The sequence below is a fragment of the Eublepharis macularius genome, chromosome 16 (genome assembly GCF_028583425.1).
Source record: "Eublepharis macularius isolate TG4126 chromosome 16, MPM_Emac_v1.0, whole genome shotgun sequence".
Taxonomy (NCBI): domain Eukaryota; kingdom Metazoa; phylum Chordata; class Lepidosauria; order Squamata; family Eublepharidae; genus Eublepharis; species Eublepharis macularius.
In genome coordinates this window covers 46,244,242-46,360,816 of record NC_072805.1, presented here as the reverse complement: position 1 = coordinate 46,360,816, position 116,575 = coordinate 46,244,242, and the positions used below count along the sequence as shown (strand labels likewise).

The window sequence follows — 116,575 nt, the reverse complement described above, 5'->3', positions numbered from 1 at the left end:
TCCTTGTCGAGCCCCCTCCGGTCGCCTTGAGCGTTCAACATCCTGAACTTTCTGACATGGTATAAGGCGGCTTCAGCAGCAGTCTCTGTGCCCGTCACCAAGACTGTAAGCCTGTAACAGAAACATGCATTTTCTTCATAGCTCTTCCTCTCCATCGAAGTGTGAAAGGCCCTGGGTTGTGATTGGACAGGAGCATGGGTGAATAGGAACAGAAATCCCAAGTGGTTTTCTGGATTTTGCTTTATGCACTGCTTATAAAAAGCTGAAAGAATAGTGTCAATTGGGATACTTCCTAATTCTTAGTTGAGGAGGAAGACGGCCACTAATAGAGGTAGAGTGGGGGAAGTTTAAGGTTGTTGGAAGTATAGAACATTCAAGATGGGTTCTTTTAGAGGCAGTAAGGGGATCTGCCCCAGTTGTGATGAGTGCGGTTGGGATATCTTTCCGATTCAGTTTCTCAGACTCCCCCTTTTCTTGCAGAAGGCAATGATTATTTCAAGCAGTGTCTCTTTCCCTCTCTCTTTTCGGAAACTTCTACATCTGTTTCTGGGCTACAGTGGACTGTTGTTGTTATCCTTTGCTTTTAATATAACTCATCAGTTATAAGTCTTGTGCAAATTCCCCCCCCCCCGCCCCGCCTCGCCAGTAACTTCAAATGTGAAGGCTAGTTAGTTGTGAAACCTTAATTGAACAGAATGGGGGGGGGAGTAACTTCTCTTTGGAGTTCTTGTTTAAGTTTTATTAGAGAAGGCGCCCAAAGGGAATGGCTTGTAATTCCTTTGGCTGGAGTGGATAGCTAAAGTCTTTCTGTCTCCTGGTTTTGTAACACTTAATAAAAACCCCTCCAGGCTGAGATGACGATCTTGTGTTGTGTTTAGGAGCTCGTATAAGATTATCTACTGTACAACTGCTGTAAGATGTGCTGGGTTGCTTTTGGGTCCAGAGGAGGACTGGGGAATGTTAAAGATGGTGGAGTGGAAAGTGTAGGGATCCAACCCATAGGACACAATCCTCCCAGAAGCTCGCCTGTGTGAGTCTTCTTGAAATTATATTTATGGTAGACTGCATCTCATGTTAAGGATTTCCTTTTCTGGGAACCAAAGCTCCTTGGGACCACACTGTTTTGGAATATGAGGCATCTGTTACGTGGGTTTGATCCTGCATAAATTCCATTTATTTAAATAAATCTGTGCACAGGCATATATTGCATATAAGGCAGTCATAGAAGAACTTAAATGGTGAACGGGAGGGAGGAAGTTGACTTTAATAAACAGTTTTGTGGAAAAGAGAATTTAATTTTTCCTGCAAAACTCCTTCTTCCTGTTCAGTTTTGTAGCCCCTCTGTCCTTCGCCAGCCGCCCAAGGAAATCATCTTCAGCAGCATTAGTGTTAATTTAAGCACTTTCAAAGAAAAAAATACTAAAAAGATTAAAGCCTCACAGCTTTAATCTATATTAATTTAATTCCCTTTGGGGTGAAATTCATCTCTTTGCTGTTCTGAGATGCTTTGGCGCTAAAAGTCTGTGTGCTTTCAATTTCAAACCAGAGGGCTCCCACAAAATTACTCCTGTGTCCAGGAGCAAAAATGAGATATTTGGAATGCTTAACATATATTAGCTTAAGTCATTTTCTGTAAGCCTCCGAAAATGACGCTTTAATGCATACTCATTCCAAATCTTGGGGGTGGGAACGACTTTTAAATCTTGAAATTGTCATTTTGGCCCCGGCCTGAAGAAGCCGAGGGGTGCTTAGGAGAAATTCCACGCCTCCTTATGTTGATATTACCCAGCCATTGACTTTTCTGGGCTGTATCCAAATTCCCCATGCATAGTGGCTACCCAGTTTCATGAGCTATACATGCCTCGCTTGTACAGTTCGGGAATCCTGTATGTGTTCGCTGAAAACTTCCACCAAAAGTGAACACGAAGATCCAAGCGTGCATCTCCTCGACAGGGATGGGTCTGCACAAATAAAGGTGGTCCTTGGAACATCTCTAGGGGCTCCTAATGGAGACTTCATCTCAACAGGTTCCTCACGCGATGGTAGGGCAAGCCCTCCCTTTTCTATCCAAAAGTCAGCAATGGGTGACTGGGGGGGTGGTACCATCTTGAACTCTCAGAATGGGAATGAAAAGCCACTGCATGGGCCTTGTTACCAGCTCTTTGAACCAAGAGGGTGACTTCTTATGCCTGGGGAGAATAATTTGGCTCCTTAGGAATACTATTGTTTTGTTTAACATAGTTTTTTAAATTTTTAACATGAGAAAAAGTTAACATTTTGTTACACCTTAAAAAAAATAGATATTTTATTAATTTAACAGTTGTTGTAGATGTTAAATGGGTAAACTCCTTAAGTGTTTCAGTACTGAAAGTTCAGCTTTGTTATATTGTTTGCAATTGAGCCACAGTGCTGACGTTCAAGACATGTGCGTTTGCATTTTTGTTTCCTTCTTGAGTTTTTTTTGTAGCGAGCTTTGTCAATTCTGCTGTGTAAAATGATGTATAATACAATTGTACTCTTCTGTTGTTGTTCCTTAATTAATATTTCCTTGGACTCTTTTTTTCCCCCCTTTTCCATTGCTTGTGGTTAACCGAACCTGCTGCGTTTTGAAGGTTCCTGTTTTTATTTGGAGCAAAGCATTCTGAATTACAGCTCTGCCGTTGCTGGTTCTTTTGGCTTGAAGACTTCTTTATTTTAAACCCTGTTTTGTGCCCCCCCTCCCCCCCGCGCCCAAGACAATCTTTCACTTCTTCTAAATGTTCGGTTCTTGTCTCTCAAGTTGCTGATCCGGTCTGTCTCACTAGTAAAAAGAGAAGACTGCAAACCAAATGCCATACTCCATGGTGATCTCATTCTTAGGAATATACCTAAACATTTGAAGTCAGTAAAAAGAACTTTTAAAACATTAGCCACTGATGGAGAGTTGAGACCTGCCGCAGTTCCCTGTTGACTGCACTCGGCCAAACTATACATGATGTACAACAGACCTGCCCAGATCTTCTGTTCCCCCCTGAGGAGGGGGCTGATTGGACTGGGGAATGGCATCAAGGGAAATCGATTAACAGTCCACTGCAACTGCCTGGAGTGAAAGAGAGAGGTCAGGAGATACGATCGCAGATCTTTCCAGGCCTCGGTGTCTAGCTACTACTGGCGGCCCCATAATGTCACCTTGCACACAGATTCTTGGGGGGGGGGGGCTGCTTCCCACAAGCATTTCTGTCTCAATGGAAAAGCACGTCTGTGCTGGAAAAGCAGCCCAGACCCCTGTGTTGGTTTCCCTCTGTGGTCTCTCTCATGCATCCTGTACTCTGTGCATATCGCAGCCTTTTGCCGGCTGTCTTACTCGAGGTGGGTTGAGAATGGAAGTGCTCAGCGTTTTAATGTGGCCCCTCAGAAGTATGTTTCTGCCACTAGAGTGGGGCGGGGTGTGTTGAATACCGAGCCCAGCCGTGAAAATTCTCTTTGATCTGCTAAGAGTTCGCTTCGGTGTCTCTGTGGTCTCGTGCCCCATCACTGGGTGTTCTTGGCTGAAGACTGGAATGTCACATATATTAAAGGGGGTTGAGAAAAGGGTGAGAGAACGGATCAGTACACTCACATGTTCGCCTCCCCCTACCCCAACAAAGACTTCTTAGGTCTTTTAGTCTGAAGACAAGCAAACCAGAGTGAACCTGGTCTTCGTTTTTGTTTGCTTTTCTTCTCAGGTCAATGCCGGTTCATTCTTCCATAATATTCTCATTTAGTTAACAGTTCTGGCTGTTCCCTATTTGTTTATGCCCAAGTGGCTCTTCTCCCATCAAGGTGGAAGAAAAGGACTGGCAAGGCTGGGGCTGGGGCTGCTTTTCGGGCACGTTCAAGCCCAGTTAATTCTGCCACAAGCTTACCTGGCATGGTGCAGAATCCAGGATTTGCTATTTGTTTGTCTTGAACTCCACCTATGCTGCAAAAAATGCGCAAGTCTTGTTCCCACGCCTCCAAGCTCTTGTGGTAAGTAACCACCTGATGCCACAAGAAAGAAACAACTGCCTAGTGGCAATCTCTGTTCTTACCAGCAGATGCTGCAAATGCGGTCAGAAGCATAATTAGGTTCTTTCGATGGGAGGGTCTGGAAACAGGCGCTGCGCCTTCTGCACAAGGACCTTCCCTGTGTCCTGTTCCCCAGTGCCAAATAGATTCCAGGGTTCGAGTCCAGTAGCACCTTAGAAATAACTAGATTTCCAGGGTATGAGCTTTTGAGAGTCAGCTCCGTTCCTCAGATACCTGATGAAGGGAGCTCTGACTCTCAGAAGCTCATATCCTGGAAATCTAGTTGGTTTTAAGGTGCCACTGTACTCGAATCTTGCTCTTGTACTGCAGACCAACACGGCTTCCCACCTGAAACTAAATACATTACAGCCATTCATTTGGAATTCTCATCTTCCTGCATAGGTGTAGCATTCAGTTTGTAGCTGAATTTGGTCACTAGATTTTGACTCTGAAACTAATAATAATAATAATATTCAATTTACATACCACCCTTCAGGACAACGCCCACTCAGAGCGGTTTACAAAATGTGGTGTTGTTATCCTCACAACAATCACCTTGTGAGATGGGTGGGGCTGAGAGAGCTCCAAGAAGCTGTGACTGCCCCGAGGTCACTCCGCTGGCTTCAAGCGGAGGAGTGGGGAATCAAACCTGGCTCTCCAGATTAGAGTCCTGCCGCTCCAAAGCTATCCTCATCACCTTTCCAAGCCAGCTGCAAGAACATATCCACACCAGAAAAAATGAGAGAGGGTCAAAATACGTGAGCCACAAATACGATTTAACAGGGTTTGAAATTCTTTGGCATGTCTTAGCAAAACTGTCTGTAAAATTCCTAACAGATGTGTTATAGATCAGGCTCGGTCCCTTCTTGCCTTCTTCTCAGAACTCTCTCCTATCCTTGAGCACTATGGAAATCAAACAGTTGCAAACTGTCAAAGGATAGCTGCTTCTACCAGCTCCCTCTGGGCTGGCACCAGTAGAAGGAAAAGATACAGTGATGACCAGAGAGCAGAAGAATTATGTTTGGCCTGCGGCTGCCAAATAATTACTGGGAATATCGCTAGCTCCTGGGGCAGGTTTCTTGCTGGTTATTCACTGTAAGGAATGACAATAGGGATATAAGAACATGTCTTTGCAAAGATACAAACGCAAGATGTAGTAAGCATCTTGGTTGGCCTGTGGCTGCCAAATGAACAGTGGTGGAGTACTGGAGAATCGTGTGGTAAGCAAAGGAAGCTAAATGATAAGTGGAAATCTGAAAGCAAGAGAGGACTAGTAGCTTGATTTGGACAGGTGTAATTGCTGAATAAGCCAAGCTGAGCTGAAGAACTGGCTTTCTCATGCTTGAAAGGGAGAGCAAGCACACTGCGTCTGTCAACCAGCAACCGAAGTTCTTTGTGGCCAGCTGCATAGCTGCTGTTTTCAACCATGGCCACTTCCAGGGCTGAGCTTTCCATCATGTCCAGCGACATCTCTTTCCACCCCACCCCTTTTCGGTTTTATTTAACATGCAACCTGAAGAAGCGTCCTTAGGAACTCAAAAGTTTGCTCACGATACAGTGGTGTTCTACGTATGCCTAAAAAAAATTCTTTTGGAGCTTTCTAAGGGACCAGCATATAGCTACTGGCAATTTCTGGTTACTGGGCATAGGTCCTTGAAACAGATTTAAAGGAATGGAGAGATAGTTGCCTGCTCTGCCCCGATGCAGCAGAATGAGGTGGCAAGAGGCGTACAGTAGTAGACTGCTACTTCAGAGTGTAGGTGGGAGATTCCGTTGCTGCTCTATAATGAAGCAAACTCCCTGCAAGAAGAAAGCTGGTGCATCAGAGAGATGTGGGGCAAAGCATCTTGCAGACAGGTGTGTGATCACACTGATGGAAGAGAGAGGTGCAAACAGGTGCTGACGTTAAAGGACGCAAATTTGGATAGGTGCTCTTTATGTACCACCCTGAGCTACCACAATGTGTGGGTTTGGGAGGCTGTTTGTGGCAAGGGAGTAATGCCAGGCAGTGGCGTACACAATCCAGTTGTTTTAGTGTTGAAATGTAAAAGCCAGGCTAATATTTCCAAGGCGTCGCCAAAAACATTCTATCCTTGGAATAAGCCTTACGTCATTCTGAGGCAGGTGCAGATCTTCATTTGTGTGCTATCCTAATTCTTCCTCCAAGTGGTATATATTTTCCTTCATTTTATTCTCACAACAGTCCTGTGAGGTAGGCTAGGTAGCTTCATGGCTGATTGGAGACTTGAAATCTCTCTGCCCCCCCCGCCCCATACAACACTCTAACCACTCACCAAGTTTGCACCCCGTATTGCGCCCCTAAGGATTCCTTTCAGAAATGACCGTCTTTGTTTTATACTCTGGCTCTGCAACCCAGTTACTGTCTCAGGCTCTGTAAGAAATTTGTAACAATGAGAAGTAAATTATACTTACACATCCGAACTGACACTGAGCTAAAAAAAGTAACAAAATGGCAATAAAATTTACATAACAAGTGTTCCATGTTGCTGCCTTTCAAGTTGTCTCATCGTGTCATTTTCAGCCACCATCTCATAGGACAAAAATGTGACTCAACACAAATATCAAATATTGGAAAACTGTTTCTAGGTTTGGAGTCATGTTTCTGTGGACAGAGACACAGAGAGTGCTTGCAATCTCTTAATTTTCTCAATAGAATCCCCTGCATGTTTGCTTCTGTAGACAAGAGAATGGCGGCGTTCAGACTGTGGGTTTTTTTGGAGTGTTCAAACACTGCCAAACTTCTGCCTTTGCACTGAAACGCATGTTTTCTTCTAAGAATCTCAAGATCCTGTGAAGAAATAAAGGCACAAGTCTTGATTTTAAACGCTTGAGACTACTACTTTGAATTTAAGTAATGTAACAGAACTCATGCTAGTCTAAGTACCCCCAGAGGTCCGAGCACATCCCCTGTTACTGTCGTGTAGCCTGGGTTGTCCAGACCCAACTTTTAAAAACCTGCATGTCTAGCTAGACCCTAAGTGGCAGAGAAGCAAGTGGGGAAAAACGGAAACAAGATTCCGTCCTGGCCAGGCTGCCAAACCTTAGCGGGTGTGTGCACGAGCCGCTGAACAACGTGAAAGGAGACCTGGACCCCGTTCAGTTTTGACAGTGCCTTAAGTGAGAGGCCAGATAAAAAGCAAAGGAAGTTAGCACCAGCCTGATTGTGGCCCTGACAGAGAAAGCAGAACAGCAGATTCCTTGTGCTTGGTGGAAATGTTTGCCCAGATAAATGAAGGACGCCGGGAAGACTGGTAAAAACAAAAGATCACAACGTCTTGCAAGGATATGCGGGCTTGGCGGGGGGATGAACGGCTGTCTGGGTCTGTAACGCTGGCATCCAGTTGTGGTTGAGGGAGCCGCCTTTTATGATGTGCGCTTCGACACAATCAGAGACATTGGGAATCTTCCTGTTGTCCATGTCCACCTGTACGGTCTGCAGACTAGGCATGGCTTATGGGTGAGCTGTCCACTCGTAGCCCTGTGACTAAGGGCCAAGCTACACATGACGAATGACACTTGAACGGCAAGTGGATTGAGTGGAGGGCAAGTGAACAGGGAGAAATACACTTGCCATTCAAGTGTCATTCGTCATGTGTAGCTTGGCCCTAAGAGACTCTCTACACCAGACACCTGGGCGCGTGTTCATCAAGCGTTGGGAGATGCAATGTGAGCCAGGAAGCGTAGTTTTTGAAAGACAGAGCAGACAGAGATTGCTCTGGAGGGGACGGATTCTCTCCCAGCCCTCCACCGCCTCTGGTGTGCTGGACTCTCTCCCCTTCTGGAGCTTTTATCCTGCTGCCCTTGCTGCTTAAAACTTTGAATTAACCGAACCTCAGCAGGGCAAAGACTCCAAAAGGGGAGACGCCAACGGCGGTGGGGTGCTGTGAAAGAATCCATCCTCTCCGAAGCGATCTCTGCCATCTCTAGCTTTCAAAACTATGCTTCCCAGCTAACACTGTGTTTCCCGACACATGAAGAACACGTGTCAGATGTCTTGTGTAGAGAGACTCTAAGATTACTAACTTCCTTTTTCCTGGGAACATCTCCTGTGTCTTTAAAAACTCTGGACAGGTTTTGATTCCAGCATATAGAGTGGGGTGTTGCCCGTCTATCCAGAGTCCTGCACATGTTTTTCCCCAGCCCTTTGCTTCTCTGAGTACATAAAAAATAACCCCTGGCATTTAATTGAATGTATTTATGAGTTCAAAACAACACACACAGATTATCTTGTCGCAATCCTTTCAATGACCCTGTCAGGTAGGTCAGGATAGTCATCTCCCATGTTGCAGATGTGGGGCGGAGACAGACTGCCTTGCCTATAGTCGTCTAGTGAGGTCAGGCCAGAGGCAAGATTTCAAGCAGGCTATCTGGAATCATGCCTTATTCCACCAGTGGTGCAGGGTGGACCCTGCTGCTTCCATTCTGTGGCTCTGCTGTGATTTGTGGGGCAGAAAGGTCCAGATTGCCAATTGGTTGCACCGCTATCTTGCAAGCAAGCATGCCATTCTCCCCGCCCTGATCATTAACCTTGTGAATTTCTTGGTCTTCACTTTCAGCAGCCTCTCAAGCTATTTGTTGTTAATTTCCTCTTGCCAAATGCCAACTCTCTACATGTGTGTGATGCAGGGGCTGATGAGCTGGTGGCAGTGGTGGGATGAATCCTCTAGGAGACCTCTCTGCTCCCTTTAGCTCTTTCATTCCTCTCACACTCAAACAAGGAAAGAATTCAAACCATACTCCTTATTCCCACCTACAAAGAACTTTGTGGGTTTAGAGACAGGATTTTAGAAAAGGAATACCTTCTTGTTGGGTGGGCATTGAAGATGTCATTGCTGTTTGTCATAGAAGTCCCATGGGCTTGTTTGGGTTGGCCTGTGTGTTGGCTGTGCACCCTACCGATCATTGATTGCTCGGGCTGTCATCACGAATGGGCCCTTTCTCACAGAGCCAAAGAAAACACAAATATCCGAGATAAAAGAGCTGGTGCCGGTTATACAAATCCCATCCGCCGAAAAACCTCTCAAGATAACAAGCAAAGCAGAGCTGCCACCGAGGGGCATTTCCTTCTCCTCGGTCATTGTGAGTTGTTTGTTTTGCTTCCCCACCCCACACGCTCTTTGGAACAGGCATCCCAAATGTTTAGCGCGGCTTCAGTTTTTTCATTTGCTTCAGAGGTACAAACCTGATGGCTCTTTGGCTGCTGCCTGCCCGTCTCCTTCCTTCTGCCTCCCCCACTTTTCCTGCACAATATTTCTGTTCCCAGGAAAAGCCCCTTTAGATGTGCTTAAAATTTGTTCTCAGATAGTCCTGAGGGAATGTGAGGAGTGGTTGCTTTTAGATTTTTTAAAAGTTTTATTTACATGTTGTTTTTTGAGATCTTTTAGATTTGTGGAATGAACTCCCCCGTCCCCTTGGGTACCAGTCAAAAAAAGCTGCCTGCACAAACGTCCTCAGTTTTCTCTCTCTCACCTGATGGAGGAAACTTTGAGGCTGTACCTGCAAGGAAGGGAATGCAGAGCCCACAGCATGGAGGGAAAGTGCCATATATTGAGTCGGGCTTAGCACTGTCTAATCCAGTGCTCTGTCCAGTGGTGGCTTTCCAAAGTGTTGGACAGAGAAAGGACTTTCCTGCCGTGTGGTGGTTGAGATTCTGTAACCGGAGATGCCAGAGTCTGGACCTGAGCCTTTCCGAATGCAAAGCAGGTGCTTTCCCACTGAGCTATGGCTCCCTCCTTCCCCACGTTGTGCCCAGGGCCAACCCAAGCTAATGTTGCTGTTCGGAGCGGCTGCAACGTTAAAACCAAGAACGGTGCTGTTTGGAGGGGATTGTTGGGATGTGTCTTAAAGTGTGTGCAAGCAGAGACAGGGAAACATGTACCTCCTGGCATGACATATCTTCTGTTGCAAGGGATTCTGGGACACATGAGTCCTTGTCACATAGGAATTCATTGTTGTTCTAAAATATTGCTTATGCATTTAGGCCAGATGTGAGTGTAGTTCCTGCTGTGGACTGCTGCCCTTCCCCATAATTCTGGCTGTATACGAGGGGCTGCGCAAAGTTTCACCTATTCCAGAGGTGGCCATTGTCTTGGGGCCCACTCTAGCCTGTCCCCTGGGAGACCGGGAGTGTATTTTGCTGCACACTTTGTGGGATGGTCCATGCTCCATAGCAGAAAGGCCCCAGTTGCTACAGGAACCTCTGAAGCTGCCTCATCTTGAATCAGACAATCCATCCCAGGATCGCAGGCCTTTCCCAGCTGTGCTCCCTGAGATGCTGGAAGTTATCTGCCTAAGGGCCAACCTAAATTAGACCATTTTGCCACATGCGGCAGGGAAAGAACTCTGCAACCATTTTGGATTGGGAAAATGATGCCGCGGGAAAGGCTGAAGTCCTCCCCCCACCCCATGCTGCTGTCCTACTCTGAACTGGGTCCTAGTGTGCTTGGGAACTTGGAAACCAGCAGCTGCAGTGCCTACTATGAGAGGAACCCTGACACAAATGTATAGCAAAATGTATAATCTGGTTTGGCCCTTTGCACATTTTTGTCCCACCCATCTTCTAAAGAACTACGGGGAGGTATAGATGATTCTCCACTCTTCCCTTTTTTCTTCACCACATTGCAGCAAGGTAGGCTAGACTGAGAGGCCAGTCCAAAGCTGCCTCGCAAGCTTCATGCCAAATGGAGCTCGAATCCTGGTTTGATACTCTAACTGCTACACTTGGCAGGGTAATGTTTATCCCACCCTCCCTCCAAGGAGCTCAGGGCAATGGAGAGGGATTGTACGCTTTTGTCTGGACAAGAATCTTGTGAGGGAAGGTTACTGAGGCTGTGAGAAAGAAAGCCTACCTCAAAATAAGCAGACACATCCAGGCCAAACTGCCAGTCGGGCTCTGCTGACTCCTTGGCACAGCTGCACAGTTGGGCCCAACAGTTAACACACATCTCTGTTGCCATCTTCTGGGCATGGAGGGTCACTGGGTGTGTGTGGGGGGGGGAGCTATTTCTGAATTTCCTGCATTGTGCAGGGGGTTGGACTAGATGACCCTAGAGGTCCCTTCCAACCCTCTGATTCTGATTTTATGATTTCTGCCTATTTCTTCCACCTGTTCCACTCTTAGCAAGTAGATCCAAATGTCACAGTGGGGCAGCTCGGAGAGAAAGTACAGGCAGCTTTTTTGGTTGTCGGAGGGAAATTCAGCACACAGATGCTGAAAGATATTAAGCTTTCCTGATGCATTTGACAGAGGCTCTTGAAAGAGGTATCCAAGTCCCCGTGAGAACCGAGACGTTGCCAAGAATTTCACCGGGCTGCCTTCTGCTTGCAAAGAACAAGGGACACATATTTGTGTGCCTTTTTAAAACAAAAATTTCCCTGACTTCAGAAATAGAAGGTGGGGTGTTGGGGGAGGAGGGTTTGGGAGAGGTGCTGGATAAATCTGCTTAAATTGACGATTAGGGAAATCTGCTTATGTCTTAGTGAATGGACAGCAGCTAGCAAAGGGGAGCATAAATCACTCTGAATGATCTATAAACACATAGCCATAGATGTGGCAATCCCAGATGACAGTGGAATGAGGAAAAAGAGACTGAGGGCCAAGCTACACATGACGAATGACACTTGAATGGCAAGTGTATTTCTCCCTGTTCACTTGCCCTCCACTCAATCCACTTGCCGTTCAAGTGTCATTCGTCATGTGTAGCTTGGCCCTGAAAAGATAAACGATCAAGATTTAAGGTTTGATGTTCAGCTTCTCTGGGAGAAATGGTTATTCCAGTAGCGATAGGAGCACTTGGTGCCGTTCCAAAAGGACTATCTAAACACCTGTCCGATATCAGCATAGAGAGGATAACAACTGGCCAGCTGCAAACTGACTCTGAGAATCTTGGATAAAATCAGAGTCGGTGAAGGACTAAAAAAAATCCAGCCCAAACATCTGGTGGACTGTGGAAAGTAGAGATGATGATGATAATAAAAAGATAACAGTAGCAACAACAACAACAACAAATTGTATTATGCCCCCATCCTGTTTTCCCTCTGTCCCCCCTGCCCACATGAGGAAACAGACAGGGTTGGCAGTTCTAATCCTGCTGGTCATATAACAGGGTGAGATTCTCTGTTTCTCCCTCCCTGACAGCAAGCAAGAGGCGGGCAGGAGTGATGAGCCCCCAGCAGGATGGGGGCATTTCCCCTCCTGCTTTTTTCTTCTTCCATAGTGAGGGGGGGGAGGTCAAGGGATGCAAGGAGCAGCTTGTCTTCTGGCACTGTGCTTGCAGCAGAAGCATCTGTTGTGTCACACTAGGGGCTTTCCCAGTCCCAGGCCAGCGTCTCTGGAGGAAGCAAGGGCTGGGTGGGCCCAGGGTCCCCTGCCTTGGGAGAGGCTGCTTTCGTTGCTGCCTGCCTGCTCTCTGGAGCCTACCTATAAGCCTCAGACCTTCAGGCATCCAACTCAAGGCTTGGATCCCACGGCCCCCCCTTTGCAAGTTGTGACCAGGAGGATGATGCAAGCTTTTGCATTCTTGCCAGTGAAGGAAGGAGCTGCCGGCACCTGGCTGGGGCAGGTTGCCTCGCACCAGAAGCTGCCTTAGTGAGGATGAAGGGAGGCAGAGGGGAGCTGGAAAGGGGGTCTCTGGCCCTCTGGAAGCCGGCTGGATTTGCAAGCCAGACATGGGGGTGCAAGACGGGTGCCCAGGGAGCTCCCTCCAGCCCACCCACTTTGGCCCGGCTTTCGTTCCTCCATCCTCCGGTGGAAGAAAAGGCCTTAGATATTCAGCAGACACAAGCATCAGAACAGGGGAGGACCTCTCCCAGATACGGGTTGATGCATTCAGCGGCCTGCATGGGCCAGCCCCAGTCCCTACATATTGGTTGGGGTTGAGCCACAGCCCAAGCCTCAGCCCCGTGCTCAATGCAAGAAATCCAAAACAAGCATCCCCAACTTTGGAGGCTATCCCTATCTTGGGGGGCCCCTTCCCCCTGTAACTACTTCCATTGTGTGATGGCTCTTCGGGATGCCAACTGGCTGTTTTTCTACTGGTATGGTTCCCTCCCACTTTGGAGGGGAGATGAGATCCCCCCACCCCCATATTATGGAAGGAACAGGAAATAAGTTCTTTTTAATTGGCTAAAATTAAATCTCCCCTTTCGCCACGTTTGCACTTTCCAAACACGGGCAATCCTGTAATCTCTATTAGGTTCTCGCTATGTTCAATCAAATTCTGCCTTCCTATAATTTAAAGCCAGTAGATCTACATCTCTCCATTGAGAGTGGGATTGTTTCTAGATCAACCTCTCCTTCTTCGTCTCCCTTCCTCAGTTCTGCACAAATCTTTGCCGCTAGACTGCTCTCCTCCCATCATTAATGCCTCCTGCTCGGTTGTTCTCTGTGCCAGGGATGGCACCCTCCTGGAGGGGAGGTGAATGGGTGCCAACACAGAAATTTGGTCCCGCAACCCATTGTCACAGAACAAACAGAAGATAACAAGAGCAAACATTCGATCGCGAAAGAACCTGGGCTGCAACAATAGAAAAGCAGGCGATTCCCAAAATGCCCTTTTTGCGTGGGTGCCTGCATCATGAGGCAATGCTTATTTCCTTTCTGTTAGAACATGTTATAATTAGCTTGAGGAGGAAAGATTTAAAAAGACCTCAATATTATCACAGCGATCTGGTCATGCCATTCATTTTCCATTCATTCATCCATTCATTCGACTGGTGATTGATAGCATGTTGCTGGGGGGGGGGGGCGGTGCAGGGGAGACGACACAACCTCCCTTGCCCCATGGCTGCTCTGGGAAGATCTGATCCTCTGGTTCAGGGGAGGGGGTCTGGAGGACTGATCTCATCAGCACCTGGGTGGGGGAGTCCACCAGACGCCCACGGCATGGAAGCCGTTCTCCGTTGTCTTGATCTTTCTCCCTGGAGGTTCTGGAATTCAAAAGCTTGCAACACATAAGAAGCAGTCATTTGGGCAATGGAAAATTATCATGCCTTCTGCTTCTTTAGCAGAGACGTGCAGACGCAAGAACCCTCGTATGATCAACACCAGCCTCCAGGCAATCCAGGCTGATGATCCGTTGAAAGAGAATAATAGCCACCCCATTCCCATTGACTCATCTTACATTGTGTCTCTGATCTGACAAATCTAGCCCAAACCTGTACTGGTCCACTGGCTTATGCAGTGATACTTCCGCAAACTTTGCTGGCTTCAAGAAGCCAGGTGTAAAGACACAGTGTCTGCTGTTCTCTCCCTCCTTCATTAAAGCCCAGAAATAAGTGGGGAATTCTGGCCTAGGGCAAATAAAGCTGTCTCTCTCCACTGGGGTCAGCAGGGCTTTTTTTCTGGGAAAAGAGGTGGTAGAACTCAGTGGGTTGCCCTTGGAGAAAATGGTCACATGGGGCTGGTGGCCCCGCCCCCTGATCTCCAGACAGAGGGGAGTTTAGATTGCCCCCCATGCAGTGTCTGGAGATCAGGGGGCGGGGCCACCAGCCCCATGTGACCATTTTCAAGAGGTTCTGGAACTCCTTTCCACCGTGTTCCAGCTGAAAAAAAGCCCTGGGGGTCAGTAATTCGGTTATGGGTAAGTAAAAGATTGCTCATTGGTAGAAGGAGAAAATCAGACAAGGTTTTTTTTAATTCGGTGGTATGAAGCAATGTCCAATATCTACCTGCTCTGTACAGGAAAACAGACTGGATATATATATGTATGAACTGGCCTTATGCTGCACCTTAGCATTGGCTTCTCCAGCACACCACGGCTCTCTGGTCCTCAGGCAGAGAAAGCTCTTGCTTCAGACTTGCAAACTGGAGAAATCAGGTTAGGATCAATAGGTGGGTGTTTTTTTTTTGTGTGTGGCCATAAACTATGCATATGGAGGAGTTCAGTGGGCTACCAGGGGAAAAGGGCAAGTCTTTTTTGGCACCTTAATGACTGTGTGTGTGTTATGTGCCATCAAGTTGCCTCCAACCTACGGCGACCCTACGAAGGAAAGACATCCAGAATGTCCTGTCATTAACAGACTTGCTCAAATCCTACAAACTGGAGGATGTGGCTTCTTTGTTTGAGTCAAGCCATCTCGTTTTAGGTCTTCCTCTTTTCCTAGCATTATTGACTTTGCCAGAGAATCTTGTCTTCTCATGATGTGACCAAAGTATGATAGCCTTAGTCTGGTCATTTTAGCTTCTAGGGAGAATTCAGGCTTGATTTGATCTAGAACCCAATTATTGGTCTTTTTGGCCGTCCATGGTATCCACAAAACTCTCCTCCAGCACCACATTTCAAATGAATCCATTTTCTTGCTGTCAGTTTTCTTCACCGTCCAACTTTCTCATCCGTACATAGTAATGGGAAACACAATCGTTTGGATTATCTTGATCTTGGTTCCCAGAGAGACATCTTTATCTTTAAGGATCTTCTCTTGCTCCCTCACAGCTGCTCTTCCCAGTCTCAATCTCCTTCTGATTTCTTCATTGCCGTCTTCCTTCAAACATGCACTTTCATGATGGACCCACCTCACTGGTTCTATGTAACGGGGCCTCACTAAGCACATGATATCTCTGTGTGAGCACATCTATATATGAGATTGTAAAGGAAGCAATGTAAATGGCAGGGTGCAAGGACCCCGAGATGCATGAAGGACAGGCTGAGAAGCAATGAGGTAAAATGGAAAATGGAATCATTAAAAGTATGAAGCAGTATCAGGCAGTTTCCTGTGTCTTGCGTAGCTAGTTACCACACTTAATGGCTGAAGAACCTCAAGTCCATGTCAAAGTCCTTCAATAAGGCTCCTGAGGGCAGGCAGGCAGGATGTATCCCCCTCCACACCTAAACCCTGTCTCTCCTTTGATGCAATGCAAGCCCTTTTGCAAAACCAGCCATCCTGGTATGATGCAATTCATCAGCATTCTTTGCACCATCCGAGCTGCAGCCGGAAGAGTGTGAGTGTGTGTGAGAGAGGCAGAGAGGGAGGGGTGGAGGGAGCTTTGCTGCAGACGCACTCAGAGGGGTTTGGTCCTCCGCTGAAGTGCTGACACCTGGTGCAAATTGATGGTCACTGCAAGAAACAGCATCTTACTACATTCGGGCCAAGGTTGCATCAGCCAGCCAGGAAGGTAGAGATGGCGTATCCCTTCCAGGAAAACAGGATGCTTTGATGAGTGCAGTCTCCACCTTGTGTAAGGCTAAGCTTGGGTCAAGCCGGTACAGTGGTTTAAACTCCCGGGAAACATTCACCAAAAGCTCTGCCAAATATTGGCCAAACGGTTCCAGTTTCATTGCTGCTTGGCCAGATCTGACCGTGCTATCTTAGCGGTCTTGTGAGCCGCCACACCTGCATGGATCTGGGTGGCCTTGCCAAGACTGGGACTGGACCGGAACTTCGGGATGGGAGGTAGCTTCCTTCTCGGCGTCTGCAGGTGCAATTGCTAAACCTTGTGCTGAGCAGTCAGAATAAAAGGCATTGGCTTTTTGCTCCCCCTCCCCAACCTTCTCCAAGAATGTCTCATAAATGGAATAATTAGATGGATTTAAAAGGGGGTTGGACAGACTGATAGAGGATAGGTCTGCCATCAGCTATGAGCCATGAGGGCTGAATGAGGACCCCGGGTTCAGAGTCAGACCCCCCCCCCGACTGTCAGATGCTGGGGAGCAGTCAGCAGCATAGCGTGTCCTCTGCAAGACTCGCTTGTAGTCACGTTGTTGTAATGTCCCCGTTTGGCTGTGGGCTCCCAGGTTAGAAACCTCACTCAAGTGCCCATCCTCAGGTCCATACAAGCTGGCTCAAAACATCAACCGTTTATTTACAAGGAAAGACAACTCTAGCAACCAACAACTTCAGCTAACATACAAAACTGAAACAAGATCTCCACCCAATAGGACCAAATTAATCGCACAGATATCAAGGGAGGAGAAGACTGTCCCATTACATATGTATGTATATACAATAAATATGCTACACATGTGGCATCTGCCAAGCCACTGATGGAAACTGGAACTTGGACTTGTGAAGGATCTTTTGTCTGATGCAGCACAGCTGTTCCTGGGTCCCTCTCTCTTGGAGGGCCTGGCAGAAGCCTGTTTTCATTCTCTGGCAAAGCCAAAGGTCAGACTTTAAAGAGGAACCACACCAGTCTTGGCAAGATGTACGTCTTATCCCATAATGATCCTCTCTAAGTGCATTGATGAAGGAGGGGGGAGGCAGAGGAAGGCACTCCTGGTTCCACAAGTCTACCCTTCTCGGCTTACCAGCTTCGCCACTGACTGTCAGAAGGAAAAGAGATGGGGTGGGTGGAAGAGTCGCGTTGATCTTTTGTCCTCTGATCCCTTGGCAAGCATCCGATGCCACCCTGCTTCCTGTAAGTTCTACAAATCTGCACGCCCCCTCCCATCTCAGCTAGCAGAAAAGGCAGGCACATTGGACAGGTAAGAGCTCACAAGACAGGTGAGAAGAGCTGTTAGCAAACCAGTAGACACTTTCATAACAAAGATGGCGGTCCTAAATCGACTAATCTGTCAGATTAATTGATTCAAAACCTGGGCAGATTTTATAGGAACTGTTGTTATGTGTGTGTTATGTGCGGTCAAGTTACTTTCGACCTATGGTGGCCCTATGGAAGAAAGACCTCCAAAATGTCCTATCATTAACAGACTTGCTCAGATCCTGCAAACGGGAGGATGTGGCTTCTTTAATTGAGTCCAGCCATCTCATTTTAGGTCTTCCTCTTTTCCTACTGCCTTCCACTTTTCCTAACATTATTGACTTTTCCAGAGAATCTAGTCTTCTCATGATGTGACCAAAGTACGATAGCCTCAGTCTTGTCATTTCAGCTTCTAGGGAGAATTCAGGCTTAATTTAATCTAGAACCCACTTATTTGTCTTTTTGGCCGTCCATGGTATCCGCAAAACTCTCCTCCAGCACCACATTTCAAAGGAATCCATTTTCTTCCGGTCAGCTTTCTGATACACGGGCTTACCAAAATGGCAGGGGGCTGGTCTCTCCTTGTGTAGCTCATTCATGGGAAAATATCTACGTCTCAGTCGGGCCCTTCTTCCTATTCACCAGGGGCAAATTGGGAGCGTGCTTCTGGCCGCAAGTTGCCCTCCAGGGCAGGGCCACAGCCCACCAGCTCCTTTCCCATTAAGTTCAAGGCCCATCCGCCCTGCTAGCCACCAGCCTGCCTCTAAACCTTTGCCCTCTGAAACGATAAAGCCCAATGGCTAATCTGATCAAGCTTGCTGTTTGTCTCCCCGGCTGCTTGACCCATGTTAGCTTAATGTACAGCGGAGATTTTAAACCCCTTAAGAAGCTTTAAGAGGCTTCGTTCCCAGCCCCCTACTCAGGGTAATTAAGAACTCAGGGTGGGTTCCCAGGGAATTTTTGGGAGATATGGGGGGGGGTGCATTTGACCTCCTTGGGGATGGTGGGAGGGGGCACTGAAGTTACAGTCTAGGGCTGGGAAGCTTTGTGTATCCCAGTAAACCGGGAGGGGATCTGTTTGCAACCCAAGGCAGCCTTTCCAGAAGTAAGGGGAGATAACAGATTTCGATGCTGTTAAGGATGGCAGAAAAGGAGATATTCATCGCTGTCTCTCAGGGCAGCATCTACCAGGAAGTTCTCCTGTCCTCTTGTAACGTTCTTGTTCAAGGATTGTAGACTGCGTCCCATGCTGATGATCAGGGAGGGTTTTGCTATTTCCTTTTTCCAGCGCTGCACTCTCTTGCAATGGTTTCACTAAAGATCAGAGGAAAGCCGCATGAAGTCCAGCGTCCCAACAGGGGTCAGCTAGATACCTCTGGGATGCTCACAAACAGGGAAAGATTCTTTGCTCCATTCCTTCTTACCATCTGGGCCTTAGGAGTATATGCCCTAAACTGGGAGTTCCCTTTCGCTAACAGCCACGGATAATTTTTGCTGCAACGGGCTTGATATGGTTACTTCCCTTGAATTGGATAGCCCTAGGCTGCAATTCTAAGAACACTTCCCTGGAAGGAAGCCCCACAGAAGAAAATGGGATTTGCTTCTGAGTAGACCTGCTTTGGAGTGGTCTCCTACTATAGTACACACCACTTTTGTCTCACAGCTTCATAAAACACGAAGGGAGCTTTGACTATTGAAAGCTCGTAGCCTGGAAATCTAGTTGGTCTTTAAGGTGCTACTGGAACCCACGTCTTGCTCTTCCACTGCAGACCAACACAGTTGTACACGCAGAAATGGCCACGCTCCATGAGAAGCGAGGAAAAGCCTTGGGGTGCACCTTTAGATGGGTGTATCCCTGGTTCTTAATGTGTGAGGAGCATGCCTGACAGATTTTGCTAATAGACTTAAGCGGAGCCCTCGGTTTGCCTGTGGATGGATCAAAGCAGCAGATATCTTAAGCAATTCACACTTTCTCTTTGAAGAGCTTTGAAATCATAAGATGCCGATTTCACAGATCAGAAAGCACGGGGCAGCATGCACAACACAGTTATGATGGCAACAGTGAGATATTGTCAAACCCTTTCACGGAATGAGGCCCGAACTGGCAACCAGGAATAATTCCAGTCTTGCTCCTTGACACATTTGTTGGAGAAAGGGCTCCTCCTGCAGGGCCCGGGAAGATGTAAGCATTTTTTCTGCGAACCCCTTTCTCCATGCTGCTGGCTGTAGAAAATAAGATAAGGTCGTCTGTTTTATTGTATCAACTTTTGTTGATTAAATTCATCTCTAAAAAGCAGAGAAAAAACAAAAGGAAGCATTCTATTTAGCAATTCTCTTGTAGATTCCTGCCAAAGTATATTACTTTGTAGCGTAAAATAAAGGACACCTATTTGGGCATCAAGAACATTGTTAGGCATGCGTCTCAAGGCCTAGATGAAGTATGGTGAAAAAACGGTAAGGTGAAAAACACAATCAAGGTATGTGTCAATTTGTATGAATGAAAAGAGATTGCAGACTTCTTTCTCATGCAAATAACACAAGCATACACAAAACCCTGAATAATGCAGTCAGGACCACAGACTAACCATGCATGATTATCTCAATTTTCCTTCCTGAAAAGTGAAGAATTTTACTCTGAGTGCAAAAACGGTGCAGACAGATAGAAAGATAGCTCGACCAAACAACGCAGCAGCCGAGGTCAAGCTTTGCCTCTGCAATTCTTAGGGTGAGTGAGCAGAGACAAAAGCGCAAATAATCTTCCTCCCTTCTTAGTGTCGGGGGAGGGGGGGACAGACACAGGCTAGACACAAAAGGTCTTGGGCATTAAGCTTCTTTTTGATGCCGCTGTGCAGTTCCCACCCTATTGAATGTGGCCTGTTGCAGGCAGCAGCCTGAAATAACAAAGAGTCCAGCGAGGACACCACAGGGTGCTCACAGCCGACGTTGCCGTCTGCAAATGCCGGCCAAATGGGCGTCCGGCTGATCTTCTTGGTCAGCAAATTCTCTCTCTAGATATGCATTCATGTCCACGAAAGCAAAGGAAGGCTGATCTGTGTAGTTATGCATGGAGTGCATCTCCCTCTAAGCATCCATGCCGGGGCATGATTAAGGTTGCGCAATAATCACTTTGGGGACTTCTGAGGATACACTGATCTTGTCTGTGCTGCAAATGCATATTGGAGCCGTGGCCTGTGCACTCCAGTTAAAGGAAGCTTCCTTCTGAACTGTGGAAGGTTGCGTATGTGAGCAAAACCTGCAGATCTTAAATATCTGTGTGGTTGCTTGAAATTTGACTGTGGAAGTCCATGACGGGAAAGCTGGAGAGAGCAGGTCTGCCTCAGCAAAACCGGACTTAGCATTCATGGAGATAAAGGAGAGGTCTCTGACAAGGATGCTGGGAAACCCATTGATAGGAGAGTCAATATCTCCATGGGATGCTTTGTGCTCATCTCTTATCAGGGGCGGCTCTGCATGAACCATTGTTCAAGGTAAATATGAGAATCCTAGAATTCTAGGATCAAAGAACCCACATTCTGGTGCCGGGAAACCCAGAGTCTGTGATCCAAGTGATTTGTGTTGACAAATTTTATTCCAGTGTCAACTTATACCTGGGAAATGTTGTCGACTAAGATACTTTGAGAAGGGAATAGGTTGTCAGAGGCTCGAACAGAGGCAGAATAGAGGCAGAAGGCAGGGGACGCATCTGGCCGGTTTAGCAGGACTTAGCTAGCAATCCCAGTTGAGCACTGTGGTTCTTATTTCTGTGGCGCAGAAGCAAGTTATACATCGTGTGTTTCTCACTGAAGAGGGTGGGATGGAATGGGACAAGGCGGCTGAAGGCTCATTTAAGTAAGACTTCTATGTCTTTATTATTGTTGTTGTTGTTGTTGTTGTTATTGTTGTTGTTGTTGTTGTTGTTGTTATTATTATACAACAGATAACAAGCAGAGATTCACATGAAGGAACAAGAACATAAACACACACAAAAGAAAAGAAAATGAATGAAAGAGAATATAGAGATATACCATTTTGTAAATTTTACAGAATTTCTTTAAACTCATTACTTAATCATTCTTCCGTAATGCCCATATCTTTACTAAATATATAACTTCAACTTTACTGCGAAGACATCCACATTTTTTCCATATTTCGGCCTATTATTTATTGCCTGCCTTACAAGTCTAATTTTCAAATCCGCAAATCATTAGCTCTGACATCTCTTTTACATACAAAAAGTCCATGAAAGTTTTCCAGATCTTGGCTGTCATTTTATCCCTCAGCAACTCCGTTAATTTTGCCATTTCTGCCATCTCCAACATTTTCACTAGCCGCTCATCTACTGTTGGAAATTTATTCGATTTCCAATATTGTGCATAAACTATTCTTGCAGTTGTTGTCATATATCTAATCAAAATTCCAAATTCACTTTCTATTGAAGTATCCACTAAGCTCAATAGGCACATCTCTGGCTTTAATTGTAAGTAAGCCTTCTGTGTCATAAAACTATCCAGTCCAGACTCCAGGGCCTAAAATTCCATAACTGCAGTGCTGAATCAAAAAGAGTTCAGTAGCACCTTTAAGACTAACCAATTTTATTGTAGCATAAGCTTTTGAGCTTATGCTACAATAAAATTGGTTAGTCTTAAAGGTGCTACTGGACTCTTTTTGATTTTGCTACTACAGACTAACACGGCTAACTGCTCTGGATCTATGCAGTGCTGAAGGTTGACATGTTTACAGAATCACAGGCCTGCGGGAAGCCTGGCGATGATTCTGCTTACATCAGAAGCCTTGTTTCCATTTGACAGCGAACACATGTACAGCTTGCGTGTATGTGCGTACATCTGTTTGTAAGGAAAAGCCAGCATGTATTCCCTTGTCATATGAAAACAGGGAGCAGTATCTGGATAAATGTGTGGTTTAAATCGTACCATTCAGTTGTGCATGTGTGGAGTGTAATTGGAGAATTGCTCAACACATGCAGAAAGAAAGAAAAAACAAGTATACACTCTACACAGATTGTATGTGCGTTTGCTGTCACTTGTGAACAGAGCTAGAATCTCGCTAGGTCCACATGCACACACACGATGGGAATGAGATGGTAGAATCGTGAGCAGGTAGAATGCACTGTACCTTTACAGACCACAGTTGTGCGTAACCACTTTGGGATGCACAGTACATTTTTTAAAAATCCCTGCAAACAGAAATCTAGAACTTCAAGGGGAAAGGTTGAAACTCAAGCCTGTTGTCTGCTGTGCTGGCTTCTTTTAAAAGGGGGATTTTAGCATAACAAACCATTAAAAAATTAGTCCCCCTACTTGCAGTCTAAAGTGGGGCAACCTCTTCTATTGCCATTTTTTGCTGCATGTGTAGACCAAGCCTGACACAGCCCACAAGGAGCCAAATGAAACACAAGACACCAAAAGTATCAAGAAAGAGCTTAGCTTTAAGTGGATAGCTGTATTGGTCTGTAGTAACATAGAAACAGAGCTGGAAGGGATCCCAAGGGTCATCTAGCCCAACCCCCTTCACAGTGCAGGAAATCCAAGAAGAGCAAGATTGGGGTCCACTCTAATAGCACCTTAAAGAAGACCAACTAGATTTCTAGAAAGAGCCTGGTTAAAATAAATCCAGATGGCTCACATGCGGATCACACCACATGCTGAAGTGGAGGGCACTTGGGGGGAAAACAGCAGTCAGTATTTACACTGCAATCCTAGGCAGAGTCCAGTAGCACCTTTAAGACTAATAAATTTTATCGTAGCATAAGCTTTCGAGAAACACAGCTCTCTTCGTCAGATGCATCTGACGAAGAGAGCTGTGTTTCTCGAAAGCTTATGCTACAATAAAGTTGGTTAGTCTTAAAGATGCTGCTGGACTCTTTGCTATTTTGCTACAAAAGACTAACACGGCGAACTCCTCTGGATCTGTGATCCTAGGCCGAGTGACTCCCGTCTAAGTTCATTGCACTTTGCCGGCGCGCAAGAGGCGGGCCTTCCGTTTTCCCAGCTTTGCAAGAGGCATCCGAGCCAGCAGAGGGGGATAGGGGGGAGGGCGGGCCGGAGCTCCGCGGCTTTGCCTGGCAGGAAATGACCTTTCGGGGGGGGCCGGGCGGGGCGGAGAAATCGCCACGTGGGTTTGGCAGGCTGGGGCGTCCGGCTGCCCCCTGGTTTAGGCTGAGCGATGGGGAAGAAGAGCAAGAAGGAGAAGAAGGCGAAGGGGGCCGAGAAGACGGCGGCCAAGATGGAGAAGAAGGTCTCCAAGAGGGCCCAGAAGGAGGCGGTGAGTCCGGCTGCACAGTGCAGGCAGGAGTCCAGCAGGTGCAGCAGCAGGGTGGGGGTGCGCAGCGAGGGGCGCGAGGCTGGTCTGGCTTCGTCCCTAAAACAGAGGTTAGACTGCTGAGCTAGGACGGGGCTCAGACATCCTTGCTCAGCCTTTGGCCAGCCTGGCCTGCCTCGCAGGGGTGTTGTGAGGCCAAAAGGGAGGTGGGGTTGAGGTGCTAGGGTCGCCAGCCTCCAGGTGGTGCCTGGAGATCTCCTGCAATTACAGCTATCTCCAGGTGACAGAAATCAGCCCCCCGGAGAGAACGTGTGCTCGGAGGGCAGACTCGATTGCCTGATATCCGGCTGGGGATACTTCCCTCCCACCCCCCTCTGTAGGCTCCACCCCCCAAATAGGATTGCTGTTCTCCAAGTGGGACCTGGAGATCTCCCGGAATTGCAACTGATCTCCAGACTATAGGGATCAACTCCCCTGGAGAAAATGGCAGATAGGAGGGTGGGCTCCCTGGCATTATACTGTACTGAGGTCCGTCCTCTCCCCAAACTCCGCCTTCCCCAGGCTCCACCCCTAGATCTCCAGGAATGTCCTAACCTGGAGCTGGCAACCCTAAAAGGAGAGATAAAAATGTGTGAAATTAAAAGGTGAGCAGGAGCCTGGCCTGGGGGAAAAAAGAGAAGAGGGACATTTTTGTTCCTCTAATGAGCTCAGAGCTGCCTTCACTGTATTCTTACAGCAGCCTTGCGAGGTGGATCAGGCTGCAGGGAATGACTGGCCCAGGTCACCCAGTGAAAAAGAGGGGGGCGGGATTTGAATCCAGAGTATCTTGGCTTCTCGTCTGGCACGATAACCACTATGCAACACTGGCTGTTGTGGTGCCTCCGAGAGGGAGGGAATGGAATAGAATGGAATGAATCCCCCAAGTCATATGTGGACGGGGGTGGGGGTGGGGAATGCTTTCATGAAGCTACAACCTGACCTTGTTGCGGGGGAAAGACTCTTCTTTAGCTTGGTCTTGAATTGTGTGTTTTGCTGCATTTATCCCGCCTTCCTTCTGTTGTGGAATTCAGGGTGGCTTATGCAGAGTTTCCATCCGGTCCCCCCTTCAGACATTGACCGAATTGGCACCTACCCGCTTTCTGCCAGGAGGCTGTGCCAGGTGCTCTTCGGCATTTTCTGGGACAGATTTTTAGTTTGGAGTTTCCCGTTTTCCTCTGGATCTTTTGTGGTGCGCAGAGAAATAGGCAACTGGCTGGGTTTTTATTCGCAGGAGGATCTCGAGGCCCTCATTGCTGAGTTCCAGACCCTGGATGCTAAAAAGACACAGGTGGTGGAGACGAGCTGCTCCCCACCTTCGCCAAGGTAAGAAGCATCCCACAGGTTTTATGGATTATCCCCCAAATTTGGGATTTCAGGCTTCTGAGATCTTGTAAACTGGAGGTGCTGGGGTTTGAACCCAGGACCTTCTAGCAGCCTCTCCGCCTTACCGTTTCAGTGATGTTCACAGCACATGTGCCCCCCCACACACACTTCTGCCCCCTTTCTGTCACAGGCTCAACGCATCTCTGTGTGCGCATCCCGAGAAAGATGAGCTAATTCTGTTTGGAGGTGAATATTTCAATGGCCAAAAAGTAAAGTATACATTTTTGTTTATTCTCCCGTCTCCTAATCCCTCTTCACCGCCCCCCCTCCCCAAGGCTTTACTTTGACTTCTGCTTTCTGGGAATTTTACATGGAATTTTTAATGGAAAAAATTGTCCTCAACAAAGGATATATCTCAGTCTGCCCTGAGCCTGCTGGTTGTGGGGAGGGCAGAATAAAAATAAAAAATAAATAAAATCCTCAGAGGAGTGATTAACCTCTGGCTGTTATTCATACCTCCATTTGGTGTGTCAGGTTCTACTCAAAAGGGTCGGTGTGACTCCCTGACCCTTTTCAGTGTTTCTGGAGTTTGTAACTTCTGGAGACAGGATCAAACCGTCTTCACTAACGCTTGCGTTTAGCTTCTTGTTTTAAGGCTTGCATTTAGCGCATGTATGCATCCCTCTTTCTGTCTTTCCAAAAGACATCCTTTGCCTTTTGTCTGAAATGAGCCAGCCTTGTCTGAATCTTGTTCCAAATATTTGGGAGAAACTAGTTGTAATCCCAAGCCAGCAGGCCATGGAGCCGATCCATTCCCCCCCTTCTTTATTTTCGTTGATCTCATTTTACACAAAATATTCCAGGCTTGGGCTGGGAGAATGACGGGGAGGTTACTAGTTCTTCTCATACACTTTCCTTTACTCTAGATCTTATTTTTTACTTAGTATGTGCATAGTTATCTTGCCATTCCCTGAGGAGCCCAGGGAGGTATACGTGGCTGTCCCTTCTTTCATTTTATCCTCATGCCAGCCCTGTGAAGTAAGCTAGTCTGGCCCAAGGTCACCCAATAAGTTTCACAGCCAGTCGGAATTTGAACACAGCTCTCTCTGGTCCAGGTTGGACACTCTAACCACTGCACTACACTGCCTTTCAGAGTTCCTCAGAAAGGAGCTCTCATATTCTTGAAAGCCTTCTCAGTGAGTGACCCATATTGGGCTGTCCTTGCCTTGAAAGTCTCTGTCTAAGAGCCGCAGTCCTGCAGCTGTTCTGTTTTGAAAAAAGCTGCCATGAGGCTGGGCCTTATATTTTTTCCTTTTAAAAGTTTGCAATTAACTAATCTTGCTACGGTAATAAACTTCTCTTTAGTATTGGCAGTGCACTCCAGGGAGCTTTACAGGCTACAAGCTGGTGCACAGCTGGAACGGTAGAAATATCCTCTCTCTCTGTCTCTCTTTGTGTGTGCGTATTTGAGACTGGGGCGGGTTATAAAATAAGGGAATAAATCCAATATGACCCACTTGGGGAAGGTTCTTGCAATTGCTGGCTATGTGATGTCTCCTGACAGACGTTCCTGTACAACGAGCTGTTTATTTACAACATTCGGAAGAATAGCTGGGCTAAAGTTGACATCCCGAGCCCGCCTCCCCGCCGCTGTGCTCATCAGGTAAAACCTTCGAAGACTGGCAGGTTACCCAGAGATCCTGCCCTGATATTCCACCCTCCCCCCCCATTTTATAAGATCCTGCCTTTGCTTGTTTCAGTGCATAGACTTTTCTTCCCCCATGGGATGTGCAGAAATGGAAAATATCTGCTTGAACAGGTTAAGAAAAATCCTGGGAACTTGAATACTAGTACCGAGAGATTTTAAGCTACGATGGGGAGGACAGTAGTAGAAAGCAAAGGTACCGGTAACGTACTCCATGTCATAACTGGCAATGCCCAGAAGATGGCACTCTTGACAGTTTTTCCAAATGCAAAGCCTCGTCTGGCATTACAGTTACCTTATTCCTTTAATGCTTTTAGTGTCTTATCCGTTAGACACACCAACTCCTGGAGCAAATCAACACCCCCCCCCCACACACACACACTTTTCCTTTTGCTCTCAAATACCCTTCAGTGTTTGGGGATGTTTTGGGGAGGGGCTGTGGCTCAGTGGCAGCGCCTCTGCTTTAATAATAATAATAATATTCAATTTATATACTGCCCTTCAGGACAACTTAACACCCACTCAGAGCGGTTTGTTATTATCCCCACAACAATCACCCTGTGAAGTGGGTGGGGCTGAGAGAGCTCTGAGAAGCTGTGACTTACCCAAGGTCCCCCAGCTGGCTTCAAGTGGATGAGTAGGGAATCAAACCTGGCTCTCCAGATTAGAGTCCTGCTGCTTTTAATATAATAATATATATAACATTTGATTTATATATCACCCTTCAGGATGACTTAACGCCCACTCAGAGTGGTTTACAAAGTATGTCATTATTATCCCCACAACAAAACACCCTGTGAGGTGGGTGGGGCTGAGAGAGCTCTGAGATGCCCAAGGTCCCCCAGCTGGCTTCAAGTGGACGAGCGGGGAATCAAACCCGGCTCTCCAGATTAGAGTCCTGCTGCTCTTAACCACGACACCAAACTGGCTTTGCATGCAGAAGGTCCCATGCTCCATCCTTGGCATCTCTAGCTAAAGGAATTGGGTGGAAGGTGATGGGAAAGACTCCCACCTGAGTCCCTGGAGCACGGCGAGAGCCGCTGCCAGTCTGAGTAGAGAGTACTGATCTCGATGGACTAAGGGTCTGTCTTGGGACAAGGCAACGTCATGCATTCATGTGGGTCTCTGGGTCCTTTCTGCTGCCACTGGGGCATAACGTCCCCCCTCTTCCCTCTGCCTGTTATTAAAGGCACCTTCCAAGAGTGTTTATTTTGTTCACTTATAGCCCACTTTTCTCCCCAGTGGAGACCCCAAATGGCTTACAACCGTCTCCCCTTCTTCATTTCCTCCTCACAGCATCCATGCGAGGTAGCTTCAGATGGGTTGCCTTGTTGGTTTGCAGTTGAAGCGCAAGATCCGGGTCCAATAGTAGCTTAAAGACCCACAAGATTTCCACGGTATGGGCTTTCGAGAGTCAAAGCTCCTTCATCAGGTACTGCACTCCTTGTATCTGACAAAGGGAGCTTTGGCTCTCGAAAGACCATACCTTGGAAATCTTGTGGGTCTTTAAGGTGCTATTGGACCCGGATCTTGCCCTATGATGTAGGTTAGGCTGAACATGTGTGACTGGCTCAAGGTCAACCAGCAGGCTTCCATGGCCGTGTGTGGAGATTCGAACCTGGGGCTCCCAGATCCTAGCCTAACATTAACCACTGCACTATGCTGATTCAGTTCTAGTTGACAATTCTAGCAGCACGGCTCGAATCTCCTTATCGACTCAGGCAGACATTCTTCCTCCTTTTGTCCTTGGTCGTCTTGTTTGTAAAACTGGGAATAAAAATAGTCCAGGGTTGTTGAAATGAGCGAAATGAGGGGCAGACTGTGATGGGCTTTGCATGTTGAAAGTGATGCTTAAAATAATTTGATCTCTCCCTCTCCCTCTCTTCCTCTCTCCCTCTCCCCCCCCCCCCCGGCAGGCCGTGGTGGTTGCGCAGGGTGGTGGGCAACTTTGGGTGTTCGGTGGTGAGTTTGCCTCGCCAGACGGAGAGCAGTTTTACCACTACAAAGACCTTTGGGTCTTGCATTTGGCCACCAAGACATGGGAACAGATCAAGTAAGTGACATGTTATGCAGTGAGTCCTGGGTTGGGCTATTTGTGTGGTTGCGCCTTTGGGGACATTTAATTTGAAGACAGAGAAGTGAGGAGTATGTAAAAGTTGTGTGTGTGTGTGTGTGTGTGTGTGTGTGTGTGTGAGAGAGAGAGAGAGAGAGAGAGAGAGAGAGAGAGAGAGGCAGCATATCCCTGCTCCCTGGTAAGACCGGAGAGAGATGGATAGGGCTGCTTCATCTGGTGCATGGAGTTTAGAACATCATAGCACGATGTCTGTGTGTATGCAACATGTATTGACTGCCTGATTTATTTATTTTAATCCAAAGACTGACTGAATGGCACCATTCCTGCATTCTGCGTTTCAGGCGGCTTATTTGCATCAGTTGTCAGTCACCACAAAACCCTTAAAAGGATGACTGTTGCAGCACAATCCATAAAAAGCTGCGAACGTAATTGGTGTCCAGGCCAGGGAATGGCAGCAACTTATTTCTCAGCTGCTTTGGGATATGATACCTTCCTTCAGCTTGCTGGTGCATGGAACTTGGCAAGGAGATTAGAGATTTTTTGGACTTGTGAAATTTGGTAGCTTATTGTCGAATTCTTGCTACTGTATCACAGTGGTTAGAGTGTTCGAATGGGGAGATCTGGGTTTGGATCCTCGCCTAGCCATGAAGCTGGCTGTGAGATCTCATGAGCCTGCCCGGCAGGGTGGTTGTGAGGATAAAATAGAAGAGTGGAGCAGCAGGTACAGAATGCTGCCCCTGAGTTTCTTGGGGAAAGGGTAGCATAACAAAAAATGTGATTGACCGAAGCTTGTTCTTACTGCCTGCCTTGCAGATCTTCAGTTTCATCGCTGCCACTTACAGAAAGATGCTAATTTGTATTTCCCATCTTAGTGTACCAAAGGTGTGGTGTGCCGTTGTAATTTGGCAAAAAGATCTCCTTCAGGCGGGCAGCAGTCCCAACAGATTGACAATATCGTGCTGACAAATTGACATTTTGGGTTTTCACTACATCTAAATTAGTATGGCGGTTTGAGCAGCTGGTGTTAGATTGTAATTTTTCTGGATTTGATGAGTATTGCAGTTGCTGAGCGGGTTGAGAAATCAGCCATACAGTCTTTTGGCATGATGCTAGTGGGTGATAATCCCACCCCCCGAAAAATACTTTTTGGCTTAACGATACCTGCTTTCCCTGGCTGGGGAGACTAGCTAACCTTTTTCCGCGTTGGCTGATGTCCCTCTACCTCGCCATTGTCTCTCCTGATGGGCAGCAGCCCTCCAGCACCCCGGACAGGGCACGTCCATCCCCGCATCTGAGATCATTTACCTGGAGATGTTGGGAACGGATCCTACCAAGTGTCTGCTCTGCCTCTGAGCTGTGGCATCTCCCCTGGTTGTTGTTTTGTGTGTTGATTCTGCCTGGCCTTTCTTCTCTTCGCTTTCCACCCTGCAATCAAAATGCCACCGGGAGGGAGTAGCAGAAAGTTGATTTTTCACACGTTGTCAGGATAACATTAAAACAAAGGCAGGCGTCCTCCCCCGCAGCGCAGATGTTGGAGTTCTTCCCAAGGAGGAGGGGGCGGAGATGCGCCTTGTTTCTGATAAATAAAACAGACCCAGGAGGGAGGGGGCAGTTTGCCTGCTGAGAAGGCAGGCTTACCTGTGGAAAAGAAGGGCCCGGCAGGCAGAGATGCCATGACAGCCGTGTATAGCAGGGGCAGCCACCCCCAAAGGGGCCAAGAAGAGGCATTGGTCAGGTGTGGGCAGTGGGACTGTGGCAGCTCAGTGTGCCGGCCTCTCTTTCAGGGCCACCGGGGGGCCTTCCGGCCGCAGCGGACATCGCATGGTGTTGTGCAAGAGGCAGCTGATTGTCTTTGGAGGGTTTCACGAAAGCACCAGGTTGGTCGACTCGCGTTTCATGCTCTTGGGAAGGCTTGACTTTGGTGCTGCAATCTTGGGGCTGCTTCCCTACCTGATGGGCTGAGGAGGCACTCTCCGTTGCTGTGACAGCTGCCAAGTTTACAAGCCAAAGTGCCCAGAAAAGCCGCCTTGCCGTCTGCATAGGAGCACTTTAACCAGAGTCATAGCCAGGGTGGGGCTAGCGGCTGCGAGGTTGCACTGCCTCCGCTAAAAAATTATTTTTGGGAAAAAATGTATCTCTGTAGTTAACCTGAAAACCTGGTAAGTTTTTTTTTTTTTTTGGCAGACCACAATGATTAAAAAATAGACAAATTTATAACATGGCAGCTTCCCTTTAGAGATCGGGAGCTCGCATTCAGAACAGGAGATTTTCTGGTTCAAATAAGATCAGCGGTGGCTGGTGCACCCCAAGTGCTCATGCTCCAAACTCCACCTGTCTGACTCTCCTAATTCTGCCTAATTTTCAAAACTGTAAACTGTTTTATGATGTTTAATGAGGGACACCCCCCCCCCCGCCCTTTTGGCACCATAGCTGAGCATGGCTCAGAGGGCATTAAAGGGGTTGCTTTAGAAAGTTCCTGTTTCCGGAAGTGGTTTGTTATAAGCTTCTGAACATTAAAATAGTCATTTTTCATCCAATGTGTACACTGTTTTTAATAGTAACAGTTCATACATACTACACCATGCACACCGAGATTCTTAGGCCTCACATCAGCATTATGCACACACATGCACCATTGAGTCACAAATGACTTATGGCAACCTCAACAAGGGGCTTTCAGAGCAATTGAGGAACAGAAGTGGTTTGTCATTGCCTTCCCCTGCAGAATCTAAACCAACTGGGCAGTTTTGATAACCCCAAAATGGATGTGATTGCGTAAAGTGTGCAACCTTTTTAAAATCCTTGCATTTTTCTCCTGTTGACGGCAGCCAGGAAAGCCAGGGCTGGGGTAGCTTTTCAGACTGAGCCTCTCTGCTTTTGTGTTTTGGCCATTTCTGCCTCCCTTCCTTGTGGCTCAGTGGGCAGCCCTGGGCTCCTGGCTTAGGCAGGTGGGATGTTTGTGGATTCTCTGTGTTGTACAGCTCCTAGCGCACCATGCAGACTGCTGTGTCCTGCCCGACTTGAGTTTCCCATGCAGGGTTTCCTTTAAAAAAATGTACCTTGTTATCCTTCTTGCCATTTGTCTTGCTAGCAGAATGGTTATTTGGGTGAGCATTTTGCAATGGAATTCCTTGCCTAGCAGAGATTCCTTGCCTTTTCCAGGGTCTCTCAGACACTTGGGGTGATGGGGAAGGGGGAGAAAAGGCACAAAGAATCTCATTTTCTGCTAGAGAGACTCAAGACCTGTCTGTTAATACCCAAACAAACAAGAAACCTTCTAGGAATGGTAAAGTAAGGAAACACATTATGCGTTGTCATTAAGCTTCAGTGTGCCTTTTTTCCACCCAGCAAGATCTGCAGTTAAGAAGGCTTCTAACGATTCAGAAGTTTGCCTGACCCTTTTTGGTGCATTCAGAGTTCCCCGGCTCTGCTGGGAATAGCTTTTCAGTCTCTGCTCAATGTACTCCCTGCTATCTTCTCCTGTAATTGTCTGATTCTTCTGCTTGTATTCCCCCCCCCCCAGAGATTACATCTACTACAACGACGCTTATGCCTTTAACCTGGACACCTTTGCCTGGATCAAGCTGGCGCCTTCTGGGATGGCACCGTCTCCGAGGTCCGGCTGCCAGCTGGCTGCCACTCCCGAAGGCAACGTGCTCATCTACGGAGGATACTCTAAGCAGGTAAGTAAGCCTTGATGGCTTCCTTGCATGGAACGGTTGCTTGCCAGATGCTGAAGCAGCTGTTATCTATCCCTGGTGGACTGGCCAAAAGTGACTTGGAGGAGTTTTTCTCATTCATATAAATCTTTTGGGTCCATACCTACATAATGTGTGGATGATGCCTGGTTCACATGGGCAGGAGGCTGAGGTGGTAGAATTGACCCTGCCCCATTTCAGACTGCAAGTACAGGGTCACCTTTTCAAATACTCCCAGGTTAAAGACCTCAGTGGAAACAGAAACATAGCACAGAAAGTAGAATTTATGCTCCCCCCGCCCAATGTCTGCAATGCGTATCCTGTTGTTTTGTTTATTGAATGTACTAGCTGTTGATCATACAGACTTAACACTCTGTAATCCACCTTGAGTCTCCGTGAGAAAGGCGGGCTATAAATAACAGAAATAAATAGAGTAGAACCTTTCCTCCCTGCTTTGCTAGTTTTCTCCTTTCAGGGAGTTTTTCTATGCAGCAGAACATTCAAAGCTACATCTCGTCATGTGTAGTCTCCCACTTGTGTGAAACGGGCGCGGCGGAGATTTGCTTATTTTACATTGTTCTCACTAGGTTGATTTTATTAGGTGTTGACTTTTTTTTTTACTGCTGTGTTAATCTGGTTTTATTGTCCATTGCTTTTATGGCTGTCTTATCATCAACTTGCTGTTCTTATTGATGGCTTTTTTAGATGTTCATATTTTATACCGGCTGGAAGCCACCTCATGAGCCATTTAGAAAGCTATGACTGCTGGGGAGTAGTTTTCTTAAATAAAGGCCTGGATCCATTCTTCCCTCCATGAGGCCAAACCTCTAGGGCGGTTAAAACCTCACAAAAGAAGGATTTTCCTGCTCGGCTCCAGGGCCTTGAATACCCTGTATTCCAGCCCTCCCGGGAATGAGAAAGACACAGTTGAGGAGGCATAAACCCCCTCTGTGTAGTGCGAGGAAACAGGTCCCATTAGGAGCTAATTCAGTGAATCAGCCAAGGGGAGAACCTTTTCGAACCACACACTGTTCATCCTGCTGCCTTCCCTTCTGCTTCGTTAGCCATGGTTTTGAAATTATCCATGGTCCCTTTCGTAGTGGGTAACAAGATGGTGATGGAAAAGATGAAGGCCCTTTCCTGCCCCTTCCCAAGGGCTCTGAGCACGACTGAAATAGATCCAGAGGAGTTAGCCATGTTAGTCTGTAGTTGCAAAATAGTAAAGAGTCCAGTAGCACCTTTAAGACTAACCAACTTTATTGTAGCACTGACGAAGACAGCTGTGGTTCTTGAAAGCTTATGCTACAATAAAGCTATATTGTAGCTTATGCTATAATAAAGTCCAGTAGCACCTTTAAGACTAACCAACTTTATTGTAGTGTAAGCTTTCGAGAACTACAGCTCTGTTTGTCAGGTGCATCTGACAAAGAGAGCTGTGGTTCTCGAAAGCTTACACTACAATAAAGTTGGTTAGTCTTAAAGGTGCTACTGGACTCTTTACTATTTGGCTTGGCTGAAAGATACTGACTTGTTAGAGGCTGCTTGGGCTGAGTTCGGGTTGCCCCACTCCATCGGCTCTCAGGTTTTCGGTTACAACGTGGTCTTCTGCTAAGCCTTGAATGTGGCTGTCCCTTGCATCTCTTCTGAGTGTGGAATGGAAAAGGCATCAGGTGTGCTTAATACCCAAATCTGCTTATAACAGTTAGTGAGCTTATACACTCCAGCTTTTCCTCTCCAAGGCCTCTGCATTAATGAATGCCCCAAAATACCTGCAGGATGGGCCCTGAGAATGAACGCTCCTGTATTGTATGTAAGATTGATAGTTTGCCAAATACTTCCGTGCAGGGACTTTTGCGTGGAGTTGGGCAGCCTGAGATGTGTTGCTGATGTTCTTTTTCTGGGTTTTTTTTTTTTTGGCAAAGAAAGTTTCTAGCCAATCAGGGAGATATATGAAAGGTGGAAGTTTTAAAGAAACCTTTCTGTGGCAGCACCTCAGGTTCTGCGAGTGGAGCACTGAGGCTGTTGGTTTTTACTTAGATTCTTGCTGGGTAGCTGTGTTGCAGTAGAACAGCAGGATTTTAGTCCAGTGGCACCTTGGAGACGAACAAAATTTTCAGGATATTTTAGGTGGGTCGCCATGTTGGTCTGCAGTAGAACAGCAGGTTTCGAGTCCAGCTTACACTCTGAAAATCTTGTTGGTCTCTAAGGTGCCTCTGGACTCAGATCCTGGGTTTCAAGGCTGTTTCGTTTGCAATACAAATTTCACTTCTTTCTTTTCTTTCTCTTAGCGAATTAAAAAAGATGTTGACAAGGGCACTCTCCACACAGACATGTTCTTGTTGAAGGCCGAAGGGTCAGGTGAGCGGAAGATCCTTGGGCCACGTGGTACCTTTAAATGGGAACTTAGAACTGTGTTGTTGTATTTTAGTAGTGATGGCTTGGCTTACTTGCAAGAGGCATCTTGACCTGTTTTCTCTGCAGATCTCTTTGGTAGATGGGGTGCCTGAGCTTAGGAGGCAGGGAGGCTGGTGGGTGAATGGCCAGAGGGGTGATTTCTGATTTGGTGGTGGGATCGGGTGTACTTCTTGTATTCTTAAATGGCAACAGAACAGTGCATTTTACGATCAAAGGGTTGGGAGGATCTGTGGCTCAGTGGCAGAGCACTGGCTTTGCATGAAGGTCCCTGGCTTGATCCTTGGCATGGCTGGTTTCAAAAAAGGATCCTCACTAACTCGTGCTGGGAAAGATCTGTCCCCACCTGAGATCCTGGAGTGCCATTGGCCACACTGAGCCCAGTAGACCAGCAGTCTGACTCCACACAAGGCAACTTCATATGCTCAAGAGCATTTCAGGAATTTCTTTTTTAATACTGTGTATTCACAAAAAATTATAAATGCTTTTGAGGAACAGCAAAGTGTAGTTTTTAACACCTCTCTGGAATGAGTGGGGATGTTTCTGGGTGTGTTTCTGGCAGAGATGTGAGGCCAAATTAAATCAGTTGAACGTAGGGACTTCAAAGACTGGCAGGGCTTAGACTCGTCTCCTTCGAGATAAACATAAGTATTTTTTCCTGCTGGCTGGCAGCGCTTCCTACCACCCCACCCACTCGTTCCTCTTACGTTTCTCAGACAAATGGACATGGACTCGGCTTACTCCGTCAGGTGTGAAGCCTACACCTCGGTCTGGCTTCTCAGTGGCTATGAGCCTCAACAACCGGTCCCTTCTCTTTGGTGGCGTCCACGACGAGGAAGAGGAGGAGCACCTCGAGGGAGATTTCTTCAATGATATTTATTTCTACGACTTGGCGAAGAACCGGTGGTTCCCTGGACAGCTGAAGGTCTGGGAAATGTGCACAGTTAAAATGTTCCTCTCTTGAGTTTGCCCCAGGCTTAGGCAAGCTACTCTCAGTATCCCCCAACTGAAAGACTGAGATGGTTATGCCAGCCCACCTTTATGGGTCATGGCAAGATAATGTTTGTGAATCCCCTTGAGCTTTTTAAAGGACTATAGAAGTGGTATGTGTCCGTACTGCTGGTGTCAATCGTTGGTGTTGCACGTCATGTAACCTTGCAGGGGCTTACTCAAACAACTAAGGTAGCAAAAACTTTCCACAGGGCAGAGAAGCCAAAAAAAATCCATCTGGGTAATATAAAGCTATTCCAAAGCAAGACGGCTTCCTTTCTGCAGTACTGTTCAGTTCTCCAAAGATCAGGTAGTGGAGAGAATAAAGATACGTATGCATGTTGCTGTGGGTTGATCTTGGTGTTCAGAAGAGGAACCGGTATGAGAATAATTGTGTTGAAGATTGCACATTTGAATGTTCCCCGTCCAAGCATTTTGCTTGTGGAAATCTAGTGTGACAGGAAGAAGGGTTCTAATGTCACCTTCTCCCGGCAAGATTCTGATTTCTTCGTGCAGGGAGATTTTGTGTCCGCGAGAGAACATTCAAATGTGGAATTCCCTTCTTGCAATGTAAAGTGGGCTCTAACCTGGATAGCTCAGGCCAGCCCAATCTCATCAGATCTTAGAATCTAAGCAGGGTCTGCCTTGGTTAGTAAGTCAAGGGGAGACCTACAAAGAAGCCCAGGTTTGCAGAGGCAGGCAATGGCAAACCATCTCTGTTAGTCTCTTGCCTTGAAAACCCCACCAGGGGTCGCCATAAGTCAGCTGTGACTTGATGGTACTTTCTACCACCGCCAGTGTAAAGGGGTAGAATGTACTATTTCTGAGCCTGTAGAGCAGCACCCTATGAAGAGAGTCAGTTCAGGCCAAAAAATGATAATGTTGTATTTCTGCCAGCAATAGCTGATGTTTCCGAACACTGAGCAAAGTTTTCGTGGCTCTCTTGTCTCAGCCTCCCTGAGCCTGAGTTTTTACAGAGTTTTCCCCCTTGTCACCAGGGACCGAAGTCCGAGAAGAAGAAAAGGAGGCGTGGCCAGGGGGTGGAGGATACTAGCACGCTTTGGACGGAGGGCTCTGGCGAGACCCTTCCTGGCCCTGTGGAGATCATCAAGGAAGTGGTGGCTGAAGATGGGACGATCATGACTATTAAGGAGATGATCTCGTCCCCTGCGGCGGAGCTGCAAAGCTCGGAATCGGAGGGTGAAGATGACGCGACGGGAGAGGAGGCTTCTGGCCCACAGGTGGAGCCGTGCCCACGTTCCAGCGCCATGCTGGCGGTGAAGCACGGGGTGCTCTATGTCTACGGGGGGATGTTCGAGGTGGGGGACCGCCAGTTCACACTGAACGACCTCTACGCTGTTGACCTCCACAAGATGGAAGGATGGAAGGTCCTTGTGGAGATGGACCCCAGTAAGTTGTCTGTATTTTTTGTGGGTGGGAGGAGCGTGTCTCGAGTAGGGGCCGTGTCTCGGAGGCAGAGCCACCTGCTTTGCCCGCAGATGGTTCCAGATGCGATTGTCAGTCCGTAAAAGGATATCTAGCGGGAGGAATTGGAAGGTCTCTGAACCTATAGCAGCTGTCGGCAATCAAGAGTACACATTTGTGGGCTAGACAGGCCAGTAGTCTTACCTGGTGGAAGGCAGCTTCCAGGAAAAGGGGCGGCGCTCAGGGGCGGAGCACAAGCTTTGCAGGTCAACCCCTCCTCTCCATTCAGAAGGATTGCAAGTAGTAGATGCTGCAAAAAGGCCTTTCTGTGGCCTGCAGTCCACCCCCCTGCTCAGCAAAGCCGGGAGCCTCCCTCTGCCCTAAGGAGACTTCTAACTAAAGTGGCTCTTCTGTTGGCGGAAGATCCAGTCAGAAGGTGGAGGGAGGATCCCATTTGGATGAGCAGGGGATGGCGTGCAGGAAAAAACAACAGCAAAATGGTGCGGTGGAGTGAATGGACTTGTCAAGAGCCTCTCCTCTCTATGCTTTGGCCAGGCACGTTCTCCCTTTGAGCACCTGCTGAGACCAGAATTGCCCCGTGATTTGCCTTTCTAGGCTGTTTCACGGACAGGGATGCCACCAGCTCATGTTGGAAGCTCTCACGGCCAAGGGCGATCCGACTTCTGCCCAGCAGCGTTGGATTTCTAAATTGAAAGAGAATGTGATGCACTTTTTGCCCTAGAAAACCTGGCAAGTGGGGCGTTTCTTACTCTGGTTAAGCTTGTGTCCCCTTTTTAATGAATGAATGTTTCTTTCCCTCCCTCCCTCTTTCTTTCCCTCCTTCTCTCTGTCCCTCCCTCCCTCTCTTTCTTGCTTTTTCTCTCTCTTGCTGTCTTTCTTTCCCTCTCTCCCTCTCTCTTTCCCTTCCTCCCTCTTTCTTTCCCTCCTTCTCTCTTTTTCCCTCCCCCCTCTTTCTTGCTCTTTTTCTCTCTCTCTTGCTGTCTTTCCCTCTCTCCCTCTGTCTCTCTGTCTCTGTCTCTCTTTCCTCCCCCCTCCCTCCCTTGGTTTATGTGGCAGAAACTCAAGAGTGGCTTGAAGAATCGGAGTCTGACGAGGGCGAAGCAGTGGAAGGTGCTGAGGGAGGGGAGGAGGAGGAGGAGGAGGAGGATGGCTCTGAGGAAGAGGAGAGTGGTGAGGAAGGCGAAGGTAGGTGCACCCTGGAGAGGCCTGAAACGGCATCTTGACTTTGGGCATGCGGAAAAGGTACTGGGGTGTTTTGGGCCTGGACTAACCTTCTCTCCATTCATGAAGCAAATGTGGGGCGAAGCCTGCAGATTAAATGCTGCTGCTTCTTAATGGCTCTGTCATCTTAGTTGTAAGCTGCCTCAGGCAGGCCTCCGGAGAGATAGCATATACGTTTTCTAAATAACTAAAAATAAATCGCGCCTGCATCAGCTGTCCACCAGTTTTCTGCTCCCCCAAACTGCTGTCCCGTTCCTGCCTCTTATGCCGGGCGTCCCTTCCCGGAAAGTTGCCAGCTTGCTCCCTTGCTTTAGCTCCTTACCCAAACCCCCCAGTTTTAATGGATCCTTCAGGCATGACGCCTCAGGACCTAACCCTTTGGAAACAAAGTCTAGCATGCTAAACTGGAATCAACGGGTGCTGTTTCCCTGCCTCTCTTTCTTCATCTTATCTTCCTTGTCCCAGATGGTAGACTGTAAGTTCCCAAGGGTAGGCTGCTGTCTTTCTATGCCCTGAAGAGCACCATATGTATTGATGGCATTTTATCAGTAATAATACTGGCATAAGAACACTTGGGGATGAAGAGGTTAATTGACTCTGCCAAGGTCACTGGTGGGAATGCGTTCTTGGAGTTTAAATGTAGGGACCACTCTTTCAAGTGTGGTTTCCCCCGAGTAACGGTGCAAGAGGGAATGTTTGGGGGTCAGACGTGAGGTTCATGGGGAAGCGATCTGTCCCTACCAGGCCAGTGTCAGAATGTCACAGAAAAGAACTCCGATGTAGCAAACTTACATCTTTCTTTTAGCTCTCAGGCCATATCCTACTGTATAAAAGAGGCAAGCCGTATTGGCGACGACTCACTTTTTATCCCCGTGCAGGCGCATTCACAGGCCCCTCTGCGGGAATAAAAAGTAAGTTGTCGGCAACACAGAGGCCACTGAGGCAGCAGGAAGACCCGGTGCAGCGGCACAGCCACTGCGAGGCCTTGGGAGGGCCATGCTGCTTGTGCTGGGCCTCTGAGGGGCCGTGGAGGTGGCAGGGAGGCCCAGCCCTCCCCAGGGCCCCACAGCAGGGGCCCGCTGAATCAGTTTTCTAGAGCCTATATTGTCGAAGGCTTTCACGGCCGGAGAACATTAGTTGTTGTAGATTTTCCGGGTTGTATGGCCGTTGTCACATTGACACTGAGAGATCTCTGTCTTTCAGTGCTACACTTCTGAAGATGCCAGTCACAGCTGCTGGCGAAACGTCAGGAACTACAATGCCAAGACCACGGCCATACAGCCCGGAAAATCTACAACAACTAAATTTCTAGAGCCTGTTGTATTTGTCCATACAGTGGGCTCTGTTGCTAGTCGTTGTGTATTAGACAACAGAGATAATAGCCTCCTATGCAAAAGAGCTTATAGCACTGCTACTGCAGTAGGGGCTGGGTAGAACTCAGGCAAGAGGAAGTCCAGCCAAGGTTGAACACTCGCAACGGAAGGGGTGAGCATCTCTGCCTGGCCTCTGCTTCAACACCTGCTTTTTCTCCTGTTCTGTTCCCCTCCTGCCGCAGAAGAAGAAGAGGAGCATCCAGCCATCCAGCACGGTGAAAAGTATGCCGACTATCTCTCCAGGACAGAGCAATACTGGGTGAAGCTGGCCCGGCAGAATCTGGGCCCTGATGCCAAGGACAAGAAGACGGTGAAAGTGGGCCATGCCATGGCAAAGGCCTTCTACGAAGAGTCTGCCTAGAGGAGGCTTTCCTGCCACTAATCAGGAAGAGCGGGAACGAGGAATGATGCTTCCGGGACGCGCAGCCACTGCCGTGTATTCCTTCCCATTCCATACGTTGTGGAGGTCAGGAAGACAGATACACCTCAGTCTTTTTTGCAGGTCTTTGCACACCTGATCATGCCAGCAGGTCGTTCGTTGGAAGGCCCATGAAGCAAGCGGTTGCAGTTCCAAAGTTCTTAGCTGGAGCCAGTATGCATGGGTGGCAAAACTGTACGCCCAAGTTTTTTCCCTAGTTTACTGTCGAGGAGCACTATGTGTTTGAATGCTTCTTTGTGAGTGTGTGTGTGTCCGGGCTCTCTGCACTCAGAAAACTAATTTGCTAACTTTCTGCATGCCAGGAGGGGTTGTCTCCCCTCGCCCCCATAGAGGATCTTTCCAGTGCTCAGTTCGACACCCACAATCTGAATGGTATGGTTGAAGAAAAGCCGTGGCACTAAAACAAATTGTGGAGTAGCCATCAAGTGTGGCTGCTTATGGTGGGCCGCTGAAGCTTCAGTCCCCCTAGCTGGGTTTCCTGAGGACAATGTGCAAGTGTGTTGGGAGAGGGGGAAGAGCTCTGGACCCTTCCTTAGTAGCACTGGAGGAAATACAGGGAGAGGACCGCTTAGAGGGAAGCGGAGATTCTAGTAGGAAGCTCTTTTGAGCAAACAGGTCCAGTGTGTGAGAAACTCCAGGTGCCCCCTATTCCCTCAGCCCAGATCTCAAAAGGATTTTATAAATAAAAGTTCTTCACGTTCTTTAGGTTGTTCTCTCTTTCTTTCTCTCAGTGAACTTTCTCTTCAGCGGCCCGAGGGGAGGGGAGGCGTTTGAGGCGGGAGACCGCGAGCTCCCTTCTGCCCAGACATCTGGGTCAAGACTAAGAGAGCCTTGCAGAAAAGCTTGGCTGTAGCTTGCTGCTCACTGCGCCAAACCCATTGGGTGGCGTTTGCTCCAAGCTCGCTGCCTGACCTCTTTGTTTCAGATGGTAGGAAGGAAGCTTTGCAGCCGTGGTTTCAGAGCCAGAGAAGGGGAAGCCCAGAAAGGGCTTGGAATCCATTATTTTTAGCACAGGCATGTTCAGAGACACCCCCCCCATTTCCCCCCCAAAGCTCTCTTGCCTATTTTCTCTTTTGTTGGCCGTGCCAACAAAGTCTCCAATGCTCTATGCATGTTTGCAGCAGGGAGCCCTTCTCTGCATGGGTGAGGTTGCAACTCTGACTGGTCTTCTCCTGTCACACAACTTCTGGTAATGGTAGAAAAGAGCAAAAGTCCAATTGCACCTGTAAGACTAACAAAATTTGTGGTAGGGTATGAGCTTTCGTGTGTCATGGGGGCTCACTTCTTCAGACACAGCTAGAAACTGTATCTGTTGCTGTATCTGAAGAAGTGAGCTGTGACTCCCAAAAGCTCATACTCTGCCACAAATTTTGTTAGGCTTAAGAGGTGCTACTGGACTCTTGTTCTTTTCTACTGCTACAGACAGAATAACACGGCGACCCCTCTTGATCTAATGTCCAGTAACATGCTTTAAAAGCGAGTTGCAAAGGCTAAAAAGCAGGACTTCGATCATCTGTTCTCTACAGCGGATGTCTGCTTGGGTATGAAAACTAGAAAAAAATGACGGAATAGCCTGCACAGAGCAATTGGGGAGTGGAAAACTTGACCACAAATGGTGTAAAGCTATAGAGAGGAGGCTTGCCGAGAGGCAAAGAAACTTTATTCAGCTCACTTTAGAGGCTCAAAACAGTCATTAGTTTGTGATCACCTTCTTGGGAAACTGTATCCAGAGGGGACACCAAGGGGGTCAGGCAATGCTGGCTGTTAGTTATGCCCCCGTCCTCGTGTAGAATTAAACAGTCGTGTCCAAGTTCTTTCTCCTCCCCCTCCCAAGGTACATTATGAGCATGCATAACATTACCCCCCACCCACCCCCGCAGAGGAAAAGGTGGTTTTCCACATGCACGGACATCAGTGGATTGCTCTGCCTCAGCGGCACGTGAGAAGAGACCTTCCTCCCTCTTGAAATCTTTGCATTCAAGGGTCTGAGGGGAAACCTGGAAAACCTGCCACCCTTTTTTCCGTGCAAGTGGATAACTTGGTCATTAACTGATGGACATGTTTGTGTGAACTACCGCTCCAGGTCAGGGATTTGGAGGTTGCAGGCTCCCAGCCAGACTGGAGGGCTCGCACCCCTTTTCTTAACCCCTCCCTAATGCTGAGGCAGAAATCTAATTCAGATGTATGAGATGAGGCTTGGAGAAGAGGCAGGGCCAAACTGCGTTTTTATCTAGGGGTATGTGATCAGAGCTCCCAGTTTTTAAACATTTATTTTAACATCAGGAAGGCCTGATTCCGACCAGGATGGCGGTGAGAGAGAAACACCCCGCTACCAGGGGGCTTGGAAGGTATTGCAGTTCTCTTCCTTTTCTGGGTTAAGACCAACTTGAGAGGCCAATTTATGACTCAAAAGAAACTGCAGAGAGGAAGGCAGGCATTGAAACCATCCATGTACCCTGCTCTGGTTTTGCAGTGTGCGCTATTTTCTCCAAATGTCTAACTGAACTACAGAAGAAATCTAAGCCTGTCTCCCACCTTGGTGAGAATCCAAACAACCAATGCAATTGTGTAGTCATAAACAGGGTGGAGGAGAACTCGGGCTGGAAAAATGTTGGTAATTCACTTGCTTGGAAAGTTACCTGTGAGACTGAGAGCTATTTTATTGGCGAGTGCTAATCGCTTTTTGTGCTTAGCTGTGTCTGGATATTGTCTGGTTTTGTATGTAACTAGCCCACGGTTATCTCAAGCAACCGATGAGGCAGTAAATGCGCAGTTGGAGAAGTTCACAGATACGGAACACACACTCACAAGACTACTCTGTCTGTAGAAAAGTAGCTTGTCAGGCAGCTATAAGGCAGACTGGAACTCCTCTCCCTGACATACTAGTATTCTGCATGCAGAGATATTTATTTATCGTGCACAAGTAGTCTTTCTCATGCAGCTTTCTCCTACCGTCTGACGTAGTACTATCCAAACTCCCATTTACTACCAGATGTCTATGCAGCTACTTTGATATGCACTTTTTTAGAGTGTACAAACATTTCTCTGGAATTGATTTTTTTTTTAAAAAATGAAGGTAACGGCCACCAGAATTGCAAAACTGGACTGCTGTATAGGGGGAGGGGGGGGTGACCCAGCACTTTAGTTATGCTTACAGTAGGATTTGAGTCCAGTGGCATCTTATAGACCCAACAAGATTTTCAGAGGGTAAGCTTTTGAGACTTGGAACTCCCCTCTTAAGACACCATCACAGTTGCAGTTGTTAGTGTTTATGTTATCCCTGCGAGAGAAATTTGGTAATTTAAAAAAAAATCCCTCTCGTCTGGAAAGTGAGAAATGTCCTCAAAGGTAATTGGAGTTTGGCTGTGCTCCTTTTCCAACGATTTTCCACATTTCTTCTGTATTAGACCAGCAATCACAGGAGGGCAGAGGAAAGAATAACTGGGAAGGGGGGGAAGAATTAAATTTAACGGGCACATGCTCTAATCTTTAGTTTATTTCTGGTTAAAAATATAGCAATCCAGTGCAGCATAGTAAAGAAAACTGCTGAAAAGAGAGCAGAAAGACATCTGAAATGTAAGCAACGTAAAGCCGAGGTGTCCACGGGATTGGGCTGCTGTACCCAACTACGAGCAAACCGAGATGGCTGAATGGAGACCGAGCCCCACCCTGTGACTCGCCAAAGCCAAACTGCTTTGTGAACACCGGAGCTGTGATCCCAGGTTGGCCTTGCCCCTGAAACCGGAAGCGCAGAGGGGCATCCCATGCAAAGACCTTTCACACGAACCCTGCAGCGTTCTTTGTGGCACTATCGCCTCCGGGCCTTCCTAGGGTTTCCCTGCATCCGTTTTGGGGGAGGAAGATGAGGCATGGGCAGAGCCGTGCTCTGGAGACCAGGGTAGGGTGGGGCGATTCTTTTACAGCTGCAACAAACGCAGAATAAGGAGGTGCCCCCCAACTGCATGGGAGGTCAGTACCCAGGGCATAAATTGGTCCCAACAAAGGATGTGGAAGAGGGGGGCAGTTAGTTGGGTGGTGCTGTCACCTGCTCATCAGTGCAGAGATGCACGACCAGCTGGCAGAAAGTGGTTTGTGTCTCTGAATGATGCCAGTTGGGGTTGGGAACAGTATTCCAGATCGTCAGTATGCAACAGAACTGAGCTTCTTCCAACTCCCACCCCTCCCCACGCTTGGTGGTTTGACAACGGCCCCAAAGAAGGGCTTGCATCTTCTTAGCAAATGTACCAGGAGCTGTTGGAAGGAACCCAATGAAAAAGGAGGCACTCGTCTTACAAAGGTGTTTTGAACCCAACCAAATGCAGTGATTACACAGGGGAGGAAAACCAACCCAACCAAAATATAAAAAGAGCATTACGTACTCAGAGGCAGCAGTTGTCAATGGTTTTTTTTTTTTTTTTTTGTACAGGGATATGTCGGAAGCTGGAATATATATCCTGCAGACAAAGTGCAAAAATCTCACATGCTCAGAGGCCAAGCAGGACACCTGGAAATGGCCCACGGCACAATGGAACAAGAACGCCCTCCACTCCTCGCCTGATGCAGAGGGGTGCTGCTCCCCAGAGGTGTGGGGGGTGGTCCTCATTCAAGCCTGGACTCGAGGATAGACATGGCTGTGGGTTCGCAATGGAAGACGGGGAGCGTGAGTGTTTCCCCCCTTGGGGCGCTGCTGCCACAGCTCTAGCGGGAGAGTCGGTTGACTCAGGCCGACCCAAAAGAATCTCCCAAAAGGAGATTTCGTGGTCCAGTTTACAGTGAAATGAAATAAATTTCCAGGAAAGCTTTGGTCATCTTAAAAACATTTCTGGCCGGTATTAACACATCCAGAAATGATGATTCTTGCGCGAGATCTGTAACTATCTGGAATAAAAAGGATGGTGGTGTGTGTGTATGTTTTAAACTTATGCCAAGACTTACCTTTTCACTCCCTCAGATTTTATGTGCAACTTTTAGATCCACAGGAGTTAGCCGTGTTAGTCTGCAGTATCAAAATAGCAGAGTCCAGTAGCACCTTTAAGACGAACCAACTTTATTGTAGCGTAAGCTTTCGAGAGCCACAGCTCTCTTTGTCAGATGCATCTGACGAAGAGAGCTGTGGCTCTCGGAAGCTTATGCTACAATAAAGTTGTTTTGTCTTAAAGTTGCTACTTGGACTCTTTGCTATTGTGCGACTTTTGACATTTTTGCACTGCAAGTGATTACTGAAAACTAATCTTTAAATGACCATATTGGGTGAGAACATCGGAAGGGCTCTTCAGAACTCGTCGGCCCATCTTGCAGGTGGGCCGGAACAGGGTAGGAGGCTTCTATAGCTTTTCAAATACTTCTGGTAGGGTGAATTTCTGTCATGTAGCGTTCAATTTTTGTATTAGCTAGTTCTTTTTTATTTGGGGTTTCTCGGCTCGCGTTTAGCAGAAAGGGCACTGACCACCACAACAGAACAAACGTTTAGGGTGTTCCGCCAGCTCACCTTCCCCAGGGGAGAGCCAATTCACACAGCCACTGAGGTGGGTGTTTCCCCAAGGAAGAAACATGTCACTGGTCCATAAAAGCCATTTCACACACACAAGCCGTGCTAAGACAGCCACTTGTGTGGCTCTTTCCTATGAAAGAGGACCATCCCTCCCGGACTCGCCGTGCTCCCACAAAAATTCTTCCTCCCCTCCGTGAAAATTGGCTGATGAATTTATGCTGAGGAGCCTTTCTCGTCCCGTCTGGGATGGAGAGGATTGGAGAGGTTTCTCCATTCTGCCATGCCACACAGCATAAGTGTTATACAAGCAAAGAATTTTGGCTAAAATCCAAAAAACATTACCCAGGAAAAAAAGGCATACTGTGAGTGAGACTCGATCTTTTGTTGTTCTTCTATGAAAAGACTTGGAAGTTGTTGCAGGACAGTTCAGAAAGACCGCACCGTTCCCTTGTGTGTGGTCTGCCGCTTGCTTCGCCATCCGCCCATTCGTACACGCCTGTGTGTGTGTGTTGAACTGTTAATTTTTGCAAACAAGACAGTCTCGAGTTAGATGAAAAAGTTAATAAACAAAATGGCGACTCCAATGTTTAACAAGATCACCATGACTACCAGGATGGGAGCTGAACCCTGCGGGAGGAAAAGAGGAAAGGCGTTATCGAATGGCGGGGGAACGCTGCCTCGGCTTGCTGTCCTGGGGGGAAGAAAGCCTACCATGGGAGCGCCAGGAACTGACTGTACTTGCTAACCCAATAGGAACCGTTGGCCCTGGAGGAGCTCTGGGCGGCCTGTTCACACGATCCACGGAACACCAGGCAGCCACCTTCTTCTGTTGGTCTGTGCTGATTTTCACCTGTCCTGCCAGGAGATGGAAGGGGAGCGGAGCAGGTCTTATGAATGGTGCCCAAACAGAGTGCCCAGCACTGCACCCGCATCACCCACTCTCTGCTACGGTCAACCAGGGCTGCCTGCTTTCATAGGGCTTTTGCTGCCCACCTCTCTCCCATGTTGGTGGCTGGGCCAATGCTTTGGAGGTGCAGCCCAGCTGAAAGGAGGGTCCAGTGCAGAACAATTGGAACAAGCAAGTGTTGTGACCGAAAGGTTCTCCGGCATTAATAAGTGTGCGTCCAAGAAAGGTCTCTTTAAATTATTCCTGGCCAAAAACACACACACGCATCTACAAAAGGAAAGGAAAGGCTTCAGGCTCAAATCTCTCTTCCCCCAAGTTGCCATTCCTTCATTTAAACAGTCTTTGCTTCAGGACCTTATCTCAAACGCCTGATGTATACGATAACAGACTCATCTTTGCTCCTCATCAGAGTAAAACTTGAAGAGCAAGATCTGGGTCCCATAGCACCTTAAAACCAACTAGATTTCCAAGGTGCTATTAGACCTGTATAGCCCAGGTGAGCCTGATCTCATCAGATCTCAGAAGCTAAGTAGGGTTGGCTTTGGTTAGTAATTGGTAGAGAGACCTCCAACAAAGACCAGGGTTGCAGAGGCAGGCAATGGCAAACCACCTCTGTTAGTCTCTTGCCTTGAAAACCCCACCAGGGGTCACCATAAATCAACTATGACTTGAGGGCACCACCACCATCGGACTCAGATCTTGCTCTTTCACTGTAGACCAACATGGCCACCCACCTGAGAGCAAAACTTGCAATGCTCCTAACAGAAGAGCGGTACTTATTCTGAATAATACATTCTCAATCCACTTTCAATCATCGGGTTGGAAGGTACCTCCAGGGTCATCTAGTCCACCCCCCTGCACAATGCAGGAAATTCACAACTACCTCCCCCCCACACACACACACTCAGTGAACCCTGCTCCAGGCCCGGAAGATGGCAAAACACTGTAAAGATCCCTAGCCAAACTGGCCTGGGGGAAATTGCTACCTGACCCCATGGTGGCGATTGGCATTACCCTGGCAAGTTAGAAGGGGCCACGAGAACTCAGCACTGATGTAACCCACCTGCCCACTTTGCAAATGGATTTTACAGTGTGAAAAGGGAGATTCTGGGAGATCTCCAGCTCCCGTCGGGAGGTTGGCAACCCTACCATTTAAACTCCTAGAAATTTCTTCTGGGGAGTCAGTAGACCTTCAAGAACGATGTAGCAGGGAATCTGCAATGGGAGCAGGGGGGAATAAAAAAAAAATTCTGCTCCTTCTTAAGAGACCTTAAGGGCAGTCAAGTTCTTTCCATGAGGCTGGAGCCAGGCAGGTGTACATGGTAGCTATAACTTATGCTAGCAGCTGTGTGTGTACGTGAGTGTGCGTGGGTGCTTGCACACACAGGGACAGAAGGCATGAAACATGCTTGGTCCTAGGTATGAAGGGACTCCGGCCTTGGCCAGCTTCCTTCTCCTCCAGAAGCAGGAGAGAAATTCAGTTCACGTTTTGTGCAGGTCTTTGCTGTTGCCGTAGCAACAAGGCGAAGGGGAGCGAGCCAACCAAACAGAAAGAACTTTGCAGCCGAGCCCTCCTCTTCCCCGCCTCATTAAAAAATATACCTGGCAGCCAGGTGTGTGGCTCTTGGCAGGTTTATACAAATCCTTTTCAAGGCCAATCTACAAACCAGCTAAACAGGATTTAATCTAGTTTCAGCGGCTTGATATCCAGGGCACTGAATAAAGTGAACACACTCTGATTTACATGGCCTTGTGATGTGGCCTGCAGATGCTATTTGGGCCACAGATTTTACATTGGGTGCTTCCCCCCATATCACTATTTCAGCAGCCCAGTCATTCTGCAGGCGCACTAATATTCAAACACGCAAAAGAAACCTGACCCTTTGTCTTTGGGAGGAATTTTTTCAGACGTCTTTTTAGGCAGAACTGCTTCGAATGACGGCGTTCTGAGACTGGTTAACACCACAGTCACTATCCAAAATTGTCTCTGGCATGTGCTCTTGCCAGGTAGCAACAGGTAAGCAGCAGCACAGGTCATAGTGAAGAAACGAGAGTAAACCATTTCTCCCTGCCCACAATATCACATAAATAAGGTTGTGGGCTGGAAAACGGGGGTCTGCCGGTACTTTCAATGTGGCTGAGCCACCTGGCAGCTCGGCATGGCACATGCTAGTTTTACCTGTAAAGTGGACACAGATGACTTGGGGAAAGAGTCACGGCAATTCGGGCATCTCTGCACCTCATTGCACTTCCCATTCTGAGTCCTGTCTCCCAAATATGATTTGGTGCATATTGTTGGCAATAAAAGTAACCAGATCAAAGGAAGGCATATTGCTAAAGCTCAGGTCCTTGGCAAGATGACTCAAAAGGCCCTGTACAAACACAGCTCTTAGATCAAAGCAGAGCTCATTGCAAGACTTTTGTCTGCCAGTGTGGTGTAGTGGTTAGTGTCAGACCAGGATTTGGGAGATCCAGGTTCAAATCCCCACTCTGCCCTACAAGCTTGCTTGGTGACCTTGGGCCAGTCACACACTCTCAGCCTAACCTACTTCAAATAGAAGAGGGGGGAACAGCATAAGCTGCTTTGAGTCTCCACTGGGGAGACAGGCAGAGTACAAATGAAGGTAATAAATAAATACTTTGCTAAACCTGAGATGCTAGATTTCTCAGTTCTAAGGTCTTGCAAACACACTTTGGAGGAGATGCTCAGATGGGAATTTACAAAAGAGGATAAAATGGTTTGAACCCACTATTCAGTTTTGAAGCAAACCCATATGAAGTGTATAAATATGTCTGGATATGAGCACACAGTTAAGAGCGTTATCTGAATGAATGAAGATATCCACAGGCACACACTACTGTGTGCATCTGAGAACTGGCTCACAGCAGTGCCTGCAACACTGAAGGATGTATCACTGGCCCCTCCTTTTCAGAGTCTCTCTACAAAAGACGCCTTGGCGCATGTTCATCCAGTGCAGGGAGACAAAATGTTCGCTGGGAAGGGTAGTTCAAAAAGACAGAGCTGGAGGAGATTGCTCCTCAGAGGGTTTGTCAATTTCATCTTCTCTTCCTGGAAGGTTCTGTCAATTTCACCTCTGCAGTCCAAAACTGTGGGATTGCAACCAAAGGGCAGCAATGAATGGAAATTGGCTGGAGCTGCCTTCCAGAACCGAGCTTGAGCCTGGAGAGGTTCTAATGGGCTGAAGTTTCCGTTCTGGCATTTCACAGCCTCTCCACACAACTGTGTGCAGCAAAGCCTCTGCCCTGTCGCTGGCTCTGTCTTTTGAAACGACTCTTCCTGACTAACATTACATCTCCCGACGTGTTCTTCACGTGTCAGATGTCTCGTGTAGAGAGACTCTCATTCTTACCTGTCTTTTTTTCCAAACTGAAAAGCACTAAACTCCTTAGGGCACGTGTATGCCAGTCCCTGGATCACCCACATGCCCTTTTTTGGCATGTTTTCCAGTGTTACAATACCCTTAATGAGATAGAGACCTGAATGGTACATGGGTGCTCCAAATGGGATCATATATTGAACGTTGATCTTCCCCTTTATTTTGTTTGCATTTGTCCAACGGCAGTGCAAGGAACGGTCATCTTCCTTCCCGGGCACCCAAAAGCCAGCCTTGATCTTATGTTCAGCTGACTTCAGGGACGATGTTTAGTGTTGTTTCTCCATCGTTTACTGGGAGAAATATAAAACTAAATGCCAAGGGTGACAGCCAGTGGGTAAAGGAGAACAAACCCTTCTGCAACATCAAAAGCTTTCTCAGATCAAAAAGGGGTGTTTTACTAGGACACCTGTGAAGGAGAACATCACAACATCCACAGGGGGCAGGTTACATTTGCACTTTGGTAAAAGAAGAAGAAATAATTACACTAAAAGCCATGTTTTCATCTCTTGTGCGGCTTGTTCATCTGACAGTATTTGGGAATGCCTGTCTCTTTTTTTCTCACCTCCCCAATTCAATAAAAAACCGGGAACACCAGTTTGAGGAAGAATTTCAGGTGGGTAGCCATGCTGGTCCACAGTAGAAGAGCAAGATTCAAGTCCAGTGGCACCTTAAAGACCAAATAGATTTCCAGGGTATGAGCTTCTGGGAGTCAGAGCTCCCTTCATCAGATACAAGGAGAACTTGATCACACAAGCAAAGACTGTCTCTGACCTACTATACAGCAAACTAAGGCATTGTAGTCGAAGGGCACAACACAGACTAGTAACATTCAGAACAAAGGATCAGGAACCTGGAATATAGCCCCAGAAACCTGTTTTCCATGGTCACTGATCGGATGCCCCTGGGAAATGCAACATCCCATCCTGGTGGTACTCAGGCTATACTACTCCTGGGCTTGAAGTTTCAGTGTCACAATCTCTCCTCCAAGAATTGGTCTAAACTTTTTTTTTTTAAAAAAAAGCCTCTGACTCTCGAAAGCTCATGCCCTGGAAATCTAGTCAGTCTCTAAGGTGCTACTAGGCCTGACTCTTGCTCTTCTACTACAGACCAACACAGCTACCCACCGGAAACCACCTAATCTATTTGTTATTGTTATTGTTATTACTTACATTAGATTTTTAGTCTGCCCTCCCCGCCAAGCAGGCTCAGGGCGGAGCACAACATTTTAATTTACATAAAAACACATAAAAGCAGATAAAACATTACAATAAAATTTAAAATACTACATACAATAAAACTTCTCCTCAGACGGCGATGGAAGAGATACTTCATTTCAGACATGGCCCATATATCCATATCTATAGATATATATAGGATGGTGGACAGATCTTTCCAAGTCAAGTCAAGTATGGCCGGTGGGGGCCCAGTCTAGCCTCTGCCATATGCCTGGCAGAACATCTCTGTCTTACAGGCCTGGCGGAAGCATGATAAATCCTGCCAGGCCCTGGTTTCATCAGACAGAGAGTTCCACCAGGCTGGTGCCAGGACCAAAAAGGCCCTGGCTCTGGTTGAGGCCAGGTGAGCCTCCCTAGGACCGGGGACCACCAAAAGCTTTTTGTGTGTAGAACGAAGTGTCCTCTGGGGTATATATAGGGGCCGTTTTCACACTACTAACCTGCTTCCGTAACATTGCAAAAAGTTGCGCAAAAAATGCAGAAGATCGTGTCTTCTCGCAAGAGTTTTGCACGTCGTGCAAAACTCTTGTGAGAAGACGCTATCTTCGACATCGTGCAAAACTCTCGTGAGAAGACACTATCTTCTGCATTTTTTGCGCAATGTTTCGCAACGTTACAGAAGCAGGTTAGTAGTGTGAAAACGGCCAGGGGGAGTATCCATTTCCACATTCTGTGGCAGTGAGTTCCCTAAGTTCACACAGGAAAACACAGGACTGTGAAAAAGTACCTGAAGGTGACCCGCTCAATAAAGGTATGGGCTGAGGACATGCTGTGTTGAATGGAGTTTGTTTTTTTTTAAGCCATTCCACCCATGCTGTTCCAAGAACGTATAAATAAGGGAATCAGATGGTGAGGCCGGATTTCGTGGGTCTCTCCCATGCCAGGGACGGCTTCCCAGGTGGGACTGAAGGGGAGTGCCATGGAATTTCCCACAATGCTCTGCAACATACACACATCATTTCTTCATCTCAAACATCGCTGCAGCAGCAGCATGAGATATGCTAAAAGGCAACCAACCTACAAGGCTCAGGTCCCAAAAGAAAGAGGTGTGAGAGCAGTTCATGGCCTTTGCTAGGATGAGTCACCAGGACTGACCCAGCACAGAAGGGGAAAACGCGATGACGAACCGGACTTACTGTCGGCTTGTGATGGGTCTGGCCGGCAGGGATTATTTTGAGAATCAGCTGCCCCACATACCTGACCTCAGAGCTCGTCGGGTAGCTCTGGGCAAGTCCAAAATAGGCCTGCGTGTTCCTTTGTGGCAACTGCAGGCGTGCTTGGAAGCAAACGGGTTCTTTTGATCAAGAGTTGCATTTGATCTGGAAGCCACTGGGCTTAGGAACAAGGTTGGGCTTGCTGGAGGATAGCGCCACCGGCTGCACTAGAAACCGTCCCAGCAAGTACAGATCTCGCTGCGGGGGCTTAGTCTGCAACTTTCTCAGCAAAGGGCAAAATGTACCCCTTCTACTAGGCTCAGATTAGTCTTCTAGCTGTAACTGGTTTTTGAGTTGCATCAGAAGAGCTTTGCCGGATCAGACCGGTGGCATCCTGTTTCACGCAGCAGACAACCGGTGGCCCAGAAAGCCAACAAAAAGGGCACAGAGGCCTTTCCTTGAGATTGGCCCCCTACAATTGGGTTTCAGAGATCTGCTGATTACAGAGGTTCCCTTTTTCTCACCACGGCTAGACGACTTTGATAGGCCTCTTCTCCATGAATCTGCCTAACCCCCTTATAAATCTATCTGTGTTTGTGCCCATGAGAACCTCCATCGGCAAGGAATTCCCTAATTTAATTACTCATATAAGAACATGGATACATCCCTCTAGCAGAGATGTTTTCCTCCTTCCCCTAATGCAAGATGCTTTTCTAAGAGTCTTCCGCCCCGGCTGGCAGAACGGATCCAACCTCTTTTTAACGGCATGCAGTATCTCTGAAGAACTCTGGCAAGAGGACATGGTATGCATGTAGGAAAACAAATTTTCCTTGCGTTCCTTTGGGCTGGCCTCTGCTTGATACACCCCAAAGCTAATGATCGAATCCACGGCAAGCTTTGGGCACGGTAGCTCCTTAAAGACCAACCTATTGGACTCAAATCTTGCTCTTCTACTACAGACCAATATGGCTACCTCATGAAATAATCCATGACAACACCCATTTTCACACTAAAGTTGGATACTGCAAATTGTCTCCTGTGGGACATCTGTTGGTACAGGAAGTGGCAAACAGCAGGGGATATATTTTGCAAGCATTAAAGAATGGCATTAGTTCCTTAGTCACTTTCAGACATACTTCAAAAGGCTGGCCTGGCTGTCGCCTTTCAAGCCATACACAGCTACATTATTTAAATTGCCCCTTCTTTCCTCACTTAATAAGGCAACTGAATGACAGATTGCTCTATGCGACCCACTTTCTGTAGTCAGATGGCAGTCCACTTGAGATGGGGCCATCTCTGCTCTGGCACCACAGTTGTGGAATGCCCTCCCCACACATATTTTACTGGTGCCAGGGCTTTTTAAGTTTCCAGTGCCAGTTAATAATATATCTTTTTACCCAGATTGGTAGTGGGGCAGTTGTGTAGCATGGAGGGGCCAGAGGGGTGGCTGCCCCAGGCGCATAATTTTTACAGGCTGCCACAGCGAGGAGAGTCTGCACTGCATCTGCCACCTGTGGCGTCTTGGCTGTTTGCAGTGCCAATGGGGTGGCAGGCTTGCTGAGCTGGCCTAGCTGTCCTGCAGCCAAGGAGCGCGTTGAGCTGGTGGTGGCAGTGCGGGCGGCTGCCACGGAGGGCTGCCTGGTAAGGGGCGGGGAGGTGAATGGCTCGAATCGCAAGAGTGCTTCCAGGGTGGGCAGCCGTGCCTTGCGCGATGAAGTGACATCATTGCGCAGTCTTGGGAGCACGCGCGTGCGCACGCGCAAAGTGTGCACATGTGTGGTGCCGGGGGCGCTACCTCCTGCCAGGAGTTGCCCCAAGTGCTGCCAACCCACGCTACCACGCTGGGTGGGGGGTGTTTCCGTATGACAGATTACCATTTTTATGTTGTTGCAGCTGTTTCAGGGTATTTATTATTCTATTGTTTATTATTGCTGTTTAATGTTGCTGTTTTAATTGCACTTTTAATGCTGCTGTTACTTGGGAATGAATTTTAGCACTGCATTCCTAAGAGTTCTATTGGTTTATTGGTCATTAAGTATTTTATTGTGTGAGCATGGATGCTGGAAGCTGACGGGGAGGGGGGGGCATTTGTTTTCAATGAATGCCTATGTTTTTAATGAATTAAATGATTGCCCCCATTTCCAAGCGGTCACCCAGGAAAAGGGTTGTCCACTTACCGCACCGGATTTGAGTCCGTCCCCATTTTCCTCTTCTGGTTCTAGTGCAACAGGTAAGGATTTCTGTGGCGGGGAGCAGGTCAGGTCCCACCTCAGTAGCCGGGGTTCCCCTTTGTCCCCCAGCCTCAGGTTCTCCAGCTTCTGCACTGTGGGCTCGGCAGAAGAGCCTGGCCTGAAGTTCTCCTTGTTTGGGGCCTTCGACCTCAGTCTTTGAGCGCCAAAGCTCCGCTCTTCCCCATGGTGGTCCTCCGCCAGGCTCCTGCCCGGACCCATTTTGCTATAATGTCTTTCTTGGGAGTGTATTTCTTGCATATAAGAATCCATCCTCATTAGAGGCTTCATCTCCATCTTGTAGTTGCTCAGTTTCTCCTCGTCGAGCTCCAGGAGTTTGTTGCCCCCCGAACCATGGTGGTGAGGACGGTGGTGAGTCCATGAGACCGTGGCGGGAGGGTCTGCCCACCTCTCCCGTTGCTTGTGGTTAGAGGCCACATGCTTGTGCCCGCCGCTTCGGCCCCGGTAGTCTTCAGAGGAACCCGACTGGCTGCTGCGTAAGGCCCCGCCTCTCACGCCGCGTGCCCCACCCTCCTTGTCTTCGCCCCAGCTGTTGGGGCGCATGTAGTCCCCGCCACGCCCTTCCAGCAGCATCTGGATCTCCCCACCCCGCTCGTCGTCCATGCAGACCTGTCTGGAGAAGTGGGTGCTCTTGTTTCTGCAGGAGGGACCCAGAGGCGGGGTGGAGGTGGGGCTGGCGGGGAAGCTCTGCAGGGGGCTGTCGTCTGGGGTGAGGTCCGAAGGGGTCGTTCCTTTCCTATAGAGCTCAGGGCTCTCTTGCTGTAACGGCGTCCCAGTCGACAGGACTTCGATGTCGTCACCTGAATTCCGGCGCTTTGGCCTCTGGCACTCGAGCCCTGTTTTTTAAAAAAGAAATAAGTAAGAGAGAGAGAGGCAGAAGTGCAAAAGAGGGAGTCATTCTGCAAAAGATCTTGGGCCTGCTCTCTAACCTCTGACACTCTGGCTTTATTTTAAATGGACCCCTTGGTGTCCGCCCCAGAGGGTGAGCTGTGCTGACTGTAGTAGTTCAAACCACCATGGACACCAAGAGCCAAATGGTTGTGTTAGAGGCCTTGTACAGCAGACAGCAAGCAGGGAGAAAGTGCAGATGTATTGTCGAAGGCTTTCATGGCCGGAGAACAATGGTTGTTGTGGATTCTCCAGGCTGTATAGCCATGGTCTTGGCGTTGTAGTTCCTGACGTCAGGAACTACAACGCCAAGACCACAGCTATACAGCCCGGAAAATCCACAACAACCAGAGTGCAGATGGCTGCCAAGCCCATTTGGAGGGGAGCTGAGCTGTTCAGAACTGGTCCATTTTTACTAGCACCCAGCATCTCAATTCCAAACTACTTCATTTTTTCAGAATACACTACACTACCAGTGGATCTAGTTCCTGACATCAAATAAGTTGGACGTTCTTATACCATCTGGAATCAAATGAGGTGAGTAATAAGTTGTAATGTTCAGAGTAAATTCAGTGCACGGGAGCATGAGTGTGTTATGTGCCATCAAGTCGCCTCTGACCTATGGCGATCCTATAGAACAAATTTAATGCTGCCCCTGTTTGGGCAATGCTCTTCATTCTTTCCTAGACCCAGGACCCAGCATTAACCCCTAGGCAGCAGCGTGGGCGCCTCAGAGCAGCAACCATGGGATGTCACAGTCATGTAACAGGAAGGAGGAGGATCCAGCAGGGTTGCCAGCAGCAGGTTGGGAAATTCCTGGAGATTTGGGGGGTGGAGCCTGGAGAGGGTGGAGTTTGGGGAGGGGAAGGACCTCAGCAGGTATAACGCCACAGAGTCCACCCTCCAAGGCAGACATTTTCTCCAGGGGAACTGATCTCTGTGGCCTGGAGATCAGTTGTAATTCTGGGAGATCTCCAGTCTCCACCTGGAGGTTAGCAACCTTAGGAAACAGAGTTATATGACCTCTCTGGTCCAGAACAATGGACGGCTGAGCCGGGATCAGGAAACACAAGGCAGGTTCCAGCAAGGACTGGAAAAGAATTCTGACCTGAAACTTGGCCACCCATGGAGTTGGGGCATCTAATACGTGGCCTCCGTTTTTTGTCCACTCAAGTTCTTCATGGAGTTGGCAGACTCAAATTCTTTTCCGACACATGCAAAATATTGAGTACAACCTCTCTTAAACGTGAAGCATCAGAAACGAAAGCTCAAGTGTAAACGGAATGCTTCTGCCAAGTCTAGAAACTAATAAAAATGCATCAGATTTAAAAAATGGGGGGAGTCTTTTTGCAATTATGTTTAAGGGGCACTCTTGGTAATTGGGGTGTAGGAGTTCCAAGGAGTTCAGGAGATCCAATAAACGTTCAGATCACAAATATCTGAATTGCAGCTCTGGGAGGGAGTGAAAACCTGCATTATATAAATGCAGGGAAACCATCCAACGTATCTGAAGATCTGAAGATCTCTCAAAAGCTCATACCCTGAAAATCTTGTTGGTCTCTTAGGTGCCAGTAGATTCAAATCCTGCCATCCAACATAAATATATTTCAGGGCTAAAGGGGAAGAAGATGGGGGCTCATCGATGCCAGCCATTATCTCATCTTGTGGCAGTAAGTTCCAGAGATCATAGTTGTATTGGTTGTAATGAAGGTTTTAAAAAAAATGTGTAGTGTTTTCATTGTGGGTGTGTTTAATCAGGCACCATACAGACGTCTGATTCAGCAAGTTGTACATCGACAAACAATGTTGTCAGCTTTCTTGGAACGAATGTGGAAGAATTGTCAAGCTTCTGTTTTTTGGTGCAGAAATGCAGACATTTGTATGAGCTCACTCTTTTTGGACTGATGGCTAGTCCTGGTGGGGTGGAGGGATCGCTGCCTTACTATCGGCTGGAGATACTGAAGTAATAAGCTGAGATGTCAGCAGGGCACAGATTGCTTCCAAAACTGCTTGCCGCACTGAAAAGCCAAATGCCCCGTAGTTCTCCCACGTCACCTTTGTGGGGGTGGGGGTGGGCTACTCTGGGGGGGGGGGAGAATGGGTCCTCAAAGGACAAGAAACGATCAGCACGAATCGTCAATGCTCGCCAGACCCTCAATAACCAAAACAAAGAGAAATGAGTAAACTCCAATTTAAAAAGCTTGAATCTTAAATATAAGTAAGTTGGCCAAAGTTTTCAAAGGAGGGTACAGAGGACGAGAACGTTGTGCCCCAACAGGCACAGCCGTTAATAAGCATGTTGCTTAACAGTTGTGACTTAGACTTCCCTCTTTCCCGCCATCCTGCTTCATACCTTTTGCTCCGCATAGAAATACAGGTGTGCACACACATTCCCAGGGCAAACACTAGCACATCAATGCTTTAGGCTGATCCTGCACTGGGCAGGGGGTTGGACTAGACGGTCTGTATGGCCCCTTCCAACTCTATGATTCTATGATTCTTGGGGCTCTCCATACCCGTGGACTATCTTAGATACATTTATACCAGTCCCTGAACCCTGTTCATGAAAAATTGGGTGATTCCCCCCGCCCATCTGTTGCCCCTGAATGAACAGCCATTTTTTACAAATCTGGCAAGTTCCTTACCACAGCAGGCAAAACTTTGTACAGAAGATCTCATAGCAATATCGGGCCCCAGGATGCGTTCAGACCAGCCGTAAAGTAATCCAACTCTCCCTCCTGCTTCTGCCCAAATGCTGTTGGCTGATGTGCAGAATATTGCAAAGGACAATCTCCCACCACCACCAGGTGCCCAGGAGCCCAAACAGACGTGTACAATAGAAGTATGTGAATATTCCCAAGCGGATCAGCGGCACAAATGGCAACATGCTGGCAATGTGTTACGGATCACGTTGTCACACTTCTGTATGAACGTATTATTTTATTTCTATGGCATGCTCACCAATGCGTCCATCAGCATCTGACTTCAAAATGGAGTTGCCCTGGGGTTTGTGCCCGCTTGGAATTCATGCCCGCTCTACAGGGCTTCCTTTGTGCCTGGGTTTGTAAACTTAATCCAGGACTTGGATTTGGAATACGTGAAGTTGGAATAGATAAACAGCTCCTGAGCAGGCACAGAGTACATATCCTTCACTAGTAACAACTAAACATCCCAACACATCATGCATTTCCAGAGCAAAGGATACTGGGTTGGATCCAAATTAAATTTTCCATTGGCAGAACAGAACTTTCCTGTCTCCTCCCTCCCATTGATACTGGCAAAATGCTACTTCTGGGAGATAGGGAATGCTACTTCTGGGAGATAAGGAATGTGAGGGGGGGTTGGGGGGGAAGGGGAACTATGTGGGAATTGTCAATAATTCTGCACAGGTTGGATAATGCACTTCCAATCCTCTTTATAGATCATTTGGAACGGATTTTTTCGTGTGCGGAACAAAAAATCCACCTCAAACGATTGATAAAGTGCATTGAAAGTGCATGATCCAAGGTGTGCGGAATCAGCCTTAGTCTGGATCTAAACCATGGTTTCCAAACAGACTTGACAACCACTTTGTGACAAAAATCAAGCGCCTTCTCTCTCCCTAGAAGCCATTCTCCTTCATTGATGAAGTGCGCGAGTCTGCACCAAAAGTGAATTCTAGAGCACAGCCCTGGGGGACCCTGGCTAAGTCCCAGTGAGCCAGTGGGAGTCAAACGCAGTTGCCCTGGTACCATGTAAGCAGAGACATGCCCAGGAGAGCTGTGGGCTGCTAGGTGGGCAAATAGGGGCTAAGGAGAAAGCGAACAGCAGGCCAGCAAGGCACAACAACAGCAACTAATGTTGGAGAAGAAACATCATATCACCTTGCTTTTCTTTGTATCTGAAGAAGGGAGCTTTTACTCTTGAAAGCTTACACCCTGAAAATCTTGTTGGTCTCAAAGGTGCCACTGGACTCAAATCCTGCTGTTTTACTGCAGACCAACATGGCTGCCTACCTGAAATTGCTCTTATTTGAATTTCACTGATCGCTGTTTTTCTGTTGGCATACGAACAGGTCTCTATACAAGGTGCGTGCATTAAGAAAATCCAAATTGTGTATCATGGTAGCCTGAATGTGGTGCCTGCAAAAGCTTAATTCTGTGCCAGCGGACAAATGGAGCAAGCAAGATCAAGGGGGCAAGTGGCTGAAACAGGAACCAGACTGGGCAAGGATTGCCATTCCAGGAGAGCAAACGCTGATCTCAAGGCCCCAAGTTAGCGGGGGACGGTGATCTTTAAAGGGGACGGCAGGTCCAAAGATGTGAAAGGAGACAGAGCGCCGGTCTTAAGAGGGGCTGTTCCTTCAGGAGGATTTGCTCAAGGAAGGAACTCTTTGCTCCATCCCAAGGCACGCCGGCTGCATTTGCACAGACAAACGCTCAGAGAGAGAGAGAGACAGAGAGAGAGAGAGAGAGACAGAGGGGATGAAGTCATCCTGGGCCCAGACAGGCGGCGTGGCTCGCACTGACCGTTTTCCCTGTGCTGAAAGGATGGCGAGAACTCTTTGGCAGTGATCCTGGCAATCCGAGCTTCCTCTTGAGCTTTCTGCGCTGCTGTCACAGCGGCTTCTGCCTTTGCCCGGGAATGGGCTGTCCTGCGGGAGAACAAGAGACAAAATTGGTCACTGCATTTAGCCAGCATCGTTCCAGGATCAACACATCACATCACCGCTCCACTCAGCTGGAGCCTCTGGCTCAGCATTAGGGGATGGTGACGGCGGATTCTGAGCCGAGCACAGCCCACTGCCGTGGTCCTTTCCGTAACAGGATTCTGTGGTCAAGCTCCGTCTTTGGGATGCAGTTTAGGAGGGAAGTGCCAGGTGCAGCGACAATGCAGAGCAAGAATGGGCAATAATCCCCCCCGCCGAGTGCTGACACGTTCCATTTTCTTAAGACAGGCAGTTTTTAAACGGGTGTGTCCCACTGCCCACTGATAATGCCATTGTGACTTAAAGATTTACAAAGCGTGGCAGCGTGGCAGCCTGGCGTCAGAGATGCCAAATGGTCTCAAAGAATCCTGGGAAATGTAGTTCTGGGAGAACCTAAATACATGTGACATCTTCCTCTGCTCCTCCCTAGGTTCCAGCAACCAGGTTTGCACTATGCGTTCCGTGCTCAGAACTCAGTTTTACAGTTAAGCAAGGAAATGTCCCTTCCCTCCTAGCGCTGTCCTCACAACACAACAGGATCAATTCCTTATGCTCCAAGGCAGAGGTGGAGCCGGTTCCACGTGCCACAGCCTGCTGGCATTGTGATGCCCTGGGCTGGATTGGTGGGGGCGAGGGAGCAGGGATTCCTGCCTGCTGGGATCTGGTTTTCTAAATATCCGGCCCCTCCAGACAGAGTTTCAATCAGACACAGATTCATTTTTGGAAGCTAAACATAAGCCATTGCATCTTCGATTTCAAACCTTTTTGAAATCTGTCCAGATGAGCACCCAAAGGACCACCCTCCACACAACTGCCATAAAGGGCTAACAGCACCGGCCTGCCTTGCAAGGTGGCTGTGAGATAATGCATTTGAAAACCTGAAATGCACTGTTTAAATTTTGGCATTATATTGCAAACAAAATAGTTGTACGGGAGACGTATCTGTGGCTGTTTAGAGGCGGCACACAAAAAGTCAAGGGGCGAGCGGGCTCTGGGCCCAGGAAGGTCACATCAACGGAGAGGAGGGGATGCCAACAGATGCTAAAGGAAGGATGTGTACGGACAACACCCAGAGTCCAACATTTCCGGCTAAGGAAGGCCACAGGAAGAGAGGTTGAATGCAGCTCAGAAACCTCACGGCTCCAGTCTCCTGCAAGCAGAGGAGAAGCATCACAGCCTAACACCGTAACAGCTGACCTCCACATCTGCAGTAGCAATGGGATGGAGCCTTGCCTGAAAAGAGAGCCACCCCTGCCCTTGCTCTGGCCTTGAACCTCTCTCCCTTCCTAGAGGGAAATGCATTTGGCCCAGGGCTCCACAAATGTAGTGCCAATCCTGGGTTGGGGGGGGGGCACTGTTACTTGGAAGCCCTGTCTGTATGATTGTCTCAGCAAAAAACTTGCACTTGGTGTGCCTGTTTGTGACGTGCCAGGGCTCAGGCGGAGCTACCCAAGAGAAATACAGAAGATCCGAGAGAAAAGCAGAAGAATCCGTGCGTGTTGTGTCATAAACCGCAAGCGTAAGCACCCCCCTGAAAGGCAAGCAATCTATTTAGCACTCGCAAAGTGTGTTTGCTGCACGGTGAGCTTAACAGCTGTCTGCTTTCATATAGGTACCCTGCCGCGGAGGGTGCATTAGTTCATCTTCTTAATTCCCCTGTTAATTGCTCAGTTTTATTTCCCTTGTAAAGCAGGTTCTCCGACATGACGCGAGCGTGCTGCCTAATCACTTTTTGCCAGCTTCGCAGGCCCTCCAAGCTGTCTGCTTCGGTGTGGCAGAAACCAAAGGCAGCAGATGCTGGCATGGCATTGCGGGACAGTCTCTGTTTGGTCCATGGTTTCCAGTGGCTGCCCCCCAGTTCCTCTCCCGTGCTCCCTACAGTGTCCCAAAACAGAGCGAAGGTTCGCCACAGTGAAGTGCCCGGCTTGCACACAACAGCCAAGCCTGTGAGAAGTTCAGCAGGGACACCCTTCCCAGGCCCCCACAGCACCAACTAGGGTTGCCAGCCTACAGGGGGTGGCTGGAGATCTCCCGGAATTACAACTGATCTCCAGGTCACACAGATCAATTCCCCTCAAGAAAATGGTCGCTTTGGAGGGTGAACTCTGTGGCGTTATACCATTCTGAGGCCCCTCCCTTCCCCCAAACCCCACCCTCTCCAGGCTCCACCCCCAACTTCTCCAGGAATTTCTCAACCTTTACCTGGCAATCCAAGAACCAACCACTCTCCTCCACTCTGGATCCTCCTTCCTGGCACGGTGTGTTCTGCCTTCCTTTGTTCCCAGGGCTTTCTGGTTGTTGCCCCTCTTATGAAATGAACGTCCAGGGGCTGCAAGATACCATCTCTGGTGGCCTTTTTTCAAGCAGGCCTTCCCATGAAGGGTGAATGTCTGCATATAGGAAGCTGGCTTATTCTGAATCAGACCGTTGCTCCGTCACAGTTAGTGATGTCTACTTGGACTGGCAGTGACTCTCTAGGTATCAGGAAGAGGTCTATCATGTCACCTACTACCTGATCCTTTTTGTTGGAGATACTCGCGATTGGACCTGGGGCCTGCCAAGCAGATGCTCAGCCACAGAGCCACAGCCCCTAGCCGGTCCTAAGGAACCAGCATATTTTAAGGACTATCTTCTCCCATTCGCTCCAGTCATCTTCAGTGGCCCTGCTTTGGGTGCTCCACCGACCAGCGGAAACCCAAGAAGGGCCTTCTCAGCTGTGGCACCAAAACTTTGGAACTCCCTCCCCAGGGAGATTTGTGTCTCTCCCTCTGTTACTGTCTTCTGCCTGTGGCTGAAGACTTTTTTGTGCATACCCCCAAATAACTGTCCCTAGTAATAATGACTACTGAGGAATTACAGGATTTTAAAGTTGACAGTGAGGAAACTGAAATGGTTCAAGATTTTCTATTCCTTGGCTCAATTATCAACCAAAAGGGAGACGGCAATGAAGAAATCAGAAGAAGATTGAGACTTGGAAGAGTAGCTGTGAGGGAGCTAGAGAAGATCCTTAAAGATAAAGATGTCTCTCTGGGAACCAAGATCAAGATAATCCAAACTATGGTATTCCCCATTACTATTATGGATGTGAAAGCTGGATGGTGAAAAAAGCTGACAGGAAGAAAATGGATTCATTTGAAATGGGGTGCTGGAGGAGAGTTTTGCGGATATCATGGATGGCCAAAAAGCCAAATAAGTGGGTACTAGATCAAGTCAAGCCTGAATTCTCCCTAGAAGCTAAGATGACAAAACTGAGACTATCGTACTTTGGTCACATCATGAGAAGACCAGATTCTTTGGAAAAGTCGATAATGCTAGGAAAAGTAGAAGGCAGTAGGAAAAGAGGAAGACCTAAAACAAAATGGCTTGACTCAATCAAAGGCAACACATCCTCCAGATTGCAGGATCTGAGCAAGTTTGTTGAGAGCCAGTTTGGTGTAGCGGTTAAGAATGTGGAACTCTAATCTGGAGAGCCGGGTTTGATTCCCCACTCCTCCACTTGAAGCCAGCTGGGTGACCTTGGGTCAGTCCCAGCTTCTAGGAGCTCTCTCATCCCCACCCACCTCACGGGGTGATTGTTGTTGTGGGGATAATAATACCATACTTCGTAAAGTGCTCTGAGTGGGCGTTAAGTTGTCCTGAAAGGCGGTATATAAATTAAATGTTTTATAATGGTACAGTCCTAGATGATTGGCAGCATGTGCTTTCTCCGCATTTGTCAATCAGATAAGGGAACTTAAGAGAGGTCTTCCACTTGGAGAGTTTCAGCATTTCACAGGTCAAGGGTGACAATTTGTGCATGCTCTATTGCTTGATTTGCACAGATGATTATCCTTTACGACAAGGAAGGCCAAATGTAATATATGCCTGCCAGCTAGTATTATTGAATTATGATTGCTATGGATTTGTAACAACATAATATCCCTTCCTTATCTCAAGTGAGAAGTGGCATTAAAGGTACCTCAGTGTTACTGTATATATGGCTAGATTTCATTGTGAACTCCCTTCGCTGTGGTCTTAAGTAGCGGCTTTTCAAGGCCTCCCAGGGCTGCAGTTAAATAAACAAGGAGCTCTCAGCAAAAGTTAATTAATCTTCCCCTCCCGCCAAAATACCCGCCCTCCAGTCTTGCTGGAGCACTATCAGAATAAGATGTTAATCTCTTCCTTTGATACAAACATCACGCTAATAGCAAAAGTTGCCTTCAGCAGGCTATTATTTCTGTCAAGCGACAGAAGTCCATGCCGTAATCCCGCGAGTCCAAAGTACTGGTTTGTGATGGGGAGAAAAGCCTGCTCGCTCTTGGTATTCTATAGTCTCAGTTGTAGCTACTCCTCTGAGCAAGACAAGAGGCTGTGTTGGATGAATTTTAGCAACTTCAGCATAAGCCTTTTTCATGCCTAGATTGCTCGAGGACACCGTAAAAACCTGTTACTTTTGGCCTTCTAACATTTGAGGATAGTGATTTACTGTGTTCGAAATCTACCTAAATGCATATAGATATATCATTCTGATTTATTATTTGTTTATCTGTATATATAAAGACAAGTATCCTGACTAACTCATCAACGCCCAGCCCATATTCCTGGACCTAGAAACATGAAATATGAGGAGAATATTCCTTTCATGATGTAAACACCCACTAAGAAGGGATTTAAAGAAATTCGCCCCCTAAGGGGGTAAAAAGGGGTCAAATGTGTTTTCCAAAAGGGATACAGGCTGTTTCCCCATGGTCTAGCGCGATACTCACGGAAGGCTGCTGGCTTCCTTGCGCGATTTTTGACACCATCCGTTTACAAAACGCCATAAATCACGTTTGTGGCATTTTGTAAACGGATGCCGTCAAAAATTGCGCAAGGAAGCCGGCAGCCTTCCATGAATATTGCGCTATTTTTAGACCATGGGGAAACGGCCACAGCTTCCCTGTGTGGCTGGCAGGCTGCTGCCTGCTTGCACCCCCACCCACTGCCAGCTTGGCCGCTCTTCCCTGATTGGGCCAGCCTTTCAAGGTCATTTGCATATTGCTGATTGGGGCTCACAACATTCCACACTTCATTCCCCCCCACCCCCAAGACAGTTGGAACACAGAGGTCATTTGCATATGCAGCCTGATTGGTCCTCACCCCCACATTTTAAACAGTCTGCAGTTGCTGTTGGGAGTCATTGAATGTGTCCTGAAAATGCACCTTCCAGTCTTCCCTGAAAAGTTCACTAGGGTTGCCAAAAAAAAATTACATACCCATAAGTATTATAACTGGATTTAAAGTAGTTAAATACTGTAGCGAAGCACGGGCATCAAGTTCGTCTGATATATTTCTAAGGTTCTTGGTAGAAAGTCTCAAGGTGGTTTCCAACAGATTTGAAAAAATGTAATAAAATCAACAAAATTTGGTCAAAACCAAACAACAGCAAAGAGGAAATAAAATCAGACAAAATAGTAGTCTCTCTCTCTCTCTCTCTCTCTCACACACACACACACACACACACACACACACACACACACACACTAAGAAGCAGGTAGTAGTGCTGAGAGAGCTGAGACTGACCGAAGGTCACCCAGCTGGCTACAAGTGGCGGAGTGGGGAATCAAACCTGGCTCTCCAGATTAGAGTCCTGCCGCTCTTAACCACTACACCAAACCGGGCTAGGAGCGTGCGGCAAGCTGACTGCTACAAAAGAGAAGAGGGCTTATCTCAGCTTTCCGGGCAACTGGTGAAATTAGGATAGGCCAGAGCTGACACAGAGGTAAAAAGAAACAGATAAACAGTCCCAAAGACCTCTGCAAATCTACACAGATCTATTACAGGCTCCAGAAGATTTCAAAGTGATACTTAAGTTTTGTCTTGGAACCAACATTGCAGTTATTATCATGACGTGGGACTGTGGAATAGTTTTTCAGGGGGGTTGTTGGGGAAATTGTCTGTGTTAAAATGGGGATGAAAGCTTCCACAGATTAATTGGTGCGGCTAACTAATTAGTAACAGATTTAAAATGTGAAATTTTAATACCGGCACATGCTCTTTTAGGAGAGATTTGGCTCTGGCAGCACGGCAGTGAAAGATATGCGGGCGCCTCTTGATTAAGCCGTGCGTTTAAGACAGCACAGTGTCTCTAGGTAAGATCCGGCCTTTTGGGTATGTAGGGGGGGAAGACACATTCTATTTAGGAATTATCCCTGGTGCTATAACACCAGGGAGAAAGGCTTAGCATTTCTCCAAGATATTTGTATAATAATTTGTGATCGCTTTGAATAACTGGCCTTCACTAAACAGCTACTTTCAATTTCAGGTCCCCCAGAGATGCCAAGAGGGCATGCAATGGGGTAGGGCCTATTTTTGTGCCTGAGTTTTGTACAGGAGATGTCAGAGGCCTGACTCTGCCAGGAAAGGGGGAGGTCCAGGTTTGCCAGCCCCCCACTGGGGGTGGAGGATCCCCCGTTCCCACCCTCCACCCCCACTTCCGCTTACCTGGCCAGCAGGGGGAAAGGCAGGGGAAGACACCTCCCAGGGTGCGTTCCCAGGCAGCAGGGTGTGCGGGAATCCGGCTGCTGCAGAGCACAGGAGCACTCCAGGGCCCATCACACCTCCCAGGGTGCGCTCCCGTGCTCCGCAACGGCCTGATTTGCCCCCTGCAGAGTGTGGGAGCGCTCCCAGGGGCAGCACATAGGGTTGCCAGCCTCCAGATAGTGGCTGGAGATCTCCCGGAATTACAGCTGGTCTCCAGGCCACAGAGATCAGTTCACCTGGAGAAAATGGCTACTTTGGGGGGTGGACTCTATGGAATTATGCCACGCCAAGGTCCTTTCCCTCCCCAAACCCCACTTTCTCCAGGTTTCATCCCCCAGATCACCAGGAATTTCCCAGCTTGGGGCTGGCAATCCTAGCAGCATATGGCTTGCGCAATGACATCACTTCCTGGAAGTGATGTTGTCATGCAGGCCAGGAGCATGCGAGGGCACCAGCAAGGTAAGTGCCAGGTCTCCCACCTAAGGAGACCTGGCCACTCTAGGGAGGTCCCACCCACCTTGAGTTCGTTGGTACTACAGTGGGAATCTTTCAGCACAGTCCTAAGAGTAACTCCACTTAGGACTGAACTGTTATGTACTTGTGTGGCTGGTAGGGTTGCCAACTCTGTCTTGGGAAATTTCTGGAGATATAGGGGTAGTGCCTTGGGGAGGAACTTCAGTTTCTTCTAGACTCTAGAGTCCACCTTCAAATCTCCCATTTCTTTTGGGGAACTGATTTCTGTAGTTGGAAGGTCAGTTGTCATTCTGAGAGAACTCCAGGCCATGCCTGAAGGTTGGTAATCCTAGTGGGCAGAGCAATCTGGCCTGAGATCCAAAGCATTATGTAATTCCTGCACAAGGGAGTTCCATTTATTTAGCATATTTATATTCTGCTTATCTTTCCCAGTGGACTCAAAGCCACTGACAATACAATAAGAATTTACACAGGGAAAAAACAAACTAAACAAGAAAGGGAGAGAGGAGGCCTCCGATGGCCAAGCAGCTTGTGCCTGACGGAATGACGCTTTAGAAAACAAGTGCCATTTCACGAACCTTTTGCCATGTGGCGTTGGCACAGTAAGGAAGCCCTCTTTTGGGTGCATGCAAAGCTTTAGCCGGCTAAAAAGAGCTCTGAGGACGTTTCCTGTTCTTTGGGTCCATTAAAGAGAGAGGCGGAATTAATCTATGCATTTCTTTGTTTAGAAACAATGTCTACTGCTTCTTCACCCTCCCACTCTCTCATTCCTGGACAAAACTAACAGAAGAGAAAAATCGTAAGGGAGGGATTGCTAAATTTCAATGCGGCCACAGTGTAAAACTGTCAGCGATGCCTGCTTGAGGAGGGTTTGGAATATTTTCTCACTCTTCCGTCCGAAAACTCAAAGCAACGAAGCTGGAGGTCCAACCGTCTGTCTGTCCTACATCATTGGTGGAGGGATTTGGGGTGGAGGCTCAAGAAATTATTCCGGTTTGAGTCAAAGAATGTTCCTGCTTCAGCTTCCTTTGCAAAAAAAAAGAAAAGAAATGCTTATGCTTTGAAACCCCAGAAATGGGAGATGGGGAGCAGAGCTTGGGGTTAGAGCCAAGGATGTATATGAGCTATATGAATATCCAAATAAAGTAACAAAATGAATAAACAAATGATAAAACAGTGGTTAAAATCCCTCCCACAAATCCATCCATCCTTCCTTCCTTCCTGTCTGTCTGTAGTGCTGTCCTTTGTTTGGGGAATAGTAAAGAGTCCAGTAGCACCTTTAAGACTAACCAACTTCTTTGTAGAATAAGCTTTCGAGAACCACGGCTCTCTTCGTCAGAACCACAGCGCTCTTTGTCCCCTTGTTTGGGGTGAGTTCTTGACAGCTCCTGAAACAGAAGACCTGGGAGAATTACAGGCACAAATGCCCCCCCCCTCCTGTGCATTGCAAAGGAATACTAGCAGGAGCTACCCCAGGATAAGTCAAGATGGGGGGCTCAAGGGCAATGAACTTTGGCTCAGGGACCAGAAGAAGGAACTGATGGTGCAAAACGATTCCACAGAAAAAAAGCAAGAAATACACCTGCCCTAAGTTCACAAGAGATGTCCCACAGTGGTGATGGCCTCTGCGTCCTTGCTGCCATCAATGTACCAGGCCAAGGGGTGGCACTGGACCGCTTGAGCCAGCCTTCCCTTCTGAAGCATCTACGCGTGATGTCAGGCAGTTGCCATGGAGACGGGTCCCTTGCCTTCAGGAGGGAAGAGGCAACAGGTGCGGAAGAGCTTTCGAGAGCCAAATCTACAAAGTCATCTGTTTTCCTGGAGAGCTGGCTGAGAAATGAAATAACACCAGGGGGAGGGGAGAGATACTCGCAAGGAGTGCAATTCAGCATCAAGGGAATCCTTCCTCCTTTATACCTGTGCAGTTTGGATTGTCAAATGCATGATGTTTGGAGGGAGGAAACAGCAGCCCTGATGGATCAGGGACGTTCTATCAACTCTTCCACTAAAGGGAGCAGACAGCAAGTGCAGGGGGGAGGAAGAGGAGGAAGGCATATGAGGCTGCCCTCCCCAAAGGGTATCGGATAGCCGGCAAAACCCCCGCTAATGGAGGAAAGGGCCTCATTGTGCAGCCACAACCCTATGTGGGAAAAGCACCGTGGGACCCCTTCTGCTCTCAAGTTGTGTCTGGAAAGAATTGATTGGGACGGCAGCTCCATCACCCGCAGGCTCTTGCTGGAGTATGCAGGCAGGGACTGAATTATTAATCGCCACTGCAGACTCCCCGGCTTCTCTCTGCAGCCTGAAGCCGGAGTCCGTTCAGGGAGAAGGGAAGAGAAGGCACGGGCTGGAATGGCCAAGGATACGGCGCTGGCTTGGGAAGGAGGAAGAAGAGGGGATTTCAGCAGGTGCAGCACTCCCTCCCGAGCTTGGAAGCCGACCAGAATTTCCCCACCTACACAGAGGTAGTCATCCGTGCGCTCTTCTGCGTCTGACCGCTCTGTGCAGAGTTTGCATGCACGCCACACTTCTCTGGTTTAGGATTTGCCTAACAACCCTGGGGGAAAGGAATCCCTACTGATTCACTTCCATTGGCCCTGATCCAATAGGTCTCCTCCACACTATTGGAGCCCTATTGAAAGCTCACGGAAAGAGTTTTGCAAACAGTTGGAGGACACACATCTTCATAAAGGAAAACAATGCCGTTTCTGAACTTTGTGTTTGTATGATTCCAACCCGGACTCTTTAGGAAGAGTGTGAAAGGGTTCTGCCTCGAGGTTCATTAAACCTGTCACCTACCCAGCCATCTCTTGCCCTCACCCGGATATTTCCCCATAACTCTTCTCTGCATTGATCTAGGGTTTGTAGAACTTAAAAGTTCTGTTGGTCTGCAGGCATGCCCTGTTTTCTTTTGCAGGGACTGGCAATGCAGAAAGGAAGTCAATTTGCAAGGAAGGAATGCTAACAGGCCTCGCTGCATCGCATCGGCATAAACTTCTGTGGTGCTATGGCCAGGGACATGCACAGGGAAGTCCTATGTGGGGACAGCACATGTGCTATTTGGATTGTGTGACCTGTTCTGAATCCATTCCACAATTGTATACTGCTTCCAGAGGTCTGGTGCCCTCTCCACACATATGCATATCCCATAATCTCCCAGGGACCATCCAATGAATGGTCATTCTGATCTATGCAAGATTGTAACAGGTCCACACAGCACAGTCGGAGGAAAACTGTGTGAATGGGCTGCAGCTTTGTTAAGCAGCTAACCCTCAGCACCCTTCCCAATTAGACACGAAGGGCTGGAGTGGAATGAGTGGTCTATAGAACTTTAATTGCAATTATAGGAGAGAGAAGAAAACACCAAAAATGGTTCCCTCTGGCTCCTCCCTTGAGCAGCAGAGTTTTTATAGCAATTATGACATCACAGTATCATTGTACCAAATTGCACTATAATTGGTTCGTGGTTATGTTATATTTAGAAATTTTAGTACAGCTCCTATGACATTTGTGCATGTGTGATCCTACAGAACAAGCGATTGTTCGAATACGTTACTTTTCAAGAATTCCTTTCTGCCTAAATGTATCTGGCAAACCTACAATGCCATTATACTGTTATCTTTGAGACAGAGCTCTGAATTCTTGCCTTCGGTTCTCAATGTAACTAAACACAGTTTCTCAGAATAACTAAGCAATTGTGAATTGCTTATAGCAGACACATAAGAAATCACCGCTTGTATTAGGTCTATCAGCATTCAATTAATTATTATTATAGACGAGCTTGGCCGTGATATCAGCTTCTGGAAGGGGAATTGCTATGCAGCCACTGGCCCACCGAACATTCAGAAAGGCAATGTCGTACCGTCCTCTTAAGTGCTTGTACCACCTGACAACGAATGCAGGGAAACCGAATGAGAACGAGGGGTGGGAGGAGCATTCATAATCTTCCATACAGTGGGGAATATGTTTCTTGACATCGTAGTACAAGAAGGATTGTGCAACCTGTCAAGGCATTTGCCCAGGCAAGGGGTCCTATCGTTTAGGCCTTCAGGAACATGCCAAGAGTTATCTCTGCTTTGTTTGTTATTTATTCGTGAGTCAGCCGCCCACATCTCTGACATGATCCTTCTTATCTGCCCTGATGCACTTCACCCCTTTCTCTTCACCCAGTTCCTATCGGCATGGAAGACCTGCAAGCAATCAGTGATTTATGAAAGCAGTAATAGAATGTCAGAACTCGCCACAGCAATTAACTCTCTGTGGAGAGATTCCAAATCACCTGCTTGTCACAGATAAGTCTGTAAACGGGCGGAGCTATTCCCTGCCCACCCTCTGGAAGAAGCCCTGCAGCCTGGTCCCTAATTAAGAGAGGAAAGGCAGCTAATGTGACCTCTGGCATGATGCGATTCGAGAGGAAAACAGCTGCTCCGGCACTTTGCAGACAGACAGAAAGCAAGTGCTGGGAATAGCAAGTAGAATAAACCTGCCTCTCAAGTGCCAAGTGACTCAATTGACGCTGGAGGGGTGTGTGTATGGAGGGACTGGAGGCTGCATGCAGAACAGGGTGCCTTCTGGACTGCCTTGGATTTTAAAGGACTGCTCCTTAGTCAAGATCATGGAATGCAATGCAAGTGTCCCGGGCATCTATTGGACAGTGCTTGTGACGTCATGGATGAGGAGCAATACTGCTGGCACACGCACACAGCCTGGACGATGGCCAAATCCACACGCACTCACCATCCGCTTATCTTGCGCAGTCATGGCAGTTGGGTTCATTCTGCTACCATGCTGTGCATCATCACATTCACCCTCCCAGTGCATCTTCGTGGCACAATCAGTTCTCCACACACCACTGAGTAAAGCGTTATAGTGGGCAGTTCCCTCCTCTGTCATCAGCGTTGACGGCGCACGTCACTTCCCTTCTTTTTTAAAAAAAAGGGAATTTTGCGCTATACCGATATTCCGACTTTTAAAAAATGGCAAGGTCCCCTCCCCCTCAACTTTGATTGGCCCATTTTTTGCTCGTCACAGACCACTTTCTAACAATTGGCTGGTTGTTGTGGCAGGCAAATTTGAAAATAATTTGTCACATTAAAACATTCTCCGGAAACCTGGTTGCTCAAAAAGTAGGTTTTCCGGTATACCGGCCTTTCTTTATTGTGCAAATGTGCTATGAACGCTCTTTTTTTTTAAAAAAAAAGGGCCAGGCAAAAACAGATTTTCGCCATTATCATGTGGTATGGAAAGGAGGCGCAATTGTGGCGCAGTGATGGCGGGGAACACGTGGAATGGGAAAGCGTGTGAGTAGCTGCTTGAACAGCACCGCTGTTGCGAAAAAGGCACGGAAACAAAAGGGAAGTGTGGATTCAGCCTATGTTTGAAAAGGGCCAGTACCAGAACTGAAATGGACTTGCCGTAAGGTACAGTCTAGAAATGTAGAAGTTTCAGTCCCACCAGATTGGCCTCTTACGTGACCCGGGGGCTACAGCTGCACCACCTTTCAGGATAAAAATGACAAGGGATTTCTGTACACTTTGCTTTGAGAGTGATCCATTTTCCTCCTCCTGTAGGAAAAATCTCTTCTCTCTGCAGGTTGCACACGCCTCTCCTTAAGGGCAGGCCCAGACCCCTGAACCCAAAGAGCCTTCCTGCAGCCGTGTGGGAGAGACAGGCTTTGAATCTGTCATCTTGGCCAGGCTGCCTGCCTTCTGCGCCATTCATGGAACAACTGACATTACGATACAGCTGAGTTCCCATCCAGGCCCTCAGCACATGTCAGCAGTTCGTCTCCTACAGCCTATTTTCATTCACAAAATGAGATCAGGTCAGATAAATATTTAATTTTCCATTTTTTAAAAATGTGAAATATCAGACCTTCAGGGTTTTTTTTTAGAAATAATGGTACAAAAAAAGATAGGGTGGGGGGGAATATTGAAGTTCTAAAGTGTATCAAGGGTTCCTGATTCCCCCCCCTTATTACTGCAATTGCTTCTGAAATTCTAGAGGAAGAAATAAATTAAATGTGAATGAAAGAGGAGTGGGTGGAATTAGGTTAGACTAGAGGTTGCTAAACCTGGCTGTGGATCACCCATGGTGACCCATCCGTGCTCTTCCATTGTAACGTGTAGGATCCAATAGTACCATCAGAGACTACTTCATAGGTGGTACAGAGTGTTCAGAAAAAGCCCCCCAGTACGACCCACAGAAATGGGGATAAGCTATTTCCTCCTTCTGCCTGAACAATGTACAGGTGCCAAATTGTTGATTTTAATGCTCAGCGTGTGCTTTAAAGTGAGCGCCAACCAATATATCTATCTATCTATCTATCTATCTATCTATCTATCTATCTATCTATCTATCTATCTATCTATCTATCTATCTATCTATCTATCTATCTATCTATCTATCTATCTATCTATCTATCTATCTAGTATCTATTTAGTATATCTGTATCCTGCCCTTCCTCATGGGAACCCAGAGCAATGTACATGGTTGACTCTTCCCTGTTTTATTCTTACAACCCTGCGGGGTAGGTTAGGCTGAGAGTAGAGTTAGTGCTCCGTGGTCACCTAGCAAGCTTCCATGGCAGAACGGGGATTCGAACTGGGGTCACCCAGATCCTAGTCTGGCACTCCAGCCACTCAGCCATGCTCACCCAGGTACTTATTCAGTGACCCCCTGCACTAATGTGAAACACATTAAACATCAACCCATTCTTACATTATGCATGCGCGCCTCTTAGGCTCACGTTCAGTGTAAAATTTCAACAGGATTGAAGATACAAAGGGCCCCGAGTCAACTGTTTCTCACTTAGCAGCACTGACAGCTCCACTGTGCAAAGCCCATGTGCCAACTAGGGCTGTGTATGTTATTTACAGATTGCAACTTAATTAACATCTGGAGCCCGAGTGCCTCTCCAGCCATCTGTCACCTCTAATGGAACGCTATCAAGGGCATTGGGCAAGTGGCGGATGAAGACGAGGCAGGCAGGAAAAACGAGATCCAGGAGATATCTTGAGTCGGGTGCAGAAAGCGAAGGCACTGAGGCTGCCTCCAGACCAAGGTCCTTTACCATCCTTACTCTCTGTTGCAAGACATGAGATGCTGACAGGGAAAGAGGGGGGGATTGGAGGATGAAAACAGCAGCACCTGCATACCTGAGCTTTCTTGGGTTGGATTTTTATACCTGTTGGAGAGGGGCTATTGAGCAAACTGATGCTTCAAATGTGCAACTGTGCCTGGGCAGGGGGAGGGCCCAAGAAGTCCAGGAGCTTTTAAACTGCCTGGGATCCAGCAGAAAGTTGAAGGCTAGCTTACCTCTGCGCTTTATTCCACCTGTCCCTCCAAGAAGCACTGAGTGGTCACACAGCCCTCCTCTCCTGCTATTTTGCTCCCATTTATAACAAGCAAGTCAGGACAAGATTCATGTCACACGTTACAAAATCTTTGCATCCACCCAGAGGACTTTGCATCATGCATGCACCAGGAGTTCTGCATCTTCCAGGTGTGCAGGGGCCGTATTGAAACTGTGGTAACCTGGACAAGGGGGGGTTTCAGCCTTCCGACCCTGGAGGATTTTTTCAGAGCTGCTGGGAGCAGCCTCATTGCTACAGACTCCCAAACGGATCTCCTAGGAGAGAGAGGAGGGAGGCTGCTAGTGAGATCTGCCAGTCTCAAAACAGAGAAGAGTGGAATTTATATTCTGGCATTCTCACACTGACAATCTGTCCCAGAATCCAGCCTCTTCTTCTCTCCCCCCACCCCTTGAAGTGCTGGTCCACAACCAAGATCATTGCTGTTACCATGACGACCAGCAGGATTTTTCCTGATGGGAACTTCAGCCCCCTTCGGCAAGAGAGTCCATGTCCTATCCTCACTCCAGATTTTGTTTCCTTTGGGCATGAGGTTTTAGGAGGGTCCCTGCCCCCCACTTTTTCATCCTTCATGTGTTTTTTTTTAAAAAAATCTCCCCTGTGTAATTGTCAGAAAACAGAAAGCGAAAGCAAAAAGCAGCCAGCTAGCAAAATGGACAGTTTCCAAAAATGCATGGGAAACGCCTCTTCTCTCCCCCCGCAATTATCATCAAGATTAATTCACGGTTTATCCGACAAATTCAGATGGAGAACCTGCCCTGCCCCCTTCACAACAGAAGTTCAACTGATGCACAGCTACTTCCTGTTCCATTAGCAAAAGGCACAGGAGCCCTGCCTGGAAAAAAACCTGGCAACTAGAGATTAACACGCAGCCTCTGATCTACGGAAGTTGTATCTAGGGTCAAGGTCTTCTCTTTTGCCTTTAAGCAGATCCATGAAATCAAGAAATCAAGGAGGTGCAGTTTTCCCTGGCAGTTTAGCTGTGTGCGGCAAAGATGGACCTGTTGTGTTGCCTAGTTGTGTGGGCCGCAAACCAACAAAGGGAACCCCCTGGCTATACAGACAACTCAAGCACAACAACCAGGGTCACAAAAATTAATCATGCAAGGTTGATATAAATTTTTATATTATATCCAAAGTGCAATAGTGCAAAAATGCAATATATATCAAACAAGATTTAAAGTGCATATATATACAAGAAGAGGTAGTCTATCGGGTTGACAATAAATATATTTCTATATACAATAAATATTCTGGTGGTGGGAGAGTGTAGACAGATGGAAGCATGCACACGGAAAATGTCCATATGTCCAAGAGTGGAAAAAGGACGTGTCCAAAGACACCTAGCCGACGGGCTACAGCTTGCTATTTCCAATTCCCGTTTCGGTCTTTCTTCATCCTGGGCTAGACTCTATGGACTATAAATAAAATTAACCCATCAGTAATGAGCATTATACACAGCCTGACCAATATAGCTACTGGTTTACAATATAGGCAAATAGAAGTTCTAGAAGGAAACTTCTATTTGCCTATATTGTAAACCAGTAGCTATATTACTGATGGGTTAATTTTATTTATAGTCCATAGAGTCTAGCCCAGGATGAAGAAAGACCGAAACGGGAATTGGAAATAGCAAGCTGTAGCCCGTCGGCTAGGTGTCTTTGGACACGTCCTTTTTCCACTCTTGGACATATGGACATTTTCCGTGTGCATGCTTCCATCTGTCTACACTCTCCCACCACCAGAATATTTATTGTATATAGAAATATATTTATTGTCAACCCGATAGACTACCTCTTCTTGTATATATATGCACTTTAAATCTTGTTTGATATATATTGCAGTTTTGCACTATTGCACTTTGGATATAATATAAAAATTTATATCAACCTTGCATGATTAATTTTTGTGACCCTGGTTGTTGTGCTTGAGTAGTTGTGTGGGCCAACAGGACAGGTGTGAAATACCAAAGCAGCTCACCCCAAATCCACAATTTATTATTTATTTATTTATTTCATTTATACCCCACCTTCCCCAAGAATGGGCTCATGGCATCTCGCAGCATGCATACACTGCAATAAGTTAATCATTAAAAACTATAAAATCAGACGTATTTTAAAACAATCAGTAAAATAGTTCAGGCACCGTTTACGTACAGACCACTTAAACAATCAGCAGCCGCATGTGAGCCATAACATGTGGGTGTACACATGGCTGAGGGCAGTCACAGAAAAGGTGCTGGACTTAGGTGGAAGGGTGAAAGGACACCCGCTGGTCCTCAGCCAAAGGCCTGGTGGAACATCTCCATTTTACAGGCCCTGTGGAACTGTGACAGGGCCCTCAGGGCCCGAGTCTCCAGCAGGAGAGCGTTCCACCAGGCCGGGGCCAGGGCAGAAAAGGCCCTGGCCCTGATCAAGGCCAGACGGATGTCTTTCGGGCCCGGGACCACCAGGAGCTGCTTGTCTGCGGAGTGCAAAGCCCTGCAGGGGATATAATGGGACATAATGGGACACGAGCCTAGGTGTCTCCTTCTTGACCCAACAGGGCTGTTGCGCACAGTCACCCAAGGGCACAGTCTTGAGAAGTAGATCCAGAGCAGTTAGCCGTGTTAGTCTGTAGTAGCAAAATCAAAAAGAGTCCAGTAGCACCTTTAAGACTAAGCAACTTTACTGTAGCATAAGCTTTCGAGAATCACAGGTCTCTTCGTCAGAAGCATCTGATGAAGAGAGCTGTGGTTCTCGAAAACTTATGCTACAGTAAAGTTGCTTAGTCTTAAAGGTGCTACTGGACTCTTTTTGGTCTTGAGAAGCTGGCCCTTTGGGTGGGCATGAGGCTTAGAAGGATAATATCTGGGATCCATGTGCATTAAATCCACCTGAGACTGGCTGAGCTGGGTCTGAAGGCAAAGCCTTTAATTTCCTGGATTACAAAAGGATGGGGTAGCCCTTTTCTTTGTCTGCCCCCTGAAAAACATGGCTGTTTAGGGGCAAATGATGCAAAGCCCTTGCTGGCGGCTCAGGAAGGACAGCTTCTGGTTCTTTATGAGGTCGAGAGAAGGGGAAGATAAATCCCTCTTCTACCCTCCCAATACTGCAGGAAAAGGGAGTTTTGCACCTGCCGAATTCCATCTGGCTTGAGTCAGCTCAGCAGTCCAGTAAACTTTACCCGAAATTTTTGCCAAATTTTGCCATGCTTTCAAAAGGCAACATTATTCACAGAACACTTTCAGAAACCTTTCTAAATCCAGAGTTAGCCGTGTTAGTCTGTAGTTGCAAAATAGTAAAGAGTCCAGTAGCACCTTTAAGACTAACCAACTTTATTGAGGCATAAGCTTTTGAGAACCACAGCTCTCTTCATCAGATGCATCTGACAAAGAGAGCTGTGGTTCTTGAAAGCTTACGCCCCAATAAAGCCGGTTAGTTTTAAAGGTGCTACTGGACCTTTTACTGTTTCGGAATCCTTTCTGTAACTGACAAATCCCAAACAGGAAGCAGAGAACTTAACATTGGCCAATCCTCTTGGGCCTTTCACAGTTGCCCCTGCTGTATAGAATGGAAGTGGGGGGAGCTTTTCCAGCCCTGAAGCTGAAGCGATGGGAACAGCTTCACCTGCTAGATTTCTAGATGACAGGTAACTCTTTAAAGCACAAGATGATGCCTTGAATTAGGAGGAAGAAGATGAACAGATCGCCTAAGTGAGGGGACATATATTCTGGGGCACACTCCCAAATCCTCTCGGACCCCGCGACAGCTGTTGTGCTGATACTTCTTGGTCTTGCACACTTGAATTAAGACCTCTCCGCTTTGCTCTCCAAGGGGAAAAAGTTGCCCTGGTCACAGGCAGCTCCTTGCACCAGAGCAGTTTGAAAGAAGCTTGGCTGTAGCTGGTGCTGAAGTTCTAGCTTGTGCCCTAATTTGCCTGTGCAACATGGGAGGCGCATTGCAAGCTCCCCGTCTTTCTTCCAAAGTGCAGTCCTAGCGTTCCGCCTACTCCTCTTTAAGTTGTCACAGAGCCACCCCCAGCCTCTGTTGGGAAGGAAGGAAGGAGAGAGTAGAGAAGCCCAGAAATACAGGCACCGTTGCCAAGTTGCCTGAAAACAAGCAACCCTGAGAGTAGGAGGTATGCGCTTCTCCCTGTTGCAAGGCTCGGCTGGCTGTCTCTGCTCTTTGCCTGGTGAAATCAGCAGCAGGGGGAAAGAGCGGGTTTCATGCAGCAAGTCCTCTGCCAGAAGGCAGCACATGGAGAAGACTGCAAAGCAGGACCCAGATACGGCCACGGGGGTTAATACCCCTTCCTCTGATTTCTTCTGCTTTGTAACCTTAGTAGCTTGCAACATCCACTTCAAAAGCCTGTCCTGTCCTGACTGACTCTTTCACCTCAGTTTTTTCCAGACATCATAATCCACCTTTTTCAGACTACGTCACTGCCTGGATAACCTCTCTCTTAATTGCAGCGATGGTTATTTGGGCACTTTTAAGATCATGTGTTGCACCTAAGAAAATAAACAAGCGATTGAGCACATGCCCACCTGGTTGCCAACCTTCAGAATTAGATACCTTACCTACATTTTGTTTTTTAAATGACTTTAAACATGTCGGCCTGTTTTACAGAAATTATTTCAAGTCCGGTCTACACGCACATACAGTTTTCAGATTTGACACATCCTAGCAAAGTTGGTATGACTAAACACATGCTAACCACCACTGAACATGACTTAGTCGGCACTGTATGGTTCCTCATCAGAACGCTGCCATGGTTGGCTCCCTGTGTGCCGTAAGACAGCCCAAGCTGTTTTCTCTTTGCAATGGAGAGAGGGAGAACAGCAGGCAAGCAAGAGGCAAGAGGGATGGAGGCAGGAGCCAGGGAAGAGAAAGACCCAACTGGATCCAATAGCTTAGCCCGGATCCAGGAAGGAGGTATTAAGTCCCTCTCTAGCTCTCCGCTCATCCCCTCTCACACACAGCCATCCTCCGTGGAAATGCAGTTTGGTGCCAGGGCTGAATCACCCGTATCTTCTTCTCCTTCCTGTCTCGCTACCCAGCCGTGCCACTTCTGCCTGCTTCCATCTGGCCATGTGGTTTGAAACAGAGAGAGAAAATAACACCCAAAGACTGCAGAGACAGAACGTTCTGCTAGCCTAGACGGTTCCTTTTGCCAGCCACGCCCTCCCTCTGCCTCTTGCCTGGACCCATGGACCTTGGCAATGGGGGGAAGAGGGAGGCAGGCTTTCCCCCTTCTAGCTATATTACAAGCGCTGGAATTGGGCTGCCTGCCTTGTGGGTCTGGATAAGCATCTTAGACCTCCCATGCTGAGCTAGAGAAATGCTTCACTGAGCTCAGCAGCCCTCCTTTCGAGGGCCTGAGTGTGCAACTGCTTACCTCCATAAAAACTAAGGAATGGGCACTTGCAGCATTCACATGAACACGGATAACCTGACTGAGGAGCCTCATTCAGGCTGTTTTTCAGCCAGCGGCTTCCTTTTGCAACATTCGCGCACGACAGCTGCGTTTGGTAATGTGCATACACCCACAGAGAGGGTGCAAAACTGCTGGAATATGATAGAGTTGCCAATCTGGCATCATGACTCATCTCCATGCCACAGAGTTCAGTTCCCTTGGAGAAAATGGCTGCCTCCAAGGGTGGACTCTATGGCATTATACCACGGCGAGGCCCCTCCTCTCCCAGACCCCACCCTCTCTAGGCTCCACCCCCAACTCTCCAGGTATTCCCCAAGCATCAGTTGACAACTCTGGCATCTCATTCCTGCTGAACTCCCTCCCTCCCCCAAAACCTGCACTTACCAGGTTCCATCACCGAACCTCCAGTAATTTCCCTACCTGAGGTTGGTAACCCAACAGCTGTCTGCCTGAAACGGCATGGCGTGCAGGAACCTGGCAGTGACTAGAAAAATTCCTCAGGACATTGACATCCCGCGCAATCCCACTGCTGTCCTTTGCATTCAGAGGCAGAGTGGCTCACTGGCTGTGCCAGGGTCCTGGGTTTAATTTAAAGGAGGAGGCACCCAGCGCTCCTAAGGCTGCAGGCATTGATTGTTCCTCCGTGAAACTATGCACCCATCCACCTCATTCCTTGCTCCAGGGGAAGGCTGGAAAGTTAGACCTGGAGCAAGCAGAGCCAAGCCCCAGTTGCTCTGCCAGCTCTTGTAAGCGGCTAAGCAGGGGCCAACCTGCCCCTGCCTGGCCCAAACAGCTGCTCGGCAGGCAGATCAGGGCTGGCTTCGGGATCCTCTCGGTGTCTCTCTCCTTGCCACGGAACAACCACAAAACAGCCACGGGGCTTCCCAGAGGCTGCAAGTAAACCTCTACATCCCAGTGCCACAGCACAACATCAGGGAAGACCTTGGCCTCTACAACCTGTTATCGGCCCTCCAGGGCAACCAGTTGGCCACTGTGTGAGACAAGATGCCAAGCTGGATGGACTGCTGGACTAAGGTTGCCAGCTCCGGGCAGGGAAATTCCTGGAGATTTGAGGTGGAGCCTGGAGATGGTAGGGTTTGGGGAGGGGAGAGACCTCCGCAGGGTATAATGCCACAGAGTCCACCTTCCAAAGCAGCCTTTCCTCCAGGGAACTGATCTCTGTGGCCTGGAGATTGGTTGTCATTTGGAGAGATTTCCAGGGTGGGCAACCCGACGCTGGACTCAGCCCTCAGGGCACCCCAGCGCTCTTTGTGGAGGACGCTCGGTGCGTGTAACATTTCTTGCTTTGAAGAAACCTGTAGATTTCCCTCCTAGATCCTTTCTGGGACTGCTGGCCGAAGTGAAACAATTCTGCGTCATGCCTTTTCAAACCCAGCTGATGGGAGAGCAATATGACAGAGACTGGAAGGGGGGGGGTGGCTGGCAGGCCAGGCTGTTGCTCCAGACAGGCCCCCTCCCTGGTGCACTGCTGACGGGGGAACTCCGCAGCGCTCATTCGGTATTCTGTGTCCATGGCTTGTTAACACAGGAGCTTTGGGAAGGAAAAGGGGAGGAGGGGAGATTTCTCTGCTTGGCAGTGAGAGGCTGCCAGGAGCTGTTGTTCATGCCACTCGGCTGAGATGCCGCCTTCCACAGCTGCTTCTTCTGTTGCACAAACATTTTGGCAAGTAACCCCACATCTTTTATTTTATTTGTTCTATCAAATTTATACCCTGCCCTCCCTGCAAACAGGCACTGGGCAGCTAACAATATACATTATACATTAAAAACCATATACATATCTAAAACCATATAAAAGCAATATAAAAAACTGGTGCCAGGCTACAATAAGTATCTAAAAACCATGTATACAGTTTGCTGTTACAGTTTGCTGGCTCTCAACCAAAGGCCCAGCGGAAGATCTCCGTTTTGCAAGCCCTGCAGAACTGTAACAGGTCCTGCTGGAAATGCGTTCCACCAGGCTGGAGCCAGGGCTGAAAGGGTCCTGGCCCCGGTTGAGGCCAAACGAATGTTCCGTGGGCCAAGGACCACCGGGAGCTCCTTATTCGCAGAGTGCAAGGCCCTGTGGGGGACACAGTGGGAGAGGTGGTCCCACAGGAATGCAGGTTGCATTGCAAACCAGCACCTTGAACTGGATCCGGAACTGAACTGAGAACCGGTGCACCTGGCACAGCCCAGGATGTATGTATGCCCAAAATGGTGTCCCAGTAAGGACGCGTGCTGCTGCGTTCTGGACCAGCTGTAACTTCTGGGTCAAGCCCACAGGCAGCCAAGCATAGAGCGAGTTGCAGTAGTCTAGTCTAGAGGTGACTATGGCAAGGATTACTGGTGCCAGGTCCTGGGGCGAGAGAGAGGGTTCCAATTGCCTGACCTGCTGGAGATGGAAAAGGGCAGATCTGGCAATGGCCGTGACCTGGGCCTCCACAGAAAGTGTAGCATCCAGGAACGCGCCCAGACTCTTCACCGTTGGCGGTACAGTCCTGAGTGGAAGCCTCCCCTAAGGTGCCTTGCAGGAGAAACCCTGAAATGGTAAATACGTACTGTGGGGGTCACTGGCCCACCGTTCCTTTGCTGGTCAATAGTCCAGAGAAGCCAGTTGACTGATAAGCGGATGGTTTGGAGACTGGCTTCCTGGCAGCTCTCTGCGTTGGAATGATTTACCCCTCAGAAGAACCCAGAAAAGGTCTCCCTGGCCGTTTCCACACGTCTTACCTGCCTGCGGAACATCGTGCAAAAGACCCGGAAGACAGCATCTTCTCGCGTGAAATCGCACCAGGAAGACGCTGTTATGCGGGAGTTTTGAGCAATTTCGCGCAAAACTCACAGATAACAGTATCTTCCTGGCGCGATTTTGCGCGAGAAGATGCTGTCTTCCGGGCCTTTCACACGATGTTCCGCAGGCAGGTAAGACGTGTGGAAACGGCCCGTTTCCCTCTTCCTGGGGCTCAGAGCCAGGACAGGAGATGTGCTGCCTTTTAGGAATACCTCTTTTCTCCATTTTGATTCCCCAACAAGGCAGTTCAAGACTTTCCTTAAACAATCATAGTAGAACCTATTTTAAAACATCATTAGATGATGGTGAAACCAGCAATGGTTCCCAGAGAGGAATGGTAGGAAATCTATCAGGCACATATCATCAGTCTATATCATCAATGCCTAACGGGCATCAAAAGATTGCCAGGGCAGGCACTTGCTGAATAAAGCTGGGGTACGAACCTTTGGATACAACCACAAAAAATTCTCTGCTTTCTGTGGCCACTGCACCCCATTCGTGGAACATGTGTGGTGGGGAGGCAGAAAGATACAGGAAGAAAGGGAGGCTGCTGGATTGGAATTCATATGCAAATTTGACTCTGTCAAGCTGGGACTGAATAGAGACTATGAATGGTTATCACATTATCACAGGTAACAGATTTCCTTTACAGAGGCGGGGTCTGGGGGAGCCCAGTGGTGCCTGGCGTGGGCTTTCGGGGACCACAGTTCTCTTTGTCAGATGCATCTGGTGGGGAGAGCTGTGGTCATCGAAGGCTCATACTGCATTGGATGGTCTAGCTGTTTGGCTGCTACAAACTAACAGGGCAAACTCCTTTGAAGCCAACTGATACACACACCAAAAGGAGATGTTTACATATACTAGCAAAGGAATGTTTTGATTGCTCCCTCCCCCTCCCCCCCTAATTGCCTCTTCCCTCTCCTGCTCTTCTGTGTTTGACCAGTCTCTGTATCAGGCATCTGACGAAGAGAACTTGATTCTCGAAAGCTTATGCTACAATAAAATTGGTTAGTCTTAAAGGTGCTACTGGACTCTTTTTGATCTTGTAAATGTACAGACAGGATCTTAAGACAACAGAAACAGAAGGGTCGCCAATGCAGATCTTTAAAGTGCCAAGGCGATACGTTCAGATGCTACGAGTCCCGCTTAGAAAAAAAGCAAACTTTACAGAGACACCAGACGCCATCGGTGTTCCCATATCCAAATGAAACTAAATCCAGCAGCAGTGCCTTTGGAGTATCCCCCAGCTTGGAGAACTGCGGGATGTGCAATGTTATAAAGGCTAGCCCTAAGATAATAGCTCATCGTCCCTCCAGGACAGGAAAAGGGAAGCCATCGCAAGAAAGATATTTTGTCTTCCTTTCTTGTTTGCAGGGCCCGATGCTTCCCCCCCCGCCCCCGCTTCTGTCTGCTTGGTCAGGTAGGAGCTGTGAGGAAATGGTCTCGCAAGTCCCTTTTTGGTGGTGGGGGGGAGCATCAATGGGCCACCCCTTCCCCTTACTCTCAGGGTGTATCACCTTCTCTCTGGTAGTGCCACCAACGAATCTAATCTAGGCTAGACAGATTTGTGCCTCTCTCTCTCTGTATCTGTGTTGCCAGTTAACGGTTCTGCCTAGCGCTACATCTTCTGTTTGCTTATTCTAGCTAACCCAGGGACAATCCATCTCACCTTCTGCACCTCTTCCTCCCCTGCTGTTTTCTCACCAAGAAAAAACCATCCCTGAGCGGCCATGACCAGCCTGCTGGAGAAAAGTAAGGGTCCTGTAAGTTTCCCCCAGAGAGGATAAAAGCAGCTTTTCCTGCCTTAAAGTGGCAGCGGAGGGATGGCTTAAAGTTTCCCTCTCTCCATGTGCTGTTCGGCTCTTTGGCAGAGAAATCCCAGAGGCTGAATTCACAATAGAAGGTGTGTGTGGGGGGGAGCTGTTAAAACAAACATGGGAAAAGCAGTAACATGTGGCTAAGCCCTGACCGTACACCCCCAAACATGCTACCAAATCCTCTGCAGGGCGTTGCTTCTGTGGCAGCATGTAGGGCTTCCCCAGCAGTTGAGTTGGCACGGAAAGGATCCCTGTAACATTTGAAAACTGGCATTTTTCCAGCTTCAGACCCCTATGGGATACCACCACTTGTCTTGAGAGCAGGATAGAGAGCTTGATCTGGTGTGTGGAGGTTGGCATGATGCAATGGCATGAACTGGTCCTACAAACCGGGACTGAGAGTGGATCTCTCCCCCTTCCCCCATAAGCTTCCTGATCTCTCTGAAAAGCTGTTCTTGAGAGGTGGGAGGACCCTTGGGTATAGCTTTCGATGTCCGCTGGAAGGTGAATACATAAACCTGGAGGCAAAATCGACAGAAATCGTCCCTTCTTCTGGCAGGTCCTCACGTAAGATACAAGGGACAGTTTCCTGTGTTCCTGTCCTCCCCCTTCTTGGTGCGTCCCCCACTTTGCCTCCTGCTCTATCCGCAAGGATCTCTTGACCTTCTGAAGCAGTTTTTCGGGGCTGCAGGAAGTTGCAGAAGAAATGGGGAGAGGGCCATTGTACAACCTTTGTCCACACTTTGCAAACTAATCTTCAAAATGCATGCTGCCCCTGCAACTGATAAAGCACTCCCCTTTGAGACAGACATAGCACACGCGTCTCTCGTTTCCAGCATGCTCCCAAAGGCATGCTGTCATTCCACAGAGTTTCTAAGCCAGCGTGGTGGTTGGCCTGGGCCAGGCCAAGAAAGCGGCCCTGTCCTAGCTAACTAGACACCCAGAAGATAACGTAACCGTAACAAGCAGCAGGGGCACTGCAATTGGAGCGTAGGAAGCACAGCCTGTGCAGTGTAACTTTTCCACCCCAAGGCCCTTTCTACCCTGATGGAATCCAGCTTTGCTCTGTACCATTCATAGAACCTGTGACAGCCCGTGCCATGAATGAGTCAGAGGAGAAGCCCACGGTTTCCAGCCTCCCAGCGATGTGGTTTTATTGGAGGACACAAGAGGAGGAACAGCAGTTGATCTTAATGGTATCTGATGGTGGTTTTCATCTGTCCCTTGTCTGTAAGGAGGAGGAGAATGCAAAGAAGAGGGAGGAGAAATTGCCTTCAAAGAAGAACCCCTCTACTGTTCAGTCTCTCGCTCTCCGCACACACACCGCTGGCCATTGCAACAGAAGGACCCCCTTGACTAAGCAAAGAGGGAGGATGCTTCTTCATGCATTCCTCAAAGGCAGGACTACAATGGATTCTCCCCACAACGCTTTGCCTCCAGCACCCAAAGAGGACACTCCAGTTATCACCAGAAAACAGAGAAGATGCTGATGGAAGCTCCTCCCCAGTGACCCAGAATCTCTGCCCTCTATGGAAAGATTCCAGAATCAGGTGACAGAATCTAGCATTTGCTCTCATGCTGAATGTGGCAAGCGAGGAGCAATTGATGCCTCGCTCTGTTTTGGGACCGGATGACTGAAGACCTCCATTTGCTCCTCCTCGTTCTCACTCCCAAACCAGGCAGGCGCATGAATTATGAATGGGCGTCCTTTGTGTTCGCAGCCACCAACTGCATCCAGTGCATTTCCTTTGGCTTCTTTAAAACCTCTGAAATGTACAGGATAGCTATTACTGCTTGCCTGTGTGTACAGCCAAATGCCCTGAACCCTGGCAGGGGGCATCGTGTTCAAACAGTCCTTATTGCAAGCTCTAGCCACTTCCCTGGGTGGAATATAGGTGAGCATTGGCAGATTCCTGGCACCATACCATTGGGCAATGTATGCGGTCAACAGCATTTAGACATAGTTGCTCCCTTTCCTTCAATGCCCCATGGAAGAGGCTTTCAGCACTTCTGCAGAGGGGACTGGACAGGTCCAAGCCAGCTTCACAATGCTAGCCTGCAAACCATCCCATTGTTACCTGAAAACCTGTCAAAAGGCACTTCACACATGCTCGGAGGCCCTGTGATCTTTAGCTCTGGCTCCAAACAAGCCCTGCTTGCACCTGAGAGGAGAACATCTATTGATGTTGGTCGCATGGGCAAGAGGCCGTCCTGATCTCTTGGCACTTTTGCCCCCTCCTCGTTCTCATTCACAAACCAAGGAGGCGCATGAATTATGAATGGACGCCCTTTCTGCTAAGAGCCACCAGCTGCATCCACCCCGTTTTCGCTGCCTGAGCTAATCGGCACTCTCGCTATGCTATTTAAAATAGGTCAGGGCGGGACATGGCGGGCTGCCGCTTTTCCTCAAAGATGAACTTTCACGCTTGGGCGGCCTCTCTGGAATCCTGCTTAGCTCTGACCCAGATCACCTTCAATAAGCTCGGAGGATCTTCCTTCCATACGCCCCCAAACCGTTCTTGGCCAGGCCGAAACCAAGCCAGAAAACGGACCATCACCATCTATTCCTTTTCACTGCTAGCTGTGAATACCCCCCTCAATACACACACACACACACCATGCCCCTCTCTCAATACTGAAATCCCTAAAATTAACAGGGATGAGGCAGGAGTCAGCCCTTCGCCTGAAACCCAGGAGTGTGGCAAGGGTGGCTGTAGCTACACACCCACAAGGAAATATACTCTGCACATGCTCAAGCTCCTTTTCCCTCTGCGGTTTTTGACATGCCCAGATTGCATCCTGCCAATGCCAAGCCAGGCCTGGGTGCAAGTGAATTCCGTCACTGTTATCAGCAGCAGCCTGTATCCAATTGGCTGGTCTGAGGAGTTCAGAGCCCTCGCCCTCTTAACAGCCCTCGCCCTCTTAAGATTTCCACCAATTCCTTCTCCCATTACAGCCCATTAAAGCACCCAGAACTTTGTTTCTGGGACTCACTAGTATTTCAGGAACAACCTGGGGGGGAAGTGGGAGGTTGCAGTGGGGGGTGGGAGGGGTGGAAATTGCTGCCCTTCTCTGAAAAAAACTTAAGTGCCCTTCAGTCTTCAGAACTGCATGGTTGGAGATAGGTTACCATCCCTTAACCGAGATGCATCTGGATTTTATATACCATGTATCTTTTATAACATGAGAAAAGGCTGATGCCCAATGCGTATCACAGTCCCTGCCACTGAAAGCGTGGGGTGCGATATAGTTTGTGATATCATGAACAGCATGCACATACACATGTTAATAGCATTCCACCAGCTTCCACCAGCATTCCACCTTTCTGGTCTTCGAATCCTTAGCTGCTTGGGGTTATGTGCACAATAGAAGCGCACAAGGCAGGGCTGTGGCTCAATTGCAAAGCTTCTGCTTTGCATGCAGACGTTGCCAGCTTCAATCCTCAGCATCTCCAGTGGAAAGGCCAGCAGGTGATGCGAAAGACGTCTCTCTGAGTCCTTCAATGGCTACTGCCCATCAGCGTAGGCAATACTGAACTTGGTAACCAAGGTTCTCATTCAATATGGGGCAACTTTGTCTGTGTTCCTGTGAGCTAGCAACACTGAACGGCAGCATCAAGCCAAAATTTAAAAAGCATTAAAAGTTGATAATACCCAACTAACTGTCTTTTGCTGAATCCCGAATTGCTGCTGTGAACTCTGGAAGGCCAATTTGCCTGCTGCCCTCTCCGTCCAGAATGGCGAAGGATGCTGTTCCACCGTTGAGTGGACACTGATGACAGAAGGGTGGGTGGCTGGGGAAAGCTCTCTCGTGACAGAGTTCCACGCAGTGGCTAAGAGGCACTTGGGCTATGTTCAGTATGATCGGCAGAAAGCCCCCGAGGAAAACACGTTATTTACATTCGAGTTGCTCATGCGCAGCACATGTCCCTTGGGCATCTCTCCACTCCCCTCCTTCCTCTTTTTTTTTAAACAAGAAAGACATAAAAGAGCCAGCAAGGGGCTTTTACAATAGCCGAGGAGCCCGCTGCACCAGAGGCAGATAAAAGGAACACATGCTTCCGTTCCCCACCAGGCAGCTTTCTCTCTTTTCCTTTCACTACATCTGCTCAAAAGGCATATGGGGGAGGGGGCAAGACCTCTTGCTGTCCAGAGCAATCGGCGCTCAGTCTCCTAAGATCTCTGTTTTTCTCCTGATTAATTTGACTTTGGAGATGAGCCTTATTTCTAGCACGTTCCTTAGCAGAATCTTCCCTGTCCTAATGTATTAGCCTATACTGCAAGAACACGTGTGGCCCACCACTCCCAGTGCCCATTTTTCCTGGGCTCTGGGATTTTGCAGTCTTTGATTCTTTAGATGTGCATAGTTTCAGGTGGATAGCTATGTTGGTCTCCAGTAGATGAGCAAAATTCGGCTGCAGTAGACGTAAACAATGCAAAACTGAACTATTCAAAAAGGCTTTTTACTCAAAGGGGAGGGCTGTATTGTAGGGATGGGGTCTCAGGTGCTTCACTAACGAGTTAGGGACCATACACTTCATCACTATTTTGCCTTATATATTATCTGCTGCTTTAAATATGTACTCTTATGTACAACCAGCACTCCATGTTGTCTAATGTTAGTCCCAGAACTGATTATGTTTTGCTCCAGTCTTGGAACCTTGCTAATGCTATGTCTTTTAAACTTGTATCTGTTTACCTTATGGTATTGTATTGAAATGTACTTGATACTGATTGTATTAACCTCATACTGTGGGAGAGAGCAGCAGCAGCCCACCCCGGAATGGTCTTTGGGTGCCCTCGCATCCAGCAGGCTCATGCCTAGAAGAAGGACGGTGCCTAGAAGAAGGACCTCTCAGCTCTCCCGCTCGGCAATCCTGTGCCGCCCCAGATGCCTGCCCGCGGCTGCTGCGCCTGGCCGGGGGCATGTGCTAGAGGCGGTGACAGCATGGGGTGGAAGGGCTAGGAGGCTACAGCTCCGTGGTGCGCGCTCCTGCCCCCAGCACCTCCTCCAGTGCCCCCTCCGGCGCCCCACACCCTGAGGCAACCACCTACCTGGCCTCAATGGGCACGCAGGCCCTGCGCGCACCTGCCCCGGTGCCCCCTCCAACGCCTCTGCACTAGAGGCAATTGCCCAGTTTGCAAGGAGACAGGCAGGAGATGGGGGGAATGCTTGGCGTGCATGCGTCCTCCCAGCCCTCCCGCTCAGTTGCTCCACGGCACACGCACCTGCCCCGGCGCCCCCTCTGGCACCTCTGCACTAGAGGCGTTTGCCAGACTTGCCTCCATGGACGCGCCGGCCCTGGAGCCTTATATGGCAGTGGCTTTAAAAAGGAGGCTAACCACAGGGAGAGTTTTCCATAGTTAGGAGCCATCACGGCTTAGTCAGTGACAGCATCTCTCTGAACAGCAGTAACCGGGGGAATAACCGGCGGGGAAAGCTGCTGTCTTCCCACCCTGCTGGAAGGTCTCTGGTGGCATCTAGCTGGCCATTGCAGGAAAGAGAAGGTTAGGCTAGGTGGACCTGCAGCCTGCTCTAGAAGGGCTTTCTCTTATGTTCTGGGGGGGGGGGTCGCTTTCACTTAGCCTCGCCTACCTCCCGGGATTGCTATGAAGATAAAACGGGAGAGGAAGACGATCACCCTGAACTACTCAGGAGAAGGGCAGCATAAAAACGCACTGGATAGATCCGGTTCCCCTCATGTTATTGGCCAACCCTTCCCCCCAATCCCCAGCCCCTTCTGCTCTCTTTGCTCACCCGCCCATTCTGCTTCCGACTTTTATTCCGCCCTCCCTGCACAGGTAGGCTCAGGGTGGATTACATCAAGTGAAAACATTCCTATAAAACCTGACATCCGAAAAACCACTGAAAAACTACAACAGTGCCACAGTACAATGTAAGATTAAAAAACATACAAGATAGCCGCACTCAGCTGAATGAAAGCAATCAAACTGCCACTTAGACTGTCATTTAAAAACTGGGTGGTGGGATGCCGCTGGGTGGGAAGAGTCCCCTCTTCCTTCTCCTCCTGTATTTAGGCCGGTGGAGGCCTAGCTGAGCCTCAACCATACACCTGGCGGAACATCTTTGTCTTACAGGCCCGGCGGAAGGATAGCAAGTCCTGCAGGGCCCTGGTCTCATTAGATAGAGAGTTCCACCAGGTTGTTAATAAAGCATATGAAAATGAAGGCTATTTTCTTGCTATGGGCTTTGAATTTTGCCACTAACTGAAGTGCCAGCAAGGCTGCCTTGGGAAATCACCATTGGATCGATACCTCCGAAGCTTCCAAGCCGCAAGGAGAGGTCTGGCCTCAGTCATGCTCCACTGCCGGGTTTTTCTCTCCTGGTTGGACGGTAAAGTTCCACACATCCTTACAAAGCCCCATCAAACACCTAAGCCTGCGCAGGCTGCCCATTTGCGTTGGCAGATAAGGGAGCCGGAAGGCTTTTTGATAAAGGGTTTTTAAGTGTCACTTTGAATCTCCTCTGTGATTGAAACAGACAACTAATCTAATCCGGTTAAACCTGGACTGCCCCAGCCCCTCAGCCCTTCTTCTTTCTCATTTAATTCCTGCCCGTTCAGAAAAACAGAGAGGAAAATGCTTTGCCACCATAAACAAACTTCCCCTGGTGGGCTCTGTGGAGCCGCCAAGGAGATTTCCCTCCCTGCCAGTTCCTTTCCAGGCAAAGGTTTGATTCCCATTCAAGGGCCTGCTAACAGCGCCCATGAACATCTGCCAGGAAGGTTTGCATAAATGCAGAAAGGACAGCTGAATTTGTTTTGGATCCTGTTGTTCTGAACAGACCATTAGCACGTTCTCCTCCACCCACCCACTGACTTTCTGTGCGTTTCTCACAGGTCCAAGGCCTTCCTTCAAGAATACAAACAAAGACTTGCTTGGACTTCAGGTCAGCTTTGAGAGATAGAGGCCTGGTGAATTTACTGAAGGCGGCTGCTACATCCAGCCTGGGCAAGCGCAAGATTTAGCAAGGATCATATACAAAGCTCTCCCCTACGGGACCGCCTCTCTCCCTATGTCTCTCCACAGCAGCTTCGCTCACCTGAACAGGGTCTCCTGCAGGTGCCAGCTTGCACATGGGCAAAATCAACAGCAGCCTGTACACGGGCTTTCTCTGTGGTGGCCCCTACCCTGTGGAACAGCCTGCCTGAAGAGGTCAGGAGAGCTTCCCTCAAACGATACAAAACCGCATTATTCAAAAAGACTTTTGTATTGTAGGGAGGGCGTCTCAGATGCTTCGCTAATGTGTTAGGGACCATAGACTTCACCGCTATGTTGCCTTATGTACTATATGTATGTTTGTTTGTTTCACATTTCTATTCTGCCCTCCCCGCAGGTGGGCTCAGGGCGGATCACAACCCATTAAAATACAATAAAATACCATTTCCATAAAACATTTAAAAACATCATTAAAATAAAAACATATTTCTAGTTATGCAGTCAGCCTTACAAACTAAAACAGGATGGTGGACAGCCTTTGCAGGGATGGTTAGATTTTATACACCCCTTGTTGTTTCAGGCTGGCGGAGGCCCAGACCGTAGCCATGTGCCTGGCGGAACAGCTGTCTTACAGGCCCGGCGAAAAGATAGTAGGTCTTACTGGGCCCTGGTCTCAGTTAGGGTTGCCACCCTCCAGGTAGTGGCTGGAGATCTCCTGGAATTACAACTGGTCTCCAAGCCACAGAGATCAGTTCTCCTGGAGAAAATGGCTACTTTGGCGGGGGACTCTATGGAATTATGCCAAGCCAAGGTCCTTTCCCTCCCCAAACCCCACTTCCTCCAGGTTTCTCCAGGTCCCCCCCCCCCCCGCCCAGATCTCCAGGAATTTCCCAACTTGGAGCTGACAACCCTAGTCTCAGTAGACAAGAGCGTTCCACCAGGTGGGAGCCAAGACTGAAAAGGCCCTGGCTCTGGTCAAGGCTAAACGGGCCTCCTTGGGGCCAGGGACCACCAACAGCAGTTTATCTCCTGATCGGAGTGTCATCCGGGGAATATATGGGGAGAGACGGTCCCGCAGATACGCTGTTGCTTTAAATATGTGCTCCTATGTGCTACCTGTGCTTCATGTTGTCTAATGTCAGCCCCAGAACTGCTTATATTCGCTCTGTATTGGATCCTTGCTAATGTGATGTCTTTGTAAACTTGTGTTTATTTCCCCTATGGCATTGTTTATGGAAATGTCCTTGAAATTGACTGTACTTACTATTCTCACACCATGTAATCCGCCTTGAGTCTCAGTGAGAAAGGCGGACTATGAATTACATAAACAAACAAATAAATCAGAGGCTGTTGATAGCCTTGGGTGGCATTGTGATTTTAGGGAAAGGTGGCACAGGCCAGAGACTCATTCTCGCTCGGAGCAGCTTGCCAGCTGGTTGCAAGCCGCTATTTCCTCCCCCGTCGCCAATGCTGTCCCTGCAGAAGCTTTCGGCGAACTCTCAGGCTCTCAGATCACTTACTCAGTCTCAGCATAAGCGATCATCGGTCTGGTCTTGGAGGTAAGCTGCAGAAGTGAGCAGCACTCAACAACTTCCACTGGCTTGCCAGTGAGCTTCAATGTAAACATAGCTAAGGCTTCAGAGGGTCCCTTCTGACCGCAGCTCATCAAACTTGTCCCCCAAACCACTCGCCAAAATCAGGGGATGCTCCACAGCAGATGGTGAAGCAACCCAGGGGGCCAGAAAGCGCAGAGGAAATCCAAGAAGCCTTGGTGGTCCCTTCTGGAATGGATCCCAGTTGTATCAACCGGCCCTGAGACAGCCAGATGAGCACTGCGCTCAGGGAAAGAGAACGAGAGTCTGGCAAACAGCCCATGCTCTTCACTGACCCACCTCCTCCCCAAACCAGCTCTTGCTTTGCTGGAAACATTAGGGAGCCAAGAACATGATGGCAAGGCAGCCCTTTCCAATTGCTTGTTGGGGTGGAATGGAGGTATGAAAGAATGAAAGAAAGAATTACGGTGCTGCAGAGCAAAGGCTCCTTTTTGGTGAAAAATGTAATCACATCCAAAATATCAGTGTAATTATACATCTGGAGCAAAACTGTCTTTCCCTCGGGTCCTTAGCATGGCTCATTGAGGATGACGCTTATCGGAAAGGCCATGTCTAACTGAAAGAGCCTTCCTATTGCTTGCAGGAATTTAAGGGTCCGGGAAGTCCTTACTGCCTGGCAGCGGGGAACTGAGCCCAGGAAGCGCATCAGTATTTGAGCTGGTAATCAAGAGCCTGTCTGGAAACGAAGGCAGCCCCATTTGGTTATTTCCCACCCCCCTAGAAAGAAACAGAGAGGCTTACAGATTTCTGCCAAGAGAAATAAGAGACGGATCTCCATTCTGGACAACGGCTAAGTCATCTCTGTGGCAGGGGAAAGAGCTCAAATTCTATGATGTCAAGATCAACGATTTTAAATACCTGCTAAGGAGAGAGTCCAGTAGCACCTGTAAGACTAACCAACTTTATTGTAGCATAAGTTTTCGAGAACCACAGCTCTCTTTGTCAGATGCATCTGACAAAGAGATCTGTGGTTCTTGAAAGCTTAGGCTACTATATAGTTAGTTAGTCTTACAGGTGCAACTGGACTCTTTTTTTATTTTGCGACTACAGACTAACACAGCTAACTCCTCTGGAACCGCTAAGCAGAAGAACAGGATAATTCTTTGGCCTGGGAGGGGGTAATTTTAGGCAGGGTTTAGCTTTCGTGAGTCACAATTCACTTCTTCAGATACAGCTAGAATGTGAGTCCATCTGTCCTCGTATCTTGGAGAGTGGAGTGATTTCAGATGCCGAATGACAAAAGCTGGTGAATGACAATAACAGGCGTGATTGAATAGGGTGGGGTATGCAGAGGGGCGGTGGGTGTGGAGAAATCAGCATTGGTAATGAGACAGGAAGCCTAAGTAACTGATAATGAAGCTCAGGACAATGCACCCACCTGGATTGAATCGAGACCTAGGCTTCCTGTCTCATTATCAATGCTGATTTCTCCACACCCACCACCCCTCTGCATACCCCACCCTATCTAATCACGCTTGCTATTGTCATTTACCAGCTATTGTCGTTCAACATCTGAAATCACTCCACTCTCCAAGATATAAGGACAGATGGAATCACATTCTCGCTGTATCTGAAGAAGTAAGCCGGGACTCATGCAAGGTTGTATCCTGCCACAAATTTTGTTAGTCTTAGAAGTGCTACTGGACTCTTCACTCTTTTCTACTGCTACAGACAGACTAACATGGCTACCCATCACTTTGAGCATACTTTGTGGGAAAAGAGGTGGTGGAACTCAGTGGGTTGCCAGAATGGGGCAATTCCTGGTGGGAGGAGGTGCCCCTGGTACCACAAGCACATGTGCAAAGTTTGTGCACGCTCCCAGGACCGCACAATGACGTCACTTTGGGTCAGCTGGAATAAGGGGGGAGTTTTTTAAAGTTTAAATCACCCTTGGCAAAAATGTGGCAATCTCAACTCCCCTCTGTCTGGAGATCAGGGGGTGGGGCCACCGGCCATGTGACCATTTTCAAGAGGTGCCGGAATGCCGTTCCACCGCATTCCAGCTGAAAAAAAGCCCTGAGTGAGACTATTGGTCTGTCAAGGCTAGTCTAGTCTATGCTGACCGGCATAGAAAGACCTTTCCCCCACCCCTGTGACCTGAAATCCTTTACCTGAGATGCTAGGGGCTGAACCTGGGACATCCTGCATGCAAAGCAGATGCTGTACCACTGAGCCACAGCTCCCTCCTCACAACAGCCCTCTTGAGATGACCTTAAATCCCTTTAGTATTTTGTGTTTTGTAAATGGCACTGGCATTGATCCTAATGTTTTATTCTGCTCTGTACATCAAGGTACTCTGGGGGACTCTGTCTGGTGGGTGCCTTGCATCCTTGGCAGCTATACGACAGGTAAAAACTCAACAGGTACAGCCTCTCCTAGCATGGGGTTGCCAGAGAGCTGCCAGTCACACAGGTGTTAATGGAAGAGGAACATGCCTGGAACAATAGAAAGAAACCTCAAGCAGAGAGGAAGTTCCCTGTTGATGAAAAGCTGTAGAATAAGACCAGGAGAAGTCCTGGTGGGCAAGAAGTCTTTTTGCCCAAGGACAAAATGCCCAATAATTCAAGATTTTTTTTTAAAGGGCTATAGGCATGGCACAGAGCAAGGCCTTTTTTTACACTGCCAAAAAAACACAGGCAGAAAATTAGGAAGAGAACCCTTGAAATGCCGCATTGAAATATGAAGGGGGAGTTAATGGTCTGGAATTAGGAAGAAAACTCAGAGGTATGGGACCAAAAGCAACCCCCCAAAAAAGCCTGTGCAAATAAGGCTAAGGTGGATGCAGAGAACCTTTTCCTGTTTGGTGTAGTGGTTAAGAGCGGCAGGACTCTAATCTGGAATGCCAGGTTTGATTCCCCACTCCTCCGCTTGAAGCCAGCTGGGTGACCTTGGGTCAGTCACAGCTCTCTCAAACCTCTCTCAACACCCACCTCACAGGGTGATTATTGTGGGGATAATAATAACACCCTTTGAAAACCACTCTGAGTGAACATTAAATTGTCCTGAAGAGTGGAATATAAATGAATGTTGTTCTTATTAATTATTATTCTCGTAAAACGAGAACTTGCAGGTATTCAGTGAAAGTGATGGGAGGCCGATTGAGGACAAAGGAAAGCACACCATCGATAAATCACGTGATTCTGATGCTTCAATGCCTTTCAGAGCATTCCCCACAAACAGGGAGGCCCACACAGATGCCCCCCATCCGTCTTCCTCACTTCCCACGATCTCATAATGACCGGTTCAGAATCATCTCTCACATTCACAAGAACAAAGCTATCAATTACACTGCATCCCCCCCTCCCCGAATATTTGGAATTATTGCCGCACAGCCCTGGACTCACAACAAAGAACCATCTCTGAGCATCAAAGAGGCAACCTGACATGGGCCCAAAAACATCAACACACTCCCAGAATAGGCGGGGGCAAGTGGGCCTGGCGGTGCTGGTATCTGTTCCGGCCTTGACCCCAACCCCACGAAGACACCCATCGGGATTTTGACTCATGGTTGCCTTGCAGTGAGATTCCTGGCATACTCATGAACCCCCCCCCCCCCGCCCTCATCCCTGCAGAAATAGGGACCATAAAGAAATGGGCTCCTCCTCCTTTGGGAACTCAGCATGGCAAACTGGCACAGCCTTACCTGGAAGCTGCAATTTCCGCTTTTTGTTTGGCGACGGTGGCCGCGTGCTCTGCTGCCTCTACGGCGCGATCCACCTTCTCGCGGATCTTGCTGGCCCTCAGTGGAATGAGGTTCTTCCGCTTCCCGCTGACGAGAACGTTCTGTTTGTATTTCCCCTCTTCCTTGGTACCGTCCGGGAAGGTCATGCAGCCGTAGCCGTGGCGCTTATTGCTGGCCCATTCCCCTTCGTACTTGAGCCCATCCGAGCGCTGGCTGACCCCAAACCCCGACCTCTTGTCATTCTTCCACTCGCCTACATAAATCTCCGTGGTGGTGGCGTCGATGTCATCCTCGATGACAGACAGCTCTGCTTCTCCTTCACCGAGGCTGATGGTGGAGTTAATGTCACTCGCAGTGGAACTCACCGTGCTCAAACCGGCCTCGCTGCGGAAAGAGCTCTGCTTGCTCCGTTGGCTGGCCAAGGAACTCTTGGATTCGGATTTGCGCAGCTTGAGCCCACTAAGCAGGGACCGCCGGAAGAGGCCCTTCTTCTTGTTCTTGAGAATCTCTGCATCGCTGTGAGCCATCAAAACAAACCCTCCACGGGAGACAGCAGGGCTTCCGGCCACAGCAGGCGAGGAATCGGGATGCAACGCCGTGCCATTGGTGTGCTCACTGCGCAGAGAGTTGATGGACGTCCTCAGAGGCGATCGGATAACGGCAGCCATGCCATACGGCACGCTCTGCCGGACACCGTATCCCTGGCGCATCCCACCAAGCCACTGGCCCTGATATGTCCCTAAGAGCAGAGAGGCAGGAAAAGAGCAGCAGTTAGCAAACTTACTAAAACAAGACGGCTTGAGTTAGGCACAATTGCTGAGCCCTTGGCTGAGTCCCTGAGCTCACTTTGTTCTAAGCCCTCCCTAAGCTTTGGAAAATCCTAGTGGCTTCTGAATTTGGAATATTTAAAAAGGGGGTGGGAGACACTGAAATTGTTATGAAATGTTTTTCCAAATTCTCACTGCCCATCTGATAAAGAGCAAGATTCAAGTCCAGTAGCACCGTAAAGACCAACTGGATTTCCAGGGTATGAGCTTTTGAGAGTCAAAACTCACTCTATGTATCTGATGAAGGGAGCGTTGACTAGAGATGGGCATGATCCGCATTACAAACGAAAAAATCCCACGATAATGGTGATCGCGCGATCGTGACCCGGCGGATCGTGATCGGCCATGGCCAATGATCCAGCGGTCGGGAGAGGCCTGGATCGGGGCAATCGGGCTCGGTTCAGGGATCCAGACACTCAGGCGCCAGCAATCTATTCCCCTGGCAACGGAGCAAAGCAGTCACAAGTTGGGAGAAGACACCCAGGGGAGGGAGGGGGAAGGGGGTGTTCTGTAGCCATGGGCACTCCAATCTCATCCCTGCAAACCCTGATAGGCAGCTCTGATGGCCAAACACAGACCTCCTGTGATGCTGAATGGGACCCATGCTTATAAATAGCCATGGTCTCCCAGGCTGGGTTTCACTTTCTGCGAGCAGTGGAGTGGGACAGAGCTCTTGCTTGCTACTTGCTAGCCCTTGGGGAGAGAGAGAGACACTGAGAGAGTTGGCCGCCGCCACAACCCACCTTCCCACATAGCTGGGAATACCAGCATGCCCCACTTTGGCCTCCACGATCCACAATCCACGGCTCGGGAACGGGAGATGATCGGTGTGGATCGTTAATTCGGGATCGTCGCCGGCGCCGATCCATGATCAGCTGGATCATTAATTTTTTGGGGATTGTGCCCATCTCTAGCGTTGACTCTTGAAAGCTCATCCCCCGGAAATCTAGTTGGTCTTTAAGGTGCTACTGGACCTGAATCTTGATCTTCTACTACAGACCAACACAGCTACCCACCAGAAACCATCTGACAAAGGGAGCTTTGGCTCGTGAAAGCTTATACCCCTGAAATCTTGTGGGCCTTTAAGAGCCACTAGCCTCAAATCTCGCTCTTCTGCCGCAGATCAACATGGCTACCCATCGGAAATTCACTTCCCAAAGAAGCTGAGCTTTGGGGATGGGTTTTTCTGTTTCTGTATCTTGCTTTCAATAGTTAAAAAAAAATCATTCCCTACCACCAATGTTGTATTAAAGCCTTTACAAGGAGCACTGAGGAGTCAAGGGGGAAAGGATTTTAGGATACTAACGGCAGAAAAACTGCACAGCACTTCCCTATCAGTCCAAAAGAGGGCAACGATATTTACTGGGCAGCAAAAAAGCAGATCCCGGCAAACTTCATTAATTATATTTCTAACCGGCTTTCCCTCTCACAGTAGCTCGCTTGCATTTCCTAGGCGGTCTTCCATCTATTTATTTATTTAATTTGTGTGCCACCTTTCAACTAAAAAAAAAAGGCTCCAAAGGTTGTTTACAACCTATTAAGTGCTTACAATAAAATCAATAAAACCACTTCAAAAAGAACTCCAGAATCGACTTTTTATGGCTCCAACTGCCAATTCCCAACGGTTGGTTCCCACCCCTAGCAGTGCATTATGCAGTGCTGCTCAAAAGCTGCCCCCTACCTCAAGACTAACAGTGCAATCCTAAACAGAAATATGTCGATCTAAGCCCATTGAGAGAAATGGACTCAGACAGGTGTAACTCTGTTTAGGATTGCATTGTAAAACTCAATGAATCTGCTGTGGTCTGAGAATTCAGAGTTTCTAACCCTGTGCCTGGTCAAGTATAAGCTATTTTGTCCATACTGCCTGATGAAGCATTATGTGTAATACGGAAGTCTCCATACTCTTATCAAAAAGGAAACAACTGGGCCAGTGTAGGCTAAAGAGGGTAAGTGCAGAGGAGCTAGAAACAGAGATTCTGCCCAGCACCCTTTGCCGTTGCTGCTGTCTGGAATGCCTTCTTTGACCCACATGGCATTACTTCAAGATCAGCTCAAAACAGTATTTTCCACAAAACCTTTAGCTTAGTACTTATTCTTATTCTTGTTCTTATTCATAACAATACGCACTCACATTCATTCCATATCACTTTTTTGCTTTCTCCACCTCCCCCTTATCCTGGAACAAATTTAGATTGTAAATTAGGTTGCCAACTCTGGCTTGGGCAATTTCTGGAGATCTAGGGGGGCAGTGCCTGGGGAGGGACTTCCGTTTCCCCTAGACTTGATGGTATACCATAGAGTCTGCCCTCTGAAAGTTCCATGTTCTCCTCCAGGGGAACTGATCTCTGAAGTCCAGAGGTAATTCCAAGAGAGATCCAGGCCTCACCTGGGCCGATTCCAGATGACTAACCTTAAGGTGCTGCATGCCACCCTGTTCCGGATAGCGACGGGGAAAACGCGAAATATTGCGTTTTGTCGCGCCAAACTCACGCGAGAAAACGCGATATTTCGCGTTTTCCCCGTCGCGATCCGGAACAGGGCGGCATGCAGCGCCTTAAGGTTAGTCATCTGGAATCGGCCCTGGAGGTTGATAACCCTGACTATATACCTCAGGTCACAGAGCCTGCCTTTTGCTTTGAACACTGAGACCACTATATAAGTAAGAAACAAGCCAGAAAAAGAAGAAGATGGCGATGTGGCAAAAAAAGCAGACTGCAATGAGAGTTCAGAAAGAGAGTCAGATCTGGATAGTCGTGACAGCCAGGGGGCCCAAGCGTTGTTTTTGTGTTGAAAGGCCCGTCAAGGGCCATCTAGTCCAGCCCCCTGCTCAAACCAGGAAACCCAAATGTGGAGACTCCCAATAGGACCAGCCTCCACTAGGGCCTCTGCAGTGAGGAAGAGGGGCCACAAGGACAAGGGTATGAGAGACACTCGCAATCTATCGACAAGGGATCCCCAGGGACGAAGAATCAGTCTCAGCCACCAAGCATCTAAAACACGGCAAGTTGCCAAATCCAGGTTAGACCATTCCTGGAGGTTTGGGGGTGGAGCCTGGAGAGAGGAGGGGCAATGCCTCAGAGTTCACCCTCCAAAGCAGCTATTACCTCCATGATCTCTGTAGTCTGGAGATCAGTTGTAACTGCAGGTGATCTCTAGACCCGGCTTGGAGGCTGGTCATCTTAGCAAGAGGCAAGCGAGCTCAAGGAACTGTGTGAGTTTCGCAACAGGACAATGAAGCCAAAGCGCTGCGTCTCATTAGCGAGGACCTCCGTCGCTCAAATGAGCGCCTTCTTGCTCTGCACCCCCCTGGACACCAACTGCTGGGCCTATTCAATACGTGCAGTGGGAGAGTCGGCAAATGCCACCTTCTTTGACTCGCCTAAGCTTCCCTCCGCACCACGCGCATAAAGGCAGAGGCAGAACTCAACAGATAGGATTAATGGAGGCTTTATAGGATTACTGCAGGGAAATAGGGGGAGATTAGGGATTAGGATGAGGACCACAAGGAGGAGGGGTAGGAGGTGAGCCTTTGAATTGGAGCCGCCTGTATCGGTAGCGTCTGGCCCACGAGAAAGGAGATCTCCTGAGGAAATTTAGGGACAGCCCAAGAAAGTAACCATTTAGGAGAGTTCTTGGGACTTGCAACGGCTGCTGGCCATTTTGCTACTTGCGCTGACCCTTGCGAAGTGCACACCACAGCATTCAACTTACATGAGTGGAACGGAGGGGCTACGTTTTAGGGAAATGCAACATCCATTATGTGGTTGGCAGAGGCCGCCCTGCAAAAATCCAAGCTTCGCAAGAGCCTGTTGGAGAGGTGAGGAGAGGCTGAAAGGCAGCTAATGCTCTGGGAGGAGACGGGGATGAAACAGCAGCAGGGCCCCAGCTCAGGAACTGCAACCCTGGGGAGACGAGGGGTGGGGCAAATGGAGCCTTCCTTCTTTCAGGAAATGCCGTTCCCTGCGCATTTCCCCTTCCCTGCTGCTCTGAAGCACCGGATGCAGGAAATGGTTTGGGCAAAATGCAATTATGGGTGAGCGTGCCACGTTCCCACATCCCCTGAAGCACAGGTGGAAACATACAGCAGTGTAATCCATTGCCTTTCACGCCAGACATTTGCCACCTTCTTTTCTGTTGGGTGGGCCCCCGTTGCTTTTGCGTCTCCCCTGGCTTGCCGAAAAAGACAACTCTCAGGACCCTGGAGGAGAGAGAAACAACCCCTATTGTTCCCTCGGCCCCTGAACTCACAGGGCCCTGTTACCCTATCAGAGCAACATCCTTCCTCCCCCTAAGGAAGGAAATTGAGAAAGAGCGACTTTCGTTCTGATTCAGGAGGAAAGCATAGCAAAGAGAGTCAGTACCACTCGGGTGCCTTTCAAAAACGGCATGGCAAAGCACACAGAAGTGGAGTGATTTACCACAGCAAGAGAACGGTGATGGAAAAGGAATCAGGGCCTGCGATTGGAGGGGGAGTAGGGTTAATACAATTATTATAATAACAACAATAACATTCAGTTTATATACTGTCCTTCAGGACAACTTAATGCCCACTCAGAATAGATTATTATTATTATCCTCACGACAATCACCCTGTGAAGTGGGTGGGGCTGAGAGAGCTCTGAGAGAGCTGTGACTGACCCAAGGTCACCCAGCTGGCTTCAAGCGGAGGAGTGGGGAATCAAACCCGGTTCTCCAGATTAGAGTCCTGCCGCTCTTAACCACTACACCAAATTAAATATTGACTGAGTGGGACAGCCCTTGGCTGCTAGCCCTGGACTGTTGTCTATTTAAGTCAATTTAGAATTAAATCAGACATTTTTCTTTCATAACTCATGAGATTATATGGGATGGGGTGTGATGGGAAGAGACTGGAAGGTGAGGTGTTACAGGATTGTCTGGACCCAGAGAAACGGGGCTGGGGGCTGACCAAACTGGATGCAATGCCAGTAGAATCAACTTTGCTGCGTTTTTTCCTCATCTCCTTCTCCCAAAGCTACATCCTGTCTTACTTTGCTCAATCCAGGTTGAGTAGCAACCTAAAGTGCATCAAAGGTAACTTGTTAAAGGAAGGTATGAGTCTGTTAAACTCCCCCAAAACTGGGCGGATGCAGATGCATGAGAGCGCCATCCAAATGAGAGAAGTGCTTCCACCCGATTTTGAGTGAATAAAATTAATTAATGCATGTCAGACAGACTTAGGTTAGGAATCCAGTTGACTGAATCTAATGAAGTTGAAGTGAACACGATTAATCTATTAACCCCCTTCTAATTTGATTGCAACAGATCTGCATGAACTGAAACTTCAGCTTGTTTACTTGCATCCCAGACACCAATGTTTGATGTTCCGTACTCGAAATCATTCGTCTTCACTCATCCAATCAAAACGTGGCACAGGCGGCCACAAGCAACCATTGTGCCGCCAAGAGACAGAATTTGCAGTTGTCATGAACAAGACTTGTGAATGGTTTGAACGAGTCTTGCACACGGAGTGAGATTCAAACCATTTTCTGCAGCTGGCTTGGAGGCCACCACCTACGCCTAGCATGGGCAAAGGTCAGCCCTTTCTTGAACCTGGGGTGGCTCAGGTGATGGGACTGGCCCTGGGGCAGAGGATATGGGAGTGATTCTGGGGCCCCTTCCTGGACTTTTGCCCCACAATCACTGCCCCTGGCCCTGCCCATTTGACAATAGCACAAAAATCCCACTATACATAACTGCGGCAGTGATGGTTTGGTAGAAAGAACAGCCAAGAAGTATGTTTACATTCTGTTTTCCCCAAAAAATAACTATTAAAATTCAACAGTGCCCATAACTGAGCATTTTGTAAACAAATCTTTTGAACAAAGAGAACATCTGTTTGAATAACTGCAATCCCTTTTGGGAGAATTTGGTTTTTCTTCCCCCTTTCCCCATTTGTAATTTTTGTTCTTTAATTCTAGGTGACTATTGCCTTGGCTGCAATAAAAGAAAAATGAGAAAGAACTGGGGGGCTCATTTGTGGGCCTCTCTCCACTGTTAAACTGGCTCACAGTTCTGAATTCCTTCCCTCCAGAGGCTGAGTGTACTCTTTCCTGGTTCAAACGTGCCTGGTTAAGCAACAGGCTGCACACTGCATTCCTTTGATCATGCCCAAGACGGCCCCAAACCTTCTGCCTAAAATGAGTAACAGCAAGGGGGTGGGGGGTTTAAAAGATAATTAGGCCTGGAGCAGGAAGAAGCTGCTGTGACAAAGGTTGCCTGTCAAATAGATTGGGGGGAGTATTTCTCCCAACGCTAATAAAGATCTCCGGGTACATTTGCAGGAGAAACTGACTCATGAAACATGGAAAAGCAAAGGTGCTGGAGCATAGGGTGGGGTGGGGTGGGGTGGGGAGGGGAGGGGAACGCTTCGAAGAAAAATGGGAGGTGCTTTGGCCTGACTCTTCTTCACTGAGCAGGGAAAGGAAAGCACACACTGCACCAGAGCTTCGACCTGGATTTCGATTTTTGAACAGCGAGTCTGGCAAGCTGCTGCATTGCCCGCCCCCCCCCCCCCCGCATGGAGGAGGTGGAAGGCAGGATTCATTTTCATGCAAAGCAGACACTTAGAAATATCTCAGATGCATGGAACAGGTAAAAACGACACCTTGCAGTGAACTAAGGGATGGCTGCCAAGCCAGATCTGGTAAAAAAAAAATAAAAGCAGAGCTGGCTCTTAAAGGAGCAGCAGGGACTCTTTGGAGTCATTCCCCAGATTGAGGTCGGTATGCAAAGAGGCAAAAGAATAAGCTGCCTGGTTTCAGAGTCTTGGTGGCTGGATGCAAGACGATTTAACAGCAAAAGAATTTTAAACTTTTTTTGATGGGAAATGTAGGCAGCCTGGCGGAATGTTGGACAAGTGACAGTTGAAAAGTCCATTGGACAGCAGTCAGAGAGCCAAGCTGCAAGACCAGGACGCCGACATTTCCCATCAAAACTTGAGGGAAGCTGACTAGTGTCCAACCTGTGTCAGGCGTCACTTGTGGTCCCGCTCTCAGGTAGTGGTGAGCCAGGTCTATTGCCACAGGCCTTTTAGAATCATAGAAAGGGACCTCCAGGGTCATCTAGCCCAACCTCCTGCACAATACAGGAAATTCACAACTACTCCCCCCCCTATACCCCAAGTGACCCTGCTCCATGCCCAGAAGATGGCAAAACACCATCAGGATCCCTAGACAAACTGGCCTGAGGAAAACTGCCACCTGAGCCCATTATCTTGGGCTTGTAAGAAGGGACCCCCGAGAACTAAGCACTGATGCAAAACTTCCTGCCCTCCCTCTCATGATCTGCCCAGGTTCACAGATGGCCATCTAACCTCTGCTTAAAAACCTCCAAAGAAGGAGAGCTCACCACCTCCCGAGGAAGCCTGTTCCATTGAGGGACCTCTAGAGTGACAACTAAGGGGCTAGGCAGTGGGCCAGGTTTAACTTCAGTTGCTGAACTTTACATTGGGTTCAATTTTAGGAAGGGGAGGAATCCGTAAACTATAACAGCAACTCAGCAATAGAGCAGTTGTGGATTCTTCTTCTTCTGTCCAAAGAAAAGCTTGGACTGACAGGCAGCATTTGTTGTGCGATGCTTTCAAGAAAGGCTGGCGTAAACAAGATCCTGGGTGTTGCCTTCTGATTCTTTGGCAGAGGTCAGGTATTGCTGATCTTTCCCCACAGGGACTTTGTCTGTGGTGCAAGGGGTAAACTGGGGATGGGGGTGGGCAGAAAAGCATCAGTCTCTCTCAGCAAACACCAGCATGCAGGTGATAAAGGCGGGCATCACCAGAGCGATTCAATAGCAGCTGAGGCAGAGGGAGCTGTATCTATGGCAATATTCAAGCAGGTTGCTTAGAGAGCAGAGAAACCACTCCACAGGTATCCTCACAGCTCCGTGTCCCTGAGGCTCGGTGTCACTGCCATTCTGTCCAACTCGTACAAGTACCCAAGCCTGGCTCGCCACAAAATCTGAGAGTGTCTTGCAACATGAGCCTACCACACAATCTTTGATAAACTCAGTATTAACACTTTTCAGTGAGAACCAGGGTTTATCACTTTTGCCTAACAACAACCCAGCAAGGTAGACTGAGAACAGAGGAAGACAGACCTGAACCTCATCTCATGCTCGGCGTGGTCTTCATCACACCCGGTTCCTAACTAAACTGTTGCAAACTTATCAGAATGAAGGCCATTGTACTGTGCTCCTGATGGCAGCATCTGTGTCATTCTCGTGTTTAGAATGCTAAATGTGTCCAAATGCATTCCGCTGGCTTATTATTTCTAATCTCCTTCCTGCACAAAGTACAGTCGACTTTCTACAACCACGTGGTGGCTGTAGATCTCCCGGAATTATAACAGATCTCCAGGCAACAGGGATCAATTCTCCTGGAGAAAATAGAAAAGAGTCCAGTAGCACCTTTAAGACTAATCAACTTTACTGTAGCATAAGCTTTCGAGAATCACAGTTCTCTTCTTCAGATGCATGTCTGTTGATGCATCTGAAGAAGAGAGCCGTGGTTCTCGAAAGCTGATGCTACAGTAAAGTTGGTTAGTCTTAAAGGTGCTACTGGACTCTTTTCTATTTTTGCTATTACAGACTAACATGGCTAGCTCCTCTGGATCTATATGACCCTGGAGAAAATGGCTGTTTTGGAAGATGGACTCTATTCTATGGCATCACATCCCTGCTGAGGCCCCTCCCAGGCTCTACCCCCAAAATCTCCAGGAATTTCCCAGCTTGGAGTCAGCAACCCTATCCTCTCTCTCTGCGAATCTTCAGGACCATTGAAAACTCTGTTACGTTACCCTATTTCTGAGCAGAGGTAGGACATATGAGTCAAGCCCAGGTGACCTATAAACAGAGAAACCAAAACGCTCGCAAAACAAATCAGCAGGTTACTCAGTAGCTGTATTCTTATCCTGACTAGGAAGAAGGCATCCAGAGCAGACCACACGCTTCCTATCTCAGGAAAAGAAGCAGGCCTTCAGCACCCTCTGGGGAAAGATCTTGCATTCACCACGGATAGCAGGCTGGAAGCAGCCTCTCAGGAAACACCTGCACAGCCCTAAGTGGTCGGGAAATACCTGCACAGCCCTAAAAGGTTCTGCTTACGGCTTAGGCTGCCTGGAAGCTGAGAGGTCATCCCCAGCCGGCCTTCTCCGTCTGCCTCACTCTGCTGCAGCTATGAAACTCCCTATCGTGGGAAAGTAGCCGGGACCCCTCCTGACCAACCGTTCTTTGAGTGCTGAAAATGGCCTTTTTAAAAGGGCTTTTGGAGCTGTGGGGGTGGCATAAGTGTTCGGTAGATGATTAATGGTAGTGTGTTTGGATCAGGGTTGGATCCAGTGGTAGTTTCTCAGGGAAAGGTGTTCCGTCAGCAGTCCAACATACTCTCCCAAATTCGGGGCGGGGGGGGGCAAACTGGGGGCATGCAGTACAATGAGGGATTGTTGAAAATAGCTCCCCCATCTATTCCCAGAAATCTACTGCTGGGTCCAACCTTAAGGTTCCTCTGCTAACTTGCAGTTCTTTCCTGGCAGATGTTTTGTTTCCAGGGATTCATTTTGTTTTCAATATTGTTGTAAGTTGCCCTATGGATCCTGCATAGGATGGAAGGGCAGGGTGAAATTGTTTTAATAAATAAATTAGCACACAAGTATCAGAGGGCTGAGTCTCAGCAATATAGCATCCACTTTGCATAAAGAAGGTCCCAGGTTCAATATCCAGCATTCAAGGGTCAGACAGCAAGTGACGTGAAAGACCTCAACATGAGACCCTGGATAGTTCAGGTGGATAGCTGTGTTGGTCTGCAGTAGAACAGCAGGATATGAGTCCAGTGACACCTTAGAGACCAACAAGATTTTCAGAGTATAAGCTTTCGAGAGTCAGAGCTCCCTTCTTCCTCTTGATATCTGAAGAAGGGAACTCAGACTCTTGAAAGCTTACACTCTGCAAATCTTGTTGGTCTCTAAAGTGCCACTGGACTCAAATCCTGCTGAGGCCCTGGAGGGAGAGCAGACAAACTGACCTTGATAGACCTGGCTCAGTCCCAAGCAGCTTTTATGTTTTCATCTCTCCGCAACAAATTCAAAGTGGCCTTTTACCAGTTTCAACTGTCACAGCTTCCCACCAAGAACTCTGGACATGGAATTCTCGGAGTTTGCTAGCCTTCCTCAAAGAGTTGGTGGACGGGGCATCCCACGTGTGCAGGCTGCTCTGCGTATGCACCCGGAGGCAACAGACTGGGCTGCGTGGACGTCACCACAAAATCAATGCAGGTGTGGACTAAGCCAAAGATGTGATGCCACTCCACTGGCACGCAGAGTGATGCAAATAGCTACTGCAACTCTTGTGCAATCCTGAACAGAGTTATCCCCTTCTAAGACCACTGAAGTTAGCGGGCTTAGCAGGGTGTAATACTCTTTAGGATTGCACCATTACTCATGTATGCTTGGAAGACATGGTAGTGTCCAAAAGGGGGAAACAAATGCTAGAAGTAGGACAGAACAATTTCATTATGCTTCATTGTATAGGGGCAGAAGATGCAGCATACTGGTTAAGAGACTGAGCTATGATCCAAATGTCCCTTGTTCAAACCTTGCCTCTGGCAAGGACTCACTAGTGGTTTTAGCCAACCCCTTGCTCTCAGCATCCACTCCCCTCTCCAATATGGAGAATAATCCAGATCCTCTCCCTGAAATTTAACCGCCTAAAAGTCATATGTCAAAATATTTTATAACTGCTTAGATAAATATGGCTAAATCAGTTGCACATTTTTTAAAATCTTGCCTGACAGTAAGATCTTTAATTTCTGTAGTTCTGAAATGTTCTGTAGCTGGTCAGTCTAGGGAGTAATATATTGTTTATGAAATAAAATATAATGGGGACAACTAAAAAGAATATGGGCAGTTGAGTCAACTTGATCTTTACAATAAGTACAGAAACATTTCTCAGGAGGGATTCTACTAAAACAGTCCTTTGTCTCAGCAGAAGGTAACGCATTACATCTAAGTAACAAGAAAGAGTGACAATACTTTGGAACTGTTAAATATGGAGAATAATAATGATGACCTATTCTTAAAGGGTTGTTGTAAGGATTATAACACCACAAAGTGTGTGGAGGGCTTTAAACACTGGGAAGTGCTATATAAATGATAAACCTTGCTACACAGCCAGTGAGCTTTTGCACATCAAAACTGGTGCCTAGTTCTGACCACATCGGTCGAGAAAATTCCAAATTATTTTCAAACTTAAACCTTTGGCAGTCTAAATTATTCAAACTCAGGTCAGGGCAAATGTATTTCATCTTAAATAATTCTCATTTTGTGCGCTCAGTTTGAGGACTCCTGCATGCAAAACCAGGAGGAAAGGAGGAGGAAGAAGAGGAAGAGGAGGAGAAAGGGACACAGAGTTGCTTGTAGTTAAAACCTCTAAAAGGCTAAAAGGCTCTTTTTTGAGTGCAAGAAGCTGCTTCTGGCATCCAACCTGCCGTCTTCCTTTCCTACCAAACATGTCAGTGGAATGTGTGGCTCAAAGAAAAGGGAAGAGAGGGAACGCACCATGAAAAGTGATCCAGTTTCTTTAGGTAACTGTGCACATTTGCAGACACTTGATAAAGGTATGCACATTCTCTTAACGGGGTTTTTGGTGTGTTGAGACACCTGATTCCAGCCTCTCTAGCCAAGCCATTTGTAGTACACATGGGGCACAGTCACAATGAATTCAAGTATGCATACTTAAAAGCTGATTCTTATTTACACATTGGGCACCCACGTGATTCCTTACATGCGTGAAACAGCCTTTACGGATCAATTACTGCAGACAGAGTAAGTGTACAAGGAGGTGCACACGGCTTCTGTCGCTTCTAGCCCATTTGAGACAACTGTTAACAACAACAACAGCATGCTTACATACTGCCCTTCCGGACAGATTAATGCCACACTTGAGAATGGTGAACAAAGTCGGTGTTATTATTCCCACAATACAGCTAGAGAGCTGGGGCTGAGAAGAGTGGCTTACTCAAGGCCACCTGCAGAGCTCATGGCAGGAGTGGGACTTGAACCAGCAGAGTGCTGATTCACAGTCCAGCCACTCAACAACTATGCTACAACAGCTCCCATGTTTATGAAGGGTGGCCCACCAGAAGCTTTGTTAGATTGCCTGCACAAACAGGGTGCCTATGAAACACCTCCAGCAAACTGCAATATGCATCTGGAGTGTTCCATTTGGAGTACAAGTGGTACAGGCCTGATGCACATGCATGTGCAAAGCAACCCATGGCCCTCAGCATTTAGTACTGCCCCCCCCCATGATCAAAGTCAGACTTGGGCCATATGAATGACCATCTGGATGTGTTCCTGGGGTTCAACACACAATGTGGCTCAGAAGCCTCCATTTGTGACTTATGTTTGCCCTCTTGCTTGCCGTTCTTTGGGGGAGATCTGGGGTCTCCAGCAGCCAGGGCAGAATACAGTCAGCTTGCACATGATGTTCATATATCCCCCCTTCACAACTGCCACTGAGATACGGAGAACTTTGGCTACAAGACATACAAAGCTCTTCACGGCCTTGGTCCAGCATACCTATGAGACTGCCTCCCTCTCTATGTTTCTCCACAGCAGCCTCAAGTCATCTGAACAGGGTCTCCTGCAGGTGCCAGCCTGCACATGGGCAAAATCAACAGCAGCCTGTACACGGACTTTCTCTGTGGTGGCCCCTACCCTGTGGAATGACCTGCCTGAGGAGGTCAGGAGAGCCCCCACCCTCCTGGCTTTCCGCAAATGATGCAAAACCAAATTATTCAAAGAGGCTTTTTACTCAGATGGGAGGGCTATATTGTAAGGAGGGGGTCTCAGATGCTTTGCTAATGAGTTAGGGACTGTAGACTTCACCACTATGTTGCCTTATATAATATTTGTTGCTTTAAATATGTGCTCCTATGGGCTACCTGTGTTTCATGTTGCCTAATATCAGTCCTAGAATTGCTTATGTTCTGTTTCAGCATTTTTTCAACTCTGTATTGGATTCTTGCTAATGCTATATCTTCTCTTCTATATCTCTTCTGTATTTGACCAGTTCGGATCATGCATCTGACGAAGAGAACTTGATTCTCGAAAGCTTATGCTACAATAAAATTGGTTAGTCTTAAAGGTGCTACTGGACTCTTTTTGATTTTGCTACTACAGACTAACACGGCTAACTCCTCTGGAGCTATATCTTTGTATTTATTTACCCTATGGCATCATTTATGGAAATGTTCTTTATACTGACAGTACTAATCTCACACTGTGTAATCCACCTTGAGTCACAGTGAGAAAGGCAGACTCTAAATGACAAAAAGAAATAAATAAAAAAATATGGCTCCACAGTTGGGGGACACTGCAGGGCAGACCCATCAAAAGGAACAGAGGCCAGCCACAGGGCTTCTTTGCCAAACTAATCCGGGGGAAATGGGTGCTCTCCATGGTCCTGAAAAGGGAAAGCCCGTTAGAAGGAAAGAAAAAATAAATAGGAGTCTTGCAGCACCTTAACGGCTAACAAAATTTTATTCCAGCATAAGGTGTGAAAGAATTTTTGTTCATCTTAAAGATGCCACAAAGCTGCCATTTATTTTTGTGACCACAGATATTGGGGCTACCAGGAGTTTTTTTCTGGGAAAAGAGGTGGCGGAACTCTCAAGAGGGAAATGACGAAGAAACACATGGAATTCTTTGAAATAATATTTTCATGCACTATTGCCGAGTATTTTCAAGAGGTGCCAGAACTCTGTTCCACCGCGTTCCTGTTGAAAAAAAAACCCTGGTGGCTACCTGTCTGGGATCAGAATCAGAGAAAGGGAATGAGCCACATCAGGCGCGCTCTTTTGAGGTTGAATTTCTAGACATATAACTTAGAGGGTTGTTTTTTTTAATAAAAACCCAGCATTCTTGAGGATTGGCTAGGCTAATCTGAGCTGCTAACGTCAGCCTGACATAGTCACTACTGAATTGCTTAGTTATTTCCAAGAGTGGGCTGCCTTTTTGGTATTGTTCAGTTTGCTCTGCTTGAATTTCCAAATATAAAGAAGCTAAAATAGAGATTGCTGGGACATAAGCAGTGCTTCAAGGCTCTTTTCTGTTCTAGAAGACTGCAATTTTCAAACCCAGATACTTTGAAGGAGTGCTTCCTCCCTTCTTGTTGCTTTACTATCCGTTAAGTTGTCTACTAGACAGGGTTATGCCCTGGAAACTTAAACGTTTGCTTCTTGGTATCTGTGTCTTCTCAGGGTGGCAAGTGTACTCACAGAAGTATGCAGGATCCACGGGACTGGGAAGGAATACACGTCACAGATGAAATCTTAATTAGGAGGTATCCAGAAGGGTCAGTATAACAACACATTAACTGATGTGTCACTAGACGTATATCATGCGCTTGCAGCAGCAAATGTAGAAATGCAGGCATGCACATATTGGTGTGATTTCAAGACAAGTGAATTTGGGTGTTTGTGTAGTATGCAGCTCTATGTATGATGATGCATCTCCATGGAGTCCTGAACTGTGCTTCTCTGCACTTATGATGCCTTTGTGGATGGCAGTTGACTGTCGCTCCTCTCCTCTGCATGTGCGTGTCCGTAAGAGATAATTATGTGATGCTCTGTTTTCTACAAGCATGTCTGAAACATGAAGCAAATGCGGAGGTGTGAGCATCTGTGTGTGGGCATGTGAACATTATGTGTACAGTAGCACTGATGTGTGAGCCTGTGCGAAGGTGCGCATGTGCCCAAACAACAAGAATTGCCTGTGTGGGAGTCACAAAACCCTGAAACCTGCAAACGGAAAATGAGTATGTATCAATGCAACAGACATGAGCACATTGCATGTGATGTGGGGGGTAAGGGGGTGGATGGAAAGAAGAATTTATTTTTAAGTAGGAGGAGGCAAGCAGCTGGTAAAAACAGAGCTGTCTGGATCCTTTGTTCCAAATTCAAGCTGAAATGTACTTCTAAGAAGGACCATTTGCAAACAATGGGCTCCTTGGCAATTTCTTTCTCTCCTAGACCTGGAGTCCATATCCCTCTTGCACACAGCCCTTTTCTTCTCTAAGCCTGTTAAACATCAGCTGACCAGCTTGCCAGACTGAGGTTTTGCTATGATTTTAAAAATGCCATGTGGTAGCTAATAATTCTGACCTCCCAGAAAGGGATGAGACTAATAAATCAGTTGGATTACTGCGTGTCACTTCCCCAAAGCTGCCTGGTTTTTTTTTCATGATTAAGTGGAAGCCACTGCCTCTCAGTGCAACAGAATAGCACACACATCCAGACGCCACACGGAAGGTCAGTTCATTACGACCGATTATCAGGAACCCTGGATATGTTCGGTTGAAGCCAATTTTGCAGCTTCAAGCTGAGTGGAAACATCTCTAGACCCTCTTCCGGGGCTCACCGGAAGTTATCCCAAGGCAAATTTCGCATAAAAGACACAAAATACACCATTCCCTTGGATCTAACATTGCTTGGTGTGCTTAATTTTGTTTCTGTGTGAACAACTGCAGAGCTAAACATCCATACAGAATAAAGTTCTCTCCACACCAAGGCCTTCTCCTCCTCCTCACAATGACTGGTTAATAGTAGCTATTTGGATGGCCTTTTCCATCCATAAGGAATCTTGCATTAGGAGTTTTCTTTCCATCCTGATTGAGCCTCCAAGGAAAAATTAAGTCAAGCAGGCTGGAAGCTTTCAAGTTTAATGTCTGTCCAGTTCTGTCCGACACATTTCATATTTTGCGGACCCCCCCCAGCCAGATTTCTTCAGGAACTGCAACGCTGCAATAAGACACAGCCTAGCTATTTAGTTCCTGGATAAATGCACAGAAAGGCACAACATCATATAGAACACCCATCCTTTGAATAGTGGTTTTAGCAAACTTTGGAAGTCTGCCTTCAACCTTAACTTTATGGACAAACATGTAGCCAGAATCCAAGTTCTCCCGAGGGAGCAGGAAAACTAGCACACGTACAATGGGAACACATGAAATGAATCCAGCCCCCCCCCCCCACTGTTCTGGTTTTACGTTCTAACCTTAAGACATCTAAAAGCAAACATTATAAATGCAACACAGGCTGGAAAAGCAGGTTTCGTTCATGCTTGCTCATCTCTTTTTTTATCCTTCCCCCATATTAATCCAAACCACAAACTCTGTCTTCCCAAGTGGCAAAGATTTATACCCTTCCTGCTCCCCCATCCCGCCCCCTCCCCAATCTAGCCTTTCCAAACTGTTGGGATAAATGATTACTCCAGCCTCTCTAACAGCTTCCGGAGAGACACAGGAAAATAGAAAAGCCAGTTGTGTTTTCAATGCGGTCCTATAACATAAAACCAAGAAGCCACCTCTTCGCTTCCACATTTCTAGTAGGTAGGCCCAGTCCCTCCTACAGAAGATGCTTAGCTTAGGAAATCAACCCTGAGCTTAAGTGGATAGAGGGATCCAGCCACTTGCAAGAGGGACGCAGCTGTTTCCTTGCTAAAACCCTGGAGTTCTCAGGCTGTATCTTTCCCTGTCTTGGTTGGATATGCTTATATTTATTCTATCCTAGGCTCTGTAGCCATCGTACCCCCAATAACACCTGAAGCTGTCGTACCCCCAATAACACCTGAAACTATGAACCACTGCTTCTGCCTGGGTCTGTCTGCCTCTGCGTTTCTCTGACATCCCCTAAGTTGTGACATCTCAGCATAAGAATCCTCTATGAACGATAATCATCTGCCAGATAAGCTCCAAGTGCATCGTGCTGCGCTTAGAGCAAAAGGAGAAGAAGGAGAGCCGTTTGCAATATGATTTTTCACAGTGTGGATTTCAAAAAGTCTGAGCCAGATTCCCCAGCGCTGTGCTGTATTTCCCCCCTGCTTGGTTGAAGATGCCACAGGCCAGGGTGGTACACTGAGATCCGGCCTTTCCTTCTGGCGGTCTCGGCCTGGCCCAGTTTAGAAGTTCAGCCTCCTTCATTTCCAGCCAGGGCCTACGTTTTCTCCTCCCTCACCACACACCTCTGCCTTCTTTCTTCCTTGTCCCTTCTGACTGTTGTAGCTTCTAGATTTTTGCCTGTCTACAGAAGCAGACAAGCAACAACGTAGATGATCCCTTGAGAAAGGCCATGGGGAAAGAGAGAGACAGGCTGTAACCGGGGTTCGAAACCAGCTCTGTCCCACTTCCTTACAACACACCTCTGGATTCTTCCTTGTCCCTTTGGGCTGTTACAATTTCTACATTCTAGGCTGTCTACCGAAGCTCCCGGAAAGCCCATTTATTCCTGCGAGGATCCCGTGCGGAAGGCTGGGTGGAGAGGCCGGAAGCCACGCCATGGGGTCCGTAACCCAGCAGGGATTCGAACCGGGCTCTGTCCCACTTCCTCACCCTACGCACCTCTGGATTCCTCCTAGTCCCCTCTGGCTGTCACAATTTCCCGGAAGCTCCCGGAAAGCCCACTTATTCGTGCGAGGATCGGCCGGGTGGAGAGCGAGGCGGCCAGCCAGGAGGCCGCCCTGCTCCCCCGGGGCTCGAGCCCAGCCAGCCCATTTCCCTCGCGACCCCCCTCGGAGGGCCCCGCGGCCGCCACTCACCGCCATCCGAGTAGGTCTCGGTGCCGTAGCCGTCCTGCAGGCCGTTGGTCCAGGTGCCCTCGTACTTGGCGCCGCTGCTGCCGCATTCCCGCACGCCGTAGCGGCCCTTGAAGCCGTGCGCCCACTCGCCCTTGTAGCGCCACTTGCCTTTGGCCTCCAGGCCGATGCCGTGGCGCTTGCCCTGCGCCCAGGTGCCCTGGAAGGTGTTCCCGCTGGGCCAGGTGTACACGCCCAGCACCTCGAAGCCGTGGCTCCAGGCGCCCGCGTACTCGCCCTGGCCCTTGGGCCCCGTGCACACGCCGTGCCCGTGCGCCTTGCCGTCCGCCCAGCCGCCGCAGTACGAGCCGCCATCGTCAAAGTTAAACCTGCCCCCACTGGACATGCATGAAACGCCGTCGGCAGAGCGCCCCGCCGGAAAGGCCGCCCCGGCCGCCGCGCTCAGCCCCGCCGGCTGCTGCTGCCGCTGCTCCCGCTGCGCCCAGCCCGCCGCCCGCACATGCTCCGCGCCGGCCCCGGCCCCGGCCCCGGCACTGGCGCGGGCGGCGCGGGCGGCCCGAGGGTGCCCGCCGCCCCCCTGCGCCCCACCTGCTGCTGCCGCTGCCGCCGCTGCTGCTCCGCCCGCGCGCCCGCCTCGGCAGCACTGCGGCGCCCGCTCCGGCCCGCCTCACTCGCGCGCGCTCCCCCGCCCGCCCGCCCCGCTCGCTCCCTGCCTGGCTCAGGCCGCGGGCGGCTCGCCAGCAGCTGCGGGGGGCGCCGCGCCTCCCCGCCCGGGCTCACTGAGGAGAGCCGCCCGAGCCCCGCGTCCCCCCGGCCTCGCCTCGCCTCGCCTCCCGCCCGGCTCCGCGCCAGCGCCGAGCATTTAAAGGCGCAGCGACTGCGGAACGCGCACCCGCTCGCCTCTCTGCCCCTGCCCGGGAGACGGGAGGCCGAAGCAGCCCCAGCGGGCCCCGGGGAAGGGGGGCGGGGGGGCGGGGGGAGGTCGCATTTTTGGGGAGGCCCCTGCCCCTGCCAGCCTACAAGAGGGGGTTGCCCCCGAAGG

The 116,575-nt window shown here is 48.3% G+C and overlaps 2 protein-coding genes across 2 annotated transcripts; one reads left to right on the top strand and one right to left on the bottom strand.

Annotated features, from left to right (window-relative positions):
- Positions 1-23,591: 23,591 nt before the first annotated feature.
- Positions 23,592-41,164, top strand: KLHDC4 (kelch domain containing 4). Its single transcript, XM_055000227.1, has 12 exons — positions 23,592-23,746; positions 25,014-25,105; positions 25,296-25,374; positions 26,670-26,768; positions 28,727-28,863; positions 30,669-30,761; positions 32,408-32,567; positions 34,871-34,940; positions 35,711-35,919; positions 36,983-37,394; positions 38,487-38,615; positions 40,207-41,164. The coding sequence occupies exons 1-12, from the start codon at positions 23,648-23,650 to the stop codon at positions 40,383-40,385; spliced, it is 1,758 nt and encodes a 585-aa protein (XP_054856202.1). The 5' UTR covers positions 23,592-23,647; the 3' UTR covers positions 40,386-41,164.
- A 5,071-nt stretch (positions 41,165-46,235) lies between these two features.
- Positions 46,236-115,918, bottom strand: JPH3 (junctophilin 3). The gene is made up of 5 exons (XM_055000226.1): positions 115,537-115,918; positions 97,065-97,842; positions 60,294-60,418; positions 54,826-55,733; positions 46,236-46,581 (listed from the first exon to the last, which is right to left on the bottom strand). Exons 1-5 carry the CDS (start codon positions 115,916-115,918, stop codon positions 46,501-46,503), a joined length of 2,274 nt encoding a protein of 757 aa, XP_054856201.1. The 3' UTR covers positions 46,236-46,500.
- Positions 115,919-116,575: the final 657 nt, after the last annotated feature.

Bases quoted from the DNA above. Each gene is read 5' to 3' on its own strand.
- JPH3 (XM_055000226.1), bottom strand. From the start codon at position 115,918: ATGTCCAGTGGGGGCAGGTTTAACTTTGACGATGGCGGCTCGTACTGC. The intron at 55,734-60,293 runs GTCAGTGCGAGC...TTTAAAAAACAG, and splicing joins CTTTCAGCACAGGGAAAACG to GGCTCGAGTGCCAGAGGCCA. The intron at 46,582-54,825 runs GTAAGTGGACAA...TTCCTCCCGCAG, and splicing joins ACGGACTCAAATCCGGTGCG to GGTTCAGCTCCCATCCTGGT.
- KLHDC4 (XM_055000227.1), top strand. From the start codon at position 23,648: ATGGGGAAGAAGAGCAAGAAGGAGAAGAAGGCGAAGGGGGCCGAGAAG. The intron at 30,762-32,407 runs GTTGGTCGACTC...CCCCCCCCCCAG, and splicing joins GGGTTTCACGAAAGCACCAG to AGATTACATCTACTACAACG. The intron at 32,568-34,870 runs GTAAGTAAGCCT...TCTTTCTCTTAG, and splicing joins ACGGAGGATACTCTAAGCAG to CGAATTAAAAAAGATGTTGA.